The sequence below is a fragment of the Schistocerca serialis genome, chromosome 8 (assembly GCF_023864345.2).
Source record: "Schistocerca serialis cubense isolate TAMUIC-IGC-003099 chromosome 8, iqSchSeri2.2, whole genome shotgun sequence".
In the NCBI taxonomy this organism is placed as follows: Eukaryota; Metazoa; Arthropoda; class Insecta; order Orthoptera; family Acrididae; genus Schistocerca; species Schistocerca serialis.
Genome location: NC_064645.1, coordinates 374,999,119 through 375,143,297, shown reverse-complemented (window position 1 = coordinate 375,143,297; position 144,179 = coordinate 374,999,119).

Here is a 144,179-nt window from a genome sequence, read left to right as displayed (position 1 = left end):
CCTCAGCACTTCAGTAGCCCATTTTCTTCCACACCGATTCTTATCAACGACTCTCTTAGAGTACACCTGCAATTCTGTGTGCCTTGTTATCCAATATCTGCTATCGGAGTCTGACCAAGATTGATCCAGCTGGAATCTTCTAGTGTCTCCGGCTCTTTTAGAAGGATACCGCCTCGTGTTCGAATTCTTGAACAGTGTATTCACTAATACTATATGAAATTTACTGCAGAAGTCAATTAGGCAGTTTTCTCTCCCATTCCTAGTACCAAGCCCTTATGTTCCTGTAACACTTTCTTCTATACCTTCCCCCATATCCGCATTCCAGTCTCCACGATTACTAGATTTTCATCTCCCTTAACATTCTTAGGTATCCTTTCTTTATCCTTATATAGTTGCGCAGACTCTTATTCGTGCATCATCTATATATTCCATATGCCCTACGATTTTCGCTTTAAATCTGACAAGTATTTTCACAGCTATTGTAAACTCACAGTTACAATTTTCATTACTAGCTGTATGTGGATAGGACTCTGTACCAGATTAGGAGAAATTATTTTATCCTTTTTCCGTCGATTTAAAAACGTGGTACATAAAAAATTTATTTTTGTTTACATATTTATGTTCTGCCTTTTAGGCTTGTATATGCGAACATTTTCAAGCACTTTAAAATATTTTGGCGATATTTCAAGAGAAACATGTGGCAAAGTTTAAGTTATATCTCAGTTCCACATCTACATGTACATGGATACTCTGCAAATCACATTTAAGTGCCTGGCACTAACTCTCTATTATTCTAATCTCGTAGAAGACGCGGAAAAAGCAAACACCTACATCTCTCCCTGCGAGTTCTGATTTCATTTACTTAATTACTATGATAGTTTCTCCCTTTGTAGGTCGACGCAAACAAAATATTTTCATATTAGGAGGAGAAAGTTGGTGATCTGAATTTTGCGAGAAGATTCCCCCGCAACGAAATACGCCTTTGTTTTAATTATGTCCACCCCAAATCCTTTATAATTTCAGTGACACCCTCTCCCCTATTCGTGATGATACAAAACGCGCTGCCCTTCTTTGAACTTTCTGGGTGCGTTCCGTCCTTCGTATCTGGTAAGGATCCCAAACCGCGCAGCAGTATTCTAAAAGAGGACGTACAAACGTAGCGTAGGCAGTCTCTTTATTAGATCTGTTACATTTTCAAATTGCCTTGCCAATAAAACACAGTCTTTGGTTAGCCTTCCCCTAAACATGTTCTATGCGTTCCTTCCAATTTAAAATGTTCGCAGTTGTAATTTCTAGGTATTTGGTTGAATTTTCGGCCTTTATATTTGATTAATTTATCGTGTAATCGAAGTTTAACGGATTCCTTTTAGCACTCACTTGGATGAACTCACAGTTTTCTTTATTTAGGTTCAAATGCCCATTTTTGTACCATAGAGGTATCTTTTCGAAACCGTTTTGCAATCTGTTTTGATCTCCTAATGACGTTTCTAGTCAATATACGACAGTGTCGTCTGCAAACAATCTAAGACGGCTGCTCAGATTGTCTCCTAAATCAATTATATAGATAAGGAACAGCAAAGGGCCCATGACACAACCTTGGGTAATGCTAGAAATCACTTCTGCTTTACTCGTTAATTACTGCGAACCTCTCTGACTAGAAATCACGATCCAGCCACATAATGGATGCGATATTATATAAGCACGAAATTTCACTTCAAGCGGCTTGTGTGGTGGACTGTCAAAAACCTTCAGGAAATCTAGAATTACAGAATCAGATTGAAACCCCTTGTCAATAGCACTCAACATTTCGTGTGAGTAAAGAGGTAGTTGCGTTTCACAAGAAGGGTGCTTTCTAAATCCGTGTTGACTGTGTGTCAATAGACCGGTCTCTCCAAAGCATAATGTTCCAATACAAGATACCCTGCAGCATATCGACGTTAATAAAATTGGCCTGCACTTTAGTGGATTACTCCTACTACCTTTCTTGACTAGTGGTGTTGAAACGTCATGAATGCCTGTCCCGATAAACCTCTTACATTGTTTGATTTTCAAACAGCTGAGCTGAATTGAGCGTACTCAGACATTTCGCCCTTTGTCTATTCTGATCAACACTAAACTGACACACAATATCTTTAGCGCAACGCAATCTGACTTCCAAAAATCCCTACAAAAGAATGGCCCTGACTAACACTAACCTATACCTTTCACAAATCACTTACCTCACAAAAGTCTCCGTTACTCGAACTTCTGCAATACAGCGAGCGCCACTACTGCCAGCTAAATAAAAGATTCAAACTACCGAAGGGACTAACTACTGATAGGTATAGTTAGCAAATGAAACATTTTGATAGAGAACAAACATTGTATTTACCTTAATAGTGTTCAAAAGTCATAATACATATAGCAGTTCATGACATCCTTTCTTACAAATGTACTGTTTCTAATGGACACTCGTCCAGATCATACGCTCTCAAAAATCCGCCGTCTCACTTCCCCACATCCACCACTGCTGGCGGCTCACCTCCACCTGCCTAACACTACAATAGCCAACAACAATGCAAACCAGCCACAGACTGCACACAGCACAGCCAGTGATTTTCATACAGAGCGCTACATGGCGGTGGTGTTACCAACATAAGAAACAGCCTAATTACATAGCCCCCATGCTCCACACAAAAAGTTTTACAAATTGTTTTGGGCAGTGGCCAATACACATTTGAAAATTTTTTTTTAGAATTACAATAACAAATAAATCAAATGCACACACTTATTGATACAATGTTGGTCAAAAGCTAAAATTTTCTCACAGTCCATAAAGACAGTCCTGATCATTCATCTCAGTAAAATAGCCGTGTTTTTCTCAAAGTCTGAGCAGTAAAAGAAAATGCACACGTAAGTAGTGGATTTCCCTGCAGTCTTGAAGAAGTGGTGTTGTCCATCCAACGGAAAGACAGTGCTGACTCTCGACATGCAGACAGGTAATGGGCCACAATGGAGCAAACCCACCGCCGAGTCAGTCGAAGTTTTGAAGAATATTGGTAGGTAGGTCATCACAGAGTAGACCCACTGTAGTCCTGGTAGATATAATGGAATTGGTGGGCCATCAAAGATGCAGACCCACTATAGTCCTTGTAGAGATGGCCAGCATCCATCTATTGCGGCTGTGCAGGTGCACAATCACCATCGAAGAGTCTTGCAGAGAATATAGCAAGTCCATAAACCACCACTTGTCCACTCAAAAAGTTTTTGGAATTGTCCTTAGAACCAGCAGTGCTGTTAACCAGTCCCTTGCTGAATTATCAACACACGTTTAAACAGTAACAGTCCCTACTTCTCATATATTGTCCATATACTATGACCAACAGAAACGGTGCAGTGAAATGCAGCTTATTAGTTACTTAATTTGATGAACTGGTGTCAATTACAATTTTATAACATAACAATACAATAACAAAGGTACAAAATACATAATTAAAGACCATAACAATACAGATAACATTTGTAGTAAAACAGGCTTTACAAAAGAATAGAAATAAACATGCACATCAGTGTTACAAGAATTATGACATAAGTACGTACATAAAGATCAGAATAACTTTTGAAATATCAACTTCACATATGAGCAACAAAACAGAACAGATAAATAATGTCTAAACATTTACAAAGTAAATAACACATTATTAATTCAAATTATATTCGAGGATGACAGTATTCCTCATCATAGTGAATGTAGCTGAGTATTAGAAAAATTCTACAACATAAGTCTTATCAGATAAACACATAAAGACAGGAAGAACACAAATACCCAAGGGTACACAAACACATAGTGGGATAACACAAGGAAAGGACAGGGTTCGTTTACTGCAGTATTTTGCAAACAGAACTTTCTTTACTACTCGAAGATCTCCCTTCGTTCTTCATTATTTACAAAAAGTCCTATCTATACCTGCTTTCTGTACTTTTTTCGTATAACTTCTCAACGCATTTCTTCCAATTCATCGAACTCATTCTCTTATATAGTCTACCTCTCTTAAGCTAAGTTAAATCTACAGAGCTCAGATGCCAAACTAAGGGACGAGGCAATGCAGCAGTACAAAACAATTAACACAAACAGCAATGACAAAAAAATGCAAATTGGCAAAGCAAGCAGCAGTAAATATATAAATGAGCAAACAAAATGCAACATAAAAACTAATATGAGCCAATGTGCAGCAAAAAGAAAAATAAATCAGTAGTAATACTGGCTTAACAGAGTAATACAAAGTGAAATTTAATAGCACTATGCCTGGCAAGCAGCAGCAGAGATTTCAAATAACTTATATCTAATCATGACAAAGCTGAAGCAGAAAAAATATGACAGTAAATGTTTAATACCTATGTCACATCTTGACACTAGAGTGATGCATCACCTTGACTTACTCTAGCAGACAAGTTACCAAACCGTTAAAAATTATTTTTGCAATTCCTGTGAAGGCAAATGTCTATTTGTGCTCCCTTTTCTACGAAAGTACATCATAAAATTATTCTTTACTGGGTCTGTAGACAGAAAATAGTGATATTAGTACATCTATTAAATTTTATTTTAACCAATGCTGCAGTGCAGCTAGAAACTAGATATTAAACAAAATTAGCAAATATGTACCAAGGAAGGCATGAAACATCATCATATGGCATTTCAAAATGCAGTAAAAAAATCTCTAAACTAGAAAGACAGTAGTCATAATCAGGTGTATAGACATAAAATATTTCTCGTCATTTCATTAGGAATTTCAGTAAATATCATAAATTAAGAGCTCCACAGTGCAATCATATGTTCTCAAGCTTGAGCGTGACGTATTTGCTTTCTACAAAGAAATGTCAATAGCGAGGATGATGGCCTTGTTTTTTTTACCTAATTGCTTTTATTTTCCAGGCGACTGGCACACCTGGGCGCCACCTGGGTCACTTAGCTTCCTTACCGAAATATTTATGACAGCAGTTTGTGCTACAGTGACAGTCTCATATAAAAAATTCCACAGGTCGAGGATTTGCATTACAAATGTGTAGAAACAAAATCCTATAAATATAACAGCGTCCAAAAAATTTTCGCCGGCATTGTGATACATTCACGCATGTACACACATTTCATAACTCTTAAAGTACGATTCTTGGTTTCCAACAACCTTTTTAAGAAACCAGAGTCCATAACCACTACTCGTTATTCCTTACCTTATTACACATACACATATTCGTCGACACTTCTTCAATATTTCATCATAACAGATATGTAGCATAATCAAATTCCTCATATAGCATCAGCTTATTGATCATAATCATACCTCAACAGCATAATACACATCGTCGTCGTAATAATAACATCATAACACCTGAGTCAAATCTCAAAATCGTCGTAGATTCCTAAAATAATTTCAAAACCTAAAAAAATACTCGCCTCATTTCAATAGTGTCATCTACCTCAAACGTACTTTAAAATCATGATCCCATACCAAATACATCATTCAAAGCTCTCATAGTATCACAATGGTTCCGAAAAAATATGAACAGTTCACAAAGTACAGACAAAATACAATTCCATAAGTGCGAAGTTATCCAACTGTGTAATTGCGTAAACATGTGTCACTGACATAGACAAAAGATTGTTTCTTTCTCTGTCAAATAATCAGATAGCTGTGTAATTCTGTGTCAGAGAAATATGATACCGATGTGTAAAATTGTATAAGCCAACACCATATTAGCTAAGGCTCCCTGTGCTTGCCAAACACATGGTACACAAAGTAAGCGTGTACCCTCCTGTGGATTAATGTAATTTTACCCTCAGTTGTTACAGATTACAGCAATGGAATGAAATGTATCACGGAAAACCTTTGTGTCATTGTAATTCAAATATCTTTAAAAATTAATGTTTTAAGTGCAAAATTAATCACTCAAATACGTGTACTGTAGTGCTAAACTGTGCGTCTTGTTGTAAGATAATCTCTTTGGTAGTGTCGTAGTTATTTTCCTCCGAAAGTTAAGTTCTGTAGAAGTCAATGTACTTACCTCATGATAAACAAAAGTGAAATGCTTTGTGTGTAGATATCTTAGTTATTACGCTTATTACTGTGATGAAGAAAGTACTGTGCTGTAACATATTGTTGTGCTACAGAAAAGGCTGTCTCATTCTAGCTGTACCACAAAAGTTACTACTAAAACATGTTTTACTTTCCCGACTAATACAGAAAAACTGTGCAGATATAAAACAGAAACACCGCAAAGGCAACACTGTAAATTGTCACTCATTAGTAGCGTCGTGATAAAATCGTGTAGCTGTCACATAGACTAACCACTGTGTCATCTGGTACCTCACAGAAAGTACTTTAAATCCAGAATGTATATTCAAGTAAACCAAAATGTTGCATTAAAATCTCATTAGCAGTACCAGTATATGTTCTAAGTATGTAAGCCTTATAGTCATTACGTAATCGTGCAACTAACATGCAAGAATGTACACTCACAATAACACTGTGTCGTCTGTTCACTATAACAATGCACTCGTAAATACTGTCTAAAAATGTTTCCTAGGCTGTAGACTGGATAGTTAACTTCAAAACATTGTTGCATGTTAACAGTTTCTCAGTGTGACAAATTGTACTAGTAATGTGAAGTGAAAGATTTAATGGCAAAGACTAAGTTAAAAAGCATATTGTCTCTCAATAAACGGTTTTACATGTGAAATGTGATGCAATCCTTTACTCTTCATAGTACTCAGAGTTTCAACTTGAACGCAATTATCATGCGGTATACGTCGGTAAAGAATACTGGAATTTTTCCCAATATTAGCGTCTATGTTATTTTTCTCTGAGCCAGCCAGCGCACGTGGCTGCCTGCGGTGTGAGTCATTGGCTGTCTCTTTGTTGGCACGTGTCATTATTGGAATTTGGTGACCTACAAATTCACCTTGTCGAGAGGGCCCAGCCCTGTTTGAATCCCGCCAGTTCTGATGAAATTCAGGTCTGTCGTTATGATTATATCGTCTGTCGTCATGTCGGTAGTTCCTGTAGTTTCTTTCTTGTTGGTTAAGTGGTGGAGAATTTCTCCCTGAATTATCACTGCACGGTGGACCATTGCATCTGCAGTTATTCTGTCTCCCGTGATAATATTAGTTCTTGTTGCCATATTGTCTGTTTCTATGATTATCTCTGTCATATCCATTACCACGGAAATGCGATCTTTCTCTGTAACTATTACTCTGCCAGTGGTTGTCATACGAGTGGTGTCTGTTTTGGTCACGATTTACGTTGTAAGAATAGCCTTGTCGTGTCCATTTATTATTTCTGTCATCGCAGAATTGTGACGGATGTGACCTGTAATTGTTGTGCTCCTGTTTTCGCGTTCCGCGATTGTCAGTGTCAATTTACAATTCTTGTAACAGCCCCTTAAAAGCTTCAATGTCGTCTTTGCAACGTCCTGCCAAAATAATATGTCGTAAATGTTGAGGCAATCTGATTAAGCAAATGCGGATGAGTTCTGAGGGGCTGTAAGGGTTTGACAGGTACTGATTCTTGTGCAACATGTCTTCAAAATATTTCACAAGACTGGAAAATTCAGATTAGTCGAAATGTTTCATGATTATGATGCTATGTTTTACACGGTCTTGTGTAGCTTGAGACCAATATGCTGAGAGGAAGGCATGATATCGGTCATTGTTATTAGGTTGCGGCGGTTCCATCTCAAAATTCGGTGTACCTTGCCAATTTCTTTCTTAATTTCTGAAGTACCTTGTGTTATTATATTCTGGATGTTCCGTATTTCTATGTCCTTCTTCCCGTATTGGAGCGCGAGTGTCCTCTACAATATGTAATTCTTGTATTACCTGTGTCACCTGATCTTGTACTTCCAGGATTTCTCTTTGGTGTTGCATATTAATTTGATTCTGATTTTGTTTGAATTTCCTAATTTGTTCGCACTCTTCTGTGTCATTAAAGACTACCGGTTTTGTATCATTCAGATTATCATCTACCTTCGTAGATAAATAATTTAGCTGTTCCGAAAGTTTAACTACTTTCTCTGATAATGAACTAATTTCCTCCATGTGTCTTTCTGAACCAATTTTCAGAGTATTTACTGTGTCCTTTAAGTCTTCCCGAGTTTTTGCAAGTTGCGTAACCAAATCGGTAGATGAAACTGAGTCAATTTTAGCTTGCAAGGTCTCATGATTTTCATGAACAATAGTTTGCAGTTCTTTTACGGCTGCTTCGTGATTCTGTGATGCATTTTCATGCCGCGAAAAAATAGGTTGAAAGTGCTCACAAATTTGTGTTTATACGTCATTACAGACTTTTTGACATTTCGATTCAATGTTATGTAACTCAGTAGTTAAATCTTCACGTGTTTGTTCAAGCGTGGTGTCTAACTTCCGAACATTTTGTTCCATTGTGTCTAACTTTTGAAGCTTTTGCTGTGTTTGTCTCTGATTTTATTCCATTTGCTGCATTAATTGCAATAATAATGTATTAGTGTTTGGAATCTGTTCCTCTATGCTTTTTGGCAGTGAATTTTCACCGGCAACATTCACATTTTGACAAGCAGAAAATGTGTCTTGACTCATTTGAAAAAACGGTGAGGACCCTAGACCTGAGTCTACAGTATTTGCAATATTGTGTTCTGTCATTTCGGATTCCTGAGGCGAGCTGTTGCCGACCGATCGATCGATAATGCTTCCCTGTTCATTACTTGTTTCACTGTATACACCATTATTTGCCGCCCGCTCCATTTGCCTATGCACAATTACCAAATTACTACTTCGAATGTCTGTTAATTCATTACATAGTGGTGCTGATAAGCTACGCTCGTCGTCACTATTATTTCTCAGTTTACTTTGGAGCCTAGTGTTACGTTTTTCACACGCCATTATTGTCACAATATTTCATATGATAACACAGAAAAGCACAATTTGAAGAGCAAAAATAAGAGAACACATTAACATAGCACTGAAAATAATATCTAGCTAATTGCAAGCGCAGCTGCGAAATACTTGGTGCAAATCTACATGCATGCCACAACTGTTTTACTGTACAACAATGAAAGACTGCAACTACAAAGGAGATTCTCTCTACAATTACGCGCTAGCAATAAACAAAAGCTACACTAATTACACAAACTACAAGAAAAAATCAGAAGATTCCAGTGAGGCATCCTCGGCTAACGGTCGACATATGAACCGTCCCCTTAGAAAAATTAGTGAATTACTGTGCTGGTAAATCCCTTACGTTATTTGATTTTCAAACAGCTGAGCAGAACTGAACGTACTCAGACATTTCGCTCTTTGCCTTTCCTGATCAACAGTAAACTGACACACAATATTTTTAGCGCAACGCAATTTGACTTTCAAAAATCCCTACAAAAGAATGGCCCTGACTAACATTAACCTATACCTTTCACAAATCACTTACCTAACAAAAATCTCCGTTACCCGAACTACTCCAATACAGCGAGCGCCACTACTGCCAGCTAAATAAAAGATACAAACTACTGAAGGCAGTAACTACTGATAGGCATAGTTAGCAAATGAAAGATTTTGATAGAGAACAAACAATGTATTTTCCTTAATAGTGTTCAAAAGTGATAATATATATAGCAGTTCATGGCATCCAGTCTTACAAATTTACTGTCTCTGATGGACACACTTCCAGATCATCCGCTCTTAAAACTCCGCCATTTCTCTCCCCACATCCACCACTGCTGGCGGGTCACCTCCAACTGAGCATTGCTACGCGCTGTTAACAGCCAACTGCCCAACACTAAAATAGCCAACAACAATGCAAACCAGCCACAGACTGCACACAACACAGCCAGTGATTTTCATACAGAGCGCTACGTGACGGTGGAGTTAGCAATATAAGAACCTAAACAGCCTACTTACAGTGTAACCTGCGCTACTTTCCAGTCTTTGCGTACAGATATTTCGTTGAGTGAACGGTTGTATATGATTGTTAAGTATGGAGATACTGCATCAGCCTAATCTGAAAGGAACCTAACGTACACAGTCTGGACCAGAAGACATGCTTTAGTTAAGTGATTTAAGTTGTTTCACTACTTCGAGGATATCTGTTTCTACGTTACTCACGTTTGTAGCTGTTCTTAATTCGAATTCCGGTAAATATTCTTTTTTGGTGTAAGAATTTCGAAAGTCTTCGTTTATTAACACTGTCTTGGCAGCACTGTCGTCGGTAGTATTTCCACTGCTAACGCGCAGAGAAGCCATTAATTGTTTCTTGCCGCTAGCATACTTTACGTATGGCCAGAATCTTTTTGGATTTTATGCTAAGTTTCGAGACAAAGTCTCGTTGTGGAAACTATTGTAAGTACCTCGCACTGAAGTCCGCGCTAAATTTGGAGCTTCTATAAAAAATGCCATCCTTGGAGATTCTGCATACGTTTTAATTTTTCATTTTGTTTTCGTTGTTTCTGCAACAGTGTTCTGACCTGTTTTGTGTACCGAGGAAGATCAGCTCCGTCGTTTGTTAATTTGTTTGGTATAGATCTCTCAATTGCTGCCAATACTATTCCTTTGAATTAAAGCTACATAGGATCCACACTTTACATTGTTAATTTGGAAGGAGTGGAGATTGTCTCTTAGGAAGGCGTCAAGTGAATTTTTAACTGCTTTTTCAATAGGTATCGTTTTCGTTTATTTTTGTAGAATTTGGGAGTTACAATATTCAATCTCGCTACGGCAACTCTGTGTTCACTAATCTCTGTATGAGTTTTGATTCTTCTTATTATCTCAGGATTATTTGTTGCTTAGTGGTCAAGTGTGTTTTCATAATTGTTTACTATTTGCATCGGCTCATGAACTAGCTGCTCGAAATAATTTTCAGATATCGCATTTAGCATCATTTAGGATGATGCTTTATGCGTACCTCCGGAATTAAAATGTATTTTCGCCAGCATATCGAGGGTAAATTAAAGACACCATCACCTGCAACTGTATCAGTCGGCTGCGTGTTTGAAATTAAACTCAAGTTTTCTTTGAACCTTTCAGAAACTGTATCATCTGAATTGGGATGTTGGTAAAAGGATCCAATTATTATTTTATTCCGGTTGCCCACATTCTAACTCGCAGGAACTATCTACTTAAATTTCGCGACAAGATAAACTACTTGTAACAGCAACAAACACGCCACCGCCAACTATGTTTAACCTATCCTTTCGAAACACCGTTAGGATCTTGGTTAAAAATTTCTGCTGAATTTATCTCCGGCTTTAACCAGCATTCAGTGCCTATTGCGATTTGAGCATCGGTGCTTTCTAGTAGCTCCCGAAGCTGTGGTACTTTCCCAACTCAGCTAAAATAATTTACAAATGTTATATCGATGGTTCCTGAATCTATGTTCTTCCTGTGTTTGGCCTGCACTCTTTGAGACCGAAGCTCTTTTTGTCTTATCCAGAGATCCTCTAAGCTAAAAATTGCGCAGCCCACGCCATTCAGCCCCTGCTACACGTGTAGCCGCCTCCTTCGTACAGTGGACTCCTGACCTATTCAGCAGAACCCGAAATCCAACCATCCTCTTCATCTCACTGAACCAATATGTTCCTCTTACATACATATCACGAAAAGATGTTGAAATTAAAAGACTGAGGATTTCGAGCCCACACAGAATCTTACCTGCAATCGTACTTCCTGTGAACCATTCGGGACTGGAACTGGAATAGTGGAAATAGCAGTGGAACACAAAAAGACCTCCGCCACACACCAGACAAGAAAGCGAGTTACTATTGCACTGTCATCCAGGTCTGTGCCATGTCGAAAGTTTCAAGTCTGTGACACATTGAGAAACGGTAGTGACAAACTAAGTAGCCTCTGCTACACTCCAGGCAGGAGTACGAGTTAATATTGGTTTGTCAACCAATTCTGAGCTGTGTTTTAAAATTTCGTGTCTCTAGTCCATAAGAAATATAGTTTAAATTAACTGTAAAGTTTCTATGGAACAAAGAGATAAGAAAATGATATTCATCTCCACCCCATTCGTCCCTCCGGCCCCATTCGCTCTCTCAAGACCAACCCCCCCCACCCTGCCTTTCCTTCTATCTGTGCAGCCTTGCCCATCAGGTCACCACTGGGAGCACAATTCCGACCTTATCCTCACAACATGCTGGTGTTAAATTCACAGCCCCACCACCACAACAGCGAAAAAATCGGCAAGAAAGCGAGTTTATACTACACTGTCACCCAGTTTCAAGCTACGTTTAAAATTTCATGTCTTAAGCTTTTCGCGAATTTAGTTTAAAATGGACTGGAAAATTGGTACCGAACGAACAGGCAAGGGAGCCATCTAATTAAAACGTCGTAAAATAGTTCAGTACTCCCCTTCGTCATGGTTTTCGGTAAACTTCCTTTTGTTGTCAGGTAAATTCCGGAACTGGCGACTGAATAATGGGTCGGATCTAAAACAGCCCGCTCCACTCCTTGGAGTGAAGAAAATAGTTTATCTACCAAGAATCACGGAAACTTCACCTGACACATATTCACTCAGACAATGTCGCACACTCGCGTTCTCAATTATTCGTATCGACATATATAAACAAAATTGCACTACTTGTATGTGACGGATAAAACAGCTCCAGTCTCACTGTTGCGGCCAAGGTTGTTGGCAGATTCCTTCGATTTTCAACTGTGTGCCGGCGGCGTGAGTCCCATCTCAAACGTTTCCAGCTGAGGTTCCCTTGCCACACTCCCATTCTATCGAGCAAAAAAAAAAAAAAAAACAAAAAAAAAAAGTTATCAGACGGAATATAAATACATAATTGATCTACTTGTGTCGTGCTCTTTAACCGGACATAGCCGCATCGGGGCAAAAATGCTAATATCAAACCTATATAATATGTGATTTCAGCACCATTCGTAGTTAATAGTAAGTAATTGTGCTTCTGATTGGCAGACACGTACGAATATTCCTCTATGCAGCTGTGTTATTCTTATCTCTGGTGCGAGATGATAACGAAGATTTCAGCAGTGCGCTAGTGCGTATAGCGTTTGGTGACTACGCAACTACAACTTCCTCAACTGCAGCTGGGAGCGCATCAGACGCCACTGCACCCGGTGAAGTCAGCAAATTACGCGCGAGGCGCAGCTGCACGCGGGTGTGGCGCCTAACGGCGTTAGCTTCTAACGCGATTTGCCACGCCTCTGCACTCGGCAACAGTCTGCTCACAGACGCTCGTGTCGGAATTTCTCGGCCCGCGTTTGCATGTCGCGTGGTGGTAACGAGGAGTTGTGTCTACCGCCGTCTCCCCAGCGACACGGCTAAACAGTCGCAACTACATAAACACGACTCCTTGAACACGGCGAGAGAAAAACAGAGCCAAGGAAGACTACAAATTATACTCATCGTACAAAAGACACAAGTAGTCTTTCCAAAACTAATTAAATATCATTATCAAGAATATAAATTCCTTGCGGCGTTCACAGCAGTGTATCGTCCTCAAATTCTACTGCATATGTATCGAATCCTTATGGTAGAGCGAATTTAAAAAATTCTGTGGAAAAATCGATAAAAATAAAAATTATTAAGTATACCTTCACAAAATATACTGGCATTTTAGGGAATATAAGTGTAGGGGACCTCAAAATACTGCCACGCGTAAAATCAAAGTAAGTGTACTAGCTGTAGAAGAGTAACCAAAATTTTCTATTATATCTATACAAAAGTTTCGTACCCAATTCCGTACAAGCACAGTAACAGAAAGGCAGACAGACGCACACTACTCTCTTAGTCCATCATTTCCACCTTTACCCTATTTGGTTGAAGTTTTTTTTTAGTTCCGTTCAGTTCCTGTCGTACTGAAAAAAAGTGGATCGTTTTCGATATTATCAACCTCTCCATCCTAGACTCGATGAGAAGGTTGTGAAAATCAATTGGAAATACTAAAGAGGTTACGTCTATGTTCTCTAGTAAAAAATTATACGCTGTAAATAAAATCATCACATTGAATGGAGGGGGGGGGGCTAGGAATATGGCAGTTTAGTGCACTATAAGGACCGCCACATATGATATCAGAGATAGTGTGGCACTAGTAAAGGACGTAAGATCATGAAAAGTACAATACGTATACAAAAAGCTTTATATCACCCTTCCATATACACGATGACAACAAGCATGTTCATAGTAGTGGTTTTCTTCAGCGCTTCAACCCATATATTTCTGAAAAAGCAAGTCTTTCTGGAACTCTCCATTAATTACAGCCTTCTCATAACCATCTGGGGGCTCTGGATTTTGCAACTAAAACCTGACCTCGAGTATCGTTGAAGTAGAATACTTAGTAGCAAATAATATATGAACGGGCTTTTCTCTCCGAATTCATATTTCTCGTTATAAACCATAAAAAGGTCTGAAATAACGTCTGCTTTTTTACTAGATGGTCCATAAACAGTATACAGTGTTAACATATCTACATCTACATAAACTACTGGCCATTAAAATTGCTACACCAAGAAGAAATGCAGATGATAAACCGGTATTCATTGGACAAATATATTACACTAGAACTGACATGTGATTACGTTTTCACGCAATTTGGGTGCGTAGATCCTGAGAAATCAGTACCCAGAACAACCAGTTCTGGCCGTAATAACGGCCATGATACGCCTGGGCATTGAGTCAAACACAGCTTGGATGACGTGTACAGGTATAGCTGCCCATGCAGCTTCAACACGATACCACAGTTCATCAAGAGTAATGACTGGCGTATTGTGACGAGCCAGTTGCTCGGCCACCATTGGCCAGACGTTTTCAATTGGTGAGAGATCTGGAGAATGTGCTGGCCAGGGCAGCAGTCGAACATTTTCTGTATCTAGAAAGGCCCGTACAGGACCTGCAATATGCGGTCGTGCATTATCCCGCTGAAATGTAGGGTTTTGAAGGGATCGAATGCAAGGTTGAGCCACGGGTCGTAACACATCTGAAATGTAACGTCCACTGTTCAAAGTGCCGTCAATGCGAACAAGAGGTGACCGAGACGTGTAACCAGTGGCACCCCATACCATCACGCCGGGTGATACGCCAGTATGGCGCTGACGAATACACGCTTCCAATGTGCGTTCACCGCGATGTCGCCAAACACGGATGCGACCATCATGATGCTGTAAACAGAACCTGGATTCATCCGAAACAATGACGTTTTGCCATTCGTGCACGCAGGTTCGTCGTTGAGTACACCATCGCAGACGCTCCTGTCTGTGATGCAGCGTCAAGAGTAACCGCAGCCATGGTCGTCGAACTGTTCGTGCAAATGGTTGTTGTCTTGCAAATGTCACCATCTGTTGACTCAGGGATCGAGATGCACGATCCGTTACAGCCATGAGGATAAGATGCCTGTCATCTCGACTGCTAGTGATACGAGGCCGTTGGAATACAGCACGGCGTCCGTATTACCGTCCTGAACCCACCGATTCCATATTCTGCTAACAGTCATTGGATCTCGACCAACGTGAGCAGCAATGTCGCGATACAATAAAACGCAATCGTGCTAGGCTCCAATCCGACCTTTATGAAAGTCGGAAACGTGATAGAACGCGTTTCTCCTCCTTACACGAGGCATCACAAAAACCTTTCACCAGGGAACGCCGGTGAACTGCAGTTTGTGTATGAGGAGTCGGTTGGAAACTTTCCTCATGTCAGGCCGGCCGGTGTGGCCGAGCGGTTCTAGGCGCTTCAGTCTGGAACCGCGCGACCGCTACGGTCGCAGGTTCGAATCCTGCCTCGGGCATAGGTGTGTGTGATGTCCTTAGGTTAGTGAGGTTTAACTAGTTCTAAGTTCTACGGGACTGATGACCTCAGATGTTAAGTCCTATAGTGCTCAGAGCCATTTGAACCATTTTTTTCCTCATGTCAGCATGTTGTAGGTGTCGCCACCGGCGCCAACCTTGTGTCAATGCTCTGAAAAGCTAATCTTTAGCATATCACAGCATCCTCTTGGTTAAATTTCGTGTCTGTAGCACGTCATCTTCGTGGTGTAGCAATTTTAGTGGCCAGTAGTGTACATACTCCGCAAGCCACCGTATGGTGCGTGCTGAGGGATACGCTGGACTATTGCTAGCATATCATTTCCTATTCCACTCACAAATATAGCGAGGGAAAATGAGTTGATGTTTGCGTCCATAGGATCCCTAATTTATCTAATCTTATTTTCTTCGCCCTTATGTGAAATTTACGTTGGTGGCAGTAGTATCGTCCTGCAGTCACTTTCAAAAGCTGGTTCTCTAACTTTTCTCAGTACTGCCTCCAGTGATTCCCTTTTGAGCTCACATAGCAGATCATTAATACTTGCTTGTTGTCCGAACCTGCCGGTAACAAATTCAGCAGCCCGCCTCTGAATTGCTTCGATGCGTTTCTTTAATCCGACCTTGTGAGGCTACAAAACACTCGAGATGCATGATCCGTTACAGCCATGCGGATAAGATGCCTGTCATCTCGACTGCTAGTGATACGAGGCCGTTGGAATCCAGCATTATTATGTTTTAACTGAGAATCTCTTCAAGGATTCTACTGCAGACCGATGTTATAAGTATTGGTCTGTGACTTCGCAAATCTCTGGTGTCCTATTTGGGGTGTCGTTTGCTAATGAGCCACACGTTCCTAAAATTATCCCAATGAACCGAAGTGTACCATTCGCCTTCCCTATTACAATCTTTACACGCTCATTTCACTTCATATTGCTTTGCAACGTTACGCCTAGATTTTAATTGACATGGCTGTCTCAGGCAGCAGAATACTAATGCTGTACTCATACATTATGGGGTTGTTTTACCAACATATGCGTTAACTTAAACTTTTCTACATTTACAGCCAGCTGGCATTCATCACACCAACTATAAATTTTACGTAAGTCGTCTTGTATTCTCCTACAGACAGTCAATGAGGACACTTGCCTATACACTGCAGCATCATCAGCAAACAGCCGCAGACTATGCTTTCCCTGTCACCAGATCATTTACGTATACAGAAAGCAACATGAGTCCTATCACACCTCCCTGACGATACCCTTGTTTCTGATCAACACTGATAGTCGAGGACAGCATACTGAGCTCTATTAACTGCGAGCCACTCGCGTATCTGTGAACCTGTTCCACAGGCCGTACCTTCGTTAAGAGTTAAGTGGGGCGTCGTGTCAAAAACGTTTTGGAAATCGAGAAATATGGAATCTGCCTGTTGCCCTTCATCCATAGTTGGCATTATATCATGCGAGAAAACGGCAACCTTAGTTTCGCACAGCGATGCTTTCTAAAACAGAGCTGATTTGTAGACAGTAGCTTTTCCCTCTCAAGGAATATTATGTTTTAACTGAGAATCTCTTCAAGGATTCAACAGCAGACCGATGTTAAAAGTATTGGTCTGTGACTTCGCAAATCCGTTCAAATCCGTTCTCTTACCCTACGTATACACAGCAGACACTTGCACTTTCCTCCATTCGCTTGTGACTTTGCACGGGACGAGAGATTCGCGATAAATTCAAGCTAAGTAACGGGCCAATGCTGTAGAATACACTTTGTAAGTCGCCCAGGATAGCCGTGCCGTCAGAGGCACCTTGTCACGGTCCGCGCGGCTCCCCGCGTCGGGGATTAGAGTCCTCCCACGGGCTTGGAGGTGTGTGATGTCCTTAGCATAAGTTAGTTTAAGTTACATTAAGTAGTGTGTAAGCTTTGGGACCGATGTCCTCAGTAGTTTGGTCCCATAAGAATTTACCACAAATTTCCAATTTACTCTTTGTAAAACCGAACTGGGATTCCATCCGGACCTGGTGACTTACTTGCTTTCAACTCTTAACAGAGCCCGTTGGGAGGACAGTGAATTATATCTGACCTCTAGTATAGCAAGGATGCCTGAAGAAACCATATGTTAATTAAAATCTCTAAACTAGCTAAGTGATATCTTTATAAACCTCTCTGAAACTACATCTACATCTACATGGATACTCCGCAAATCACATTTAAGTGCCTGGCAGAGAGTTCACCGAACCACCTTCACAATTCTCCATTATTCCAATCTCGTATAGCGCGCGGAAGGAATAAACACCTATATCTATCCGTACGAGCTCTGATTTCCCTTATTTTAACGTGGTGATAGTTCCGCCCTATGTAGGTGGTGTCAACACAATATTTTCGCATTCGGAGGAGAAAGTTCGTGATTGTAATTTCGTGAGATGATTCCGTCGCAAAGAAAAACGCCTTTCTTTCAATGATTTTCAGTCCAAATCCTGTATCATTTCTGTGACACTCTCTCCCATTATACAAAACGTGCTGTCGTTCTTTGAAATTTTTCGATGTACTCCGTCAGTCCTACTTGGTAAGGATCCCACACTACATAGCAGTATTGTAAATGAGGTCGGATATGAGTAGTGCAGGCACTCTCCGTAGTATGTTACATTTACTAAGTGTCCTGCCAATAAAACGCAGCCTTTGGTTAGCCTTTCCCACAACATTTTCTATGTATTCCTTCAAATTTAAGTTGTTCGTAACTGTAATACCTAGGTATTTGACTGAATTTATGGCTTTTAGATTAGAATGATTTATCGTGTAACCAAAGCTTAACGAGCTTAACTTGTAGTGGGAAGCGAAATTCAAGCGTCATCCATCCACCAGTGTCAGCCCAGTTTGCAGGTGAATATAAATTTAATTTAGTGTTTTGTTTATGTATTTTTGTAATCTTTGTAATTGTTGTGAATTATCTAAAGTTTTGTATTTATTTTTTATGTTTTATGTACGGAGAGGGCGGCGCAACGAACGGAGACAGCATCTTCACTGCCGGAGCCAGAGAGAAAATTGCTGGCCACTATACGTCGCGGGTCGACAGCCAGAGAGCAACAGAAGATCCTGAAACCGAGTTGTTGAGTCGTGCTTCTAAAAACTGAAAAAATAAGAATTTGTAATTTTTCATAGAAAGTTTAAGCATGTTGTAAATGTTCAGTTTTATCTTGTCAAGGCTCAGGTTCACGTCTATATGTAGGAAGATAATAAACTACTGGATGCAACTAAAGTTTAAATAAGTGTTCCGAGAATTTATTTATGAAGAATTATCTCAATGAATTACGAAATTATTTGACAAGATTATTAATTTTGACAACGATCATCGCGAGTTTGAGTCTTGAAAGTTTATTCAATGTGGTTCTAATATTTATTAGAGCAGATAACTTGCATTAATATAATTTCTGAGAAGAAACAAAATGACATCTAAATTGAAAAAAGTTTGAGCAAACCAATCGGACTGAGTGACGTAATTCTGCGCATACGACTCAAATGATGATGTTTTAATTACAGTTTCGTTCTAGAACCATTCAGAGACAATTTTAAAAATAATTTAAATATTTTTAAGTGTGTTGTAACTGACGTAGGTGACGAAGTCTGCACATGGTCATATGTCAAAAGAAAATCATTTATACAAGACTTACGTCGTTACACTACACCGTGGCGACCGTGACAGGACTTGTGTGCAACTGAGACACACAGCTGCGAAACAAAACATCAAGAGTCCTTCGGAAGTCAACGCGAGTTTTCGTGGAGCCTTCACCAGCCAGCGGCGACTTCGCGGGTGTGGGCATCTGACGGAGCGCAGCCGAGCAGTACGATCACGCAGTTATTCCACGAGAAGGCGTATCTGTTGGGCAGCAGCTGAACGCTGCAAACCCCGACAACGTTTTTCTCCCTAAACTAACAGGCCCAGTACGTCAGCTGTGGGGCGTTCCTCCGGCTGGTATTAGAGGAGTTGCTGAGGGCTTCGCCTGTCTACGCTGGGGTCGGGCGTGGTTGCAGCCAGTGACGTCTCTGGTGTTCGACTCAGCGTCCTGCCGGTAGCGGAAGCGGCGTCGCAGCATCTCAGCGGCTGCATCGATGGCTGTTACTTCTGCAGCCCATAGCAGCACACTGATCACCGAGAACTGCAAACTACAATATTAGTGTCCGGTGAGTCTGTTTTAAGTTGGAAGTGGAGTGTTGTACATAGGGAGTGTGCTTTTAATAGGATTGTTGGTTACAAGTCTGCGTGTGTAACTAGTTAATATCTTACAATAATGTCGGGAAGTGAAATGTCAGACGAAGAGCAATCTTTGCCCGATAGGAGCATGAGATCCCTTTTTAGGACGATCGCTAAAGTAAAACAATCTAACGAAGAATCTACTGCTAGATTAAAAGAGGAATTAAAACAGTCTAACGAAGAATCTACTGCTAGATTAAAACAGGAATTAAAACAGTCTAACGAAGAATCTATTGCTAGATTAAAAGAGGAGCTAAAAAATCTACAGACAGGTTACAGGAACATCTTAGTGAAACCAGTCGAGAATTAAGTGATAAAATAGAGGCTTCTAAAGTTGAAATGCAGAAAAAACTAGTAGGACTTAGTAATAAGATTGCTGATAATTGTAAAAGGTTAGAAGAACATATCCAGGAATCGCGTGAGGGAAAAGCTCGCATGCGAAATGATATTACTGACTTAACCAAGAGACTACATAATGTCAGAGTCTTAGTTGTAAATGAAGTAGAGAAAAATAACGATAAGTTACGAGATGAATTTGCTATACAAACAGAAACTGTTCGTAGAGAATTATTAGAATCTATTAAAGAGGTTTCTACCAAACCTGTAGAGATTTCTTCAATAGATAATGTAGAATTAGAGACATTAACTCATCGAGTAGGAAAAGATCATACTGAAATAGAAAACATGAAATTTTTAATTACCGAAATATGCAGTAACCTTGAGACTTCCAAAGATATTAACATTGACGAAGGTACAGAGCGTTCACATCGTGAACACATTGAAGAATCGATATTAGCTAACCGCCTATCCAATACAGCAATGCGAATACAGGAAATTACTAAACGGTTATCGGAATTAGATAATAATGAAAACATTTCAAGTAGAAGAAGTAATAACGTAATCAGAGACAACAGTCGCTTCGTGTTTGCTAGCTCGGCGACAACAACACAAATAAAGAAATCACGGCAAGCAAATCCGACGCAATTCCGTCTCTGCAATCTAAACAAAATCCAACTATGTCTCTCGCAGAATGTTGGGATGATTAACGACAAATTCAGATGTAGCAAGTCGATTTCCTGTATTCAAACTAGGAGGCGAACTTCACCCTATAATCTTTATGAAAGCTTTTGAAACTTCATTATCTCCTAAACGGAGTGATGAAAAACGGATTCAATTTGTAATAGGACATTTAGAAGCAGAAGCTGCGCAGTGGGCAGTACTGCATAGAACTGAATTTAGGGACTGGGATGATTTTGTTAAGCAGTTTAAACAAAATTATTGTTCAAGAGGAAAACAACAATACTTAACTTTAGAGTTGTTAGACCCTCCTCCTTATTCTAAACGGTGGAGAGGTTATAGGAATTATTTCGAATAGCATTTAAACCGTGCTAAATTAATTGAAGAACCAATTATTGAAAGTCATCTAATACGAGTCCTAATTAGTAGGTTACCGTATTATATAAAGGAAAGAAAAATGTTAATCTACGAATTGTCTATCCAAACAAAACAAAACAAAAATTCGCTAACAGATTGTTAAAAATGCTGAACGGAGAATTAAAAGTTATAATCAACATGCTATAGAACCCTCATTTCAGGTAGGAGATCTTGTATTAGTACGATCTCATTCTAAAAGTTTGAAGATCAATAAGGAATGTAGAAAATTCTTCTTTATCTTTGAAGGTCCATATGTTGTACATAAGATTGTAAATCCCAAAGCGTTACTTCTTATGGAACCTTCATCAGGTGTAATTAAAGGATTATATAGTGTCGATCAAATGAAACCCTTCATTCCTAAATAAGTTAATATTTAGTATATGTTACATATGGGCGAGCGTTCATAGTTTATTCATGTGAAGTTCTTCGTGATAGTTACGTGTTATTTTGAAGAAATGACAGGAAGTTTAAAAAAGTGTTCTGGTGCTTCAAAAAGGGAAAGATAACTAAAAGGGGATTTATATGGAAGAAAGTTTTGTTATAAGGTCAGAAGGAATTTTGTATATTTTATATTTACTCGGATAGTAGGAACCAAAGGGAATGGTTAATAGTTTTAGGAACCATGGGCGTCCAGAGCTATATGGCTCACGAGAACATAGCAGAGTGCCTTTAATAGAGATTTGTAATAGTGTTAATGTAGAACACACCAAACGGGGCTCTCTCGCTTGTTTCTCCTAAATAAATCGCCATTACCCAACAAAGTGTCCGAAGGTAAAGAAAGCCGTGCCGAGATTCTATAGAAAGTTTTGCTTGATTTCTTCTTGACCTCAGGAATAAATAAAACATTAGGGAAAAGAACGACGTAAAGTAAATAGTACTATTAGTTATTGTGAGAAACTTATTAGTAATATAAATTTTGGAAAGAATATACTCTAGTAAATGAATAAAACTGAAACTAACCTATCACAATTTGAACGCTCTGTCCTAATGTAACAACGTTAAAGAACGTACTAAATTATTATTTACTAGCAACTATTAAATGAAAAGGAGTAATCTCCATATATTCGGTTGTGAATTACCATAATAGCACAATTAAAAGTAAATGACAAATAGTCACAACAATATTGTCATATAATGACTGAATCTGTCTAAGAGCAAGGACTTTAGATTACGGAAAATGTGAGAAAAATGTATAATATTAACAGTTAAATATTGTATATAGAAGAAGTTTTATTTTCGGTTATAACCTGACAAATTGAGCTTGTGGATTGGGTATGTAGTGGGACGCGAAATTGAAGCGTCATCCATCCACCAGTGTCAGCCCAGTTTGCAGGTGAATATAAATTTAATTTAGTGTTTTGTTTATGTATTTTTGTAATCTTTGTAATTGTTGTGAATTATCTAAAGTTTTGTATTTATTTTTTATGTTTCATGTACGGAGAGGGCGGCGCAATGAACGGAGACAGCATCTTCACTGCCGGGGCCAGAGAGAAAATTGCTGGCCACTATACGTCGCGGGTCGACAGCCAGAGAGCAACAGAAGATCCTGAAACCGAGTAGTTGAGTCGTGCTTCTAAAAACTGAAAAAATAAGAATTTGTAATTTTTCCACAACAATGGCGTCATAGAAAGGTTAAGCTTGTTGTAAATGTTCAGTTCTATCTTGTCAAGGCTCAGGTTCACGTCTATATGAAGATAATAAACCAGTGGAAGCTACTAAAGTTTAAATACGTGTTCCGAGAATTTATTTATGAAGTATTATCTCAATGAATTACGAATTTATTTAACAAGATTATTAATTTTGACAAGTTCATCGCGAGTTTGAGTCTTGAAAGTTTATTCAATGTGGTTCTAATATTTATTAGAGCAGATAACTTGCATTAATATAATTTCTGAGAAGAAACAAAACAACATCTAAATTGAAAAACGTTTCAGCAAACCAATCGGACTGAGTTACGTAATTCTGCGCATACGACTCAAATGATGAGGTTTTAATTACAGTTTCGTTCAAGAACCATTCAGAGATAATTTTAAAAACAATTTAAATAATTTTGAAGTGTGTTGTAACTGACGTAGGTGACGAAGTCTGCACATGGTCGTATGTCAAAAGAAAATCATTTATACAAGACTTACATCGTTACACTACACACTCATGTGGATGACCTCACACTTTTCATTACTTAGGATTCACTGCCACTTATCACACCATTCAGATATTTTTTCTAAATCGTTGTGCAGTTTGTTTTGATCATCTCATGACTTTATTAGTCGATAAACGACAGCGTCATCTGCAAACAACCGAAGACGGCTGCTCAGATGGTCTCCCAATCGTTTATATAGATAAGGATCACCAAAGGACCCATAACACTACCTTGGGGAACGCCTGAAATCACTTTGTTTTACTAGATGACTTTCCGCCAATTACTACGAACTGTGGCCTCTCTGACAGGAGATCGCAAATCCAGTCACATAACTGAGACGGTATTCCATAAGCACGCCATTTTACTACGAGCCGCTTGTGTGGTACAGTGTCAAAACCCTTTCGGAAATCCTGAAATACGGAATCGATCTGAAATCCGTTCTCAGTAGCACTCAGCACTTCATGTGAATACAGTGCTAGTTGTGTTTCACAGGAACGATGTTTTCTAAGCCCATGTTGTTTGAGTGTCAACAGACCATTTCGTTCGAGGTAATTCGTAATGTTCGAACACAATATATGTTGTAAAATCCTGCTGCATATCGACGTTAACGATATGGGCCTGTAATTTAGTGAATTACTCTACTACCTTCCTTGAATATTGGTGTGACCTGTGCAACTTTCCAAGTCGTTGGGTGGGGATCATTCGCCGAGCGAACGGTTGCCTATGATTGTTAAGTATGGAGCTAGTGTATCAGCATACTCTGAAAGGAACCTAACTGGTATACAGTCTGGACCATTATAATTCTTTATTATTAATTGATTTAAATTGGTTCACTACTCCGAGGATATTTACTTCTACGTTACTGATGTTGGCAGCTGTTCTTGATTCGTATTCTGGAATATTACTTCGTCTTCTTTTGCAAAGTCATTTCGTAAGGCTGTGTTTAGTAAATCTGCTTTGGCAGCACTGTCTTTGATATTATTACCAGTACGCTAGTTGAAGGAAGCCACATACTTTGGCCAATATACAGTAAACGAAACTTATTAATAATACAAAATATCTACCTTGTTTGGGTGGGGGGGGGGGGGCAGTGTTTACAGTCTCACCCCACGAGGTGGGAGAGGAGAAAACTTAATTTCAGTCTGGAATGTTTAAGATCACGTTACTAACTTCTGTACTTTCCTCACTTCCTAACTAACTCTCCTCCCCCATCCACCGACCCCCTTCCTAAAAAAATAAGCATTTAGCTTTTTTGGTGCAGTAGAGGAACAGGAGCGTCCTGGTGGAAGTTGTGGAGGGAATATAAACTTGTTGAAGACTCTGTGGCCAGTTTTGACGTGTAAACTTGTCACGTTGCAAGCCAGTAGATTTAATCGGCGCAGCATCATGATGGCCACACCAGGTATCTCGTCGGCTTTTTCACAAGAAAGGGTTCAAATTGCTCCTTCAATAACGTTAATTGTATAATCCGTGGGCTAACATCTAGTAATGACAGTGAAATTCCCCCCGTTCTAGCTGCACAGGCAGTCTCTATGAAGAGAGCGGTCATTCCCTTAAATTGACAACATTGTGTTCATGTCAAGGACGCGTCGTCTGCTTTTCGCAGTCTTCATAATTTGCTTCTGTCGTTTCGTGCAGCCTCGAGTTCACGCTGGCAGCTCCTGTGACTGACCCTTTTGATATTGTTGCGGTCTTCCAGATGCGCGCTGTCAATGCGGTAGTTGAAAACGTCTGTCAGCTGCAATGGAGGGCGATGACGATGCTAGCCACTCGTTGTGAAGAAACACGAGAAAATCCACCAGACATGTGTCGGCAGAATATCCCGAGGGGAGCGCCGACAGGTAGCACGTTTTGTGGATATAATTTATATTCACAATCTGCCTATCAGCGGGAAAGCATTAAGTCTATGGCATGATCAACATAACGATGATAGACCCGTAAACCAAAATACTGTTATTTCTACAGTAGAGATAAGCAAAAGTTAAAAATATGATGACGTACTGAAATTCTTCCAAATTTTTTATCTCACAGCTCTTAAAGTTTTTAAACAACACAAATGTTATTAACATTACAAACATTGAATGAGATTTTCAATCTGCAGCGAGTTTGCGCTGATATGAAACTTCCTGGCAGATTAAAACTGTGTGCCGGACCGAGACTCGAACTCGGGACCTTTGCCTTTCACAGGCAAGTGCTCTACCAACTGAGCTACCCAAGCGCCACTCACGCCCCGTCCTCACAGCTTTACGTCCATCAGTACCTCGTCTGCTACGCTCGAAACTTCACAGAAGCTCTCCTGCGAACCTTGCAGGACTACCCCAGAAAGAAAGAATACTGCGGAGACATGGCTTAGCCACATCCTGGGGGATGTTTCCAGAATGAGATTTTCACTCTGCAGCGCAGTGTGCGCCGATATGAAACTTTCCTGGCATATTAAAACTGTGTGCTGGACCGAGACTCGAACTCGAGACCTTTACCTCTTGTGGGCAAATGCTCTACCATCTGAGCTGCCCAAGCACGACTCACACCCAGTCCTCATAGCTTTAATTCCACCAGTACCTCGTCTCCTACCTTCCAAAGGTAAAGGTCACGATTTCGAGTCTCGGTCTGGCAGCGAGTTTTAATCTGCCAGGAAAGTTTCATTACAAACCTTTATTCTTCATCTCTGTATTTTACTTAACCTTATCACCCTGATGATGAACGCGTTTCTCGCAGGAAAAGTCCAGTTTGTCAATACCGTCACTGTACAGTGAGTGACTTTGTTGAGGGAGCCGCCACCTCCCTTCTGCTTACACCATCACTTCCACAGTGAAGTCCTCGAAGGTTCCTTTCAATTTTTGATGCAGATGAAAATCGGATGGAGCCAAGACGGGAATGTATGGAGGATGATCGACGACAGTGAAGCCAAGACGTCTTTTGATGCTGAAGGAAAGGATGTTCCCTGTGTGGACGAGCTCTTCGAACTGGGAACTAGCTTACAGCACGTTGATTCTCATGAACCGACGTAGTTATGTTACACACCGCCATCTTAATGGTACAATTCGGGGCCTGTTCTGTATCGTCTGTGATCTCTTCTGTTCCTCGTTTTTATTCTCTGTGGGTGTTCTTTGTCTTTGGAAAAAGGGACCGATGACCATAGTAGTCTGGTCCCTTTAATCCCCCAACCAACCAACCAACCGGGGCTCTCTAGCGGCAGAGGGCTACAAATACATAGACATAAAGTATGAAGATGTAGAGCGCTGATAACGTCTATTTTCTTTAAAAAATTTTAAGAATTTTAACGTAAAAAAGTCAGATATACTACTTTTCAGTACACTCTCGTAATTCCTCCATGCAGTCATATAATTTCAAAATGGTTCAAAATGGTTCAGATGGCTCTGAGCACTATGGGACTTAACCGGGATGCGGGAAGCGAGAACACATATTATAACTTAGAAGAGTATTTGGTGGAGGCTATAACAGTGAGTAAACGAACTTCTTTTTAGATACATGCAATCGAGTTAACTAAGAATGCAGAAATGTAATACAGTACTGATTCACATCTCATCTCTGGTTTCTTTACGCTCACTAATTGTAGTACACACACACACACACACACACACACACACACACACACACACACGTTCTTTGAGCGCGACATCACGACTTTGAGAGTAATATTTCGTTATCTTATGTTCATTTGCCTGAGTTCCATGTATGGTCTATCTATTCGACACATACCAATCATGTTCAGGACGGCCGTAAGGAAACTGATATAGACTTCGTACTTCGTACTTTTTGCATAAAAATCGACACGTTATATGCACCTGGTGCATGTGTGAAGGTATGTGTAGCATGTCCATCAACACTTTCTGACAACGCAGGGAGTCCCGCGGATGTTGGAAGTCAGAAACTTATCTGTTCGATGAGCTGTCTCCTACTCTCCAGGAACCAGCCAAGAGAAATAGTGTGGGTCATAACTTATTCAACTGGTAGATACTGTCATGGTTTACGTTGTTTCCCGCATATCTACCAGAGAAATTAAATAACTGAGCGCCAAAATGATGTCTGTATCGTCCAGAATATTGGTATCAGCATATCTGTAGGCAGCATACTTGACATCTACAAAATGGCGAGGACGGCGTTTATACAGGTATTCATTGGAATTCCTTCTGGCGTACATTCGATTCCTTCTATACAGGATGTTTAAGAAGCATAATCCATTAAACTAGAAAAAACAATCCTACAAACGTATATCCGGAAACAACTACTAGTGATGAAAGCTAGAAATAACTGACATAAAGCCATATATCCAGTACTTGTTGTGTTACCGTCCACTCTGTCATACGATAATTTGTCTGTTGATGCTATAGCGGGTACTCAGTTACCAAAAATCATTATACAGCTTCCAACCACCGTTCATGAGCTCTTGCGAATATATGAGGCGACTTCAATAGGAATGGAATTGTCGGTTGAACAAATACGGAATTTGCTGTGGGACATTGTGGAATACTCCCGCTTGAGTCCCTATAGTTTCATGAAATGTCGATATGTGGCGACGCTGTACAGAACCTTTACAATGGCGTACGTAACGGAGGAGTGTTCCAAGGAGAGAGTTGTCATCGAGTTCCTTTTGGCAGAAAACCGGAGTATCGGAGGTATTCATAGGATCTTACAGACCTTGCAGAGAACAAAACCACGGTGAGTGATAGGGCGAGGCGTCGGTCATCGTCGCAACTAAGTCGCACACACCCGTACGATCACCTGCGAGCTGGTCCCCGCGCACAACTGACCCCTGCAATGTAGAATATGTGGACACTCTAATTCGAGGTGACCGACGGATGACAGTCAAGCAACTCGCCGCACACCTGGACGTCTCTGATAATATTTCTTACACACTCGTCCTCCAGTTCTGGCTCTCTAAAGTGTATGCCCTCTGGATTCATCTTCGCCTAACAGAAGAGAGCAACGAAGGACCATCTATGCGGAACTACTTCCGCGTTAGAAGGTTGGCCGTGACAATTTTGTGTTGAATATCGTCACGGTCGACGAAACGTGGACTCATCACTTCTAACAGGAAACAAAACCGCAGTTCGTGGAGTGTCGACACACCATTTTGCTTCCGAAGAAAAAACTTTCAAACAGCACCCTCAGTCGGTAACATCATGACGGCGATTTCTGGGACTTTGAAGGGGTTATTTTTTTCGATATCATCCATCATTTTGCAACCACCAACGCTGAAGTGTATCGTTCTACCTCACGAAATTGAAGAAACGCCTTCACTGTGTCCGTCGCACACAAAAAAATGCAAAGGACTGCTTCTTCTCCATCACAGCACAAGGCACCACTCAAGACTGATCACAAAACTACACTGGACATCTTAATGTCTGGATCTTCCACCTACCGACTTTCATCTGTTTGGCCCAATTAAGGATGCACTCCTCGGGAAGCAGTACATGCACGATTCGGTGGTCATTTATGCAGCAAGATGTCAACTCAGACCTCGACCAGTAGAATGTCCTTCTCACTAAGGTGACTTAGAGCCGCGGCACTGAGCGGAGATTGTATTGAAAAATACCGTTATGTAGCCAGAAGAAAGGGTAATGCTGTGGTACACTAGAATCATAAACAAAACAGACCTGCTTTTAAAGAAAAATGTGTTGCATTACTTATTAAAAACCCCTAGCAAACTTGAGATTTGATCCCGTACGTGGAACACCCTCTCTTGCAGTATGTGCACGTGTCGATAGGTGTGGAATTCATAGGTGCTTTATAAACGTCCCATAGACATAAATGCCTTTTATTACTGTGAATGATATCGTATCTACAAATCGCTGCAACAGTCACCTTAACATATCTCCATTTGAAACGCAACTTTGGGTATGTCGTTCGACGTACATGGCATCTTCGTGTCGATTGACGTCATTGGCTAAACCGCAGACGCATACCGTATTGGCATTACGTAATAGGACTCCACTTCACTATTTACGTTGTTCGCAATACAAAGAATTATTAATCTTGTTTCGATGCAATCACAACCACAAAACGCCATATTACCGAGAGAGGTGATGCAGCGTCTAGCACACTGGACTCTCACCCTGGTGGACTACTGTTCAAATCCTCGTTCGGACATTCACATTTAGGTTCATCATGATTTCCCGAAATTGCTCCAGGAAAATGTCGGAATGTTTCCTCAATAAGAGGCGCGGCCCAACTGCAGCCCCATCCTTTCTCAATCCGAGCTTGATCTGTGTCTCTAAGGACCGCGTCGAGGGAACGTTAAATCCTAATCTAAGAGATAATTTCTACTCCCTCAGTCACTTTTTACTAATATGTAATTAACACTACGCGTTTTGGCAGCATGCTCCATTCTTCAGGTGCCTTATAGCTACACGTGCAGTAAGTGAATCTGTATCGTGATAAGGTACATTTGGTGCGTTTATTTTAGTGGGTACTATATCTGAGTCCTATGTCTATACCATTTATTTTGTGTATTTACCTACTTCTTTGTGTAAATTTAGGAGTCAGGCACGCATAGCACAGTAGCAAACACACCACGACTTCCTCATTCAAATGTTTACATCATTCCAGAGACTCTTAAATGCTAAGGTGAAGTAGATCCATTTGATGATATAGTACATGCAATTAGGATACCTTTTCTGTGTAGGTGTACTTTCGTAATGGCACATATTACATGATATGATTAATTGGTTAAGCCTTTTTTAAATAACATAAGTGTTTGATGTTGGAGACATTTTTGGAAAGAAATATATTGTTCCTTTATAGTCTAAACTTGTCACCACGTACTTGCTATGAATGAAAAATATTTAGTTCTTCATTTGGTGTTCTTCGCAGTTTTACTTAATATATAAATATTAATCGCGATATCACGGTGTGGTGGCAGCTATTCTTTACGTGGGTGCCTATTGCTGATCTAGTGTAATAGTTTGTGTGATAGGCACTCCATCTTCTTTCTATCTTTTATAGAAGTCTCAGCCTTACGTGCATACTATTTTTTAAGCATCTGATCGTGCCTGTGTGCGTATATCTGTCCGAGTGTTTTGTGTGTATTACAGTCTGTTGTGCGTTGCGGAAGCAATGAACGATTATCACACCCCGATTGAATGTTCTGATTTTGAGAAGACCGAAGGAGCGGGCTCTCTTACTTGCTAAAAACATTCAACAGTCAAGTTCGCATAAATGTTTATTTATTTTAAACAACTAGTTTCGATAGACTTTGCTGTCATCTTGAGGTCTTAAAAGATCTTTTTGTTTTGAAATGTGTTCGTTTTGCGTTGGACCTCACTCTGTGTTGTCATGTGGATGAGAATCAGCACATTATAGTTATATCAAAGATTTTACAATGCTTCTAATGCTGAATTTCGGTAAGTACCCTACCCGACACACCAATAAAATGAATGTCGTCACACTTAACATTACTGTAATGTATGTGGAGTGGTAATGCACCTGACGATGGGAGCATGCTGCCGAAACACGAACTTGCAGATTAAATATGAGTAAAAAGTGATTGAAACAGTAAAGAGTATTTCATAAATTTACTATATAGTTGCAGACCTCAAACATTTCAGTATAACATGGGCAAATTTTTGATCTAATCTTCCTTTCATACTTTTTTCAAGAAAAGCTTGTACGAGTTACCCGAAGTCGGAGATGTTTGTAAGTACTATGTCTGACAGCAGCATCACAACGAGAGGATACAAACACAGGCAAACACATCATACAACAAACAAGCGTTGAACGGTTACAGAAAGGCAGCTGAAAGCAATGAGCACGCGCGTTCTGGACAGGAGTAAACGGCCTGTATCTGAACAAGTATTTGTTTCCAGACATTGCTCATACGACATTTTTTACTATTTGCCAATACTATCCTCTGAGATGGGAAAATTTTTTAAATACCCTATATAAAGGTCACTTCATAGGCCGTAAACCTGCTTAACATTTGTGTTTCTAGCTATGCAGTACAAAAAATTATTAAAATATAAAATAAAAAGTAGTTTAAAAATAAAGCAGTCACTATCGGCTCTACACAACGAGAATATTCATCTTTTCATCGCCTCTTTCCTCTTTAATAACAGGCAAGCTGAAGTATCCATTTATTATGCTAACCTGATAATAGAACATAATTGTGAAATGCTTCAAATATTTTCTTAAGTACTGCACCACTATGTCACCTCGGGCAGATGTTCCGCAAAAGCATCTACTTACCATGTTTAAAACATCATTCATGGAATGCTAGCAATGCACGGATCAGGGAGTGGGAGGACAAGTCCACAAAACAAGACATTCTCAAGTAAATTTTCTTTAATTACAAGAGTTATCAACAAAGGAAATTTCGCAGGATTTAAGAAGACTGTCCTCAAGTAAGTTTAATATAGATTAATAAAACAATCGTCAAGCAATGTTACACAGTTCAGAAAAATTAATAAAAAAAGTTACACAACTGAGGAAAAAATCTTAACGTAAAATACCACAATTAATAAAAATATTTCTCAATTGAACATAACACCGTTAGGAAAGCAGTATCCAAGGAAATTGAACAAGGCTAAAACAATTTCAATTATAAAATTAGACGTACAACCACCTTATTTTAGAAACTGTAAGAACAACCGATAGAATGATTACTTCAATGATTAAATGAAATAAAAGAATTATAATCTACTTCTCTGTAGTAAAACTGCTGATGCAGCACATCAGTGAAGGTCGTCTTGTTGAAGGTGACCCTATGGCTTAATAATTACGAAAGTAACTCGTGCTTCAGCTGTGAGGCCACATCAACGCCTCCCAGCGTTCCAAGAAAGTCAGTCCCAGTGCCGGGGGACTGGGCTCTCAATTTTCGCCGTGAAATGAGTCACTCAGCCAGCGAACCATCAGGGTTTCTGGTCGTCCTCGCAAACTCATCGATAAGAGATAGTGCCCGGCTCATTTCATAACTGCCGCCACCCAGTTCTTTTCGCATTAGAATTTTTTAATGTCCTCCATAGATACCACCGACTTATCTGTACGTCCTTCTAGAACATTTCTCAATTCCAGAAAAAGAGTAAAAAGTCAGAAGGACTCAGATCGAGTGAACAGGGGAGCAGCGGAATAACGGGAATGTATTTTGCGGTCAGAAAACTCCGTGATGGAAGTGGCCGTGTGACATGGGGCGTTGTCATGACTCACCATAAACTTGTCAGCAAAATCCGGTCTGATTCGATACACCCTTTTCCTGAGCCTTTCAACAACACAGTGCGCGCAGGCTCTTCATCCCGCGGTGGCGCATTGGAGTGTGAATGTATAGTGCGAGAGGACTTACTGTCCTCCCCTTGTTTCCACTCACAATAACTAGACAGAACAAGTTGTCTCGTATAAATGTTTATTACATTAAACGTTAAAACTTGCACAGGCAGCGTGCCAACTGCGGCTCCTGGCTTAGCTGGAAGACATACACGCCCGTCCGCTACGGGGTGTCGCAGCTACCTGCTCGGCCGTTACAACGGCTAATCCTACCTGCGTGCACAAAGGACCTGGGAGATCCACTTCCGCACATAGGTTGCAAATTCTTCCGACAGGGAGCAGACTATACTGGACAGTCTGACCTGCCCAGTTTGAAGCTGCCACTAGATGGCAGTTGGAGTAAGTCGCAGAGTCCAAACAAACCTCTTTGTAAAACACTTGGTAGAGAGTTAGTCCTGGAGGAACAACTTCTTTAGGCACGATGCCTCTACTCTCAAAAACGCAAAGTAGCACTTCATTGACCTTTGGTTTACTCATTCAAGCTTTCTTCTGTCGCGGAGGTTGAAAAGATCTGCAGACGGTCCATAAGTAGCAATGCTATTAAACTAAAAGCAGTCTTAACAATGTGAAGATCTCTTAATGATGTAGTTACAGCCTTTACATTTTATCTCTGTTTTTCGTCTTTCCAATTTTGGCAGTATAAGAAGCAGAGATACGAATGTGAATCAAGAAAAGTTGGTTGTGGCATCAAACGTGGTATCATCCTTCAATTTGCATAAGGTATGTTAGAAATACTAACATTAGCAAGAACAACGCATTTACCATAACACGCATTACCAAATGGGGTGAACGGGGGCTACCCGATTCCCAACCTAACAAATCGAAAAGATTAAAATTCGTTGGTTAGGTGGTTTTGGGGGAAGAGACCAAACAGCGAGGTCATCGGTCTCATCGGATTAGGGAAGGACGGGGAAGAAAGTTGGCTGTGCCCTTTCAAAGGGACTATCCCGGCATTTGCCTGGAGTGATTTAGGGAAATGCCTGAAAACCTAGATCAGGATGTTCGGACGCGGGATTGAACCGTCGCCCTCCCGAATGCGAGTCCAGTGAATTGAATTCGTTATTTGTTGTTGTCTTATTTCAACAACACACATTTAAGGACTAGTGTTTTATATCAACAGCCTGCATTTTAAAGAGGTACTGAACAGAAATGTGGAGGAGAGAAATTTATGGCACAATCTGACTAGATGTAGTAGGGCACATTCTGAGGCATCAAGGGATCACCAATTTACTACTTGGAGGAAGCGGGGGGGGGGGGGGGGGGAGGTAGGTAAAAATCGTAGGGTAGACCAAGAGATGAATACAAAAAGCAGATTCAGGAGGATGTAGATTGCAGTAGTTACTCAGAGATGAAGGGGTTTGCAACGGATACAGTAGCATGGAGAGTTGCATCAAACCAGTCTTCGGACTCAAGATCACGACAACAACATTTTAAAGAAGTGATGATGTGCAACTAGGATTCAGAACTTGAAAATATAATTTCGAACACTCTTAACAGAATCAACCCACTTTCTGTAACGTGTACAAGGAACGATGGGATACTTTAAGCCCACCGAAAAAAATTAAAAATTCAAATTTCGTTCAGTTTTGTCAACTTTTAATCGAAATATACTATTTAAAGAGATATTGATGTAAGTGAGGTCCTGAATCTGAAAATACTGAATAATACATCCACAAGGAAAGTTTTTCGGCAAACATTAACTGAAAAGTTAAAAAATGTAAAATTTGGTAGAAGAAATCAACAGATAAATTAATTTCTGAGAAAATTTAAAATATAAAGTACCTGACTGTATAAAACTTTGAACATAGCTGCTAAGGTTCAGTGACCGTGTCAGAATTATATTGTAACAAATAAGCCCTCGGTCACAAATATTAAGTCAAAATTTACCTGGTTTCGACGCTTCTATGAGCGTCGTCTTCTGAATTAGACGAACTGTACTAAAACATTAGTTATATAGTATATTAATAAAACTTTAATTTTATTAATCTGTGCTCTTTCTAAGTAGGTTAGCCAATGAGTTAATTTTTTACAACTTTTTTTTGCGTTGCCTCTGTAGAACATGGTGCTGAAAATTTACATCCTCTCATCTGGTACACAATAAATTTTTTTCTGTTGGAATGTATGGTTCTCTTGAAGCACTAAATTTTGCCGTCATGGCTAACAGCACGGAACAATGCAGCTTATTTTTGGGTTAATTAAATACCTGAATGTAGTTTTAAGCTGAGGTGAGCTCGGTGTGGATTCTTCAAATATCTGTCGCTTTGTCCACAGTTCGTTTGCAGCGCTGTGTCCTCCACAGTACTGTTAACTACGGGCTACGGTGTCACAGAAAGACTGACATAGGAACCCAAATTACTGAATATTCACGTTTTTCAAATTATATTGGAAAAACTTTTTTTCTTGTTTAGGGTGAACGACCTAGCGAGTGGAGGGTTTACGTAGTCCACAGTACGAATAAACGTTGAGGTTTCTTAGGAGCTTTATTTTAATGAGGTAGTAAAGTGAGAAAAAAGTACGGGTGTTCCAACTGACTCCAATGTAACTTCATATTAGCAACATACTACTCTGTTCTACACTGATCAGACATACAGTGCTCTTGTGAACCGGAATAATATGACACACGTAAAACTTTGGCTCAGTTCATTCACACATAAATAAATAACATTAAGACACATAAAAAAGAAATAAAGATTCTATTTCCCATGCTCAACTTCGTTAATTTTCAAATACAGGAATGTGAGAAGCCCGTCTAGATTTAATTGATACCTAAACGGACAGCGGATCGTTTTAGGTTAGGGATGACAGCATTTCGGTGGATGAGGTTAGAGTAAGAATCGGTGAGAAGAGTATACCCACGAAGATTAGGATAAGTTATATCTATTTATCGCAAGAAACCACAAAAGTTAGGTGTTCTTGTTTATGCCATCACAATTTTTCTGGTTATGATACATCTGCATTCTGACATTAAAAGTGAAGCACGCAGAACGGATGGAGGAAACAAAATTAATCTTCTCGAGTTGATAGGGTATGTGAGGTTATTTCAGTGATTACAAAACTAGGTCAGATTTACAAAGAACTTGGCAGAAAGTGTTTATTTATCAGTATGACGTTGCACCTGTTCTCGCCTCGATGTGTGGCCTAATTCGGTTGAGAAGGGAGCCATAAAGCCGTTGTACATCATAATAATTATTCTATTTCAAATCATGTTCATACGTTTCCCGTATTCTTGACTGATGGTCTAGTTTAGATTTCAGAAACGTTCCCGTACGTAACACAGACGTCGCCGTAATCATTTTCGTTCTACTTGCTGACTACTAGGAAATATTAAAGGCATATTCTACATTTTATGATTCACTTCAGCTTTAGAGTTCACTTCTGTGAAAGTTCACTTCTGTGAAAGTTCACTTCTGCTATAATTTGCTTAGGTTTTCAGCATTAGAGCTTACTGAATCGGTCAAATATCGTATATTTTGAGAATTACTTCAAATCAAAACTATAACTTATCTTTGTGATGTAGCTGTGTGGAATGCGTAATAATTAGTCGCAAGTTAACCTTGAATAAATTTTATTAACCGTATGTTTGAACTATGTAGCTATCCTCACCACTGAATTATTTGAGAGAGAAAGGTGTTAAACATTAATGGGTGTCTAATTTCATATGCAGTTTCGTGTTCAAATTGGAAGGACAGAATTTCATAGCCACTATTCAGACAAATCTGTATGATGCTATATGAGTCTGATACATGTGTTAAATACAATCGTTACTGACAGCCGAGTAACACGGCGTAAGAACAGGTATCGCGAAGGCATGGCGCACCTGTCAATGACAATCGGTTTACCTACGTAAATATTGAAACAAATGATAGGGAACCCAACTCAGGAAAAGGCAAAGCAGGTTCCCAAGAGGCGAAAAACAACCCGGTGTAACAGTGAAACCAAACTTCTTCCGCTAAAACCTCTAGTAGGGAAGGAACCTGTTGACTTATGTAAGAAGGAGGAACACACAGCCGGCCGCGGTGGTCTAGCGGTTCTGGCGCTGCAGTCCGGAACCGCGGGACTGTTACGGTCGCAGGTTCGAATCCTGCCTCGGGCATGGGTGTGTGTGATGTCCGTAGGTTAGTTAGGTTTAAGTAGTTCTAAGTTCTAGGGGACTTATGACCTAAGATGTTGAGTCCCATAGTGCTCCATCACGAATACACTTTTTGTGATATATGGTACGTCCCAGGTTTATTTCAACTACAGCTGCAATTATCAGTTGAAGGTGAGGCAAGATTAAAACACCAAATAAAAGTTTTACAGTAATCAAACTTGTGAAGAATTTGAAGATAAGTCTGTAATCTTCCTTCTTCCCTTCTTCTGTAATTATAATACTTAATTTAGCAGATATCCTATGAAACTGTGAAAAAATTTTAAGGGTGGTAAGTATAAAAGACGACTTAGTTCCACTTATTTTTCCTATCCATCGAAATTTTGTACCGTACGCTGGATTGTGATTGTGTGGGGGGGGGGGGGGGGAGGGGGGGAGATGGGGCAGTGGGGAAACTGGATTCTGTGAATAAATACCATGAAATGTGACCGGTGGTCCGCTGTCGTGTTACCTCTTATATAACGATTCCGGCCGAACCGCGTTGTGTTACTGAGATCTTCCTGCTGACTTGTTATCATGAAGTACCCTCAACCCTTGTATTTTGCTTTCATGGAATCCGTGGTGTTAACTACGTTGCAAAACACATCCTTATTCCAATATTTTCTATAACGTATCCACGCTCATTCTGTATCTATTCTTATGTAGCCAACTGATTTTGCTGTCTACTTCAGCTTCGTATTATAGTGTATGTTTTTTTAGCCCTATCGTACTGAATCTTGGCGTATAGCCGAAGACTTCCGGCTTTCATTTATCGCCTCCGTTTGCCTGCACAAAGTGTTTGAAACTATACATCCCAAGTTTTTACGAAACGTAGTATTGCTTAAAAGGAGGACTATAGTTCTACGAACAAGTGTCCAGAAACACATACAAGGTATTGGCCATTTCACCTCTGTTGAGAAGTACTTATGCCTTACGGCTTGGACTGTTTTCCTGTTGACACTTATTGTTCATTTCTTATCGGTTGTGTTTGAGTATGTACTTAGCCATCTTAATTTCATTCTGTAGCTAGACACAGCAGTTACAACCGTCTCCCACAACGTCCAATTCGTATACGTTTCGTTTTCAGGTCGTGGTGGCATGAGAAGGAGTTCTATGATTCCTTGAAGTAATACTTGAACAACGTATCTGGGTTGCAGAAAAACACTCGAAGTGGCTATATTAATGTCGTTTATTAGTTGATTGCTAGTTTCGGGCTTAAGCTCATTCACAAATCATCCAATAAGGTATTTAGCAAAATACATTAACCAGTGCGTAACTTATTGCATTATTTGAGAGCGAGCTTAAAGCCGAAACTAGTCATCAACTAATAAAGGAAATTAATATTGCAGCTTCAACGGATCTCTGCAATTCATTGCATAATTTTGTTAACTAGAATAGTTGCAGATGTCATGCCTTCTAGGAATCCGGAAATGAGTAAATTATCGGTGTTTTTGGAGAAAGCTAACATGGCAGAAAGCAGCTTATGTGATTTATGCTCGATGGACCACCATGTCATTTTCCACCCCTCATACGACAATACCTCTGACAAACGTTTATCCAGAGATGGACTGGTAGAGGATGTCCTGTAGCATGACTTTCTTGCACATTTGAACATATTCCTTAACCGTAATGTCATAGAGAAATTTAAAGTTTTTGACGTAAACTACATCACTAAAAATTTTAAGGGAGGGCATATCTTATGAGAGAGACCATTTGCTAGCGCTTCTAGATGGAACGAAATATGCGTTAAAATGAGTGATAATGACAATGAGAATTTCACACAGGACTGACAAGCTCAAGACCGATACGGAATAATGTGCCCTACAACTAAACAAATATTCGTTTCCGGACGTATTCACTACCTGATAAACAGTATTCGGACATACTCATGTAATGCAAAATTGACCACTAGATGTCACAAGAGCCGAACTCGTCAGTATAAAAGGGAAGAGTGAGCCTTATGTTGTCGGTAGAGAAACACAGACAGCAGACTGGTTCTGTCAGGTGAATTCAGTAACTTCGAATGTGGGCTAGTCTTTGGATGCCACCTTAGCAGCAAATTTACAGGGATATTTCAGCCCCGGTAAAGTTGCATAATTGAACAGCTGGTGATGTGATTGTGAAGTGTAAACGCGTCGGAACAATCGCAGTTCAACCAGGTTTTGGCAGACCTATCGAACTGATAGACAGAGATCCTTGAACAATACAGAGAGTGGTTCCAAAAATCGTCTGAAATCAGCGGTAGAAATCAATTGTGTTACCAGCCATCCACATAGCCCAATCACTGTGGATATGGAGTTATAAACAATGGGGTACAATGGTGCAGCAGCTCAAAGAACGAACGACGTCATTGGACAGTGGACGACTGGAAACAAGTGATTTGGTGTGACATATGGAGTGCCCTTCCGATGGAAGGGTTTGGGTTTGGCGAATGCCTGGGGAACTTTACGTGTTGTGACAGCACTGAAGTATGGACGAAATGGTCACACAGAAAGGAAGTCTGTTAGAGCGTGGTCTCTTTATTGTGGTTAAGTAGACTCAAAATGTTATAGGATACGAACACTTTTTACACCATTATGTACTGCGTACTGAATATTGAAAAGGGTTTTACCAGGGGGAAGGTAAAGGCCAGCACAGGGTCTGTGGTGTGGAATGGGAAACCAAGGGTAATAAAACATCTACACCATTCACAGTTAAAATTTTTAACAGAAAATTTATTTAACAAGTGCGATGCTAATTGCATAGATTTGTGATAATGTAAATATCAGGAAATTGTTTTTCAGCTCTCACTGAGCCAAACAATCTCAGATATATTTAAAATAATGACCTCTTACAAAGGATAAATTAAAAAAGGCACTATCATAAATAGTTTTAACAAATCCAAGGAAAATTCACAATAATGGTACTTGAAGTAAGATGTTTGCTTTACATATTTATCAGTTATGAATGCAACTAACATCTCCCTTAATTCGTGCCAAAGCTTAAGGCCAGTACATACTGACGTTAAGAAAATGACTGATTAAATTTATAATATCAAGAATACCAACACGAACTGGAGCGCTAGTCACTTCATTTCGGAAACATTCATTTCCCAAGACATACAACTGGCTAAAATCAGATTAAAACACGGTTAAATGAATTTCATGCACTCGCACAGAATATGACAAAACATAGCTAGCCACACCTTTAAATACAGTTCAGTTCCCAAGTGGGAAGCAAATTAAGCGAGACACTTTAACAGAAACCTTTAAACACAAAAAGTTTAACCCAACTTTTTGAAGGACATCATCTTTACGCCAGTGACTGTTATAAATTCTTATTACAGTGTGTAATAAAAACTTATAACAGTGACTGGCGTAAAGATGATGTCCTTCAAAACGTTCTTTATGACTGTGAATCCCAGCTGCAACAAGTGTTAACACAACTTTTATATTTACAGCTTAATGTATAATCAAGGCCAAGGCGCCAACGCACTCCTTATTCATAGCAATATTACATATACGGTTACTGATCGGCCAAGACCATTTGGACCACTGTAGACAACATGAATTGCTTGCTCAACAACCAGCAATGAAAGGCGACCAACTACAAAAGGCGAGAGGTAATGCAGTAAAAGAGACGTTTTCAGTCGCCTGAACTGGTCGCATCGGGCAGGGTACACAGTGGAATCAGTAGATACGAGGCCACCACTTCGGAGCTCCACGGAACACTTTAGCGAAAGGCACTTGTAGCCAACCAAGTCAACAGCAACCGACTGACTCTGGGCCGGTCTCCACACCCCGTCCAGGCCCACAGAACTCCTCCAAACACCCTCTCGTGACTCGTGGCCAACTCGGGCTCCAGAAATTCTCGAAAAGATCTACTTGTCTAATGCAGGCGTCCCCCTATACTGAGCGCCATGGCGCATACAGACACATTTCGAAGTCGTAGGCTGTATGTGAATGAAGCACCCTGTCAAAAGGTATCATGTCGGAGGCAATGATTAGTAGATAACGACTCTTTTCTGATGTGGTCTGGCCTGCTGAGAGGCTCAACATGTGCTAGCTGGAACACCACTGGGATGCGTTTGCCCAAGACCCCGGTGTCTACCATCACCGCTTTGTTGTTGGAGAAAAGACAAGGGTCGGTGACCAATTAATGAAATAGTTTTTCTAGAGAATCTGCATTGTGCTGGTGCAAGTGATGGTGGAAGTGTGGATTCTAAGACGTTAATGTGATCGTGGAATCGCTTATTAAGTGAAAATGGTACTGTCATGTTACCCTTTGTCCAAGGAATCCAGCAGACATTATCCGGGAGATAAGCCAGCTGCTGTAGCCGAGCGGTTCTAGACGCTTCAGTCCGGAACCGCGCTGCTGATACGGTCGCAGTTTCGAATCCTGCCTCGGGCATGGATGTGTATGGTGTCCTTAGGTTAGTTAGCTTTAAGTTGTTCTGAGTTCTAGAGGACTGACGACCTGAGATGTTAAGTGGCATAATGCTCAGAGCCACTTGAATCATTTTTTGATCCGGGAGATATTAGGACGCATACAGCAGTGGAAACCAACATCAACATTTTAAATGCACCGTAATAAATTAAAATAAACAGAATAGAATCTGTAGTACTAACAGTGGTATTAATAGTTAGGCAACCGGGTAAGGGTTTTTCATTAAGGTTTTGTATGAGTAGAAAGTAGCTGTAGTAGTAATATTTATTTGTAGAATTTGTTTTTTTCTGAATGTGTGTATTTTGTTGTCGTTGTGGTCTTCAGTCCACAGACTGGTTTGACGCAGCTTTCCATGCTACTCTATCCTGTGCAAGCTTCTTCAACTCCCAGTACCTACTGCACCCAACATCCTCCTGAATCTGCTTAGTGTATCCATCTCTTGGTCTCTTACACTCCACTCTGCCCTCCAATACTAAATTGGTGACCACTTGATGCCTCAGAACGTGTCCTACCAATCGATCCCTTCTTCTAGTCAAGTTGTGCCACAAATTCCTCTTCTCCCCAAATCTATTCAGTACCTCCTCATTAGTTACGTGGTCTACCCTTCCAATCTTAACCATTGTTCTGTAGCACCACATTTCGAAAGCTTCTCTGCTGCTTCTCTAAACTATTAATCCATGTTTCACTTCCATACATAGCTACACTCCATACCAATACTTTCAGAAAAACTTCCTGACACTTGAATCTATACTCGATGTTAACAAATTTCTTTCTTCAGAAACACTTTCCCTGCCGTAGCCAGTCTACATTTTATATCCTCCCTTCATCGATCATCACCAGTTATTGCATCCCAAATAGCAAAACTCCTTTACCACTTTGTCTCATTCTGTAATGTAATTCCCTCAGCATCACCTGATTTAATTTGATTACATTCAATTATCCTTGTTTTACTTTTCTTGATGTTCAACTTGTATCCTCCTTTCAAGACACTGTCTATTCCGTTCAATTGTTCTTCCACGTCCTTTGCTGTCACTGATAGAATTACAATGTCATCGGCAAACTTCAAAGTTTTTATTTCTTCTGAATGGATTATAATACCTACAGATTGAATAACTTCGGGGATAGGCTACAACCCTGTCTCACTCCCTTCCCAACCACTGCTTCCCTTTCATGTCCCTCGACTCTTATAACTGCCATCGCGTTCCTGTACGAATTGTAAATAGCCTTTCACTTCCTGTATTTTATTCCTGCCACATTCAGAATTTGAAAGAGAGTATTCCAGCCATATCGTCAAAAGCTTTCTCTAAGTCTAAAAATGCTACAAACGTAGGTTTGCCTTTCCTTAATCTATTTCCTAAGAGAAATCCAACCTGATCTTCCCCGAAGCCGGCTTCTACCTGTTTTTCCATTGTCTGTAAAGAATTCGTGTTAGTATTTTGGAGCCGTGGCTTATTAAACGGATAGTTCGGTAACTTTCACATCTTTCAACACCTGCTTTCTTTGGAATTGGAATTATTGTGTTCTTCTTGATGTCTGAGGGTATTTCGCCTGTCTCATACATCTTGCTCACTAGGTGGTATAGTTTCGTCAGGGCTGTCTCTCCCAAGGCTTTCAGTAGTTCTAATGGAATGTTGTCTGCTCCTGGGGCCTTATTTCGACTTAGGTCTTTCAGTGCTCTGTCAAACTCTTCACGCAGTATCATATCTCCCATTTCATCTTGATCTACATCCTCTTCCATTTCCACAATATTGTTCTCAAGAACATAGCCCTTGTATAGACCCTCTATACAGGGTGCTACAAAAAGGTACGGCTGAACTTTCAGGAAACATTCCTCACACACAAAGAAAGAAAATATGTTATGTGAACATATGTCCGAAAACGCTTAGTTTCCATGTTAGAGCTTATGTTATTACTTCTCTTCAAATCACATTAATCATGGAACGGAAACACACAGCAACAGAACGTACCAGCGTGACTTCAAACACTTTGTTACAGGAAATGTTCAAAATGTCCCCCGTTACCGAGGATGCGTGCATCCACCCTCCGTCGCATGGAATCCCTGATGCGCTGATGCAGCCCTGGAAAATGGCGTATTGCATCACAGCCGTCCACAATACGAGCACGAAGAGTCTCTACATGTGGTACTGGGGTTGCGTAGACAAGAGCTTTCAAATGCCCCCATAAATAAGAGGGTTGAGGTCAGGAGGGCGTGGAAGCCATGGAATTGGTCCCCCTCTACCATTCCATCGGTCACCGCATCTGTTGGTGAGAAGCGTACGAACACTTCGACTGAAATGTGCAGGAGCTCCATCGTGCACGAACCACATGTTGTGTAGTACTTGTAAAGGCACATGTTCTAGCAGCACAGGTAGAGTATCCCGTATGAAATCATGATAACGTGCTCCATTGAACGAAGGTGGAAGAAACTAAAATGAGCTCTAACATGTAAATTAAGCGTTCTTTATTTGTGTGTGAGGAATGTTTCCTGAAAGTTTGCCCGTACCTTTTTGTAACACCATGTATACTGTTCCTACCTTTCTGCTTTCCCTTCTTTGCTCAGAACTGGTTCTCCTTCTGAGGTCTTGATATTCATACAAGTAGTTCTCTTTTCTCCAAAGGTTCCTTTAATTTTCCTGTAATAAGTATCTATCTTACCCCTAGTGATATATGCCTCTACATCCTTGCATTTGTCCTCTAGCCATTCTTGCTTAGTCATTTTGCACTTCCTGTCGATGTCATTTTGGAGAAGCTTGTATTTCTTTTTCCGGGCTTCATTTACTGAATTTTTATATTTTTCCCACTTCATAAAATGAATTCCATTTATTTACTGTTACCTAAGGATTTCTACCAGCCCTCGTCTTTTACATGTACCAAGAATAAATAATTGAGACGTACATTTGTTACTATTCACGAAAGTCTCACTGTATGGCGTGCGTTCTTTCTAGGTATTAGGCTGTAATGAGGACAATAAATAGAAAATATCACTCCTAGCGCTGGTTTCGTTTCATGAGGAAGAAAGACCTGCCACCGCTCGATAGATGTTCATAAACTTAATTGTAAATGGCAACAGCAGTGTTCAAGCCGCCGTATAGGTGAAGAGTGGCCACACCTCATACTAATTCCATTAATAGGTGCCCAGAAACTATTAAACAGGTACTGTAAGTCTCTACTTTTTTATCAGCAAAATCTCTTGGAACAATATGAGACTCTATTTTATAACCATCTTGTAAAGTCTTTCATGTTTCCTTTTTCTCTATGAACAATTTGTTCGATTTTCTGAGTGAAGATGTTTAGTACTTTTCTTCGCCTACTTTCTACATGTTGCCATTCTCCTTCATCAACGTTAGTCAACGGTAGCAGTACGAAGGAGTTTTCCATAACAAGCATGACCAAGGGTTGTCAGGGGGTACGTTGTTCCCTCCCGAAAAACATTTGAAAATAACGAACATAATTCGTTAGTTGTTGCTAAATTGTATCAAAGACATACTATACTTTTTAAAGAGTTACTCATGGGTAAGTAGCATCCAGGACCCAAAAATACCTTCTGGCTCCCCACTTAGCAATATCAGTTTACTTCAGGAACATGTACTGCTGACTTTATCACCACCACAAAAAATATAAAAAACGCAAATTTCATTCATTTTGTTGCCTTTTACTCTCAGCATCTTCTTTAAAGAGCTGTTGACGTGTACGTAAGACTCAGAACCTGGAAATTGTGGTAAGTGACATCTACAACTGAGGCTTTAACTAAAAATTTAAGACGTGCACTGCCGAAAAAAAATTGTACACCCATTTGGAGGTTTCCAGTTCACTCAGGATTTATTGTTGCAACAGTGCATATGGAGTGCATGCACATGCGGTTTTGTGGTACGAGGTATCTACATTTGCTGAAACACCCACATCAGTAAGTGGCGTAGCCTCCACAGGTGGCAACGCAGGTACTGCCTGTGGCATCCAGTATGTCGTACAGCTGGAGACTACTACACTACCGGCCATTAAAATTGCTACACCAAGAAGAAATGCAGATGATAAACGGGTATTCATTGGACAAATATATTATACTAGAACTGACATGTGATTACATTTTCACGCAATTTGGATGCATAGATCCTGAGAAATAAGTACCCAGAACAACCACCTCTGGCCGTAATAACGGCATTGAGTCAAACAGAGCTTGGATGGCATGTACAGGTACAGCTGCCCATGCAGCTTCAACTCGATACAACAGTTCATCAAGAGTAGTGACTGGCGTATTGTGTCGAGCCAGTTGCTCGGCGACCATTGACCAGACGTTTTCAATTGGTGAGAGATCTGGGGAAAGTGTTGGCCAGGGCAGCAGTTGAACATTTTCTGTATCCAGAAAGGCCCGTACAGGACCTGCATCATGCGATCGTGCATTATCCTACAGAAATGTTGGGTTTCGCTGGGATCGAATGAAGGGTAGAGCCACGGGTCGTAACGCATCTGAAATGTAACGTCCACTGTTCAAAGTGCCGTCAATGCGAACAAGAGGTGACCGAGACGTGTAACCAATGACATCCCATACCATCACGCCGGGTGATACGCCAGTATGGCGATGACGAATACACGCTTCCAATGTGCGTTCACCACGATGTCGCCAAACACGGATGCGGCCATCATGATGCTGTAAACAGAACCTGGATTCATCCGGAAAAATTACGGTTTGCCATTCGTGCACACAGTTTCGTCGTTGAGTACACCATCGCAGGCGCTCCTGTCTGTGATGCAGCGTCAAGGGTAACCGCAGCCATGCTCTCCGAGCTGATAGTCCATGCTGCTGCAAACGTTGTCGAACTGTTCGTGCAAATGGTTGTTGTCTGGCAAACGTCCCCATCTGTTGACTCAGCGGTTGAGACGTGGTTGCACGATCCGTTACAGCCATGCGGATAAGATGCCTGTCATCTCGACTGCTAGTGATACGAGACCGTTGGGATCCAGCACGGCGTTCCGTATTGCCCTGCTGAACCCACCGATTCCATATTCTACTAACAGTCATTGGATCTCGACAAACGCGAGCAGCAATGTCACGATCCGATAAATCGCAATCGCGATAGGCTACAATCCGACCTTTATCAAAGTCGGAAACGTGATGGTACGTATTTCTCCCCCTTACACGAGGCATCACAACAACGTTTCACCAGGCAACGCCGGTCAACTGCTGTTTGTGTATGAGAAATCGGTTGGAAACTTTCCTGGCGTCAGTACGTTGTAGATGTCGCCACCGGTGCCTAACTTGTGTGAATGCTCTGAAAAGCCAATCATTTCCATACCACAGCATCTTCTTCCTGTCGGTTAAATTTCGCGTCTGCAGCACGTCATCTTGTAGGTGCAACAATTTTAATGGCCATTAGTGTATACTGGGTTACGTTAGTCCACACTCACGCGACCTGTTCATTTAGTACTGTAAGAATTGTTAGTTGACAAGTCACATGAGTCGCTCTTATCCACTCGAACTGCATTGGAGACAAGTTCAGACATCGTGCCGACCGGGTAAGTTTTATGCACGTCTTGCAGAGCACTGTTAATTTCACGTGCAGTGTGAGGCGAGCGTTATCCTGTGGCACAACCCATTTACTCCCTGTTTCAAGAACGGCAAATATCTGGCCTAACAAAACTGTGCACGCACCTAGCGCTCGTTAGCGTCCCTTCCAGAAACACCAAAGGTGAACGAGGTTTGTAACTTGCAGGAGCCAAGAGGGAATAATACAAATGAAAGACATTGACCCCCTGTTTCAAGGACGGCAAATAACGGCCTAACAAAAATCTGCACATACCTAGCACTTGTTAGTGTCACTTCCAGAAACGCCAAAGGTGAACGAGAGTTGTAACTTGGAGGAGCCAAGACGGAATAATACAAATGGAAGACCAAGAACGAAGTGTTCGGTTTAAAAAAGGTGTAAGATAGTGGTGCAGTCCTTCGACCCTGCTGTTCAGTCCATATATCAAAGAAAGAATAATGGAAATAAAAGAAAGGTCCTGGAGTGGAATTAAAATTCAAGGCGAAAGGATATCAATGGTACTATTCGCATTCCTATCCTGAGTGGAAGTAAAGCATAATTATATGATATGCTGAATGGAAGGAGCAGTATAATGAGTACAAAATATGGCTTGAGAGTAAATCTAAGAAAGATGAAAGTAATGAAATTTAGCAGAAATGGGAACAGTAAGAAACTTTACATCGTGACTGATAATTATTAAATAGATGAAATTAAGGCTACGTAGGCAGCAAAATAACCCATGACGGACGGAGCAAGGAAGACATCAAAAGCCGACCAGCACTGGCCAAAAGAACGCTCCTGGCATAAAGAAGTCCATTAGAATCAAACATAAGCATTAATTTGTGGAATAAATTTCTGAGAATATACGTTTGGTGCAAATGACTGTGGGAAAACTGGAAATAAAGAGAATGGAAGCATTTGCTACAGAAAAATGTTGAAAGTTAGGTGAACAGATGAGGTATGCAATGAGGAGGTCCTGCACACAATCGGAGAGGAAAGAAATGTGTGGAAAACAGTGACAAGACGAAGAACACGGTAATAGGAGATCTGTTAAGACGAGAAGGAAGAACTTCCATGGTACTAGAGGGAGCTGTAGACGGTAAAGATTGTAGAGGAAGAAAAAGATTGAGATACATCCAGCAAATAACTGAGGACGTAGGTAGAGCACTTTCCCGCAAAAGGCAAAGGTCCCGAGTTCGAGTCTCGGTCCGGCACACAGATTTAATCTGCCAGGAAGTTTCACATCAGCGCACACTCCGCTGCAGAGTGAAAATCTCATTCTGGAAACATCCCCAAGGCTGTGGCTAAGCCATGTCTCCGCAGTATCCTTTCTTCCAGGAGTGCTAAATCTGCACGGTTCGCAGGAGAGCTTCTGTAAAGTTTGGAAGGTATGAGACGAGGTACAGGCAGAAATACAGCTGTGAGGAGGGGGCGTAAGTCGTGCTTGGGTAGCTCAGTTAGTAGAGCACAAGCCCGCGAAAGGCAAAGGTCCCGAGTTCGAGTCTCGGTCGGGCACACAGTTTTAATCTGCCAGGAAGTTTCATATCAGCGCACACTCCGCTGCAGAGTGAAAATCTCAGTCTGGGAACTGAGGACGTAGGTTCCAAGTGCTACTACGAGAGAAACAGGCTGGCATAGGAAAGGAATTCGTAGTGGACCGCATCAAACTAGTCAGAAGACCGACGATTTTTTTTTTTTAAATAGAGTAGTAGAATAATTCGTTACAAGCAATAAATACTTTTTTGGAAATTTTAATAAATAAATTATCTCAATGGATTAGAAATTTTCAAAAGGTTGGCGTAAAGCACCTACCCTCTAGGTATCGGAAGAGTTAATTACGTTTCCTTTACATACGGAGGGTTGTAAGCAGCCCGGTGCCCCAGCTCGCCCCGTTGCGAGCGTGCCGTGCGCTCTTCCCATTTTCAGCACATTTCCGTGCCGCGGTCGACGCTACAGATAGACGAGCGCGCAGCGGAAGACAGCCGCTTTTCGGCCCTCACGGGAAGAGCGTTGCGCGCTGTCGGCGGCTGTCTTCCCCGCGCCAACACAGGCGCGCCGCCTCACCACCCCCCACCCACCCCCACCCACACGTCCGCTCGCGGCCCGTCTCGTCAGCTGAGAGGCGGGGGCGGCCCCTCGCTGCGACAACAGCCGCGCGCCACTCTGCAAACACACTCGCCGGCGGGTCGCGGGAAACGGATTCCGCCGCGCCCCTCCCAATCTGGGCGCCAGCCTCTGCAAACTGCGCTGCAGAAACACGCCGCGGGCGCCCGCCCGGCATTAATATACGTGGCCTCGCAAACACTCGCGCTGCCGTACAAGATACAGCCCTTACCGAGCCTCCCTGACCCCCCGAGTCACTTCTGTCGCTCACGTCTTGAGAATTTCGAATCTTTTTACAATCTTCACGCTCCCATCGTTATCCACTTTTGACAGTTAAATTTACAACTCCAGAAAGGACACCAAATACTTGTTACGCAAACACAGTGTAGCAGGGTGAATACTTGATTATATTTGTGGCTGATGTGGCTATTACAGGTTGCGGAGCTTAGTATATAGATCTACGAGATCTGGCACAAACAATTGTTAACACAACTGGGCATACAGTGGGTGTGACTGGGAATGATCATCACGTTTACTTCATTTCCTGATGTTAACCTTCGCGCGCTCGCGCAGGTGGTGAAGTGACCGCCTTTTTGCAATTTCGCGCCATACTTACTCCACAAAGGTAACGAGGCGGTGGGAGGGCCGTGTATTCTCTAGTTGCACCTTTTTCCGACAGATGCTGCTTAAAGTTCATCCAAGTCGCACCTCTCTGCCTCTCAGGACAAGTTCAAATAGGTCCGAACACGTTCGGCGGTCAGTTTACCGCCTTGCAAGCGCTTACGCCACTTACAGAAACGGTCCGTTACCGCCTTGCGAGCGCTTACGAGACTTTTTTCTACTCGTCTACTTCGGAATGTAAGTATTTCTTTTTGTAATTCCCCTATAATTCCTCAATTTTATAGACTCTTCCAATTTTCTAGTGAATTTCAACATCAAGAACACAAAGGTGGCCCGCATGTATATTTTTCCGCTTACTTGACTTGGCAGGAATAAACTCGTTACGCATTTTCCAATTCAACACAGGTAATACGAAAGGAAAAACGTGAAGACAATTCTTACATGCGTTATCTTTGGAACTGATGAGCGAAAACCTGAAAGAAAGAGCTAAATTGAAGCATTTACCAAAAGATTTGTTAGTATTTTTGGAAAATTACAGAGAGAGTGACGTAGTTTATCCAGCTGTATCAACCCCTACAAGGAGAGGAATATGTTGTTTGTGTGACTCAAAAAAGAATATAAAAACAAAGCGAGAATGCAGTGAATGTGGAATAAACGTCTGTCTACGACATTCAACCACGACAGTTACGTGCAACAATTGTTGTCAGCCTCAAAACGAGAATGAAATGGATACAGACTGATCAGCATTTTTCATCTGACCGAAATGTTTGTGACGGTTTCAAACAAAAATTCTTTTTTCAAAGCAAAATTAGCTTTCCTTGTGACGAGTTAAGACAGTGAATAATTGTAGTCTTAAGTATTACATTATGTAGTCCAAAAACATTACAATTAAAAAAATTTTCTTATATTTCATTTGGGTATTTGGCTTCCTTGCCGGCCGCGGTGGTCTAGCGGTTCTAGGCGCTCAGTCCGGAACCGCGGGACTGCTACGGTCGCAAGTTCGAATCCTGCCTCGGGCATGGATGTGTGTGATGTCCTTAGGTTAGTTAGGTTTAAGTAGTTCTAAGATCTAGGGGACTGATGACCTCAGATGTTAAGTCCCACAGTGCTCAGAGCCATTTGAACCATTTTTGAACCATTTGGCTTCGTTTTTGTACTCCATTGTATATTTTATTGTTAAATAAATAATTTTGATTACAAATGTATTTGCAATATTGTGTGAGATATCCTATGTCGATATTTTATGGAAATATGACTTTTAAAAACGGAAAACCTCAAGAGATGGAGGAAAACTCTCGGGCTGCCGGCCGACCGCCCGAGCGAGCGCTCGCGTGACTATTTCTAGCGCGAGCGCATGAAGGTTAACACTGCATGTCAGAGTTCAGCAATCCTAGTGGGTGACGAGTGGCGGTTTGCGATCTGATGTTCTCTTGGCCTATTTCCAATTTGAACAGTTCTCGGTATCCGACCGGGTAGCGTTGTAATTATTTGAACAGTTCTCGGGTATTTGACCGGGTAGCGTCGTAATTTCTCCACAATATTTCGGCAGACGTACACGCTGCCATCTTCAGGTAGTTCCTGACGAACGCTGTGCTGTTCCTCTCGGCGCCCTATATATGCTAGCCGTTACCCCCTCCACCGTTCCTCTCCTGGTGACTATGCTGCGTCCGGCGCGGCGGCTACTGGAGGTGGTGGGAGAAGCGGCGCCTGGGTCTGAACTGGGGTCTGCAGTCTCCCTGCTGCCGCCGTCGGGGGCGGTCCTCGATCTCTGGGGCCGCATCTTTCTCTCCAGGCTGAGTGCAGGGTTCCAAGCCTAACTAAGTTCAAGGCTGCTGTCTTTATTAATTAGATCGTCCTGTAGTCGGATTTCGATGGCATCTTTAGTAACGCAGTCCAGGAAGTAGGAGGACTGACAGAGTATTTTTGTTTTTTCATAGTCCATAGTATGGCCAGTCTTTATACAATGGTCAGCCACGGCTGATTTAGTGGCCTGGCGTAATTTGGTATGGCGCTAGTGTTCGCGGCACCTCTCTTCTACAGTGCGGACTGTCTCCCCAATGTATGATTTTCCGCACTGACAGGGAATTTGATAAACGGCTGATTTTCGAAGGCCTAGGTCATCTTTCAGTTGAGTCAAGGTTTTTGCAGGCGGTCGGAATACACATTTCACATTTTGTCTCCCCGGGATTCTATTGATTTTTCTTGAGGTGTTGCCGACAAACGGAATGAATGCCAATGACTTGTGTTCCTCTGTTTCTTCTTCTTGTTCTTTTGGCGCAGTCTTCACGCTGGGAGTTGTGGTGGCAACTGAAGGCATTTAGGTACGAATCAGTGTGTGTAGGTTTTCTGTATACGCTGTGTCCCAGGTTGCCGTCAGGTTTCCGTTTCACCAGGATGTCAAGAAACGGTGAGGCGATAGCTGCCGATACCAGACACTTTAATGGCGCTTGGAGGAGCACGTCAGTCACCTTAACTGCTGCAACACTTGTCTTGGATAACAGCCGGCCGTCTAGCAAGGAACCGACGCAACCAGGCTTCGAAACGGCGCCCGCTGTATGTTAGTTTCTGTGGCGAGGCCTGAACGCCCATCCGCCGTCTGGTATGGAAGTCTTACTGGGGCCTAGGCACTGCATGGAGCTAACGCCCTGTTTGCTCTCTGCCACCAGGGTCCACCAGTATCTGTTACTGCCTCTGCTTCATCGACTGCATGTTCAAAGTGGAACCACGGACATCCATCGCTGGGGTCGCATGCATCCCGGTCCAATCACTGTTACAATGCTGAAGATGAACCGAGAATAAGGTCGCCACCACGTCGCGTTGACGAATCCACTGACGCCGACGCATCCTCGCCTGCTTGCCCTGGTCTTAGTGCACTGACCGAACGCCATTGCCCACCTCCTCTGGAAGTTGCATCTAAACCCGCCCGACCTATAAGTCAAAAAATTATTTGTCACCCCTGGCTACCTACACCGCCTCCACCAGAGAACCATTCGCCCACACAAAGTGCAAACATTGACAGTAGCAAGTTTAACCGGCGCAGCATAGACAACACACGGTACTGCGTTATCTTGCTGGAAGATAATGTCACAGAGACCTCTCAGATAGTGCGTATCCCATGATCTTAACAAGTCACAACTTTAGCGTCTGCTGTACAAATTACCGGCTACCAGAACGACAGGTGTTGTGTATCTAGTGGCTCCCTATAAGTGCACACCAGGTGTTCGAACCATGATTTATGCGATGATAAATGCAGTATTTAAGAAATCGTTCTCCTTGGAGCTTTCACGTATACAGATACGTCCATCTAAACAGATCCTGGAATTTTTGGCTGGCCGGTGTGGCCGAGCGGTTCTCGGCGCTGCAGTCTTAAACCGCGCGACCGCTATGGTCGCAGGTTCGAATCCTGCCTCGGGCATGGATGTGTGTGGTGTCCTTAGGTTGGTTAGGTTTAAGTAGTTGTAAGTTCTAGGGGACTGATGACCTCAGATGTTAAGTCCCATAGTGCTCAGTGCCATTTGAACCATTTTTTGGAATATTTGAAAAGTCTAAGCAGCAGTGAGGTGGTTTGATCTCTCACTATCCTTTAAACAATCAGTCCACCTAACTGGGTAGGCTTCAAGTTGCCTGCCTCCTCACTAAGCAATGGCAGATATTGGTTTAACCGACAAAGCAGCTTTGACGAAAGTTCGACTAAATACCTGTCATGCAAAGGTCACATAACTCCAGTCCATGTGCAATATCTTTTAGTTAAACTACGGAGATTTCGGCAGTCTTGCGTGACTCGTTTGAAAAAAATGTCTAAAATATCCTTTAAGTTGATTTATTGTCTTTAAAACACATAGAATGGCCATCAAATCCGTATTTAATATCCCGACCAAAATTATGCAGTGTTACTGACTCTGTCTGTAACACGTTCTCACCGAAAAGCCGTCAGAAGATATTTACTTGGAGCCGATATTTTGAACGTCCTAAACAGTCACTGACCCACAACCACTTGCGAGTCATTCAATAGGCTTCTGGTAAAGAAGTGCTCATGATAATGTCTCGTAATCTGCTCTAAACACGCCACGCGTACTTTATGGGTGACATGAAGTGTTCACACGCGAATAGCCTCTAAAATAAATCACTCACAAAGCTTAAGCTGGCACAAAATACTCAACACTGTAGTCACTTTTCGTCAACGACACGAAAACTCGAGCACTTCTATACTTGAGGTATTTCAAATGCCAGCCAATCAGATTACCAGAAGTAATTTAGACTACAGATTACCATTTCTTTCAACAACATTGGGTACTAATAAATTTAATACTCAAAGCCCTTTCTGGTTACATTCTACAAAATCTAGGTCACTCGCACATACGTCTCAAATTCCCCTATAGCACTACAACTTTCTGACGCATATATTTACATAGTTGAAAAAAAATCACGTTCTCGCTTTACATATGTCCACCGCCGACTCTCTCAGTCTCTACAAAACACTCTCACAACCAAAACGTCATGAAATAGTAATTTTTGAAAGTACTTTCAATTACGTCAGAAATCTGTGGTAATGAAACTAAAGAAAATTCCAGAAAATTTGATTATATGAACCTATCCTCTTGGCTGTAGTTTCAGTTGGTACTATAGGTAAATGCATTTCGGTTCCTAACTCAGTTTTCAACGTAAGCAAGGTTATTACGTGTTTAGGTATAGATTTATATTTCCGAAAATATTGAAGTTACTGAATTGAAATTTTAGCAATATGGTTGTGTTATCGGTAGAATTTGGTATACCAAATATGAAAAACCCATACTCATAATTAATAGCATTTCCTCAGATTCATAGTAAGTACACGTAACGTATTGCCCGCAGTGTAAGTCATGTACACTGCTTGCCGGGCCCAGTTGCCAGCGCCAGCTGCGCCAGCGTGCGGACCATAAACGCCTCTCCTCCCGGCTCCACGGCAAGTTACGCTTTCAGTGCAAGACGACAACTCGAAATAATTGGCTACTTTACCAAGTGGTGCCACTCCGAATTTCAGTGTAAGTGCTCCTGTCTCTGCTGACGCGTCAAGTATAACAGCAGGAATGGCCGCCCCGCTGTTGCTCCATAGGGCTTCAGACGTCATTGCACTGTCACTGTAGACGCTTGCCGTTGCGTAAACTAGACCATTTCCTAATAATAGAGGACGTATTTAGACGCTGAGAAATACCCCAAAAGTTACGACGGACTGGAAGTATGGTGATGGTCGGCTTCGGATAATGTTTGGTTTGCGGTAACGTACGGAGGCGTTTAAAACTTAGTTTCACATAAGCGGAAAGAAACCAAAATTTTAGTAGAGTAGCTAACTGAAAACAGTAAGTAAGTGCATACCCGTTACAGAAGTGTACGTATGTTCCCTCCTCCTAAACTACTGCATCGATTTCAACCAAACAACCGGGCGGTGTGGCCGTGCGGGTCTAAGCGCTTCAGTTTGGAAACGCGTGACCGCTACGGTCGCAGGATCGAATCCTGCCTCGGGCATGGATGTATGTGATGTCCTTAGGTTCAAGTAGTTCTAAGTTCTAGGGGACTGATGACCTCAGAAGTTAAGTCCCATAGTGCTGAGAGCCATTTGAACCAATCAACAAAACATGTTACCACTTACGGTCCAGAAAGAACCACTGCGGTGGTTAGAACCACGTAGGTCTCTAAGGCGTTAGGATGATTGTGAAAAAGGAGCCTATCTCACTACGCGCATATATCCGGACAATATTCGTCCTGTATTTGTGAATAAGAATACTAAGAGGATTGCAACCAACTATACACATGCTTTCAAACGTTAAAGAGACTTTTTCTCCCTGACTATCCCACACAATCATGAAAGGGAAAAAGGTTATCGTATACTAAACTTCCGCTGTTAATGCAGTAAGACTGCCGCGTCAGGCACGAATTTTTAATTTATTACGTCTTTACTGCCAACTGCATTCGCGATACTTTTTGCAGACAGTATTCACATATACCGCCTAATGTACTTGGAAAAATATATCGTCATAGTTCAGGAGACACGACATCGTGAACTGTGAAACGCGTTAAAAATGCCGTATGATGCATGACGTTTCAATTTATTACGCCTTTGCTACTAACTCTATTCGCATCACATTTCGTAGGCAGAATCAACATATAACACTACAAGTACCTGGAAAATTATATCAGTGCACGAAAGTAGCTCAGGATTTACGACGTCACAGATCTTGAGCTGCATGCAAACGAAACTGCAAGGTGAAATTTGCCTGAGATACGATTAAAATATGTTTATAACTACTTGTGAAATATTTTTAATATATGAAGATGTGAGAATGACATAGTTTACAGTCACACTATCTTCAGAACACATTTTTTTGTGTTAGTTCAACTTCTGTTCAGCATGGGAAGCTAGTGAGAAAAATGGTTTTACTTTCACTTACTAGATGGCAGAGTAGTTTACACTTGTTGTTTCCTTACATTCAGGAACTAGTCTTTCCTGTGTGTGAAAGAGCCAAAAGGCACAACAAAACGGTGCTTGCAAAGAAGAGATTATTTCCATGTGTAACAGGATGAAAATTTATCAGGCAGTGGAAGGATTTATTGCTTCTCTGATGAGTATTCATCCCAAATGACATGATGAGTAGGAAAAACTTAGTTTTTAAACAATACAAACATTGAGGCTTATGTTTGTATCACACAACAATGTTATTGCGTAATTCCAACTTTTATTTAGATGCTAATTGAAATACACTTATGACAATCACAGAGAAATTATACTACGTCTGTTCATAATAATTTTAGTGTTATAAGGCTATTTTTATCTATATTAATGTATGTTACATATGTTAAAGTGGCTTTAGTTTGACTTATTCTAAATATTTCGTTTGACGAATGTAAAGGTCTCCAGAGGTAACACCTGCTAAAATACCTAAAGATAGAAAAACAGAAAAAATATAAAAAAATGGAAGAGGGTAAAATCTAAACACAATAAAAATTCTGGCAAAGTATACATATATAATATAATAGGACAAACTATTGGTGCTAAAATTCTTCCCCCTGAATGGACATCCAACAACAAATATTGGAGTAAAATTCATGAATGTTTAGAGCACATATTGGATTCTTTTGGGCTATCAGCAGTTTCAACTGCGAAAATAATTACTGATTGAGCAATATTATGTTGCAACAAGGACAAAGAAGGTAACTATAAATAATGAAAATCGGATATTCTACTTTTATATTGTGTTTTTTCTCATAGGTAAAATTTTATTTCGACTGATTAACATTTTTGTATTTTCAGGTACCCAAAAAAGTGAAAAGTACAGTTTCTTGGCGAATGGTTACACTTATGTACCAAGTTAAGGTTAATGGCAGTAATATTTTAGTATGCACAGAGGTATTTTTATATGTGCATAGGTTCCACTACAGACCAATAGTTCTTAAGAACTTACAGAAATGCTTGCCTGATGTGGACTGCACTTTTACAAAAGATGGAAGAGGTACCTAAAGAATAAATTAATGTCATTTCGCGGCAAATCTATAATCAAGTTGTATTCTGTTTATTTATGTTGTTTTCCTTTAAGCCTTAAGTATGACACTGAATCAAAAATTCACTCAATTTCTCTGAGGTGGGTGTTTAAAATTGAAATGTGTTTTATTTGTTTTCAGGAGAAAAGGGGAACCCCTTAAGGAAAATCTCATCAGAAGCAGTTCAGACAGTTCAAAACTTCATAAATATTTTACCTAAGTATGCAAGTAATTACAGTTGTTCATAGAACCATAATAAAGTGAACTTCCACTGTGAAATGTTGAGCTCTTCATTATATCAATAATACTGTTTTAATTATTGTGAAGCACATCGTCTTTCACAAGAAAAATTTTCAAAATTTCGCAATATTTTCAACAACGATTTTAATACTGGTTTTAAACTGCCTCGTTCACACACATTCCATGCGTGTGGTGAATTTCAAATCCAGACTAAAAATGGACAATTGACCAAATTTGAAGGTATAATTAGAAGATTAAAACTGAAAGCGAACTACATCGGGCCAAAGCATGTACAGGACCAAATAGTATTGCGCAGATTTCCAAGTTAGGTAGAGCAAATCCCGAAGAACGTCTTACAATAGCCTTTGATTTACAACAAACCTTCCGAACACCACGACTGACGACCAGGCCTGCATTCTGTAAGACGAAATTATCGACAAATAATTTAGATATTCATTATTGTTGGTCAGAAAAGCGTCATATGTTCATGAGGAGCGAAGATGAAGCAAAGCACGGATCTGATGAGATAGGAAGGTATCTGATAAAATTTCTAGAAGTAGAACAGTCTCATGCAATCATTCTTCGCATCGTTAGTGACAAATGCGGAGGCCAACTGGCCAATTGTGCCATTAGAGAGATCATTAGTGCAATCAGGAAATTTAAGGCCGTTGAACATTAGTTTCCACCAGATGGGCACACGTGATTGGCCTGTGAGTGAGATATCGGTTGAATTGAGAAGCATGTTAAGAACAGAAACCCCACAGTGTACACGTTGATGATTAGGTTGCAGTCATTATTGATTCTAGCAAAAAGAAGCCTTTTCAGTTGCCAAAATGAAGAAAGCCGACCTTAAAGATTTGACACTTTTGCAGATAAATAATGCAAAGAAGTACAACATGATGATCTCAGTTCCGATTTTCGGAAGCTATAGCTTTTCGTTTTGATGGAGGAATACCATCACCTTCAAAAGTGAAGTATCAGTACACTGATTCTGAAGAATTCAGAACTGGAAATATTACTAGAATAGTACGAACACATCAGGAGCTTAATCCGTACCAGCTGTCATGGAAATACTTAACACCTGTTTAAATTTGCGAGGGAAAAACTGATAGATGTTACGTCATTAATGCCATATATAAACAAACACACCAGGTGTTCCGAAGGGATAGTTCAAGAATCTGAGTGAAACAAAGAAAGAAAATGACACAGAGGTCATAGATATTTGTTATATCACTTGAAATATTGTAGTCACTATCATTCTAAGTTCAGGTATATGTTCTTGACAATTTTGTAAACCTTCTTTTTGTATGAGACAGGCCAAATCCCAATGCTATGTCACCAAGCGATAAATTTTTTTTGACAATGTGAGCCTTTTTTCACCAAATAACTGTGTGCAGAAGTATGTGAAAACATTGGAAAAATAATCTACTTGTGTCGGAAACGCAGAAATATTGATGTGTTTCTCACGGATTGATTCTAAATTTTTAAAACTCTCTCCTCACAAATTTATATTTTATGGCTTTGGATTGTATCATTTTCACTGCTTCATATGTAAAATGCGTGCTTGTGGGCAAAGCCATGGATAAAATATTCCTACTGAAACCCTAGATCACTGTCAACCAAACCTGGTACCCATGTAAGTTACTTTCTAGAAGGAAATACTGTGAGGGTAGGAACCAGCAAGCTCCAAATGGAGTAGGGATGAAACCAAGGGGAAAGAATTGACAAAGAAGAGGTGGACAGAGACATGACGGATGAGGAGATAGAGCAGAGAATAGGAGACAGAGGGGTTGAGCAGGGATAGAGAGCGAGGAGGAGACAGATTTAGATTGAGGAGGAGGAGGAGATGGAAAGAGGCAGAAGGAGCAGATCGTCAGAGAGTGAGGGTAAGAGTGGATAGACAGAGCGAAGGGGTAAAAGCAGATGGACAGAGAAAACGGAAGGAGTAAATGGACAGTGAGTGGTGTAGGAGGAAGCGGACAAAGAGAAGGGAAGAGGACATGGACAGGGAGGGGGAGGAGTAGATGAACAGAGAGGATGGTAAGAGGAAAAGAGAAGGTAGAAGGAGGAGATGAGCTAATAGAAGTCGGGATCAAACACATGCCCAGACAATGCCAGATACTCACCTAGTACTTCCTAGAATGAACGTATCTGTCTTAAATTTTATTTGAAAAGAAAAGACTTTCTGAGTTACTAGAGGACAATAAGTTGAACTGGTACAAAATAAGGGATGAAGAAGCACTTACAACAGAAATTTATTCATTAAAAAAGATCTGAAGTATGAAATGCGTTAAATATTGCTAGTGTGCTAAGGCTGAGGTAAGTAGAAAACGCAACTGTTCACAGTTACACCGCAGTAACACACTCTAAAAGTCATGTTACTGACATTGGTTGCATGCTGTCCTTCGTATTTTCCTCTCATTACTTATCGCTAAATCCCTACATACCTAGTGCATATAAGATATGTTTCACATACTCGGTTTTTTCCAACATAAAGCAACTCTTCCGCTGATTCATCAAGTTCGAACTTAAATGATCGTGAATATCTCCTCATATAATCCGTTTACTTGCTCAGTCAACTGACGAAGACTGCCCTCCCCATCCCCCATCATACTTCTGTTTCTTCATCTCTTACATTTCTAATACATTTAATTATTAAGAACTTTTTGTTGTTACACGTTCATATACTTCACATTTCTTCTTCCCACTTATCCTTATCTCACTTCCATAAAATGCTATGTTTCGTTGTGCCTATCGGATAAACCTCCTTCAATCCATAATCCACATTTTATTATCGTAGAGTTCTTTTATAGCAAATATCCTAATCTGATTTGATTATTCCTATTTGACTTTGATATTACTCCTGCTTTATCATATTTTGGAACCTTTCTTCGTGTTAGGTTTGCTTAACTTTTCTGCCATATCCTCCCCACATTTTGATGTTTAGCGACTATTATGTTTGCTTTATAATAGTTTACATTGTCTCTGTCATTTTTTCGTTGATTTATAATCTAAAATTTGATGTAAGTAGCCTGTAAATTCACTTCCACAACTCTAAATCTACGCCTCCATGATCCACGAAAGTTACAGTATGTTACACTATAAAATGACCATTTTAGAGGAGCGAAAGAACGTTTCAACAAGAAGTCATACAACTTTTTAAATAAATAAATCGATTTTATTACATCGCAGTTGGCGTAATTTTAATCATCAGAATAAATGTTTTCATTGTCGTTTGTCTTAAGGTGTTACAGAATAATACTTAAAATAAATTCACCATTTGTGGTAGTTGAAATCAAGTAGACCAACATGAAATGGAAGACGGGATGTCAGAAGCTCTGGACCTCCTTATAGATTTCAGAAACAACCTTCACTGGCATATTTCAGTTCACGTTGATTTCACAACTAGTATGAGCAGCAATATGTTTCTAACACTGTAAGGGAACAGCTTATGGCAAATTCATTACTCTACTATATTTGAGCACTGTATAAAACAATCTAATGATCAAAGTACAGTCTTCAGAGAGTAATAGAAAATTTAGCAATGGATGTACCATTGAATGGTGAATTAAAACATCATCAGCAATTAATGCCATTGTTGGGAACACAAACAATATTCCTACTTTTCATATAATGAATAACTAGCTACTAAACTCATGACTTTGGTGAACTCGCAGTGAGAGAGCTAAATATGCTGAATTTATAAAAAAAATTTCCCCAGCAGTTCATTGAAAAATTCCAAAGTCTTGCGAAAGAGGTTAGCTCTATAGTAAGCAAAACTTGGGTTTGAAAACTTGGGAGAGTGCATTTATCTAAACCACCTTGAGGTTGTGGTTACAATTCATCTGTTAGCACTTTTTATGAAAAGGCTTCAAATTATAAAGACATTAGGATGGCTTAAACTACCAGAAGGAAAAACATGATGCCAAACGGAAGCCAATAATAAGTATTGCTGCCCTTATTTCACCAGCTTATTTTCACCATTTTATGTGTATATGGTGAACAACACAGGGGAGAACATTGGGGAAAATACAAAAAGGTAAAAATGGCATTGGGTTTACTTAGAAAATTGATTGCTAATGAAATGCGGAGAACATTGGGGAAAATACAAAAAGGTAAAAATGGCATTGGGTTTACTTAGAAAATTGATTGCTAATGAAATGCGGATTATCTAGTTTCCTAACATGAGAAATAGCAGTAGCGAGTCCTGTAATTCATTTGCAAAGATGTGGAGTTTCTGTGCAGAGCCAGTCCTTCTCAGGGTATTGAGATGATGGAAATGGGCGTCCCCAGAACACTGAAACTGACGTGTAAGGCCATCCTCTCGTCCTCCTGCATGTGGTCACTTCTTTTAGGGGTTAACAGCAAGGAGAAGTAAAATGCTTAGAGAAGTGGAAGCAAGCGTTTTCCACACGCAGCTACCGTTTAACATGTTCAGGTAAGTGGGAAGACTTTACCATTGCAGCGATCATTGCTTACGAGAGAGACATCTCAGCTGTCAGCAAGAGTAGCACTGGGGACTCGAGACCCTTCCCATTAAGGTAGCCTTGCGAATGTTACTTTGGAAGAACGATTGTCGATAATCACTGTGCACAGGTACTATCGTGGTATCACCAGAAAACCGAGGAGCCTCCAGATCGAACCACGAGGGAACAAAAATTCTGAAGATGACTTCAACATCAGACGAATCCGATAAATAAACAAATGTTATTGGAATCTTGACTGCTGATTTTAACCTAAATACTTTTGATGCTGCCTTGATTGACTGTGGGTGATAAGACTGAGATGTGGAAAAGTCAAAGAACAACCACAACTGTTCGAAGTCAGGGGAAAACATCATGTGCTGTCGGACAAGTACCGTCAAGATTAAGGAGCCTGTGTGTAAAATATCGAATGAAATCAGTGGAAGGAATCATGTGTCAGTTCCAGAGCGCCACCAGAAGTCCAGTTAATGCAACAACTGTGCGTAGGTAGCTAAAAACAACGGCCTGCAATTGTCGAGTAGCTTCTCATGGATCAAACGTTTCCGTAGTAAATGCTAAGCGTCGCAACATAAAGTACAACGCTACTGATCAGTGGAGGACTGAAAATGAGAGATTTTAAGTGAAGTATCATGCTATAATCTGTGGAAATCCGATGAAAATTTTTGGTTTGGGAAATAACTCTATTACCTGCCATCACACGTTGTGCTGGCAGTGAAGTACGGTCGAGGTGCTGCGTGGTATGGGGTTGTTTTTGTGGTTAGGATGTTGTCGCCGTATTGTGTATAGCAAGATACTGAAGCAATGAGTACTTTGTACAGTAGAGAATTAGTTTGGGGACAATGATTGTCGCTATCAGCGAACAATGCACCTTGTGACATATTAGCATCTGTAAGGCATTCATTTGTGATTAATAGCATTTCTAAAATGTAATGGCGTGCCCAGAGGGCTGCCTTGATCTGAAAGCCCACTAGGAGGTGTCCAGATACGTATCATCAGATAGGGTAGGCCGTGTGAGATCATTTGCCAGTCAGTATTCAACATAAAAAATAACGGTGAAAATCACAGAAGAAACAGCTCTGTGGGTCACCATGGAGAAAGATATAGTCTGAACTTATATTCGATAAAAAAGCAGAAATATAAAACTGGAAACAGTTTTTTGTACCAAGGAATAAAATTGTTAAATAATCTGCCAAAGAAGAGTGAAGAGATTACCAGAAGGTTGTCACTTAATAAGGCCGTTAAACAGTACTTGTCGAAAAATAAGTGACATATCGGGTACTTTGAAGGATTTCTTGAATAAAACTGTCTGGGGTTGCAGTAAAGATAATATAACACGAATTAATGATAATGATAACAATAGCAACAATAATACTTGTAGTAGTAATAATAATATGAAGGAGAACAGGAAGACGACGAAAACATCTTTCCTTTAATAAACCACTTTCAGTCAAGGTTTTTTCTTCCTACTTCGTTTCTTTTCTGGCAAGTATTACTCTCAAAGCTAGGCAGAGTACAAATGCTCAGGACAAACATATACCTTATTCTCTATCTCTGCTCAAAATCTCACCTCGGTACACAAAATACAGTCCAAACATCGTTGTTGTGGTCCTGATGTCAGCTAACAGTATCTGATGTGTTAGATTATGAGCTAATGTGTGTATAGTGCACAGAATATATTCACTGACCGTTAGTGGAGAATTAATGAACAATGTACAACTGGGCTTCTCCATTATTAAATAACTTCTTAGCAAGCTTTATGATACATTAGGGGTACACCGAATAAAGTAGCACTTGTTTAAACAGACTGTTTTGTACTCGAAGGATCGAGGCACTTGTCTCCATCCAGGTATCCTGATCCAGGAAAATGCCCAAATGGTTCCCATTATAACTCCATGTTCAACTACCCGTCCCATTCCTGTCAAACTAGGTTTTCTAATCTTACCCTCCCACACATCACTATTACATTTCTCTTAGTGTCTTCAATAGTTTCAAAAGCTTCGAGAGGCGTAAGATATACAAAAGAAAAACTTTTTACTTACCTTCATTTTCTCTTGTTGTTGCTGACTCCAATCCTAGCGTTTAGGGGTACATTCTTGCAGCAGAAATTTTGACTTATGGATTCCAGATTACCAAATAACAGTTGAAGTATTACCTGTCGCTATGATTTCCTTTTATTTCATCCCATTCTTCTATATCACACTGACTTTACAGTTTTTAATTCAGAACATTGTTGCTGACCAGATTTGATATTCGTCTGCGTCCATCAGAGGTATGTCCCTTACTACTGACATTCTGCGGTACTCACAATATTCCAAAGAGTTTACAAGGCAAAAGAGCTTACCAACTTTCCTGACAAAATAAGAATCTTTGCTAAAATATATCATTATTTTACAAATGAATCCAGAAAATTTTTTTATAACTATCATCAGATTCTGCAATTAATAACGGCAGTTTAGGTAGACCAGACATTTCGTAATTTCAAATAGCTTTAAATGAAGAGTAATCTTAACTGTATGTACATAGTGCTACCAAAATAATTCCTTTTTATACATTTTAGCCTGAAATTTAATGCATTGTATACAAAATCGTATGAAATTTATTTAGTTACACAGCTGAGATTATGTTGGCCTATACAAGAATCGATAGTGTACATGGTATCAGTTATTTCTTTAAAAAAAACGGTAGTGCTAGAGGAGGGTGTGCCATTACAACTTGTAACTGAATAAATTCCTGTATGTATGAATTACATTATTTTTCTTGTTATTAAATTGTAATACTGTGGCACGTCCTCATCTTTGTGAAAGTAAAAGTCCTACGTGGATGAATAAAGCTACTACAGCTATTACTACTACTAATACTACAAGAACGAGCCAGACGATATTGTTAGCAAGATCTGGAACTTCCCAAAGATGAACGACTCCGGTCACTGGAATGTATAACATCGACACTGACTTGATGAGTGTGAGAATGAAATAACATGTTTTCCTGAAGAAGTAATATAGTTTGTCCATTCTTTGTTTCAATTTTTCTTCATTTTATTGTACGTTTGCAGTTAAATCATTCTATTGATGAGGACTGTGATGCTTGGTGGTGGGAGTCTGGGGTGGCTATTCTAGTATCGTCGAGTGTGTAGTACCAGTGGCTGGGAATTTCCCGGGCGAAAGGCCACGCGCGGGCGGAACACGCCGTCTGTACCTGTATCAGAATAGCCAAGTGATTGACAGAGGAGTGTGGAAATGGAACACAGGACCGTTTCGACGTTACGAGGGCGCACAGCACAGCTGTAGCAGGAACAGCTTTGCCGTTTCTAACTGGAAATGTTCACACGTTCCTCTAATGTGAAGCACAGACTCACTTTGCACTATCGTATCAGCTTATTCATTATTCCGTGCACTTTCGCTCCTAGATTCCGGCGTTCTGTTGTTTAAAACAGGCTCCCTATATAGAGGAACAGGGCAGAAAATGACAGCGAATCGCAGCAGTTACGTTAACGGTAAAAAGCTCTCACTGCACGGTAGTAGCATTCCTGTGAACAGGTAGCTGTAAGTGACTTGCTCTGATACAGATATAGAATATTTTTTAGCTGAAGAGCCAGAAATGTTTCATGTGTGTTGCTCACCGTCACCCGATGAAAGCATCAAAGGCCAAAAAAGCACGGATAATTTAAAATGATCTCCTCCAGTGTATGTGGGTGATACTGAATTTGAACTACTGAAGAACTTGTGCATAAGAGAGTCCCATTTCGCTAAAGTATTAATCTTTAAAAATAAAAATGCGAATGTTCGTTTGACCTGGATCGCATGTCTCCGAACATTCTTGATCGATTGATTTGAAATGTTGACATAACGTTGCATTCGAATACGAGTGTGCTTTTATATACCTACTGGAGATCCATAAGCTGCATAGCCGTATGTATAGTGTATAGATGGCAACGTTGTTAGTAAAAGCCTCTTATTCGTTTGTTCAAAATATTAAATCTCCGAAAGATCTTCATCGATTCCGTTGACATTTTGACACAACATTGCGTTCAAATACTCGTGTTATTACGTGGTGCTCCAAAGGTATATAGGAGAGGAGCACATCTACGTAAATAGGGATGTAAATTTTAAACCATCGTAAGTTCCTCGCAGAATGCTTTGAAATTTTGAAACAGTGTTGCATTCGAGTGTGGGTGTGTTATATATATCTACCAGACCGCCACATATAAAGTGTAAATATGTATGTAGTATGCGCAGGGGAAATCAATAAAAAAGGAGATGTTCGTGTGTACAAAATCGTAAATCTCCGAAGGTTCTTCACCGATTACTCCGAAATTTTGACGTAACGTTGCATTAGAATACACTTGTTTTATACACTTTTCTAATTTATATGATATGTAAATTAATATGTAGTACATAAAGAGGAACGTCATTACGGAAAATCTCGGGAGGTTCTAGACTGATTTACTTTAAAATTTTCCACAATACTCAAATGATTATCTGGATAGACATAAAGTACATATTTTAGATATATATAATATGTGAATGTATATGTAATAGTGAAACGTCGCTAGTAAACATTAAATGGTATTAGTGGCTTATAAGCTTACGAACTGAATGATTTGACTGAATCTGTAGTATTACCTTTTAATAAGAAATATTTATTTTGCTTTTAAAATTATTTCCAACATTTACAGAGTCAGAGATTCTATATTACATCCTGTCTTATAGTTTCGTCTGTGTGTACTTATCGATGTATCTGATGACATACAACCTGTGATTAACTTCGTTAGTCATTTTTATGCCTAATTCTTTTGTCTGGCGTCCGCTGATTTTTGTTCTGTTCTGTGCCCACTCTGGTTACGTACGGACGCATTGTCATGACTCTCTGTATGAATCTGTTTTAAAATGTACATTAAGTGCTTATAATATAGTCAAAGTTAACTATACTATAATTTTATTTCTAAATTTCAACCCACCATGTCAAATTAGAGATAATTTAAATTTTTGAAAATATTTTTAGACAAGATGGTACAAATTTAAATAATAATTATCATGAGTTTGTTGGTGGTGATTTCAAATTTGATGATTTTAAAGAAATGTATAGTAAATGTACGAATGATAAATTTGGATTATGAGTTAAATATAGTAACAAAATTAAATACTTTTGAACAATGTAGAAAATGAAGTTACATATATGTAAACAAAATGCATAAAACATCAAAAATAGGACCATAAAACATGAACAATTAAATAAGTAAATTCCACAGATTACTCTCCTGGACCAACATCCCCATCTCAGAGTAGCACTTGCAACCTATGTCCTCAATAATTTGCTGGATGTATTCATGTCTCTGTCTTCCGCTACAGTTTTTCACTGTACAGTTCCCTCTACTACCAGAGATATCATTCTGTGATGTCTTTACAGTTGTGCTATCATTCTGTGTCTCCTCCTTGTCATGTTTTCTTTCCTCTCAGAGTCTGAGCAGAACCTCTTCATTCCTTACCTTATTAGTCCACCTAATTTTGAACATTCGTCTATATCACGACATCTTTCGTTCGATTCTCTTCTGTTCTGTTTTCACCCCCTAAATATCCTCATTTACATTCTCTATCTTTCATCTTCAGCTCGCAATGTCAGTGTATATAACTGAACCATTACTTTCGGTGTTGTTTTGCTGCCGATTATGTAAGAACAGCCCTATCACTGAACTGTTTCTGCCCTACCTTTCTGTTCATAACGAATCCTTCTCCCATTATACCATTTTCTGTTGCTGTTGAAATTACCCTATTCTCATTCTTAACAGAAATCCTTGTCCTCTTTCAATTTCACTTCACTGACCCCTACTATATCGAGAAAGAGCCTCTGCATTTACAGTTTCAGATTTTCTATCTTCCCTACCACGTTCAAGCTTCTGACATTCCATTTCCCGACGCATCGAACCTTATACCTCATTGTTTATTCAATCATTTTCTCATTGTCACCTCCCCCTTGGCAGCACCTCCCGGTGATCAAAATGGGGGACTCATCTGGAATATTTTGCCAATGGAGAGGTCATCGTGATACTCTTTCAATTACAGGCCACATGTCCTGTGAATACACGGTATGTGTCTTTAATGCAGTGGTCTCCGTTGCCTTCGGCATTCTCATGATGTCTATCATTACTGATTCCTCCGCCTTTTGGGGAGGGACAAGAGAGTGGCCTGGACCTCTGATCGCTCTTCTGCCCTCTTTGACGATGCCGTTTCGCAAAATGAGGGTGTCTTCTTAAGTTGGAAGTCTTGGCTTGCTAATGTTGATTATTAATCAAAATTTAAGTGGTGGTGAGTTTCGAAAATGGGACCGAGGACGTTATGATTACTAACCAAGGGCGCTAGTTTAAGACCACAGGCGCAGATGCGTAGGGGTACTTACTTTTTCTCACTCCAGATTTCGTTGATGTCATCCACTGGTAGCCGCTCTTACCATTTCTTAACGGAGTCCTTAAAAAGACTGCTAACTTGGCACCAATGTGAAGGCTCTGGGTCCCAGTACAAACGTGTCGGAAGTCCTCCCCCCCCCCCCCCCCCTCCCATCAACGACTATCTCTTTATCACACTACAGAGATTTTTGTATTTGTATTACTTCAATTCCAGCATTTCGCAAAATACTGGATTCCTGCAGAGGGCAGGATACTGCGATATTACTATCCCTTGTAGTCTGAGCATGCCGTGTCCCTTGAGAACCGGAGGGCTGCCCACCTTAACTAACAATACAATGCCCCCCCGTCATTTAGAACACAACACAGGCGGTGCCTCTTTAGGGTAGTTTAGTCCGCATGCAGTATACTGCTCACAACCTCCAACCCGCGCTCCTCCTTCCTCTTGCGGCGTTTGTCCTGTGAAATGGCAGACGCTCCCCCTTAATGACCGGACACTGGCTGCCTTCCTGGATGAGCTGGTCTCCACTCAGCCGTTAGTCAATAAAACTCGCAACTACACTTACACACACATACAGAAGAAGAATTTAATGTGTAAATCTAACAATGGGATGTGTCAATTACTGACATTAATCACACTTGCGTTCTCTTTTCTAGCTCTGACATTATTCATTTACTGGAAATCAACTGTGGTGCGTGATAGTTTTGACAGAAACGATCGTGTAACCACTTACATGAATGTGGTGTGTTGTTCACTATTTGCCATCTTCAGCTTAATGGGTTCGTAGTATACCACATAAGAAATGCAAAGTAAGTGACAAGTTACGTGAACCGTTTTTCCCTTAGATGCGTTGGTTGCACAACACGATCACCTCTGCTTTTCATAGCCCGTAATTTTGGCTGTAGGCGTCTCATTTCAGCTGTCTCCCTGCCGTTATCGCTCAACAAGGTAATGTACTACAGCGTGCTACACATTCTGTCCTGACTGATCTGAATACAGAGGAAGTGCAACAGTTGCCAGGCCAGAACATTCTGTAGACGTTGATGCACAGTCTTATTAGCGTCATTTTTCTGCCAGAAATGGCTGGTCTGTGCAAGAAATTTCGCACGCCGCAATTCCCACATTACCTACAAATTTCATCGTGTTCTTCCTTCTGTACTGTCATTACACAATTATAGATATTTCGTTGTGTGGAGTGATTCCATGATGATGTTATAAACTGTCAGGGATGTGGATAAGGGTAGAGGAGAAATTCTATGGCGAAATAGATAGAATTTGACATTTTCAGTTTTCTAATCCGTAACGAACATTAGGCTCTTCTGATAATTTCAGTAAATCATACACTAGAAACAGATAATTTTAAAGCTTTCAAATAATACTTTTTAAGTATACTATTTTTGGCACCTCGTATCTCGTATATACTGCCACATTCAAAGAGCTATACCTTGGGAACGATACAGTCTAGAAGGCTGTTAATTGCCTTGTTCTGATATCACTGTTGCGTCTCAGAAGTCCGCATTATTAATAAACAAATCAGTCCTTTGTTCGTAACAGTAGTTTATGTGAAAATATTAGTCGGCCACAATATTATTGCACCTGAGAGGTCTCTTCGGTCGACCTGAAGCCGATCAAAATGTGGTTTAACACCCATACAGCTTGCGTGGGAGTCCATTCAGGCTTGCACAGTGCATACGCCAATCGGAAATAGTGATGAGACGCGTGTTACCGATAACGGCCACGGGAGGCCAAGTGCATTTATTTCGTGGTTGGGTAGCAGTGTGCTAGCAAGTGATTTCTGTAGTGTACTTGCATATATTGCTCTTTAATACGCATATAAAATGAATAAGTGTAAAAGAATGTTCAAGAAACGGCTACTTTGTAGATAACTCATGCGTAAGACCCGATTTTGTGTTTGAAGTTGTACATGAAACATGTGCAAGCAGTGAAGGAAGAATGACTCCACTAATGAGTCTGAAGCGACCAGTGTAAGTACAGGAAAGCCGAATTTTCTGGTAACCTTTGGCAGTAATGATGGCAATCGAATCTATATTCAAAGCTTTGGTAAACCCAGAGCTATTAAAGAACGGTTGCATGGGACGCCCAGAATGAGGAAGAATCCCTCAATAATTTTGTGTGGTGCCATGTGCATAAAAATTATTTTCTTGGCTTCATGATTCTAAAAGCAGCAGTGTACAGCCAAAAGTTTTGGAGAAGGAAGTAGTCAGCTTAGAGTAGAAGACAGCTAGAGGTAAGCGAGAACTAGCTGCGCTTCGTGTCGGCCAATTAGAGTTTACCGCTGTGTAAAAAAAACCTCTTTTAGTGCAAGCTCATGGCTTTCCATATTTTGATAGAAGGTAGTATGGACAAAAACAAGATAATAGTGTCTAGTAAACATTGGCTCTAAAGTGCATGACTTAAGGGCTATGTCACTTGTTCAGTTCAAAGGATTTGTTTAACAGTAGCAAAGATGAACAAATGCTCCTAGCCCTTAAGGCATGTATGTTTGCAGGACCTTTTTTCTCGTTTTCGTCCATACGAACTGCTTACAAAACATGCAAATCAAAGAGCTTGCAGTAGTAGATGTCCACTGGCAGAGCTATTAGAACTGTTTTCGACGAGATCGTTTCCGAACCTGTGTCTTATCTCAATTTGAAACATTTCCCGTTTACAGTATAATTACGACACCAACCTTGTATGTTACAGTTGAGTCCCATAGTGCTCAGAGCCATTTGAACCTTGTATGCTATACTTCCTGGTGTTGGATTTTCAAAGGCACTATACAGATTTTAAAGTCCGCTCTGTAATAGCTGTTGTTACTGATATCACTGCTGCTATTTTTACCAGAGTATTTACTGCACTGCCCACGGAATAAAGGAAGTTCGCCTGAAGAACAGCTGAGGTAGGTTCCTTTCTGCTTCGTCACTACTGGATATGGTTCGAGAGACGACGGACCCGCTCCTCATTGGAGGCTCCTGATCGACAGCACCCCTCCTCGGCGATCGGCTATAATGAGCTCAAAACAGCGACACGGACGCCTGCGCCAGCAGCAGGCTGGGGTGCACAGTGGCACCGGCTAATTACTGCTGAGTGTCGCGGGGCGCTGCGGGTACTAGAGGCTGCCAGGAGGGGACTCCGCGGCAGGCACTTGTTTATTTCTCTCCGTCGAGGACCATCCACCTCTGCACCTCTCCCACACCTCCTCCACTGCCGCCGCCTCAGCTTCACCACCCCAAGCTGGATTCTCCAAGCCGGATTCCTCTTCTTGCAGGTTGTCATACGAGCTGTGTACCCACTTTTTAGCATTTAACTAAAGGTGTTTCCCTTCGTAAAGATACGTCCTGCATGTTCCATTTTCATTACTCAACACACGTGCAGAGTTTGAAGTGCTGGTATTCCCAATTTTTTATCAAAGATGAGAAGCTAAATTTCATCTTCTGAAGTCGTGTCGCGTCTGTAGTTTCCTGCGAGCTGATCAGGATAGGATCAATACGCTAATTCCAGTAATGAAGTGGGTCGTGCAACTCGAAGTCCTGGTTCAGGAAAATGAGCTGGAAATTCTTTGCAGGTAAGAAAACTCGGTGGGATAAAGGACGTAAAGGACATACACTCCTGATGAAATATGTGAGACGAAGCACGAGGTGGGGTAAGATCGCTGTCGAACCCTAAGAGGCACCAACGCATCGAATGTAAGTTCACGAGAAACTAAGTCCCATCCCGAGGGCAGAGTAACTCAGGTCCAGCGTCTGAGGCAACTGTCGAAGGAATCTCCATTGCAGTACCAGCGGCCCTGCTTATATAGGCTCGTCTGATGTAATCCCCCGCGATCCCGCGCGTCTGGCGTGTCCTTTCGTCCTTCCAGAACATTCTGTCCCTTGCCACAAAAACGCAACCTCTCCTGCTTCCCACCGCCCTGGCTGACGTTAGGTTGCTTTCCTACATATTCATCTTATGCAGTCTCACGCATTTATACTCACATCCGCGACCCAATCGCGACTGTCGGTCATGTCTTCTTGTCTCGCAAATTTACCCTATCTACGAGGGCAGTTCAATAAGTAATGCAACACATTTTTTTCTCGGCCAATTTTGGTTGAAAAAACCGGAAATTTCTTGTGGAATATTTTCAAACATTCCCGCTTCGTCACGTATAGTTTCATTGACTTCCAACAGGTGGCAGCGCTGTACGGAGCTGTTAAAATGGCGTCTGTAACGGATGTGCGTTGCAAACAACGGGCAGTGATCGAGTTTCTTTTGGCGGAAAACCAGGGCATCTCAGATATTTATAGGCGCTTGCAAAATGTCTACGGTGATCTAGCAGTGGAAAAAAGCACGGTGAGTCGTTGGGCAAAGCGTGTGTCATCATCGCCGTAAGGTCAAGCAAGACTGTCTGATCTCCCACGTGCGGGCCGGCCGTGCACAGCTGTGACTCCTGCAATGGCGGAGCGTGCGAACACAACCGTTCGAGATGATCGATGGATCACCATCAAACAACTCAGTGCTCAACTTGACATCTCTGTTGGTAGTGCTGTCACAATTGTTCAACAGTTGGGATATTCAAAGGTTTGTTCCCGCTGGGTCCTTCGTTGTCTAACCGAACACCATAAAGAGCAAAGGAGAACCATCTGTGCAGAATTGCTTGCTCGTCGTGTGGCTGAGGGTGACAATTTCTTGTCAAAGATTGCTACACGCGATGAAACATGGGTTCATCACTTCGAACCTGAAACAAAACGGCAATCAATGGAGTGGCGCCACACCCACTCCCCTACCATGAAAAAGTTTAAAGCCATACCCTCAGCCGGTAAAGTCATGGTTACAGTCTTCTGGGACGCTGAAGGGGTTATTCTGTTCGATGTCCTCCCCCATGGTCAAACGATCAGCTCTGAAGTGTATTGTGCTACTCTTCAGAAATTGAAGAAACGACTTCAGCGTGTTCGTAGGCACAAAAATCTGAACGAACTTCTCCTTCTTCATGACAACGCAAGACCGCACACAAGTCTTCGCACCCGAGAGGAGCTCACAAAACTTCAGTGGACTGTTCTTCCTCATGCACCCTGCAGCCCCGATCTCGCACCGTCGGATTTCCATATGTCTGGCCCAATGAAGGACGCAATCCGTGGGAGGCACTACGCGGATGATGAAGAAGTTATTGATGCAGTACGACGTTGGCTCCGACATCGACCAGTGGAATGGTACCGTGCAGGCATACAGGCCCTCATTTCAAGGTGGCGTAAGGCCGTAGCATTGAATGGAGATTACGTTGAAAAATAGTGTTGTGTAGCTAAAAGATTGGGGAATAACCTGGTGTATTTCAATGCTGAATAAAACAACCCCTGTTTCAGAAAAAAATGTGTTGCATTACTTATTGAACTGCCCTCGTACTGTTACTTCTGTTGAAAAAACGTGGTCATAGATTACAGAAAAATATGCTTGGTGTCTCTAAAGTTTCTTTTCAAACTGTAATTTTATTTCTTAGCCAAATGGAAAAACAGGTATGTGAAATTGATAAAAAAACTATTTTGGCCATATTAATACACCTCAGTAAGAGCACCATTAGTTGCACAAAGAACACAAAGATACGAGGATCGATTTCTTCCCATGCTCACTGTGGCATACCCTCATCACTCCTGGCAATTGCGGCAGCGCCACTGTTTGAGATCAATAGTGTCCTGTACTTTTTTGCAATAATTTCTCATCCATCATTCTGTAGATAATTCCTGTAGAATGTCCTTAAAATGCAATTCTTAATGGGTTGGTGCACCATTTTGCTGATAAATTATGTTTGGTTGTAGGTCATGTAGGTGGGGTGCCATATATTTTGTCAAAAGGTCAAGGTGAACATTAGCAGCTACTGATGTCTCAATGAAGGAATATGGACTACTGATGCCACTACACATGATCCAATAACGCCCTTTTACCTTCTGCTATCTTGCTGAGGTTCCCTGATGAGTAAGGTTCTTTTATGATCTCCAAATTCTCACACTGTGTATGACCCGTCTGCCTGGAAGATGAAAGTTTACTACATCACTGAAGCCAACTCTGGTCAGGAAGATTTTGTCTATATAGATTTGTTACAGCATGTTAACGGTTAGATCTTCCATCATGATTTATCATTTAACTCCAGTGGGTGCAACAGTAGCACTTTACAAGTATATAATCATACAGTTTGCTGTAGTGCTCTGTGCTCTCGAATATGTTAGCTGTAGCTGACTGCTAGCAGTATAGATAGTCTCGGTGTGACAACGACAGAAGGCCTGTCTTACTCGACATTCTCAGTCTTCTACTCGCCGCTTTGACGAACACTGGCCGTTGTTTAGTCTCCCAGGAAGATGAAAGGTTACTGTATCACTGAAGCCAACTCTGGTCAGGAACAATTTATCCATATGCACTTGTCCCAGCGTGTTAACTTCCCATCATGATTTATCGCCTGGCCCCAGTGTGTCCAACACTTGCACTTTGCCAAGTACGTAATTTTGCTGTAGTACCCTGTGCACTTGAATGTGTTAGCTGTTGTTGACTACTAGGAGAAAAGACACATTTTCTAAGCCAACGACAGAATGCTTGTCTTACACGACATTCTCGGCCCCCCACTCAGCCCTTGAATTAACATTGTCATTGTCCCAATACAGTTATCCACAAAAAGGCCAATATAGGTATTGTTATGTAAACAGGTCTGATATGACTGACTGATCTTGCACGACTCCTTTAAATTATGTATACAGTACTCTGCACTGTTGTTATAAAGCGATGTAGTATTGCGTCTTGCTCTGTAACTGTAGGGGTCGAATGATTAGAGCGAGTAAGTTATGAATGTGAAGGAATACTGGGAGCCAAAAGTCGTATGTATGTTACATTTTATCGTGCAGCTCAAGGATATGCCCTCTCGATGCAAGTGGGTTGGTGGAGGTTTGAGTTAAGCAACACAAATGAGAACGCTGTCTCACCGGCGAGCAGGAAGTGACGAGAAGCAGCTCCAGGGTGTCAACATCGAGGGCAGTGATCGGGTCAGTTATGCCAGACGAGCAACACCAGAATACTGCACGGATCTACTGGGGAAGAAGAACCAAAGACATCAGTGGCAGAAAATTTAAGTTCCAACTGTCAGCTCCTCATATCGACCACCATGAGACGTTGGAGTGACAGAGAGCCAGTCTCACACTGCGCCACCACCAGTTCGGAGTCTTCACTATCATCGCAGTCATCGTAATGCTCACTGTCGTAATGCAAGTCGTCGCCTCTTAGGTGCTGTAATTATCGTCAGACGCAGTCAGCAGACAATCCCCTGTCATGGGAGTCCTCACCTGGGGTGTGTTGTGGCAACGCAGTATCGCCATTGTCCTGAGACATGGCATCGACAACTGCCGTGGCTGTGTCCGGAGCCAGGTATCCTGGACCGACGGTGCCAGACAGCCACCACCGGGGGTCGTCGCTGAGACGGAGCACTGAGCTGCCCCACCGCCCCCGCTGCTACTTACACCTGCCGCGATCACAGCAGAGGCCCAAGGCGCGTGGTTCCAGCAGCCACTAGCAAGGCCGTAGTATCGCCGCCGAGGCAGCGGATTCCAGCAGCGGAATGCAGTTACGCCAGCGCAGCTATCGTCGCCGCAGTGGGCGTTCATGTGAGCGTCTGAGGATCACCTTCGTCGCTGCCGAGAACATTACGAGCGGAAGGGAACCTCACCCAGACGGCCAACAACTAATGTATTGCTGCTGATCATTAAATGTTGTTACTCTGTCGTCAGGGGCCATCCTGGCCAGATCCTCATCATCCTCTTCCTCACGCTCAGCAGAGAACCCACGTTCGAACCCGACGATGGGCGGTGGAGTCCCGTGCCTGTACATAACAACTGGCCACAAATCAAGGTGTTAGCTGTTTTTAGTTCAATTATTGTCGCATTATAACACGTTACGAACGAATTTCCACATAATTCAGCCTTCTTAGCGTTTTCCTCTCGGAATCTAGCAGTATAGGCGTAATTCTGAAGAAACTAGATAATAATTTGTCAGAAAATGAACTTGATTCAGATACTTTATACGACACAGGACACTGAGATCCCTGTGCAAATGAGCAAAAACAGAACTTATCACGACCCAACCACAACGTTTGTGTGTGAACTGTGTAACGAAGCCTGTGAACGATATGACATAGAACTGTGCAGTAAAATAGTGAAATCTATTAATTAATTTGCACAAAATTTTGAATGTTAATGTAAAATGTTAAGCAAAATAACTCAAGATTCAGATAATTTATATTACACAGGACACTAAGATCCCTGTGCACATGAGCCTCACTATGATTCAATCAGATATGATGACGAAGAGCGGTGTACAACTGACAGAAATGGAGTTTGATGATAATGACGGGAAAAGTGTCAGCTTACGGTGAAAGCCAATACTATACGGTACCACCGCCTAATTACCTACTTTGATGCAGAATTTACGACCTTCGGAAGGAACTACTGATAATATCGCTCCATACAAGTATGTCATGTTCTAAGCGTCTATGCCACATCATTTATACGAAATCATTTCTGAAAATACAAATACGTAAGCCTTGCAGAAAAACATAATGTTATTCAGTACTACAACTACTAATCCAATTTACGAACAACATTTGGGTTTCATTTAGCAATTGATGTAATAGAATTAGAACATTCGAACATATGATGAGATAGTACATGTGGCGTACTTATATTCAAGACTTATTTTCAGTTTCCGAAATAATTTCCTCTTTGTAAGCAACTGGAAAATGCCAGTCAGTTGGCAAGACAGACTTTTGAAGGTAAGGCAAAGATAAAAAGCAACTAGCAGAAGATGCTTGCAGGTACAGGAGCAGGAAACGAAATTTTTAATTGACAAAGAGGTAACTCACTAAATCCGAACTGAAGGGTTTAGCCACAGGAAAGAGAGGTTTTCGAGTTTATAACCAGGGATTTTAGATTTTAGAACTTTTGAAATAAATCAGACCCATTCTGCCTTTAAATCTTGACACTCATATTTCAGCCTGCACCAAAGATAGTGGGTATTTCCTTTCAGGCTCTCTTCTTCATGCAATTAATTGTACCCTGATAAATATTTTTGTTTGTATGCATTGTTAGATGTATCGAAAATGATGAAAATATTGGCAGCTGGAGCCAAAAGCAAAAAAGGCGCTTTGGGAACTCTAATTTGCGTATGACAGTGGGTCCCAGAAGTAACTTACGGGATATTGGGAAGACGTTAATACTCGTAGTAACGTTTTCACTGTAAAATCAATTTGCGATAAAGACCCAGAATGAAATTTTCACTCTGCAGCGGAGTGTTCGTTGTTTGAGAGGTAGGAGGCGAGATACTGGCGGAATTAAATCTGTGAGGACGGGTACTGAGCTGTGCTTGGATAGCTCAGTTGGTAGAACACTTGCCCGCGAAATGCAAAGGTCCCGAGTTTGAGTCTCGGTCCGGCACACAGTTTGAATCTGCCAGGAAATTCTTACAATAAAGATGTTGCCTGCTCTGCTACCTCCGTCGAAATAGGAAATGAGAATCATATAAGAAGAGAGGCGTGAAAAGTGGGAAAAGTATTGAAATTCCAAGTGCCGAAATTGTGGGAAAATTTTCATATTGAGATTAGTGACCGCAATCTTGTCGAACAGTTATGAGGATTTACAGCAGTTTGATCAGGGCTAGAATGTAGCCACGAAGATGATTATTCACGGTGTGGATTTGGATTTAGTCAACGTTTGGTTGGTTGGTTGGTTTGTGGGATTGAAGAGTCAACGTTTGGTTGAAACAGATAGGCAATTTGGAAAAAAATGGCAGAAAGAATATTTAAAAAAAAATTTTAAAAATTCATGCATTTCTTAGAAAATTTCATTAAATGAAAATCAGATTCAATAAGTAACGCAAGGTAATTTAAAGCTGTTAACATTTACTTTTGTTAGTTACATGAGACCCTCAAGTTTCACTGATACATTACTAGCAACGTTCCAAGCGTCATGTACAGCATATCACAGACTTCATAATTTTCCACAGATGATAACGAGAATGATCAAATACTTGTGTGTATGTTAGTAAGAGCCTTAGATTCGAACAGAATACAAAATTTACACTTGATTGGGCTGGACTGTAAACAACACAGATAAGGAATAGTCCGGATTTCCTGTAGATTGTACTGCTCTCATGATTTGCAAATTTGTTTCGCGTTATCGCTTTAACAAACAATTGTTTTGACAGCGAGCAATATCATTCACTACCGAATGTAAAATCCATGTTCAGTGATTACTGTCGCGAAAATTAGGAAATTTTTTCTGACTAAATACTAACCAAAGAGAGTAAAACCCTTTCTTGTGACAGAGACAAGTAATTGTTCAGTAAGGAGAGGAGACAACTTCTATTACAGATGTTCATTGTACTGCTTTACTAGGTAGTAATAGGCACTGGATATTGTCTGGCAGTAACTGTCAGCTTTTAGAAATTTCAAAGGCTCCAGAGTGGAGTGCTGTTTCTGTATCTCCTCGTGAGTCAGGTTTAGCGATTATGTTTACTGGATCATCCTGTGCAGGCTCTCTTATCTAATTTGAAGGACATGAAAAAAGTGCCTTGGTCTTAGGTACTGGTTTATGCTGTTCCTTGCTAAATGAACTCTATTCCTTTTCGAGATGAGAAGTAGGTTGCTCACTAATATTTGTGACTTTGGTAAAATGTCACAAAACTTAGGCATCTCTCTAGGAATTTTTGATGTTGCTGTTCCCCGAAGTTTAGTTTTACTTGTAGCATCCAGTTTAGATCCGGATCAATAAGCCGATTGACACTTACAGCGATTTTTAATTATTTAATGAGTGGATTTTATAGTTCAGTTCTGAACACATACGTCGTGTTGCCCTTGGAGAGCAGTCTCAAGTACGAAGTTGTCTATGTATGACAATCTAATTTTATTCTGTAGGCATACATGGGTATGTAACTGTGATAGCTACCAGAATTAATGTTGCTTTCTCTAGTAGGATCCAGCAGATTTCGAAAGTTTCTCAGTTGGAGAAAACTGTTTAGTACAGAGGGATAAGAGTTGCTGTCTTAGCACAGAGTGCTCCTTTCGTAAGTGGAAGTTTGGTCCGACTCGCTAATTTAATCATCACTTGGCGTTCTTTTAGTCTCATGTTCTTACAGAATGCTAAAAGCTGATGACCAAGTGCATTGCCAGCTACTTTTATTGCGCAGAATGCTTCAGTGAGAAATGTGTTACCCTTCCAGTATATGATCTTGCACATTCTTTGCTATGTACTACATTGGAGGAGGAGATGATACGTGATTAGTCGATATTACACATTCTGATATCAACTTTCTCTTGTGAAAATGGTTGTTTTTCAGATCTGAACACTTATTATCGCATATTTTCAAAAACCTGTCTAATAAAGTCTGTCGAGAAACACCAATAATACTGAAAATGCTAATGAAACGTACTTACTCCACAATGTGGTCATCCCTTAACCCTTTCAGACCCTCTGGCTGCATTTGTGTACATTAAATTTAACTGTGTCTTCTCCAACAGAAGTATTTGTTCCCAATGGAAACTTGAGGTACACCTTTGTTAACGTTCAATATTTTCATCATGCGCAAGTGCTGCCAACTGTTAGGCATCACTATGAAAACATAGGCCAAGTCGATGTGGGAGTGTACAGTAGCTCCTGACGACCAGAATATATGGATGTGGCTGTTTCGCTACGTTCTAGTATATAATTGAATATTTCTATTGTTTTTACATGCCAATTATTAAATTAGGGTACTATTTATTGCAATAGAGAATTTTGCGTAATTAACTAATTTAGTTCTTGAATTGAGGCCAAGTGCACAACATGTTGTTGTTGTGGTCTTCAGTCCTGAGACTGGTTTGATGCAGCTCTCCATGCTACTCTATCCTGTGCAAGCTTTTTCATCTCCCAGTACCTATTGCAACCTACATACTTCTGAATCTGCTTAGTGTATTCATCTCTTGGTCTCCCTCTGCGATTTTTACCCTCCACGCTGCCATCCATTATTAAATTGGTGATCCCTTGATACCTCAGAACATGTCCTACCAACCGATCCCTTCTTCTGGTCAAGTTGTGCCACAAACTTCTCTTCTCCCCAATCCTATTCAATACGTCCTCATTAGTTATGTGATCTACCCATCTAATCTTCAGCATTCTTCTGTAGCACCACATTTCGAAAGCTTCTATTCTCTTCTTGTCTAAACTATTTATCGTCCATGTTCCACTTCCATACATGGCTACACTCCATACGAATAGTTTCAGAAATGACTTCCTGACACTTAAATCTATACTCGATGTTAACAAATTTCTCTTCTTCAGAAACGCTTTCCTTGCCATTGCCAGCTAACATTTTATATCCTCTCTACTTCGACCATCATCAGTTATTTTGCTCCCCAAATAGCTAAACTCCTTAACTACTTTAAGTGCCTCATTTCCTAATCTAATTCCCTCAGAATCACCCGACTTAATTAGACTACATTCCATTGTCCTCGTTTTGCTTTTGTTGATGTTCATCTTATATCCTCCTTTCAAGACACTGTCCATTCCATTCAACTGCTCTTCCAAGTCCTTTGCTGTCTCTGACAGAATTACAATGTCATCAGCGAACCTCAAAGTTTTTATTTCTTCTCCATGAATTTTAATACCTACTCCGAACTTTTCTTTTGTTTCCTTTACTGCTTGCTCAATATACAGATTGAACAACATCGGGGAGAGGCTACAACCCTGTCTTACTCCCTTCCCAACCACTGCTTCCCTTTCATGTCCCTCGACTCTTATAACTGCCATCTGGTTTCTGTACAAATTGTAAATAGCCTTTCGCTCCCTGTATTTTACCCCTGCCACCTTTAGAATTTGAAAGAGAGTATTCCAGTCAACATTGTCAAAAGCTTTCTCTAAGTCTACAAATGCTAGACACGTAGGTTTGCCTTTCCTTAATCTTTCTTCTAAGATGAGTCGTAAGGTCAGTATTGCCTCACGTGTTCCAGTGTTTCTACGGAATCCAAACTGATCTTCCCGAGGTTGGCTTCTACTAGTTTTTCCATTCGTCTGTAAAGAATTCGTGTTAGTATTTTGCAGCTGTGACTTATTAAACTGATAGTTCAGTAATTTTCACATCTGTCAACACCTGCTATCTTTGGGATTGGAATTATTATATTCTTTTTGAAGTCTGAGGGTATTTCGCCTGTTTCATACATCTTGCTCACCAGATGGTAGAGTTTTGTCAGGACTGGCTCTCCCAAGGCCGTCAGTAGTTCCAATGGAACGTTGTCTACTCTGGGGCCTTGTTTCGACTCAGGTCTTTCAGTGCTCTGTCAAACTCTTCACGCAGTATCATATCTCCCATTTCATCTTCATCTACATCCTCTTCCATTTCCAGAATATTGTCCTCAAGTACATCGCCCTTGTATAGACCCTCTCTATACTCCTTCCACCTTTCTGCTTTCCCTTCTTTGCTTAGAACTGAGCTCTTGATATTCATACAAGTCGTTCACTTATCTCCAAAGGTCTCTTTAATTTTCCTGTAGGCAGTATCTATCTTACCCCTAGTGAGATAGGCCTCTACATCCTTACATTTGTCCTCTAGCCATCCCTGCTTAGCCATTTTGCACTTCCTGTCGATCTCATTTTTGAGACGTTTGTATTCCTTTTTGTCTGCTACATTTACTGCATTTTTATATTTTCTCCTTTCATCAATTAAATTCAATATATCTTCTGTTACCCAAGGATTTCTACTAGCCCTCGTCTTTTAACCTACTTGATCCTCTGCTGCCTTCGCTACTTCATCCCTCAAAGCTACCCATTCTTCTTCTACTGTATTTCTTTCCCCCATTCCTGTCAATTGTTCCCTTATGCTCTCCCTGAAGCTCTGTACAACCTCTGGTTCTTTCAGTTTATCCAGGTCCCATCTCCTTAAATTCCCACCTTTTTGCAGTTTCTTCAGTTTTAATCTACAGGTCATAACCAACAGATTGTGGTCAGAGTCCACATCTGCCCCTGGAAATGTCTTACAATTTAAAACCTGGTTCCTAAATCTCTGTCTTACCATTATATAATCTATCTGATACCTTTTAGTATCTCCAGGGTTCGTCCATGTATACAACCTTCTTTCACGATTCTTAAACCAACATATGTACTGCAGATCTGTACATATTTTTGTATAAATCTTGTACAAAGAATCATTTTTAAAAAGCACCTAACATGATTACCATATTAAGAAAAAAATTTCCCTTCTAGAGAAAATCAGATCTGAAAGAGTTAAGCAAATGCCTCACTTTATACCGAAATTTAGATGAAACTACCGAAGTAGTGGAAAAATGGAGGCGAAATATCTCGTAAAAATTGCATTTAATGCTTAAGGCAGACCACATAAGAATGATTATGTTGCATGGAAACAGAAATGTATGCGCTCAAATAAACATCTTTAGTGGATGCTAAAGAATTATGTTGATAAGACACCTTAAGACTAAGAACTCTGTCTTAAGAGATGCAAATCTGCACTTTAGTTTGAGAGGTGGCATGACTTTACGATCCACACAGTGACTTGGTCCCTCTCATATTTATATCTTACTCTGTGTAATTTGATTTGGGGAAGTATGGCCGAGTATGGTCATTACAAGGCTAGTATTGAGAACTCAGAATATATGAATATTTTCGTCTCTAATTGCATGCTTTGAGAAGCTGCTATTCCTTCACACACGGACTTCCCACGCAGCGTCTCTCTCGTCACCTGACTGGTCCGGTGACAGGCGGGAGCTGCTGATCTTCCAAGGGTTATGCCGATGGGTGTGAGGGAGCCGAGTGGATGCTGTCCAGACGTCAACATTGTCATAAGAGCGATGATGACACGCCCACAGGGGCCTGAAGGAGAGGCTCAGGTTAGAGATTCCACTACTTCGCAGAAACTTTGTGAAAGCGCTTTCTGACGGGCTACCAGCGAGGCGATTGAATGACTTGTTTTCCCAGGCAGTCTTGGCGGACAATTTACCGCGTTTTCTGCAAAATCACAACTGTGATTGGTTTGATCAGGGGATAGCTCCGTGACGTAGCAAAATCGGCGCAGAAATTAGCACCAAGTATCTCCATTGGTGGAATAGTAGTGCTTCGGCAACAGAGTGGAATTTTCCACCGATTTTCGAGTTGCTGAATGGCACCTTTAACCATGGCCACTGTATTGGGGGCAGTAATATTCTGTGTTCGGCTTCAATGGGTGCTTTTGGTTGGGAGTCGGTCGGAGTAGGTTACAAGATTGAGCTTTCGCTGCTCTGGACAACCTGCCTTCTGTTGGCTGTCTAACATACATTCATTTAATTGTAACTGAATGACGAAATTGCTGAAGTTTCGACTTCAACGTAACTTTCCGTGTACAGTTGGCAATTGAGCGTTCAGCATACAAGCGGCCTATGTTGACCGTCTTGAGCAATTTTGGCTAAAGTTGAATGTATCGGAGCTACTGTGTGACTTCGCCTTTTAAGATCAATCACTGTCCCATCAGTGATTGTGTGGCGAGCCTTCTTCGTCTCCCTCAGAGTCGCATTTGTATTGCTAGGAAGTCTTTAGTCTTGAACCACCAGACCAGGATAATTTGTTTCGGGCTATGCTGGCGACGTTATCATCACCACGACGAGACGTCGAAGCAACCAGCCATCGCCTCCTGTACGCCAGATCGTGTCCTTGCAGTTAAGAAGACAGCTGGGTAATGTATGTCCGCAGCACCGGCAGATTAGGGAATTTTGCTACGTGACAATCAGAGCGCGCCTGTTCCTGTCTTTTCTTAAGTGGTTCTGTCTTGGGTGTTCATTGTCTGAGTTCTCACTACTGTAGCAGCAATTAATGTTGGGTTGGCTGGGTGTTTCTCTTAAGACTTCAGCTGCAAGGAATGGGTCCCACATACCACTTAGTCGTTAATGTCACAAGCTAGTTTATAGACACTTTCACATACGCAGCATTTATTTGAGTATCCAGTTTGACGTATTGTGAGTTTTTCGTGTGTTTTGTTTACTATTTTGAGTTTAGTCATAATAAATCAAATTGCTATTTTGGACAGAATTTTCATTCTGTAGATCGGTAGAGTAACCCTTTCATATCTCACTACTTTAATGAAGCTTTCCTTTATCAGATTAATTTCTATCAAATTAAATTATTTCAAGTGCCAAGCTCTTTTCTACTCCACTTGAAGGGTCGATTACAGTCAGTTCGCCTTTCTTCTTAATCCATGTGCAACAGCAAAAGTCGGAGTTAGAAAGGGGGGGGGGGAGGGGGTTAGAGTACCATTTCCCTATGAAGATTCTAGAAGAATTTAGTGTTAAATACACTGCTTGCCCCGGCCCCTCGCGAGTTTATGTTCACCATTTGTAATGTACAGTCTGACTCGACAGTAAGATGTGGAGGGACTCTGCGTGAGGTAGTGACAAACCGCTCGAAGCCCTGCAGTCACCGAGGCCCCGAAGCTGCGATTCAGTCTTGTGATAACGGACAAGTGCTTTCAGCAGCAGTCTCGCTGTGCTTCACCAGCTGCGGAGGGAGGCTGAATGGGATGCCGTTGTCGAAATCTTTTAATTAAATCAACTCATATCCTTTTGTTACTAGTAATGAACGCTTATCTCCGACATAGTCGTCCTGTGGATTTGCAGGCATTCTGATTCTCACATTACTACAGCTTTAATTACTTGAAAATGGCTTCTATTGGAGATAACCTGAGGATCCGAAACGTCTTTTGATTCCATTGATTACTTCAGTATTACGATTAGAGGCTATATATTTAGAATTCAATGAATTGCATGGAAACATTAGGCTCATATCAGAACACTGCAATTTTACTCTAAGTAATAATAGTATTTTTTTCCGCAGATCAGCCGTTTACCTAATCTGTGTTCTGTGTTTTTTCTTCTCAGAAGAAAGACATTACAAGTATAATTTTTACATTCAGAAAATAATGACCCCACACGTAACAGAAAAAAAAAAATCTGTTACTCGTGGCGAGTGAAATATCCAGTAAATACAACTTTTTCCAGTTTTAGTTCGGCTATAGAAGTAATCACGAATACTGAAAATGTAGCTCTATTTATCTCACAGCTACGAGAGGCATCCAATAAGTAATTTTCCCTTTTTTTAAAAAACAGGACACACAATTTATCCTCTTGAAATAATTTTACATGACGACGTCGCAAGGTGAAGGTGAACAGGTAGAGCAAGCATGTGAAACTATTGAAATATTAATAGGGTATGTAAAGGGAAACGAGAATCAAATTGTCACGGGGGACTGAAATGCAGTTCTAGAGGAAGGAGTAGAAGGAATGGTCACAGGAGAATATGCGCTTGAGACAAGCGAAAGGCAAAGGCCCGAGTTCGAGTGTCGGTCTGGCACACAGTTTTAATCTGCCATGAAGTATCATATCAGTACACACTCCGCTGCAGAGTGAAAATCTCATTCTGGAAACATCCCCTAGGTTGTGGCTAAGCCATGTCTCTGCAATATCCTTTCTTTCAGGAGTGCTAGTTCTGCAAGGTTCGCCGGAGGGCTTCTGTAAAGTTTGGAAGGTAGGAGACGAGGTACTGGGAGAAGTAAAGCTGTGAGGACGGGGCGTGAGTCGTGCTTGGGTAGCTCAGTTTGTAGAGCACTTGCCCGCGAAAGGCAAAGGTCCCGAGTTCGAGTCTCGGTCCCGTACTCAGTTTTAATTTGCCAGGAGGTTTCATCATTACATAATTTGCGCACATTTTGTTTTACATCGCTTTTTGTTGCGACAACATCTTTTATTTTTACAATTTACATTCTTACATGTTAAACGTTATTAGGATAGACCGTTTTATTTTATCTCTTTCAAGACAGACCAGTTTTTGCTGTATGTACAGAGATCGTAACAAAAATGAGAAGAAGATGAAAACTTCAGTGAAATAAGATACCTGTTCTAATTTTACTGTGATAGAAGTGACACTTACTCCTTTTTATCACATTTTAAGGATATCATAATCTAGCTGTAATGAAAACTGCACACAAATTTTCAACAGTAGTTACAAATTGTTTTATTTATTTTTTTGTCTAGATTCCTTGGACACAAAGAACACCTCTGTCGTTTGTTGGTGGGTTAGTGATTCACAGGTGTACAGAGTCCTTTAGGCTCATAGTCACATCCAAGAGCAAGAAGACCACTTTTTGCTCCGTTTTGACGGCATCACCTTGTCAAGTAGTCTTCTTTTGATGTAAGGATGCACAAGCTGTCGTCCTAACGGCAGCAGGAACTGTCGCCTCTTCTGATTTGAAGTCAGGCTTTGTGGGTAATGATGCAACCATATAATCATTGTAGCGATTCCAGGAATCTCGAACATACTATAGAAGAGTTCAAGGGTCCAGCGCTTGGTGTTACGTTTCACGTTATAGGTACCCACAAGTTGGTGTTACGTTGGTGTTACGTTTCACGTTATAGGTACCCACAAGTTGATCCATGGTGTCAGTATCCCACTTACGTTTGTTGTTACTACTGGCTTCTTTTCGTGACCAACTACAGTTCGTGATGAGTGAAGTGAGGAGATAAGTATAACGGTTGATGACTTCTTTGGTACATATTATACTAGTTATATGGAATGAGAAAATCCAGACACAGAGGAACGATATGGCGGCATCTCCTTAGGAATTTCAGTCATAGGTGGTTTTCAGCGCCAGCAGTTCTATCACTAAGGGTATGCTACTGAAAAAATTGTCGGCTACAATATTGTAGCCCTTTTTGAACCATTTTGCAGTTAGATCTACTTGGACTCTGGAATCCTGATTATTTTACTCTACGGGCCGGCTTGTTTTCCCAAGTAAATCTGTCCATTTTGTTGAAATGCATTTCTAGAATCGCAAGCCCACCACATTTTTATACCCTACTTACCAGGCTTGCTTTTCATGTATTGTCAAAATGGACACTGCTCTCTAAACGCAACAAGCTGTTCATCACTTGTTACCGAAGAAAGCTGTGAAATGAACGTTTCCCAGACGCCTATAAATGCAGCTAATTTAGCGTGAATCCTACGATCTTCTCTTGTTTCTTTAGTGTCAAACCTGAGGGAAACGTGTGATAGCTTGAAACCATTTTAGGGTTATAGTTTCTCTGAAAATAGGCCTGCCATGTTCTTCATTCCATTGTTCACTCAAGTCCTCTCTCCCTGATCTGTAGGCTCCAGAAGATATATGAAAACCAATGTAAGCCTCCAATTCTTATGCACCTAGTTCCTTCCATATCTTAGTTGTACTACTAGGATAATCTCCATTCCACTTTTTGTTCACTCGCCTAGCCTCTCTGTTAGGTCCACTTACCACGACGAACATTATTTCTGAGATAATTAGGAGCTTTAGGGCTTCTTTAATTGAACTAGGGGGTACCACTTTAGGGTCATGTTTAGCACAGATTATTTTATGAGATGGAATTTGGCACTTAGTAGGAAGCGCTTTCTACCAAATCATTCCATTTTTCCCAATGAAATAATCTTTCATAGTGTTGTCATTACTTACAGTTACGTCATCCTCATTGTGAATGACGTCATCTTCATTATCTTCCTCTTTCATTACATCACTGCCTTCCCCCTCTTCACTATCTGAGAGCACCTATTCATCATCAATCAGGACATAAAATGTACTTTCACTATCGACATCAGCGTCATCTCACATCTGAAGAAGAATATTATCAGCTTCTTCAGCGGAAACCAGTTTTCCATCAACCCCAAACAAAAATTATTCCTATATTTAAATTCTAAAGTAACTTATAAGAAAATAGTTTTTCCTACAGTTCCCACAGTTTTCATAATTTTGACTTACTTACGTTATAATGAACAGACATTTCATTCTTTATATGAATAATGTCATACATGTTTGCAAAAATGTAAGATTTGAAAACAAACACTGCAATTACCTAATAAAGCCAGCCATCATCCACTTCCCTGGCATCATCAATGCTGCCTGAAGCTTAACAACTGAGTAACCTTCAGTGTTAATAAGTTCAGCCAACTTCAGTCATTTTCTGGCAACACTGAGTCCGTTAAACCAGCTGGGGTCTTTGAAGACCCCAGGTACCCATTTTCCTTTATTCCTAACCCAAGTCATCATAGATTGAAGAAATAGTTAATTTATGCTATTTCTGCCTAGTAGTCAATTAGATAGTCAGATGAGTATCGGGTAATATCAACAGCAGCAGAAAATGGAATAAAAAGTGTAGCATTCGTTATGAATAGGAAGGTAGGGCAGAGGGTGTGTTACTGTGAACAGTTCAGTGACCGGGTTGTTCTGATCAGAATCGACAGCAGACCAACACCGACAACGATAGTTCAGGTATACATGCCAACGTCGCAAGCTCAAGAGGAACAGATGGAGAAAGTGTTTGAGGATATTGAAAGGGTAATGCAGTATGTAAAGGGGGACGAAAATCTAATAGTCATGGGCCACTGGAATGCAGTTGTAGGGGAAGGAGTAGAAGAAAAGGTTACAGGAGAATATGGGCTTGGAACAAGGAATGAAAGAGGAGAAAGACTAATTGAGTTCTGTAACAAGTTTCAGCTAGTAATAGTGAATACCCTGTTCAAGAATCACGGGAGAAGGAGGTATACTTGGAAAAGGCCGGGAGATACAATAGATTTCAATTAGATTACATCATGGTCAGACAGAGATTCCGAAATCAGATACTGGATTGTAAGGCGTACCCAGGAGGAGATATAGACTCATATCACAATATAGTAGCGATGAATAGTAGGCTGAAGTTCAAGACATTAGTCAGGAAGAATCAATACGCAAAGAAGTGGGATACGGAAGTACTAAGGAATGACGAGATACGTTTGATGTTCTCTAACGCTATAGATACAGCAATAAGGAATAGCGCAGTAGGCAGTACATTTGAAGAGGAATGGACATCTCTAAAAAGGGCCATCACAAAAGTTGGGAAGGAAGACATAGGTACTAAGATGGTGGCTGCGAAGAAACCATGGGTAACAGAAGAAATACTTCAGTTGATTGATGAAAGGAGGAAGTACAAACATGTTCCGGGAAAATCAGGGATACAGAAATACAAGTCGCTGAGGAATGAAATAAATAGGAAGTGCAGGGAAGCTAAGACGAAATGGCTGCAGGAAAAATGTGAAGACATCGAATAAGATATGATTGTCGGAGGGACAGACTCAGCATACAGGAAAGTCAAAACAACCTTTGGTGACATTAAAAGCAACGGTGGTAACATTAAGAGTGCAACGGGAATTCCACTGTTAAATGCAGAGGAGAGAGCAGATAGGTGGAAAGAATACATTGAAAGCCTCTATGAGGGTGAAGATTTGTGTGATGTGACAAAAGAAGAAACAGGAGTCGAATTAGAAGAGATAGGGGATCCAGTATTAGAATCGGAATTTAAAAGAGCTTTGGAGGACTTACGGTCAAATAAGGCAGAAGGGATAGATAACATTCCATCAGAATTTCTAAAATCATTGGGGAAGTGGCAACAAAACGACTATTCACGTTGGTGTGTAGAATATATGAGTCTGGCGATATACCATCTGATTTTCGGAAAAGCATCATCCACACAATTCCGAAGACGGCAAGAGCTGACAAGTGCGAGAATTATCGCACAATCAGCTTAACAGCTCATGCATCGAAGCTGCTTACAAGAGTAATATACAGAAGAATGGAAAACAAAATTGATAATGCTCTAGGTGACGATCAGTTTGGCTTTAGGAAAAGTAAAGGGACGAGAGAGGCAATTCTGACGTTACGGCCAATAATGGAAGCAAGGCTAAAGAAAAATCAAGACACTTCCATAGGATTTGTCGATCTGGAAAAAGCGTTCGACGATATAAAATGGTGCAAGCTGTTCGAGAGTCTGAAAAAAGTAGGGGTAAGCTATAGGGAGAGACGGGTCATATACAATATGTACAACAACCAAGAGGGAATAATAAGAGTGGACGATCAAGAACGAAGTGCTCGTATTAACAAGGGTGTAAGACAAGGCTGTAGCCTTTCGCCCCTACTCTTCAATCTGTACATCGAGGAAGCAATGACGGAAGTAAAAGAAAGGTTCAGGAGTGGAAATAAAATACAAAGTAGAAGGATATCAATGATACGATTCGCTGACGACATTGCTATCCTGAGTGAAAGTGAAGAAGAATTAAATGATCTGCTGAACGGAATGAACAGTCTAATGAGTACACAGTATGGTTTGAGAGTAAATCGGAGAAAGACGAAGGTAATGAGAAGTAGTAGAAATGAGAACAGCGAGAAACTTAACATCAGAATTGATGGTCATTAAGTCAATGAAGTTAAGAAATTCTGCTACCTAGGCGGTAAGATAACCAATGACGGACGGAGCAAGGAGGACATCAAAAGCAGACTCGCTATGGAAAAAAAGGCATTTCTGGCCAAGAGAAGTCTACTAATATCAAAGACCGGCCCTAATTTGAGGAAGAAATTTCTGAGGATGTACGTCTGGAGTACAGCATTGTATGGTAGTGAAATATGGACTGTGGGAAAACCGGAACAGAAGAGAATCAAAGCATTTGAGATGTGGTGTGTAGTGGTTAATAAAAAATAAATGGAGAAGATAGACCGTGAAAAAGGGAAAGAATGAAAAGCAAACCGGACTTCGTATTACAGAAAAGCTATTGTTGGGGTGGTCCTTGTGGCGTTTTTGAGCAAAAGTTAAACCATTTTCCACTACAAAAAGTATTGAAAAAGAACAGAGAATAACAAAATGTAACTGACAGGGGGAAATGACGTAGATAAGAGTTCATCCTTTACCAGGTAAACTTGTCTTCTTTCGTGCGGCGTCCAGGTCTTCAAAATCTCTTTCATTTCAGCGTGAAAAGTCTGCTCCGAAATCTTGCAATCGTCCAGGAATCACTAATTTATACCAATTAAAATCATCTTGATACTGTATGCAATTTAATTTACTTCACTACTTCCATCCTCCGAATTTCTTAACAACTTCCACAATATGACTACACATTAAATTCAGATCAAGACTAGCTAATAAATGTTTTCTTACGTCTTCGTCAGATCACGTCTGCCTTCAGCTTCCGCTCTCGAGAGACAATTAAGAAACGAATAGAAAACAAAAAAAGAGTTACAATTTTAGTAGTTTCTCTGCCGTCGAGTGCTCATACCGCTGCGACGGGATATTTTTTATCTGAGGGAGCGAGTGTAGCGCGGCGAAATTCAAAGTCCCGCTACACGTGCTAAGACGAATGTTGAAAATTAGGTGGACTGATAAGGTAAGGAATGAGGAGGTTCTACGCAGAATCGGAGAGGAAAGGAATATGTGGAAAACACTGATAAGGAGAAGGGACAGGATGATAGGACATCTGCTAAGACATGAGGGAATGACTTCCATGGTACTAGAGGGCGCTGTAGAGGGAAAAAACTGTAGAGGAAGACAGAGATTGGAATACGTCAAGCAAATAATTGAGGACGCAGGTTGCAAGTGCTACTCTGAGATGAAGAGGTTAGCACAGGAAAGGAATTCGTGGCGGGCCGCATCAAACCAGTCAGAAGACTGATGACCAAAAAAAAAAAAAGTCAATTAGATCATAACAACGAGAGAGATGTCAGGCACCATGAGCATTGTAGGTCCAGTAAATAATGAAGTACAAGAAGTGTAAGTGGTATCCCAAAATACCCTACATGTCCAGCTAAGAGAGAAATTCATCTCTGTGGCAGATACGGAAAACTGCTAATCAATTAGAAGACCTGTTTAGACTCAGATAATATATATTTATAACAAACCACAGAACATCATGTACAAGAATAATTCCAAATTATGTATGATGTAGTTTGAATTCTCAGTTTTCAAAATGTAGCAAATAATTTATTAAATTTGCAGAAATCAGATTTCGGTGAAGACTTTAATGGTCAAACTACGCATGATGATCCCAGTACCCACTATTTGAAACATAAAGAAAAACTGTACAAAATGGATACTTGATGCGCCACGGAGATTTAATAATTCTCATGAATCATTTAAAATATGTCTGAAAGTGCTATTCATTTTCGCTGCTATATTTCCATTATTATGACTCTCATAGTTAACATATCAAAACAAACTACTCAAAGAACAATCTATAAAACAGCTAAACAACTATATAATCTCGAAAAAGTTATGTAGACGTTACTACCTGCGGTCCTTGTCATACACATTAAATTAGATTGCTACAGAAATAAGAATAAAAAGTTATCTCACCCCAGTAGTCCTGTAACTAAAACAAATGTTCACAAACGTAAACAGAGCAATGGTAATAATATATGTGCACGAAAGTTTAGGCCGAATACGATATTCCAAATCGTTGTGGCAGCTTAAAGATTGTGCTATTCCGAATCTAGAACTCGAACTTTGCGTTCTGCTGCGGCTGAGTTTTTCTTCTTACTTTTCTAAAGAAAGAAGGGAAAGAGATAGTCTCATTTCACTGAGTCTTGTATCTATTAAAACGAGGCCAAAACATGCTGGAAGTCTGGAGTTACTAAAATACAGCTTGCGGCCATAAAAGACTAACTTTTAATTGAAATGATAATTAAAAAGTTCCTGTCTTTGCGGTATCTTTGGCGGACAGTGAAGACACGGCGGAGAATTATAATTTAAAAAACTGTGTAAGTTGCACGCATGAAACGTATAATCGTCTTTATGTGTTCTACAGACTTGAACCTGCAATTTGATTAGCATTTCAGAGCATCTGCATGAAGTAGTCAGGAATAACGTCATCTGAAATCGGCGTGTAAAAAGATATTAAGCGCAGAGTTTCTCAATTAGAAATCTCATTTTAATGTTGAGTTTTTGTGACATCGTGCTGTTCTTTGTTTGAGAAGCACTTGTCATAATGTGACTTTCGGATTGCGGCTTATAGAGAGAACGATTTATTATTCCTTGGTATTGTTTCTCACACTGGTCGCAGTCAGGCGACTGCCATGTTACTGTGGGTTCCAAAGGGCCATACCCAACGTCCAGCAGGTTCTCACTGGCATGCGACTAGCGCTCGAGAGGACAAACACATTGATTGTCTGGCTGCAAGAGTGGGCGGAAAAACTCCGTACTCCCTAGTATCGAATACTAATTGATCTGATTTGTTGTGGTACCAGAACTTACTTACGTGTTAAGCGTCCAATAAATCGGCATATTCACCATCACGCTGTAAACACATTTCCATAAGCTTCGATGTTCTTCTTGAGATATTTCTGTGCATTCCGATATTATAATGAAAAATAAATCCTCAACAGCATTCCCCATTTCTTTGTCTGTAGCACAACGACGTGCAGACACATACTCCTCGTTGTTTCCCATGTTGAGTTGTCATGTGTGGTGTGGTCAGAACTTCTTGGCGACCATTTCAGTGGAGCTGATCTGATGAAGAACCACCTATTCACCGTCCTGGAAAGTGCTGATTTAGGAACTCGAGCACTGCAGGAGAGTAGTGGGGTAGGTGCTCCGTCTTGCTGCAACCACACACTGGGCATTTCGTGGGGCCCCATTCTTCTAGCTGAAGTATTGACGAAGTTTGTAACATGTGTAAATAATCTTCGTCATTCGCAGTCCCTTCAAAAAAGTTCGGTCCAACTGTTTCGTTTCTGCCCATATCATGAAGTGAGACGGGTTCCCCTCTAATTTGACTGTGTAATCAGGATTTTCTCCAGCCCAAGCGACAAAATTTCTAGCATATGATCTGCGATAAATGGAACATACATCTGCAAAAGTAATCTTCGCACGCTTCACCGCATTTGAAAACTAACAAAGCATGGGGTGCTAAAACGCATTCATTCCGGTCTGTCTCCGATAATTCGTTTACGAACATCGGTCGTGAAGGTATGACCTCATTGTCTTTGTTCGTGTGATCTCACATCGTTGTCCTCGGTATAGCCAGTTCCGAACCATGTTTATATGTCGACTTCAAAAGACGTTCAACTGAAACAGAGACTCCGCCACATGTTTCTTATCGCGTCTTCTTCCTGCCGCCACTCTGCCAAAAGAACAAAAGCAATTCATCCCAGTCCAGAAGTGTTGCCTTTCGTACTGGAGCCTTATTAAAGCTTTCCTCAAACGCTCCCGTCATCTGTCCCATTGTCTGCCCTGTGTGATTTCGTTCACGAACCCACACACTTCTCACTAATTGCTCTTCAGTAGTGTAACTATGACCATTCAGATCAGCCATGGCTATAAATTAAAACTCAGTAGCGACTGCGACAACGAAAACAAGTAAACACGAATTCCAACAATTGATTTGAACAACTGGCCAGATGTATCAAAGACAGCTACCTGGATAATGACGTTTGATACTAGACAGGGGTTACAGAGGAAAAGGGATATCAAGCCTACCCTGTACAACATGTAAGGCGTCGGGATTTGGGACACCTTATACACTACTGGACATCAAAATTGCTACACTAAGTAGAAATGCAGATGATGAACGTGTCTTCATTGGACATGTATATTATAGTAGAACTGACGTGTGATTACATTTTCACGCAATTTGGGTGCATAGACCTTGAGAAATCAGTACCCAGAACAACCACATCTGGCCGTAATAACGGCCTTGATTCACCTGGCCATTGAGTCAAACAGAGCTTAGATGGCGTGTACAGGTAGAGCAGTCCATGCTGCTTCAACACGATACCAAAGTTCATCAAGAGCAGTCACTGGCGTATTGTGACGAACCAGTTGCTAAGCCACCATTGACCAGACGTTTTCAGTTGGAGAGAGATGTGGAGAATTTGCTGGCCAGGGCAGCAGTCGAACATTTTCTGTATCCAGAAAGGCCCGTACAGGACCTGCAACATGCGGTCGACCATTATCCTGCTGAAATGTAGGGTTTTGCAGGGATCGAATGAAGGGTAGAGTAACGGGTCGTAACGCATCTGAAATAGAACGTCCACTGTTCAAAGTGCCGTCATTGCGAACAAGAGGTGACCGAGACGTGTAACCAATGGCACCCCATACCGTCACGCCAGGTGATACGCCACTATGGCGATGACGAATACGCGCTTCAAATGCGTTCACCGCGATGTCGCCAAACATGGACGCGACCTTCATGATGCTCTAAACAGAACTTGGATTCATCCGAAAAAAATGACGGTTTGCCATTCGTGCACCCAGGTTCGTCGTTGAGTACACCTTCGCAGGCGCTCCTGTCTGTGATGCAGCGTCAAGGATAACCGCAGCCATGGTCTCCGAGCTGATAGTCCATGCTGCTGAAAAGTCGTCGAACTGTTCGTGCAGATGGTTGTTGTCTTGCAAACGTCCCCATGTGTTGACTCAGGGATCGAGACGTGGCAGCACGATCCGTTAGAGCCATGCGGATAAAATGCCTGTCATCTCGACTGCTAGTGATACGAGGCCGTTGGGATCCAGCACGGCGTTCCGTATTACCTTCCTGAAACCAGCGATTCCATACTCTGCTAACAGTCATTGGATCTCGACCAACACGAGCAGCAACGTCGCCATACGATTAACCGGAATCGCGATAGGCTACAATCCGACCTTTATCAAAGTCTGAATCGTGGTGTTACGCATTTCTCCTCCTTACACGAGACATCACAACAACGTTTCACGAGGCAACGCCGGTCAATTGCTATTTGTGTATGAGAAATCGGTTGGATACTTTCCTCATGTTAGCACGTTGTAGGTGTCGCCACCGGCGCCATCCTTGTGTGAATGCTCTGATGAGCTAATTATTTGCATATCACAGCATCTTCTTCCTGTCAGTTAAATTTCGTGTCTGTAGCAAGTCATCTTCGTGATGTAGCAATTTTAATGGCCAGTAGAATATGTCGGGTGCCACAGTTTTATGTGTCGTTTGTTGTGTAGCAAGATACTGGTTTTGCAACATGTGACAGGATTTGGTGTATGTATTTCACTTGTTTGAGATTTAATACATGTGGTATCGAGAGTGACGAGAATAACTCCATTAAAATTTGCATGTTTAAGTTAGGTAGAACCAGGGTGGAAGCATCACTGGATGGGAAGCCAGTTGTATTTAGCCACTCTGTGACACAATGGCCTGCAGAGCCACAGCCTAGTCAAGGTCAAGCACAGGTGACGGACACAGTCAGAGAACTGGGGGAGAACAGTATATCACGTGAGCGGCGCGTGAGGACTTGCCATTCTTGTGAATGATGGAGTGTTAATAAGGGGGGTAACAGACCTGGCTGTTCACTTGAAAGCCAGCCAATTATACGACACTGTACTTATTAATCCATTTGCTGAATGGGCAGCCATGGCTACTAGAAATTAAAGAGCGACTGCCATTGGCTGTTCCATCCAGTGTCCAACCCGACTGTAGAGGGAAGGGAAGCTAGGCTGAGGAGACGCGCAACTGTCTAGCGTGACGGACATTTTCCCTTGAGGTGTCGTCGAGTGTGGTCAGAGGGCATCTCTCTCTGACGTGACGACGGACAAAGGAGATACATTGGTGTGAACGCTTAATGTATCCGGCTTCAAAATTCAGCCACGCCGGAAGAATTCTTTTCGTAAATCTCCTGAGCAGAGAGCGAAGTCTGCCAATGAGGTTCAGTTCTTGCGGGAACAGCGAGGGCAGAGTAACACACGGCGCGCCAGCCTTGCACGTGTGCTCAGCCGTTAAAAGCGGACTAGGGTGAAGTTGACTTTTCTCGCTTCCCAAAGGCGTAGAGATAGTTCGCTGATATAGAATCAGTCAGGCTCAGTACCAGATTTTGCTAGATTCACAGATCCGACGACACGGCAGCAGCCAAGCAGACGATACTGTGCAATACAAGGTAAAGAGCGCAGCACGCCATTAAATGTAAATGTTCTGTCACAAGACAGTTTTTACTTCTGTGATACGAAGCTCAAAGTAGGAACACCTGTCCTCCTTGTAGTATTTCCCGAAATTAACCAATTTCCTTCGTGCGCTAGTTGGCCACTTTTGGTTAATATTTTTGGGGAAAGAATAATACTATTGAACATATAAGTAAATCTTTTCATCTGATGTTAATATAAACTTGTGTAATTGATATTCTGATATCATTTCTTTTTGTTTCTTGCCATTATGTTAAGAAAATTGTAAATAAGTTTCAATGTGAATATTAATGTTTATGTCGAATGTCAAGTAATATTGTAGTAGAATTGAAATGTAACAAATATTGACGCTGTTGTAAGATGATCAAAATTGTAACCATGCGTCTGGTCCATACGTAGGCAATGTGTTAGGATATGTAGAATGCCAAACCTCAGGTAAATACCCGGTCTGTCAGGGAGCGGTAAAAGTTGGATGGCAGGCGAGCGCGGGAAAATGCGCGCGGGCACTGCACGGCACAACGGACACAGTAGTAGTTGGAGTTTGGAACTGGTTTGAGCAACACCTTCTGGACCGAAGAGGCTCTCCTGGAAGACATAGCTTTACTGAGCCTCGGGTATGCCGTTCCAACGCCCACACAGCATGGTAAAATTCCATAGGCACTAAATGGAAAAGCATTGCGACGCTAAGGAGAATTAAAGCGCCGATACGTCAAGAACCATAGCTGTGGTTCTATGTGTGCTCTGTACCTCGCCATCTTGCAGCCCGCCAACCGCCACATCGATACTAGCAGGTTGAAACTTTTAGTACTGTATTTGTATGGATCAGAGACTGAACTGCGCTTGTTTGGTGCAATAATAACCTAAATTTACCAGAACTTTTCCTTCATCTAATTATCCTCACAACTAACCTAGACAGGGTCCTTTCCAAACGTTGTGCAATCCGAGTGTCCCGAAATGAAATTTAAAAATTGTGTTAGTAATAATTATTTGCAGAACTTGCTATATTAGAATTGTGTTTAAAGAAATGTGTTTAAATGAATAGCGAAGGTCTAACGAAGCCGAAATATAACTTTAGTACTGATAGTGTAATGAAGTTTATTATTTCAAGACAGATTTAAAGGCATTCAAATGAACAGTAAATAAGATGAAGGGAGTAGTACCTTATATCATGGAAATCTTGAATGAATAATAAATTCAGTAATCATTTTTTTAAATACAGCGATCATAGCAGTTTCAGGGTCCCCCATCGTTAATTTGAATTCTGAAGTGTTCTAAATTTGTTTGACCAGCAAAAACTAAAGTCGATATGAAAGCCAATATTCACCAGTGTTTTATCTGTATCAAAATTGACATTTTGTGTGTGGCATTGAAGTACAATTGCTAGGGTAACCTATGGCTGATTTTAATCAGATTGTGTGTGGCATGAAAGTACAATTTCTGGGGTAACCTATGCCAGATTTTAATCGGATTAATAGACAGTATAAAGTTTTGTAGTAAACATTATAGTGTACTGTTATGTATTCATGATTTTCCATATCAGTACACAACGTGAATCTATCAGTTCAATACATTTTCAGTTTCAAAAATTCTACTATATTATGCAGTGTTACAACTTCTTGTTTTGCATGAATATATACCAACTTGTACAGGGAAGAAACTCAGTTAATGCCTAATTAGGCTGGCGACCGTATTATTGTCGCATTGGTAGCATCTTCTGGTTTGCTTTTGATGCATCCGGACGTGTGATTGCATTTCGAACTTACTTGACGTATCGTTGTTATTACAGAGTGGATGTAAGTCTGATTTGCCGCCATTCAGGTACACGCGGTCGATATCTATGCGAAAATCCTTTCTTATAAGGTGAATCCCGTTCACTTACCATTGCACAGGCTTTAACGAGTACTGTGTCAGGAATTGCAACCATGCATTCTGTGGGGGCCCCTTTCCTCTAGCTAAAGTATTAACCAAGTTTGTAACGTCTAAATAATGTGCGTCATTCACAGTCACACCAGAAAGTCTTTCTCTAGGTTAAGATAATTAACGATCACAAATTTTGTGGTATTACTGATTTTTTATATTTTATGTTATTTGACCAATTTAATACCATGATCCTCTGGTCTGGACAGGCGATACCTACGATTGCTCCTGTGTATTGTAATGACCCAACATGTCCAAAAGTTATTCCAGAAAATACAATTACAGGGTATAGTTGTTGTCTATTCTAAGATAGGGACCTCCTTCCTACCTCATTCGATATTTTAGGAACACTGATGGCAGCTATTTATCTGAAGTCCAAACACGTGGTTAGTAATAGTACGTTTCCTTATGGATTGAGCTCAAACTGCGTTATGCGCTCTAAGTTGAATCGTGCACACAATGCAAACATAGCGTTCACTTATTACAAACCAGAGGCGTGTTTAGAAGCGTCTCAAATATTAGGTCTGGAAATGGATATTCTCAGCACGTCTACGATTCATATGGACAATGTGATGATATCTGGAGAACCATGAAGTTTTCGTCCGATGACCATCGCTACGGCTCTGTGAACGCAGAAACAGTGAGAAGCGCGGCTAAATTTGTGAACTCAACGACAAAACTTACAGAGAAGTTAACACACGTCGTCTCTTCAAATGATTCTTAGTTCTCCATACAGCATCGCGATGGACATACCCATTTTCTGATGTTCCAAGGAGAACGAATGTTGCTGGAATACATTGTGAGTGTCATATGGGCCTAGCACTTAACGTGACGATATGCGGTGCGACCGAGTACACGACATGACCACCCCAGGCTCACACAGCTGGTAACTTGGGTAGCAGGTGTTATCGTTCTGACATGTTAAGGCTTGTAGCATTGCACAACCTTCGAGGCCTGTTAAATGTTTTCTTTCAACAGACACTCGTGACCTTCTGTTCCCACTCAGTTTTGTTTATCTCGGAACTGTGGCCGGTCGACTTTAGCACTGGCCTGCAGGTCACCTATATCTCTCGCCCACTAAGAATATCTGGTCGTGGCCTGCAGGGAGAGTGGTACACCACTGGTCGTCAGCCACTACGATTGGTGAACTCTGGCGAGCAGCATCCACTGATGTACTCGTGTTTACGTACCATCATATCGTTGAAAGTTTGACTTGATGTCAGCCGGGTCAGAGCTGTGGTTGCTGCCAGACTTGGCAGCACTCTATACTACATTTTTCATCCTGCATATTCCCAAAAAATCCTATGAAGTGAACCAAAGTCGCAGACAGGCACAACAAAAAGAGTGTCAAAAATAAAGCTTTCGACCCGTAAGGCTTTCGTCAGAAATAGATGACATGCACACACACGCACACACACACACACACACACACACACACACACACAACTGTAGCCACCCTGGGAGCAGCAGCACCAGCGCATGATGGTAGTGGCGACAGGGTGGGAGTAAGGAAGATGCCAGAGTCGGGTGTCAGACAGTGCAGTGTTGCTAGGGAGCTCCCAGGGACGAGGTGGACAGGGTTGGGCAGCTATGTGCAGTCGGGAGGTTAGATGGAGGGCAGGTGGGAAGAGGGGGTAGCGGAAAGCGAGAGAAGTGAAAAGACTGGATGCGATGGTGCAATGAGGGCTGTATAGTACTGGAATGGGAACAGGGAGGCTGAATGGGTTAGGACAATGACCAACGAAGGTTAAGGCCAATTGGGTTATGGGACCGTAGGCTATATTGCATGGAATGCTCCCACCTGCGCAATTCAGCCAATATGAAATTAACATTGAAAATCTTTGTTTTGGCCTTAAGCCGTGACACTCTTCTTGCTTGATGTGTGGCCTTCAGCGGAGTTCTGTGGAAGAGATTTAAGCTAAGGCTTTCAGCCTATTTTTATTGAAGAAAAAAATTTTTTTAAAAAGAAGCTAAACTTCCGGAAGAACTCCTGTAACGCAGTTCCTTGCTTAGGTCTGGGGCCTTGGATTTTCGTATGTGGCCTTCAGCCGATTTAAATTATATCAAAGGAGTTCTTTCGTTAAAACCTTGAGGGTTGTTAATTCTTGCTTACGTTATTGTGTGTTTTAACAACTACAGTTTATATGCTGAGCGCAACTGACAGCAAGTTAGTTTTGCTCCTCTCCACAAGCATAACCTAATCCGCTCTGTCCCGCTAGTCCAGGGATATCACCAACATTCTGTGGTTGATAACCTCCGCAACAATTCGCTTTGGACAAACGTCGAGCTGTATCCGCAGTAGCATAGATAAACGCAGGAACGTTGGGATAAATGTTACGCTATGGATCACTGAGGAGGAGTTATCCGACTTAATTCTGAAAGGCGTCACAGTGGTTAAAATTGGGTTTCTCGCTATCGCGTACAAGAATGCAATAAGATTCGTCGATCACAATATTAAATGATCGTAACTTATTAGTTAAGCTGGTGCGGAAAGAGCACAATAAAATAGGAAAATATCTTGCTGATTCAAATTTGTTCTCAAAACAACATAAAAATATTCAGTAGAAAAAATTGCATTACCAATGGCTCACAAATAGTAGAACTATTTCCTTCTTCAAATAATTATGTCATAATGCTAAAAATTATAAGGAATTCTAAGTCAGTAATATACGAAACCCTCCATCACAGAATAGTCAACAAGTTAACATTAAAAGCCAAATTTACGGTGTGTAAAATAACATTACAACTAAAAACTGAGTTACACAGAACAAATATAACTTTATCAGCCAGATACACAGCAACGCTGGCTTCAGCTCAAAATATTGCAATAACTGAGAACCTTCCTTGCACACACACACACACACACACACACACACACACACACACACATACAACAACCATCCGACAATGTGAATAACATCACGCCGTAATAATGTCACAGTTACTTAACACAGCTGGATGTCAGTCCTGGAAGATATCGTGATCCCAAACTCAAAATACCTGTTTTATCCGTAGCAATATGGTTACCCTACAGCATTCCCAAAAACAGACAAATAATATCAGGTGATCAAAAAGTCAGTATAAAGTTGAAAACTTAATAAACCACGGAATAATGTAGAAATAGAGGTAAAAATTGACACACATGCTTGGAATGACATGGGGTTTTATTAGGACCACCCCATATTGCTAGACGCGTGAAAGATCTCTTGCGCGCGTCGTTTGGTGATGATCGTGTGCTCAGCCGCCACTTTCGTCATGATTGGCCTCCCAGGTTCCCAGACCTCAGTCCCTGCGATTATTGGCTTTGGAGTTACCTGAAGTCGCAAGAGTATCGTGATCGACCGACATCTCTAGGGGTGCTGAAAGACAACATCCGACGTCAATGCCTCACCATAACTCCAGATGTGCTTTACAGTGCAGTTTACAACATTATTCCTCGACTACAGCTATTGTTGAGAAATGGTGGTGGACGTATTGAGCATTTCCTGTAAAGAAAATCATCTTTGCTTTGTCTTACATTGTTATGCGAATTACTGCTATCCTAGAATGAGATTTTCACTCTGCAGCGGAGTGTGCGCTGATATGCTGCTATCCTGATCAGATGAAGCACCATCTGCCACACATTTTTGAACTTTTGTATTTTTTTGGTTCTAATAAAACCCCATGTCATTCTAAGCATGTGTGTCAATTTGTAACTCTCTATCTACATTATTCCGTGATTTATTCAGTTTTCAAGTTTATACTGACTGTTTGATCACCCGGTAGGCAATGTCTCTGGGCTAACGACATTGCGTGTGGAATCTCCTTTAGTAGATAGTGAGCAATCAGCTGTGTACTGTTTCAAAATACAAGCACACAATCAAACAACCCACCGTGATAAGCTACGAAATCCATAACAACTATCAAAGATTTCTGACGGACTGCTGCAATAATTGAAAGGTTCCTCGAACCATCCTGTGTATGGGTGAGGTACCCATACACACTGTCACGTCTGCGCAGCAGAGACACAGTCTTCCTGGGAGCCAGAAAACACCGTACGGCCAACTCCTCCTGTGTTTGTCGACGCCCAGTGCCACACAGCTGCATAGCCATGCGTGACCAGGCACGACTGAACCGCTACTGGTCAATAGACCGACACTCATTCACTCCGCCCTCCAGCTTGTCGATGTCAGGAGGCGCTGGTGCAAGTTCCCTCCCGGAAACCACGGCGTTCTTGGAGTCGTGTGCTGATTCGGAATGCAACTTTGTCTGTGCCGCGAAATCACAGCACATGACTAAAGAAACTTACATGTCACCACGAGATGAATTGGCCAGAGGAATTGACGAAAGAAGTTTCTGTGAAAATTATCGAATCCGCCCTACGAATTAACGATGAGGGGTTGATGTGCCGTCAGCCTAAATGTGGTTTTTATGCTGTTCCCTACATCCCAAAAGAAGAATAGAGGGTTGGTTTCTCCGCTCCGCCTCAGTTACGCGCTACACAAATATTGAGAACACTTTCTCACACTTGCTCACAGAATTTACTGTGTATTGGGTACACTGCTTCTTTCCTGAGGGGGGGGGGGGGGGGGGGTGGGGAGGGGGATGCATATGACACTGATAACCTGAAATGTTGGGTCCCCTTAAACACTGACTCAGCATTATCAGCAGGCCTAAGTACAGTGCACACATTTTAATTTGGTTGTTATGGGTGAAGCAAGTTTGGCTACCGAGGGAAGTGGTGCAGAGGAAGCATGTTTTACAACAAGTGTCCATCCGCAATGTGGGTACTTGAGTTTCTTGCTGAGACGGAGTCTTAGTTAACACTCACAGTGTCCTGAGAATTTCTTTACCATTCCATAAAAAACTGTTAGAAATACATTGTCCTAACTTACTCATTAGTTCTTAGTTAAATAAGCACTCAAAAAAACTAAATCTCATTCATCTTTCATCACTTTAAAAACAAAAGTGTCCGAAAAGTACTTCTTCATTTTACAGACTAGCTATTTGTTAACGCTGTGATCCCGGGGGAACGGGAGGGCAGAGCGGGGTGGGAAGTGATCTAGGAGATATTTGGTTGCACTCAGGGGTAACGGATTCCTGCATATATGAGATGCAGTGCAATGCGACTGCTGCCTACAAATCCTTTTCAGAAATGAAAGCCAACTGTTTACGTTGAGGGTAAATACTTGTTGCAAAACACAGGTCCTGTACATCTCTCCTGTCAGTAGCGACAATTGCTTCACCCACATCCAGGATCCAAATTTAAAATCAACCAAGATAAACTATACCTGCAACAGCTTGATTGCAGGAATTCCTACTTCTGAACTGACCGAAATTGGAATTCTTAAGCCTGCCAGTGCGTTGTGTGTAACCACTGCCATTAATAATAATAATAATAATAGCAGTAACACCAATTACAATAACAACAATAGTAATCGGTCTTGAACGAAGTTTGTCAACTCCCATCTGGCGCGCCCCCAGATTGCTGACAGCGGAATACTAGGCGGATATGTGGGGGGGGGGGGGGGGGCGGAGGAACGGGGGGGCGGGGGTTAGGTAGCAAATAACATGTCACCTGCGGACCAAAATGGCAACCGAAATACATGGTGCGTCTGACGTAAAGAAAGCGGCAGTATGGTCAGCCTCTACCCATCAGGAAGGTCGGCTGCAAACATGTTCAGGAATTCACTATCACTGGTTTTACACCAGTAGCGAAGTGTGGAAAGCTTCGTATAAGTAAAGGCAGAATTACTCCAGTTACATGATCCACCCACTCCAACTAGCAACGAAGCATTTGCATTCTGGGAAGCTTGGACTTGAAGTTGAGACAAAGTCACGGAAGTGAAAACTCGAATTTATGCCCTGAAACAAATACGTTTTACAGCTTCAGAAACGACAGACTATAGTAATTACAGAATCTCCAAAAGTGGAACGAACAAAAAATTGGAAACAAAAGCAGCACTCACTATCTGGTGTGGCTTTCATTGATTTGGATGCAGTAAAAGATGTGAAACCCATTAACAACCGTCTCACAGCCTTATAGAATCAAACACGCAAACAACGTACATGCACCAGCACATGGTGATGATAAAAAAATAACCCGAACGAAAAGAAATATTCTGGGAAGAACTTGAGATGGTCAAAATTCCAAAAGAAGATGTGAAAATTTTATGTCAGTGCCCAAATTGTCAGTGAACGCAAGTACAAGAGGACAGTGAGAGACTACCCTGCACACAAGTTTACCAATAAGAATGGGACACGACTCGTTGAGTTATGCCAATAATACGGCCTAAAAATTACGTCAACCTCACTTGGAAAAAGCTCAAAAATATGGCTATCACTCATCCCATCATTTTGGAGAATTTCAGATTGATCAGGTGGCAATATCGCACGGTAATCAAAAATAGATCCTCGATGTGCCATTATGCAGAGGTTCAAACACCGATTTGTGTCACTACTTAACCAGAATCAAAATTAAATTCACACCCAAAAGCAATTTCAACAAGAAAACGCTGGTGATCCCAAAATTTGATCCACACAAAATAAAAGTCTGTAAAATAACAGAAAAAGTGGAAGAATAACATGCAGAAGATTGGGAGGAATTTAAAATTAAAGTAATCAAAGCAGCCAAATATCTGACCCCTCTTCACAAGAAACCAAAATATCCTTGACGGAATCAAAAACGTGAGAACGTACTAGAGGAAAGAAAGAAAGGCATTTCAGAATTTAAACTGCAAAAAATCAGAAGAAACACAGAAGAAACTCCTCGAAGTTCACGAACAAACATCCCAGATTTAAAGACAAAATTATCGAAAATATGTTGAAGACCGTCAAGGGTTAATTGAAGACAACTTCAAAAATTACAACACACACGATTTCTACAAGACCTTTGTGCACAAAGTTAAAGGGTATTCGCCCACAACCTCTGCTTTCTAAAAGAAGATAGTAAATTAGACTTAACGAATAAGGAAATTTGCCAATAACTAGCCACATATTTTTCACTTTTTAACTGTCCGGAACCCAAAGAGAGATTCACAAGAGAATCACACCAGAAAGTTCGTCACCAGCAACACAAGAAGAAGTTTATTCACACATAAAAGAAACTTAAAAACGGAAGAGCATCAGGGGAGGTCGGAATTGTAGCTGAACTCTTGTAAAATTTAAGCACAAGCTCACTCAAAGAAATTGCATAAATGCTGGATGGCTAGAAGATTGCTCTAATGCATCCACTACATAAAAAAGGCAGTAAATCAGATGTAAATAACTATAGAGGTCTCTCCCTTTTACCGGTCACCTACGAAATATTATCAGCTTGTTTCTTGACTAGTACGCAAAAGCCACCATAATCCAAATTAGGAGAATATCAAGCTGAATCCACACCGAAGAGATCATGATCAGAACAAATTTTTAACCTCAAAACCATACTCTCAATCCGAGCCCTCAGACAAAAATCTCTAGTATGCACATTCGCAGATTTCAAAAAGGCTTCGCTTCCCACGCCCGGGTTCCCGGGTTCGATTCCCGGCGAAGTGTTGTGTGTTGTCTTTAGGTTAGTTAGGTTTAAGTAGTTCTAAGTTCTAGGGGACTGATGACCACAGATGTTAAGTCCCATAGTGCTCAGAGCCATTTGAACCACCTACAAAAAAAAAAAAAAAAAAAAAAAAAAAAAAAAAAAAAAAAAAATTCGTAAACATCAACACAAAAGTTCGACACTGCACGACTGTTATCAAACCTGAAACACTACGCCTGCTAGACTCTAAACCTTAATTACAAAGAGACGACGAAAATATCAAAAAGCCTGAAAAAAAATCATCCGAAAAACAATTGGCCCAAAACTCACAGACGAAGGATACCGTCTACAGGCACACATTACAGAAAAATTATCCAACATCGAAACCGATTTCCGCAAACTATGACTGAAATTCTACGGACACATCACGAGACTAGATGACAGCACAATAACAAAGAAAATTCCGACACATTCACGTAAACTAAAAATGGCAAAAGTCTGAATAAAACAGGTCCAAATTGATCCAAAAATGTCAAAATCTCACCGACAGACATCTAAGACCGAAACATCTTCAGACCTAAGTTCTACAGCTGGAAATTTTTATTAGAAGACAAACCCAAGGTACCTAGAAGAAAGTGGTTAGATGTCCACCGAGCTAAGCATAAACGACATGATGAAACAATTCTGGAAGAACAACAAAATTTAAAGCCACAGGTCATAATTCACTTTATGTAATCCTCTATTGGTCTAAGCAATGTAAATAAAAATAAATAATAGTAATGGGTATGCTCTATGACACTGCAGTAACAATTACGCAATTAGCCTTGAGTTGTGCTGTCAATTAGTTGGGGAATCTGTTGCAATGTGCATAATGAGACAATTTCTGGTCCATGACGGGAACTACTACAATTCAGAGAAGGTATTTTTTGAGATATTTAAGCATATGTCACTTACACGTTCAAATTTTAATGTCATAGACGCACGGCGCAAAGTTCTGAAGTATGTGCGTACTGTGTGGACTATATGAAGAACATGATAAATGCACATCCGTTCCATAAGCTGAAAGCTCCACCACATTGTGTCGCACGTTACGTTTAATGTAATTATTGGTAACTTTTGTTTTCAGAATTCTAGTCTTACGAAATAGTGGTATACGACGCTTGCCGAGAAATTAAGTTCCAGTCGTTCGGGAAATAGACACCAGAGTGAAAACCCGATGAAGCTTTGTACAGATGTGTTGGGTAGTGTCTCTAGTATTACCGGCGATCGCATCAAGACGCTCTTTCCAGTTGTGAGCGCACTGTGAGCGAGTAAAGGTGCCTAGGATAACGATATCTCCCGCCAAGTAGTAGGGCCCACTGAGAGGCTGCGCCTTACTGAATGCGGCCCACCTAACGCAACTGCCACACACTTCCTTCTCCACGACAATTCTCAACCGCACTCTGCAGGGGCAGTGAAGATGCTCCTGCAGCCTTTTCGATGGGAAGTGTTGGAACACCGACGACACAGCCCTAATTGTCTCTTCCTGAGTATCATCCCTGTTTAAATGAAACGCTGGATACGAGGACAACACTTGGGCGCTGGCTACGCGCTATAGACCAGCGTAGATATTTATCGGAAAGCACAGGCGGCTGCCTTCTGTGACGATGGTGTTGGTTTAACGCCCCGACAAATGTTTAAGGGGGGGTAGGGAGTAAAACGGGCCAACTTGGACATTTTAATTTCCACTGTATATACTTTTACAAGTAAATTCATAAAACTTTGTCAGCATGACCAGAAAGGATTCAGGATTCACACTCGTATCAGTGGAAGTTCAAAAATATAACAAAATAATTCTTTTACATGTGAAATTTCATCATTTTTTCACTTACTATTGGCTGCATTTGTTGCTACAGGTACACTTTTCTTCATACGTAAGAGAGACTGTTCGATGAATTTTGTACAACATACAAACCGTACTCGCAGGTGTATGAAACTCCAGAATCTATTTAATTTATGAAAAAATGAATGAGCTGTTACATTTTAAACTTTATGTTTAGAAAAAAAATCAAATTTTGTAGTTAATTATCTCAATTTTTACCACAGTTTTTAATAGATTTGGAAAATTCTAGAGTTTCATACATCTGTAATTATGGTTTGTATGCTGTGCAAAATTCATCAAAGAATCTCTATTACTTGTGAAGAAAAACGTACCTATAGCAACAAATGCAGCCTACAGTAAGAGAAAACATGATTAAATTTCGTATCTAAAAAAAAATTATTTTGTTATGTTTTTGCACTTCCACTGCTATGAGTGTGAATCCTGAATCCTTCCCGGTCATGCTGACAAAGTTTTATGAATTTACTTGTAAAAGTATAGACAGTAGAAAATAAAATGTCCTGTCGTGCCTCTCCTGCTCCAAGTTGGCCCGTTTGAAGTCCTACCCCCTTAAGTCGCAGCGGCGAGTATGTAGAGAAGTATTCACAAAGTGTAGCTAACTCTTTACATTCTGGACAACCCTCGTAGTACAGAGGTTTTAATAGTAATGAAAATTCGGAGCGAAACATATTTGAACCCTTATGTTTTTATCCCTCACAAAATTTCATTTTACCCTCCAGGGATGATACCACCTTGCTGGGAAGCACTGTCCTAAGGATATGCCAGATATGGTCCTGCCACTGGTAATTTGTTTAAGTTCTGTAACTTACTGAAATTATTTCCCGGGCCCAGAAAAAAAATTTCGTTGTTAGAACACAAAGGCAACACGAACTGAATACGAGGAACGATTGTGAACCTCTGAAAGTACGCTGAAATGGATCGGCACAGGCCACAAATTGGCAACGATCACCACGGCGTTGATTACCATTGCCCGCAGAAAACACTCACGTGGCAGTTCCAATGAAACGAACAAATTTTTTCCAGGAGCCGTGCAGGGAGTGAGAAACAGCCGAATGAGGAGCGGCAGCTCTCAATGGAGGGCGCGGCTGCCAAATTAGCGCAGAGCACACTCGGCGCCGGCCGCGCGTCCGCTAATGGGCCGACTCGACGCTGCCCGCTGTAATAACCACGGTGAAGCGACTGCTTGTCCTGCTGTCTGTATGACTCGCTGGAGCCGGACGCCGCGAGGTGCTGTTTGCGCTGCCGCCCTCCGATCCCACTCCAGTTCGGCTCTCTCGTTTTCCTGGCTCTTGCATATTACGATAGTGAAGGTAACATCACGCCAGAAAATTTTCAACTGCCTCCATTGTTGTGCACTCGGTGTTCTTGACTGAATTCATTACGCCAGCGATTGCACGATATTGAGTCTAATAATAGAAAGAACATCGGGAAATGTTACGTACCAATTGGCCCACGCAAGCCATCCTATGTAGTTTTATGTTTCCCATATACGTTAGTGAAAGAGGGGTTGCCTAGTCACTGCTGTCGAAAGGGGAAATTCACGCACAAGCGAGCCTCCAGCGAGCTGTGCCGACATCTGCGTGCGTCTTCCTCCTGGTTCCGCTCTGGTAAGGCCACGTGGACGTCTGCTTGTTCTTTGAATCGGGTCTTACAGTCAGATTGGTAACAACTGCAATGTACTCCAGCGAAGACTACACCGACATGATACTGATCTATGGGGAGACGCACCGTAGTGCAGCTGAGTCCCGAAGACCGTATTCAAAATATTTACTAACGCGACCTCTACCTTTTGCAGGTGTTCTTAGCCGTGCAGAGACGCGTTTAAGAACCGAGGGAGCCTTCAAAGCACAACGTGTCATCAAAAGACCTATCCGCGATACACCCGATGTTGCCTGGATCGTTATTGACTATTTTGGAGTACATCCCACACACTGTGAGCATAGCTTAAATGAAAACAATGCGTACGTACAATGTAGTGTAAACAAGTTATCGTGCTATTACATATAGGTTCCAGTATTATTTGTACCTTTAATAACAATAATAGTAATATTATTGTGGTCATTATTAATATACAGGGTGTCCCAGCTATCTTGTCCACCCAAAATATCTCTGGAACAATAACAGCTATTGGAAAACGACTTTCACCGGTATCAATGTAGAGCTGGGGCCCATGAATGTACATATTTGGAAACATTCTAAAACGAAAGCATATGTGTTTTTTAACACAAACTTGTATTTTTTTAAAATGGACCTCCTATATTTTTTCTTCAGCAATCCATTGCATGACAAAGCACATACACAATGGCGTTGATTGCATCGCAATATTCCCATTACATCCCGAGATATTGAGACGCGAAGTTGACGCTTGAAACATCAGACATGCGCTGCTAGCGCACGTCCTGAGGCTCAGGCGTGAACCCCATGCTGTCCGTAATCGCGATGTGATTGACATGCGTAATCACACTTCCATACTTATCAAGAGGTCCGAAACGAATAATACGGTCTGCTGCCATCCTGCATTAACGTCGTACATTCCAGCAGGTATTTATCCCATAGGCTAAGGGTGATGCGGTTCTGTAACATATCTGTGTACCGCAACGTTAGTCACAAAGTTAGCTTCGCATTTCGTTAATCCGTTACTAAAAAGGTAATGCCGTTCAACCTTAAAACCTTACTTTACTGTAGATATAGCGCAAGTGACAGTTAATCATTCACTCGTAATAGTAAAATTCATGTTGATGGTTTTAGTGAAACGAGCAAGTGGACTAAAAGTTTTACCGTTGTTTAGGTAAAAATGTTTTGATTTGGGAAGTACAGGTAGGACATAGAAGATGAATGTAAACATGTTTAACCAATTAGTTTTATTATCACATAATTATCAATGCATATATATATAAATGACTTAGTAGATAGTGTCGGAAGTTCCATGCGGCTTTACGCGGATGATGCTGTAGTATACAGAGAAGTTGCTGCATTAGAAAATTGTAGCGAAATACAGGAAGATCTGCAGCGGATAGGCACTTGGTGCAGGGAGTGGCAACTGACCCTTAGCATAGACAAATGTAATGTATTGCGAATACATAGAAAGAAGGATCCTTTATTGTATGATTATATGATAGCGGAACAAACACTGGTAGCAGTTACTTCTGTAAAATATCTGGGAGTATGCGTACGGAACGATTTGAAGTGGAATGATCATATAAAACTAATTGTTGGTAAGGCGGGTACCAGGTTGAGATTCATTGGGAGAGTGCTTAGAAAATGTAGGCCATCAACAAAGGAGGTGGCTTACAAAACACTCGTTCGACCTATACTTGAGTATTGCTCATCAGTGTGGGATCCGTACCAGTTCGGGTTGACGGAGGAGATAGAGAAGATCCAAAGAAGAGCGGCGCGTTTCGTCACTGGGTTATTTGGTAACCGTGATAGCGTTACGGAGATGTTTAATAAACTCAAGTGGCAGACTCTGCAAGAGAGGCGCTCTGCATCGCGGTGTAGCTTGCTCACCAGGTTTCGAGGGGGTGCGTTTCTGGATGAGGTATCGAATATATTGCTTCCCCCTACTTATACCTCCCGAGGAGATCACGAATGTAAAATTAGAGAGATTAGAGCGCGCACGGAGGCTTTCAGACAGTCGTTCTTCCCGCGAACCATACGCGACTGGAACAGGAAAGGGAGGTAATGACAGTGGCACGTAAAGTGCCCTCCGCCACACACCGTTGGGTGGCTTACGGAGTATCAATGTAGATGTAGATGTCTAATGCGTTACATGACAAATTGTTGCAAACAAATGTTTTTTAACATCACTGGGTAAAATGGCCCTTTGTAGAAACTTCCACTGTGATACCAGCACTACATACTAAACATAGCGTTCACATCTCATACTCAAAGTGATGCCCATTGGCTTGCATACATGTCGCTCAGCGGATGAAGGACGCCCTACTTCGTGCTACTTTTTCCTCTTTGATGGCTGTACAAGCATCAATAATGCGTTGCTTCATGTCCTCTGGTGTTGTTGGTTCATGTTGGTAAACAGCATCCTTCACTTCTCCCCAAAGAAAATAATCCAGCGGTGTAAGGTCCGGAGATCGGGCAGGCCACCTAACTGGGCCACCTCGTCCAATCCACCTACCAGGGAACTTGCGGTTCAGAAGCCGTCGTGCTCGTAAGGCGTTATGTGCAGGGCATCCGTCATGCTGATACCACATGACCATCCTCCGGTTCAGAGGTACGGTGTCCAAGAGAACAGGAAGATTGTGTCGCATAAATCTGGAGTATTGTCTGCCATTTTAGGTGCCATTTATAAAGAAAGGTCCGATAAAGGTATCTCCAATAATCCCACACCAAACATTAACTTTCCACGGACGTTGCTGCTCTACCTTACGGAGTCATTTTGGATTGTCTGCGGACCAATAATGCGTATTCCTCATATTGACAATTCCTTTGTTGGAGAATGATACCTCGTCGGTAAAGAGAACATCGTATTGTGTACGTAGATACGTAAAACGTCCGAGAGGGAAACCATTATGTACTTATGGGAGCTGATGGCAGCAGACCGTATTATTCGTTTCGGACCTCTTGATAAGTATGGAGGTGTGATTACACATGTCAATCACATCGCGATTACGGGCAGCATGGGGTTCACACCTGAGCCTCAGGACGTGCACTAGCAGCGCATGTCGGGTGTTTCAAGCGTCAACTTCGCGTCTCAATATCTCGGGATGTAATGGGAATATTGCGATGCACTCAACGCCATTGTGTATATGTTTTGTCATGCAATGGATTGCTGAAGAAAAAATATAGGAGGTCCATTTAAAAAAAATATAAGTTTGTGTTAAAAAACACATATGCTTTCGTTTTAGAATGTTTCCAAATATGTACATTCATGGGCCCCAGCCCTACATTGATACCGGTGAAAGTCGTTTTCCAATAGCTGTTATTGTTCCAGAGGTATTTTGGGTGGACAAGATAGCTGGGACACCCTGTATATTAATACTGACCACAATAATATTACTATTATTGTTATTAATGGTACAAATAATACTGAAACCTATATGTAATAGCACGATAACTTGTTTACACTACATTGTACGTACGCATTGTTTTCATTTAAGCTATGCTTCACTATTCGTGAAGATGGTTGTTGTTTTGCAAAAGTCTCCATCTATTGACTTAGGGATCTAGACGTGGCTGCAAGATCCGTTACAGCCACGCGGATAAGATGCCTGTCATCTCGACTCCTAGTGATACGAGGATGTTGGGATCCAGCACGGCGTTTCGTATTACCCTCCTGAACCCACCGATTCCATATTCTGCTAACAGTCATTGGATGTCGACCAATGTGTGCAGCAATGTCGCGATCCATGCGAAACCGTACATTTCAGCAGGATAATGCACGACCGCATGTTGTATGTCCTGTACGGGCCTTTCTGGATACAGATAATGTTCAACTGCTGCCCTGGCCAGCAATTTCTCCAGATCTCTCACCAACTGAAATCGTCTGGTCAATGGTGGCCGAGGAACTGGCTCGTCACAATACGCCAGTCACTACTCTTGATGAACTGCCGTATCGTGTTAAAGCTGCATGGGCAGCTGCACCTGTACACACTATCCAAGCTCTGTTTGACTCAATGCCCAAGCCTATGAAGGCCGTCATTACGGCAAGAGGTGGTTGTTCTCGGTACTGATTTCTCAGGATCTATGCACCAAAATTGCGTGTAAATGTAATCACATGTCAGTTCTAGTATAATATATTTGTCCAGAGAATACCCGTTTATCATCTGCATTTCTTCTTGCTGTAGCAATTTTAATGGCCAGTAGTGTATTTCTCGTCGTAATTAGAACGAAGATGAGCTGCAGTGGACCTGAGGACATCCCAGTCCTCAGTAGAAAGGATTCTGGAGGAACGAAAATGGCATCTGGTGAAGCTGCGCCTGCATCAAAAGCCATATGAAAACGGTTTCCAAAATCAGGTATCATTCTGCAGACGTCTCGCAAATAAAGCTGCCGTAGATCTGGATGTAATCAGGCAGATTTTGTTGGGAGATGAATGGTATTTCGCCAATGACGCCACTGTCAATAGACGCAATCTACATTTCAGGGATCATGCAAATTCTCACTAGTTACGACCACATGTCATACAAGAGCATTCGGATGTTAACGTACGGTGCAGCATTTTAGGTGACCACATCATTGGGCCAGTTTATCTGGCTCCCAGACTAACTGATCGGATGTATTCCTACAGAATGAGATGAATCTTGGGCTTCTCCTAGAAGACATTCCATTTGAGTTGGCTGTGAGGCACCGATTTTAACACGATGATGCACTACCCCTTTATTGTGGACGGGCTAGGGAATATCTCAACAACGTGTAGCCGGAATGGTGGTTGATTTCAATGGCTAGCGAGATCGCCTGCAGAAATATTATGTGGTGCACAAGCTGATACCGAGATACGCTTACAACGATGTATCCAACAAGGCACATACGCATTTGAACATTTCTATTATGAATAATGCAATTACAAAAACCTGTCAGTCTACAACATAGGTTTGAAGAACATCATTTATGATATTCATTACATTCATGGTTCTTTATTGCAATCAAAGAAATGATAGCATTTAAGTAATACTGCCAACTATGAAGCACGAATTGGTGAACTATGTGTTGTTAATAAATTAGCTGTCATTTGTTGCTAAGACCTTGAAATAGATATTTAATATGCTTTTGCCCTTTTGCGTATTGTTTTGGTCAGGGACAATCATTCTTCTACACAGGCGCCTTTCTCGAGCCCATGAGTCGAACCCGGCACCCTCCTACAGCAGTCAAGTTTTCTAGCAACGAGCTATAAGGTCAGTTATATCAACAATGTGTTTCTTTTCAAGTGCTTCACTTACGGTTCAAATGGCTCCGAGCACTATGGGACTCAACATCTGTGGCCATCAGTCCCCTAGACTTAGAACTACTTAAACCCAACTAACCTAAGGACACCACACACATCCATGCCTGAGGTAGGATTCGAACGTGCGACCGTAGCGGTTGCGTGGTTCCAGACTGTAGTGCCTAGAACCACTTGGCCACTCCAGCCGGCGTATCTGTTGTCTTGGGTCATGTACGGCTGCTAATATGGAGCTGCTGTGGCCGCCAGAAGAGAAGAAACATGTTTGGTCTCCTCAGATCCTGTGGAGTATGGCCGGCTATGAAACCAAACACTTACTGGTGGTCGTTATGTCGTGAGCTTGGATCCGATATCCGACACTGCTGGTTCTATGTCAAGCAGCAATGTCCCCAGTCAGCCACTGGAGATCAACTGGGATGGTGACCAATGTCATCTTGGTGCCTAAGAGGCCGCGAGGGTGCACTGCCGCCAACAGCATTGTAGATGGCTTGAGTCCGTTGGCCGTGGTCCCTAAGAGGGCAGACGCTGGTTACACACCAGCTCCCCACAACAGTGAAGTTATTAAGTCCAGCAGCTGTTCCACCGTTGGTGTGGCGCACTTTCGGCTGGAATTTGACAAGTTGGTCAGCAGGCAGGCAGCGAGCAGATCATCACCGAAGTGTTAGGTACCGAAACTCAACAGAACGTCATTTCTCTGGTTCAATACGCAGACAGAATAGTGGCCTCTAGGCTCATTATCGATACAGTTATTTCTGACGCAGTCTTACTGGGGGGACAATTGGATCTTTGCACATTATTCATTCTGCCAGCTTTTAATGGCCTCCTCCTGAGCTATGCATCGAGCACAGGTTGCTAGGCGGGGCTATATTTGCAATGTCTGAGTTATTTTGTAGCATGCAAGTGCTCCCAATTACAAAGTGTTATTTCACTCTTGCTCACATTGTGTTGCAGTGTTAACTGTTCCATGCACTTCGCCCGTGGACTATGTCGCAAACCCCTCCAGCTCGAGGATTTGACGAAAGGCAACAATACTGCTCAGTGGCCTACTTAATTAGCACATCAAGTTAAACTGGCCTCTAATGCCTGTCAGAGGCCAGAATGAGATTTCAGTAATTTTACAATTCGCATGTTGAGTGTTTTGGGGGTGCACAAATAAGAATGAGGTTCCAATGAAGTTATTTTCATGGGATTTGAAAGTAACTACCACAACACACTTTTGTGAATGTATTGGGGTAGGACAAAAACAAAAACCTCGAGATTACACAGAAATGCATGCTTGGACATATTCATAACATTTCAAGTAAATTACTGGAATGTAGCCAGGCGACGTCGTCAACAACCTCCCATAATTTGACAGGAGCACGCCTTGAAAGTAACAGGGTTCATGTCCAAATGTAGACGACGTCACCCGACTACGTTCTTGTAAGTTATTTGAACACTGTACACGCTGATAGAAACCGAAGTCTCATACCCATAAATGCAGATGCTATTCACGTCTGCAGGTTGTGCTGTTGCATTTGATCACATCTGCAGTGTCCTCAAAATGTTGCAAGGCTCATTTAAGGTCAAATTAATATTCTGTATAGTCGTGAGTGCATTACATTGGAACAAAATGAATTCGAACGTGACCATATTGTTGGTTCTCGCATGGTGGGTGCTTCCATAACAAAGGCAATCGAAGTGTTGGGCCTTTCAGGACGCACCGTTCGAAGATATGTAGCACTTATAGGGAAGAAGCAAAAACATCACGCCGGCCGGAGTGGCCATGCGGTTCTAGGCGCTACATTCTGGAACCGCGATACCGCTACGGTCGCAGGTTCGAATCCTGCCTCGGGCATTGATGCGTGTGGCGTCCTTAGGTTTGTTAGGTTTAGGTAGTTTTAAGTTTTAGGGGACTGATGACCTCAGAAGTTAAGTCCCATAGTGCTCAGAGCCATTTCAACCATTTGAGCCAAAAACATCACTTGCTAAGGTACAACACGTACGAATGTGTGGATTAGGTAATCGTGGCCGCAGTCATTCAAGAATATTCTGACGAGAAACAGGAGGATGACAGCTGGAAAAATCAGTGCAGAGCTGAGTGGCGGACGTGTGAACCCATTCAGTGCCACAACGACGTAAAGGGAACTCTGGAAGCAGAGAACAGAATGGCGAATTAGTATTCCAAAAACAGAACTGCTAAATTCAGTGCAAAACTAAATATATAAATCGCAAATTCTGTCAACACCAAAACTGCACAAAGGGAGCTCCGGAAACAGGGTGTTGCAGCCTCAGCTGGAGTTCAAAACCACTATCAGTGATGCAGATGCCTGTGGCGAAAATTTGGTTCCATAACCATATAACCTCGACAATGGGGCAATCGAACACAGAGGGAGGTTGGTGATTATTTGCGTAGCCATATCATGGTATTCCAAGGGTCCTTTGGTTACTCTGCAAGGTAGCTTTACTGCCAACGATTATGTGGCCATTATGGGTGATCAGCTCCGTCCCATGGTACAATATTTGTTCCCCAATGGTGACGATGTGGTCCAAGACCATAGAGCTCCTGTTCACCCGTCTCACATCGTCCTGGATTGAATTTGTGAGCACGAGGATCGATTGTTCCATCTCTCATTGCCACCAAGGCCACCAGATCTCAAGATTATTAAGCCTTTGTTGTCTACTCTGGGTAGATGTAAGCGTCCAAATGGTTCAAATGGTCCTGAGCACTATGGGACTTAGCTTCTGAGGTCATCAGTCGTCTATAACTTAGAGCTAATTAAACCTAACTAACCTAAGGACATCACACACATCCATAGCCGAGGCAGGATTCGAACCTGCGAGCGTAGCGGTCGCTCGGCTCCAGACTGTAGCGCCTAGAACCGCATACCCACTCCGGCTGGCAGATGTAAGCGTGATCCCAATCATCGATCCTGAACAACCCTCTATTTTTCGGGAAGAATGATATAAGATACCCTTGAAAACCATACCGGACCTATATTTAGCAACATAGAGACGACTTGAAGCTTTTTTGAATGCCACGGTGTTCCCACACAGCATCAAGCGTTTTAAAGTGTTGCGTTTGTTGCGTTTTTATACTTCAGTCAACCTGCTGTATTGTTGTAATATTTTCAGACTTGCTGATTAATGCTGTGTGACGATAATTTGTTGTCACATGTCTTTAGAGAATGTTGCTGTCAAGTACCAACCTTATGTTGAATGTGAAGGACTGACGCACAATTTATGCCAGAGAATTGAATACAAGTTCGATTCTCATTATGTGGTCGTAAAATAATGTGGATAGAGAAGAAATAAAAGTCAAAAACAGACAATATTCCGATGTGGATAATTTTATTCCGAAAAATGAAGAAATCGCTGGATAGTTGCTTACTCCACAATCTCTAATTGTGTACACATGACTGGATTTGGAACAGTTAAACTTCCATTGACTTCTCAAATAATAAAATCGCTTAATCAACTGTGGTCATCCTCATCCCAATGCTATCGTGGAATCAAAGGTTCAAAAGGATAAGACAAACGCAAATTCCATAAAAACTGTTCCCCCATGATGCGCTACCAGAAACAGAAACTATGTTTGTGTTCCTGGTCGCAGAGAACTGGGTAAAAGTTGTTATGGAATTTTTGTTCCTTTAATCCTTTTGACATGGACTCTTTGTTTCCATGACACCTTGGGATTGAGTATGACCTCAGTTGATCAGGTTATATTGTGATATTACTTTTGCACCAGATGATGTAACTTTAACTCTTCTGAGACCTGTCATGCATACACAATACAAGCTTTTAGGTTAACCAACTGTCTTGCAGTTCCTTCATTTTTCAGAATGGACTTGTACAGTTGTGGCTATCCCATGAGAAGAACCCTTTATGAATTACGAAAAATCTTCGTTACTAGCATTGATTCCTCACATCTATCAGCATCACATGTCAGCAGAAAAACAAACCTGTATCTTTACCTTGACAGGTATCAGAATACTTTTTATTGAACTAGCTATATTGTGGCAGGATATCAGTGATACTGCAAAATAAATTTATGACAGGCTCCAGCCGTCATGGTTTCACGGCTAGTGCGACGTTTGTGGCAACCACATCACAACAAACCTTCTTTGCCACGCATAAGGCTCTGAGCGCTATGGGACTCAACTGCTGAGCTCATTAGTCCCCTAGAACTTAGAACTAGTTAAACCTAACTAACCTAAGGACATCACAAACATCCATGCCCGAGGCAGGATTCGAACCTGCGACCGTAGCGCCACGCATAAATGCCAACGATTAAGTCAGGCTGGTCACTGAATCAACAAATCAACAGATCGGCGTCCAGCGAAGTGCTGGATTCTCCCAGAGGATGCTGTTGCTGCACTGTCATTCTGCCGTGACTGCCCAACAGTCTCCAAAGTGAAGTGCTGAGGCTTGAGCTGAGCTCTTCCTCGCTACTGAACCGCATACAGTCAATATTACCTGTAAGGTTTAGTTTTGATCCCTACACACTTGAGCGGTATTCTACAACAGGACGCACAAGTGATTTGTGAGTTGTCTGCTTCGTTTATTGCCAATAAACCAAAGTCTTTCACGTGCTTTACCTACGACTGAGCCTATGCGATCACCCCATTTCATGTCCGAATTCATTGTTACACTCAGTTATGTGTCGACTGATTCTAATAGTGATTTAATGACTTTCGTCGTAAGGTACCACTTTCCACGTTTTGTGAATTGCACAATTTTTCACTTGTGACAATGAAACAAGTGCCAATTTTTGCACAATTTTGAAATATTTGTAATATTTCGAAATAATTTGTCCAGCTCTTTCTGAAATTACTTCTCACAAGGTAGTTGTACCAAATGTAGAAAAACAACTGAGATTGCTAATAATATTGTGTAGTAGTACGTTAAAATATAATATGAACAATCTGTGCCCTAACACAGTTCCATCGGGCACTCCTCAAGCTTTTTCCAATTCTGTTGTTGACTCCCCTTCCAAACTACTGGCTATATTCTCCCAGCCAAGAAATTATCAATCCAGCCATAAATTTCATTTCTATCCCTATATTATCACACTTTCGACAATAAACGATGTGGTGCCGATGGAAATGCTTTTCGGAAATCAATAAATACTCCTTGCATATGATGACCTTGTCATGCGAGAAAAGCGGTTTAGTTTCGCATGATCAATGTTTTCGGGACACATGATGTTTAAGGTTATTCAGTTCGAGGTATCTCGTGATGTTTGACCTAAGAATATGTGCCGGCCGAGGTGGCCGAGCGGTTCTAGGCACTTCAGTCAGGAACCGCGCTACCGCTACGGTCTCAGGTTCGAATCCTGCCTCGGGCATGGATGTGTGTGATGCCCTTAGGTTAGTTAGGTTTAAGTAGTTCTAAGTTCTAGGGGACTGATGACCTCAGCTGTTGAGTCCCGTATTGCTCAGAGACATTTTTTAAGAATATGTTCCAGGGTTTTACAACAGAGGGACGCTGGTCTTGGCAAAAATCGCTGGCATCAGTACTCTTTGCATCCAGTGTCACATCACAGGGCTGACCTCTACTGTAGCAGAAGCCTCGGCTGTAATGTGACAGCGATGCAAGAAGTGCTGATGTCTGCGTTCTTAGCTAGAAATGGCAACGCTCTACTATACACTTCCGTCAGCCTTCTTGTAGAAAGATGTGATGCGAATTATTATTGGCCTCACTTGACTCAGTTTTTTGTCGAAGAAATCTACAGTATATTCCGGTTAAAATGAGAGATAACTCAGCTGCAAATACTGTGTAGAAACTGACGGGGATTATATCAGGTGCCTGAGCCTGCTTTAATTTTAGCGGTTTTTGTTGCTTTCCAGAGCTACTGGTGCTGATAACTGCGTCACTCATCTTTGCTTGGCTGCGTAAGTCTTCTTTAGGAACATAATGTTTGAAAATGGAGTTCCCAATTTCAGCAGTTGCCTACTTCCTGTTCTTATTCAGGACTGTCTGTACACTGACTATGGTGCCACAGAGAATTTCCACATTATTACCACATTACTTTTTGTTTTGTGGTAAATCTGTCGACAAAATTCTGCTACAGTAGTCGATGACGACTTCCTGCATATCCCTCACGGCAGGCAAACAAGTTTTAGTCCGAAACTTTCCTGGCAGATTAAAACTGTTAACCGGACCGAGACTGGAACTCGGTTCCCTGGAGAGCTTCTGTAAAGTTTGGAAGGTAGGAGACGAGGTACTGGCGGAAGTAAAGCTGTGAGGACGTGCCGTCAGTCGTGCTTGGGTAGCTCAGTTGGTAGAGCACTTGCCCGCGAAAGGTAAAGGTCCCGAGTTCGAGTCTCGGTCCGGAACACATTTTTAATCTGCCAGGAAAGTTTCATATCACCGCACACTCCGCTGCAGAGTGAAAATCTCATTTTGGACGTTTAAATCCACTCCTCTCTATAGCCCTATGCTTCGTTCTACACCTATTATGCTGTAGTCACCATTTCTTTAGAAGTTACTTGATAGTGAGTCCATGGCATGAAAGATCCAGCATAAACTGTTCTACTACATAAGTATCTTACCAATACATCTTCAATGGTTCGTTTCATCTTATAGTACAATCTCGAACAGGGAAATGTTGACAAGCAGAAGGTTTCATTCTCTTTCGATATACTCACGCCCTGTCTTTTGCATGCTCCAACGTTTTTCGCAGCTCAAATTCCCAGGCGAATTTTCTCCGTTATTCAAGAGTCAAATATTGTGCTCACTCGTGTGTGCTAACCACTGTGCACTGTGAATGATGGTCAAGAGAGGTACGCAAGTTGGGCAGTACCCCAAGGAGTGAAAATGGACCTACCAAGCTTGACTACTCACCAGTTGTTATTGTCTAGCATTAATTTGTTGAGTAATTTGCTGCACTGTGACCTGCACAAATCCTCCAACAGCACTGTACAGCTGACGCAGACCTCGGTCGGCAATACGTTTTTCGCTGCAGCTGACATTGATATATATATATTATCGGAGAACCTACTGCCTAGTTTTGACACGCTGGTGCATAGAAGTTCCAGTACAACACAACCTCATGTACAGTTTCCTTGGTTCTCGCATCCGCGATCTAATCGTGATCACACAGCCAGATATCGTCCATTTGCGTTTCCAGTGTTAGGCCAGTGGTACGTCTGAAGGTAACCAAGTAGTATATACTTCTGACTTCCGTACAGGAGCACTTTATTTTATAGCGCTAGGTCTTCCTGATATATCTGAACGTATAAGACAATGCTCTAGCCGTCAAATACGAAGGAGTGATCAAAGCGAGACAGATTCTGTACACTTCAGAAAATTCTGTTGATCTCGCTTTAGGAAAAATTTAGTGCAGGTCTACAAATGTGCGTCAAAATAAATATGTTGCTTTCATTACTTTATAATTTAATATTTGTGTCTGTACCTGATACGGTGTTTCTCCTTGGCCCAACAGTTTCAAGGCTACATCTTCTTTTTTTAAAAAAAAGTTTTTATTCACAACTAGTTTTAGTTTCAGAGGTTCATTCGCAAGCACTCATTCTCGTTAAAAATAGCCAAGCTGTCAAAGCAACTAGTATCGAAGAAAGAAATAACAGTTGTAAAGTTTAGTTATGGAACTTTCCCTTTTTTTATCCAATGTATCAAACGTAAACTGTCACTAATGACTACACACACTTTAGACAATGCACAGTTAAATGAAGCACACCAACCGGATACTTAATGAAGAATAAGATGTAGTGACAAGCAGAACAGCAGTTTGTCAAGAAAACAAATCTCAATTACAGTAGTGACATTTAGCGAGACACTGAAGGTTAAATTGCTTGCTCGCTGAATATAAAGAAGACCAAGTCGTCATCATTTCATCAGAGATTTGGAAGCACTATTACATAAATGTCTCATCACGACTTCATCCACTCATTACGGTCATAAGCATTATGCACTCACGTTGGTCCTGTAGGTTTTTAATGCTGTCTGCTGACTCGTAATTTGGTAGCCATACTGGTCTCCCCATATCTATTGGATGCCACCAAAGAACTTCCTATTTTTACGGCAAAAAGTTAGCTTCCCTATATGTCCTGCCTATATCCAACGAATTTCGAAGTAGTTACATTTACATTTTCATCTCCTTTTTGGTGCAGTATCACCTTGTTTCAATTCCTGTTCCCAGCGGTCATCTATGTCCTGTTTGCCTCTTCCGCGACCTTAAGATTTCTAAAGATGCTACAGTATACGATGCTTCACTGTTAAAGTCAAAGACACAGTGTAGCGTGACGGACTCTCAGCATGAATGAGAATTACGTTTCTGGGACTGTGGAAGCGTATTTGGGCGACCTGATATCTCGTTGCGAGCTGTAAAGGTACTCAAAGACTGTATGTAGCAGAGACCGTTGTACGCAAGTACAAGGGAAGACAATAGCAGGCCGAAAATCCATGGGGAAGCAGGAACTCCCGTCACGAACAATGGCAATACAGTGGAACACAGCGAGTAATATTACACAGCGACATGGTGAACATAGGTTACTGGTATGTTACATAGTAAGACAATACACCGGCTCGTACAAAATGCAGAGAACAGAATTACTGGTGATGATGGTTCCTTGATACAACCGTATTAAAATATATTCACAATGACAGATCGAAGGATGTGTTCTTGGACTTGTAAAATTAATAACGCAAGAAGTACTAATTGCATTTTGATAATCAAGAGATTTCGTAAGATAGATGCTGGTGGAAGCTATCGAATATTCTACTCAGAATTTCAATGTGAAACACCAGACTAGAACGAAAGCATTAATAAAATTGCCAGATTTATTACTTTCTAATCAGGTAGTTCGAAGAATTTTGTCTAGTGCTTCTGTACGCACGGTTGGACGCTGAGGACAGTCAACTGATTATCAAACACATATACATAGTTAATAAACACAACTCATTATTTAATAACCACACAGAAGACTTATCTTTCGACAGCGGCTGTGAGTGAAGTAAACAACACAAAGAAGCAGCAGGAAATTCAGGTCAGCGAAAGACAGGAAACTCGTAGTTTTCGAGCTCTGAATTTTCTATGTGCAACTGATTCTAAATCTTGTCTACAGGAACCAACCCAACACTCAGTATACTCTAATTAGACGCGTGCTCGGGACAGAGAAGACTCGATGACTCCATTCATACGAGGCAGAGGTGAAGGTAGACTGAACTGCCACTCTTGTCCCATGCCGTCGTATTTCATAACCGCTGCAAGAGGGTGACGCCTCGCAGCTCCAGGGAGCGTGGTTCAAGCCTCTTTTGCATTGGCGCCGCCGGTTATAGTGCGTTGACATGCAGCATATTTGCGGTTGACGACTCCTGGCGTGGTGCTGTCGATGATCAACGACACTGTAACTAACAAACTCTCGACTGCATATCAAGCTAGAAGCACTACAGAGTCATAATATACTTCAAAGGTGCAATGCATTCGCATTTGTGCAAATCAATGATAGCACTCTGTCTGCCAGCCACAAGTGGCCCATCGGGAGCATCCGACCGCCGTGTCATCCTCAGATGAGGATGTGGGTGGGAGGGGCGTGTGGTCAGCACAGCGCTCTCCCAGTCTTTATGATGGTTTTCTTTGACCGGAGCAGCTACTATTCGGTCGACTAGCCACTCAATTGGTATCACGAGGCTGATTGCATCGTGAAAAATAGCAACAGCGCATGGCTGCCAAGATGGTCACCCATCGATGATCTGACAGGAACCGGTGTATGCGCTGCGGTATGACCGTTGCCCGAAATAATGATAAGTAATATAAAATGAAATACGTAAATTTTTTCTGTGAAACAACACTGTGCTAGTAAATACAGGGTTATTACAAAAGATTGAAGCGATTTCACAACTCTACAATAACTTTATTATTTGAGATATTTTCACAATGCTTTGGACACACATACAAAAACTCAAAAAGTTTTTTTAGGCATTCACAAATGTTCGATATGTGCCCCTTTAGTGATTCGGCAGACATCAAGCCGATAATCAAGTTCCTCCCACACTCGGCGCAGCATGTCCCCATCAATGAGTTCGAAAGCATTGTTGATGCGAGCTCGCAGTTCTGGCACGTTTCTTGGTAGAGGAGGTTTAAACACTGAATCTTTCACATAACTATGCGTGAAACTTGCCCGCACGCGTTCAACCGTTTCTTCGCTCACTGCAGGCCAACCCGTTGATTTCTCCTTACAGAGGCATCCAGAAGCTTTAAACTGCGCATACCATCGCCGAATGGAGTTAGCAGTTGGTGGATCTTTGTTGAACTTCGTCCTGAAGTGTCGTTGCACTGTTATGACTAACTGATGTGAGTGCATTTTAAGCACGATATACGCTTTCTCGGCTCCTGTCGCCATTTTGTCTCACTGCGCTCTCGAGCGCTCTGGCGGCAGAAACCTGAAGTGCGGCTTCAGCCGAACAAAACTTTATGAGTTTTTCTACGTATCTGTAGTGTGTCGTGACCATATGTCAGTGAATGGAGCTACAGTGAATTTGTGAAGTCGCTTCAATCATTTGTAATAGCCCTGTACATACACTATCGGATCAACTGTATCCGGATACTCTGTAAATTGAAGAAATGGCCCCAACATATTACAAGAGGCGCACCCTTGGAATATGAAGAGGCGGGGGATATGGTGCTCTCAGCAGGGAAGCAGTAACAGCAAATTAAGTCGGACAGGATAGCCCAGAGATTTAGAATGAGGCCTGGTAACTGGATGCCATGTGGGTTACAGACCCATCAGTGACATCTCAACCATCTTACAGCGGCCTAAGGCGAATATTTCTGATGCGATGGTGAAGCGGAAACGTGAAGGAACAGGTAAAGCAAGTCCAGGCAGACACTGTCAAGAACGGTCGAGCATTCCGGAGGATAGATCGTAGAAACTGCAGGAAATCAGCGCAAGGAATCATTCGTGAGTTCCCCATGTCTTACCAGCAGTCTAGTTAGGTCAATGAATATGTGTAGTGATTACAAAAGTAATGTAGTGCAATGGATGAACAACTGCTCATGTTGTTAATGCGAAGCGATGCTTGATGTTGCGTAAAGGGCGGCGCTATTGGACAGTGGATCAGAAAGAAATGATTCTGAATGACGAATCACGCTATATCCACTGGACTGTGATGGAAATTCATCGTGTGTAATGCCAACAGTGATGTGATGCTACGATAGGGGAGAGTTCATTGAGGTTGGGGTTTGCTCACCTTGTTGTGCGTTAAGAAACCGCTAAATGTGAAAAGATATGGACACATTTTAGAGCATTGTTCACTGCATACAGAAGAGGAATAGTTCAGAGGACGACAACACAGCCGGCTGGAGTGGCCGAGCGGTTCTAGGCGCTACAGTCTGGAATCGCGCGACCGCTGCGATCGCAGGTTCGAATCCTGCCTCGGGCATGGATGTGTGTGATGTCCTTAGGTTAGTTAGGTTTAAGTAGTTGTAAGTTCTAGGGGACTGATGACCTCAGATGTTAAATCCCATAGTGCTCGAGCCATTTGAACCATTTTGAATTTGACGACAACACACAGTGTCTCAGAGCAGCAATTGTGACACTCCTCAATTGGCCAGGTCTGCTCAGAGTTCCTACCTGAGCCCAGGCGAATGTCGACTTCGCTTCAGACCCTACCGTTCAATATCTCTGGCTTCTCTGATTTCGGCTCTTTACTAAGACCGGTTTTCCACGGAGCAAGTCCATATCTCACCACTGACTTCTGATGTCAGCCGCAGGCAGTTGATATCAACAACTGTATGGGCCTGAAGATGACGTTGTTACAACGTCAAAACTAGTTGCCAAAATGAAATAGACGCCTTAAATACAGCTGGAGGTATTTCTTAATTTTTAATATAAATAGATTTGCCATTTATCCATAGGTAATGAGACAGCTTATTCGGTGTCTCCAGCAGGGTTCATTGAGCCTTAAAGGCAAACGGCAGACACACCCTACATCAATGTCCATTAACTGCTATGATGAAATGTTTGAGTTGATAGTATGGTTGTCAAAGGATAAACGAATTTCACAAATTCAGTTATCGCACTTAGGAACAGTCAAGCTCATTTACCAGTTAACGTGGAATCTATTACATTGTTTTTATAGTCTTGATAGCGTGCGTGATACGGCGCTTATAACTCAAGCGGCAGATGATTCCTTAAACAGTTTGTATTGCAATGCAGTGATAAAACGCCATCTAACGCACAAAGGTTTCGACTATATTTCACGTGCGAGTTAGCACAATTCGTGAGTTACATCGAGCAGTCATTACCATTTATGAACGATTAAGTTAGTTTGATGATATGGATGAGATCAGAAAACTTGAGACAACTATAAATAAACTGTTGGTGCAATTTTGTTAGGTATCCGTGAATATGTACTTTAGTATTCAGTGGAATAGATCGTTTGTGATTTATCATACGGTTGCTTGTCTCAGCTCAGAACAACTTCAGTTTAGAACTTACGTCGATCCAGGCGTCTTCTACATAGCTTAAGCTGGTACACATACGTACTGAAATTAATAAACCCTTCAGGCAGTCGTTGCTAATTTCAGGAACATATCAATAGACCACAGTAGAATTTATCCATGCCCTCGTCTGTTCAATATGAATATAGTTAAGTGATAATTTAGGGAATAATGTAGTTAAATACCTACGTCTCTTGCCTCTAAATCTGGTTTTTGAGTCGCAAGCCCGCAGATTCGAACAATCACTTTGGAAGAAACACGGATTCTTGGTGAAACTCTATAATAGCGTACCATACACAGTACAATTAACGTTACTACTCATTTATGTTCATAGGTTTCGAAACCTTTAGGACAACGATGAACTTAACGCATTCATGCCCTTCTTTACCAAATCGAAATCGGCCACTTGTGATAGTTGCGTATCATCAAAGAGACAACGTCAAGCCCATTTGCAATAAGAACATTACAGGTAACAGAACGTTCACACACGGCTCAATTTCCATTTAAATCACATTTGAAATTCGAGGATGTATTAATGTCAGTTATTTGTTATCGGACAGGGAATCCGAAAAGTACTTTGCCTGCCTGCGCACTGCGGAGCTAATCCACCGGAGCGAACCGCCTATCATTTCACATCACTGTCGCCCGTAATCTGAACAGAGGGTTAATTTATTCTGCATTGTAACGATGTCACCGGCAGTGATAGCGTGTAATACAAACTTCATGAATATGCGTTTGCACCGCAAACAGATTCGAACGTTTGTTATGTTAATTTATGGATTTCACTGTTGTGAACGATAGGGAGTTGGAAAGATGATAACGTGGAGTTCGCGTCACCACGATTCCGTTAGCCGCCCGTAAAGATGCCAATGAGCTGCTGCAAGCTGCTGAAGGTTTACAGGGGAACTAACGAAGAGGCAGTAGCAAAAAGGTACGAGGTGCCCCAGGAAGTAAGTTGAATGCTGCGCTGCACTCCAAAGTGATAAAAGTACATGATACCGTTCTTGAAGATAGTCACCAAGTTTCTGTCAATAGCCGTCGGAACGTTTTATCAATTCCTCAATTCTTCGACGACGGAAATGCGCTACTTGGATGGGGAGCCGTAGGAGAACCGCTGTGTGGTCATCTTCATCGTTGGAAAATATCTTCCCCTCCCCTCTCACCCCTTCCACGACAGATGATTTTTCAGGAGTCTGAAAGATAGCATCGTAAATGATCTAGACTTCCCCGTGAGTATTGGACAGGACTGTGCTGTCTTGATCAAATTGTTGACACCATTTTACTATTTCGGGATACTACATAGCAGTTTGTCCTTATAGCGCCCGTATTTCATTATGAGTCTTTGTGCAATTTATATGATCAACCCACAATAATAATACTGCCTCGTGTATTTCGACTTGTAGTACGTTTCGAGAAAATGCGCCATTTCAGGCGCACATGCTGATGCATCTGTTATCCGTACTAAACCAGAACTGTCTCTGCAGGAGTTCCGGAACATGTGCTCTCTCCTGTGAATACACCAGTCCTGTTCCACAATGGTCTCAGTGCGGGACGACAGGTATAACTTGTATGCACTGAAACCTGCACACACTAAAGCTCAAGAAACAGTCAGAAAGATCAGAGAACTCAAAGAGAATGGTTTTTCTACCTTATTTTGGTGGCGTGTCCTTTAAGATTGGCAAGTTGTTCAAAGAACATCTAGTAAAATGTGTCTTCCGCCCTCCAGCACGAGTGCAAACTATGATGGATTCTGTTAATGACGACCTAGGTCTAAGGAGACCAGGGATATATAAACTACCATGCCAGTGTGAGAAATCATACATTGGCCGGACGTGTCGATCTGTTAAGGATAGATACGCTGAACATAGACATCGCACCAGACTGGATGAGCCAGAAAAGTCTGCTGTGGCTGAACACTGTTGACACGAGACACGGCGTGCACTACGGAGAGACAAAGAGCCTTTCGTCCGCTTCCACGTACTGGAACACCATCATTAAAGAAGCAGTCGAAATTCGTATAAGTAACTATCTGATCAATAGAGACACGGGATTCCAACTCAGCAACGCATGGGATTTAGCACTGGCGGTACTAAGGAATCGTCGGCCGCAGTCGAACGACTCCGACTCAACACAGACGGAGAACCAAAGTCTGCACACTTAACCTGGCCGCCAACACTCTGCCCACGGGCGCTCTGGGCCACTATTTGCGGCACCGCTTTCCCGCGTCGCAGATAAGAAGCCCGCGGCCCGTTTGTACCGCAGGGGGCTCTAGATGACGCCGTACTCTCTGATTCGTCTACGATGACCTTATAGCCTCAACCCTTGCGGCCTGCCCTTTTCCAGTGAGTCAGCGTATATATTGGCGAGCCATTCCAGCAAGCACCTGAAGATAACGAGCAGCTGTGTCGTCGAAATATCGTGCAGCTTCCACAATTTTATCCGACGCGACGCGCGCGAAGCAATGAAACAAGTGTAACTTACTTCCTAAAGTCTCTCCACGCTTACATACGTTTGATTCGAATAGTGACGAGAGAACAGTGTTTCCTACATACATTATATGACTATCTATAAACTGAGTGTTACGATTTCATCCGATTTGACACGACTACACATTCCATATGAATGAAGAGAGACTCTAATGATGAATACTAACTTTGACATCAAAAGTAGTCGCTTACGTTGCCGCCAGTTCAGAATGCTACGAGAGGAGGTATTCTTTGGCGAGGCCTTGTTGCAGTATGAGTGAAAACAGTAACTGTAGGCATGCTGGCAGAAGTACAGTACGAGAAAGATAGTCGTCTGCAGTGCGTCCTTTGACCAGCACAAAGATCAATTTTGAAAGGTAAACCCCAAGGTTTTAAGTTCATGGATGTAAAAGATATTCATTGTGAATTGTGATGATTCTGTTAAAAATGGCAGTTTTGTAGTCCTATGCGTAAGTTAATATTAGTACTTAGTTTCTCGATTCTTCTGAAATACTAATTCGTAAAAAACTTTCTGTAGCCAAGATTGCATATTCACTTCATTACTCATGATAAACGGTTTTCATTATGATTGCGTGGCATGAGGTTTTAACTCACAATGAATAGATTTTGTAAAAGATTTTTTGAAGACCAGAAGATTACACTTAGATCTGTCGAAACGCGTTGCCAAAAATAAAGAAGAATTTGTGCGATCTTGGATACAAGAAGTTATTACCAGGTAAAACACATCGCCCCTTCTAATTTCTAAATATGAGAAAATTCAAATATTGATTCAGATGTTTTTTCGACTACATTTTATACAGGGTGTTACAAAAAGGTATGGCCAAACTTTTAGCAAACATTCCTCACACATAAATAAAGAAAAGATGTTATGTGGACATGTGTCCGGAAACGCTTAATTTCCATGTTAGAGCTGTACTGTACTTCCTCGATTCACCGCCATGATTTCATACGGGATACTCTACCTGTGCAGCTAGAACATGTGCCTTTGCAAGTACGACGCAACATGTGGTTCATGCACGATGGAGCTCCTGCACATTTTAGTCGAAGTGTTCATACGCTTATCAACAACAGATTCGGTGACTCATTGATAGGTAGAGGCGGACCAATTCCATGGCCTCCACGCTCTCCTGACCTCAACCCTCTTGACTTTGATTTATGTGGGCATTTGAAAGCTCTTGTCTACGCAACCCCGGTACCAAATGTAGAGACTCTTCGTGCTCGTATTGTGGACGGCTGTGATACAATACGCCATCCTCCAGAGCTGCATCAGCGCATCAGGGATTCCAGGCGACGGAGGGTGGATGCATGTATCCTCGCTAACGGAGGATATTTTGGACATTTCCTGTAACAAAGTGCTTGAATTCAAGCTGGTACGTTCTGTTGCTGTGTGTTTCCATTCAATGATTAATGAGATTTGAAGAGAAGTAATAAAATGAGCTCTAACATGGAAAGTAAGCGTTTCTGGACACATGTCCACATAACATATTTTCTTTCTTTGTGTGTTTGGCCGTACCTTTTTGTAACACCCTGCATAAATATAGATATGTGTTTATCTCAATAACGCCTAGAGCATTTTGTACAAGACAGTACACATGTACGTTAGTACCTGGAGACATTTACCATGTGTGTCAGTCACTAACAAACCATCATTTTAGGGTTGCACAGTGGTGACATGTAGGTGTTACCCCTGGATCTTTATAATGGTGCATTGATAAAATCGCATTGAGCTGGTGTGTGTGTGTGTGTGTGTGTGTGTGTGTGTGTGTGTGTGTGTGTGTCTGTGCAAAGGGGTTGCATCGTTAAAAATTATAAATGCCTAGAGTCGAATTTATATTTTAGTTGGGCCGCTAGATTGACTTGTGACGATCTCGATGTAACGTTTAGTCTCAGAGGTAGGGACGACCATAAGGAGAAGGTGACGTGTAAGTGTGGGATGCATGGAGTAATTTTAGTGAACATTTGTACCCATATGACGCGTTATCTAGGTATGAGAAGGCAAGGCAGGGTATCGCTAAGACACTTTGGCAGCACTAGCTACCGCAAGCCATTCTGTGAAATATTTGATGATCTTCCAACCCTAGGAATGTTCATATACATTTACAGCTGCATCTATACTGCGTGAGCCACCACCAGATGCGGTATGACACATGGCACTCCTATATACCATTGTCCCTTCTCTCTCCTTCCACCGAGCGAGGTGGCGCAGTGGTTAGCACACTGGACTCGCATTCGGGAGGACGACGGTTCAATCCCGTCTCCGGCCATCCTGATTTAGGTTTTCCGTGATTTCCCTAAATCGTTTCAGGCGAATGGCGAGATGGTTCCTTTGAAAGGGCACGGCCGATTTCCTTCCCAGTCCTTCCCTAACCCGAGCTTGCGCTCCGTCTCTAATGACCTCGTTGTCGACGGGACGTTAAACGCTAACCACCGCCACCACCATCTCTCTCCTTCCATTCTAGTCGCTAATAGTGAGCGGGATAACTATTGTTACTAGTCCTATATTTAAGCTCATATCCCTCTAATTTTACTTTCATGATCTTTTGCGAAATGTAGGACTAAGAGTGGCCTAAGACAATAATGAGAAATAACTGAAATTAGTGTCAGTTCCACAATTATACAAGTGGGAGCATGAAATGTCAGAAATCTGAAGATAGTGGGAAATGTAGAAAATCTGAAAAAAATGAAAAACCAGATACTAGGTATGATGGGGTCAACGAAGTGGAGTGAAAAAGATGAATATTGGGCAACATCAACAGCAGCAGAATATGGTATAACTGGAATCTATATGAATAACAAAGTAGGTCAGAGAGTGTGCTACTGTGAACGGTTATGTTGCAGCATAACACAGAGCAAAAAAATTTCTCTGAGCACTATGGGACTCCTAAGGTCATCAGTCCCCTCGAACTTAGAACTAGTTAAACCTAACTAACCTAAGGACATCACACACATCCATGCCCGAGGCAGGATTCGAACCTGCGACCGTAGCGGTCTCGCGGTTCCAGACTGCAGCGCCTAGAACCGCACAGCCATTTCGGCCGGCTAACACAGAGCACTGGAAGTAAGTTGTAATAGCGGCAGCCATAGACAGCCAAGAGTGTTATGTATTGTCAAGCAAAACACGGCTCACAGGCGTTGTGAAGCAGAGTCATTTGGATGCAGTATAGCAACAGCTGTCACTGCAATAGGCTATCAGATGGACGGAACCCTTTCCTCACTTGCAACCACGGAAGAATTTAGCGTACACGCCTCAAGCCCTGAGCAAACATAGTCCAGAGTATATAAGCCTTTGACACCTGGAGCAATATCCTGGAGTGCAGTATAGGGCCTGCTGATCGACCAAAGAATAGGACAGCCTGCCCTGAGCTACGAAAGAGCCTCCGCCACAACAGAGAATCACCCACTAGCTGCAGCGAGGTCACGTTGGCCTCTGCGGTATTGTCAGCTGCACTGCCACGCTGTCATCACTGTCGCAGCCAGAGACGCCACTGACAGTGGCATTCGAGTGACGCCACGAGAGACCCCACTCTTTGCACTGCCAGCAATGCTGGAGATCTATTGTTCTGTATGAGAGGCAAACTGGATGCTTCGACCAAGTTGTTTCTGGTGAACTGGATGAGGGCTGGAATAAAGAAGTTAATTAAACCAACTACTATCGACTTCATGTCGGTCTCATTTCACTCTCCTTGGGTGACTATCCGATGGTAATGTAACAATGATGTCACATCATTGAAGTCGACTTCTTGTGTAACAATATGACCTACAGCCTGCGATATAGTGCGTCCAAAAATTTTGATTATGTTTGGTCATGGAGAAAAGGTTTTACGCTCGTCATTTTGTGAAGTAAATTTAATTGTGAGTAGAGAACCAATGGATTTGTTTAATCTTAGAGCTAATGCAAGTCGCGACTGGTTAGGGCCCGTTAGATGTGCCCAGCGTAACCTTGAGGGTCAGTCAGTGCCATATACAGAATCAGTTCCAGTGAAATGTTATACACGTAATCGTGGGGGGCGTATGGCTAATCAATGCTGGGAGTTTAGATGGACCATGATTAGACGTAAGAATTAAGTTAATCTATTTTGTTCTCTTGCCTTGTGAGTATTAGTTCTCAAAACGAGAGTTGTCAAGGACAAAGCTTCATCAGAACCAGAGACGCAAGGTGTATTTGTTGGAAAATTAAACAATTATCAGTAGATAATACTGAACTGTATGGGTTGATAGAAGCGCGATCGTCACAACGGGGTGTAGACTTGTCAGAGGGAAGTTTAATTGCTCCTTTTTCTGCTAAGGCAACCGAGGATGTACGGGCCTTTGTGGGAGACCTTAATAATATCACGGAGATAGAAGGTTGGTCTGACAAGGCATTACCGAACATTAGAAACCTGAGACTAACAGGGGAAGATAAAGCTTACGCAGGGTATAAAGAAGCTCTTAAGGGAACCACAACATTCGAAGAATTTAAAGAATGGATAATTCAAAGATGTACGAAATAAAATAGTGCCAGACACTGTAGGGGAACAATTATGGGTAGTAACTAACAGTAATATGGGAAATGAGGTACAATTTGCGGATAGGATAATGGAGATTAATGGATGTACCTATAAATTAGGACAGGATGCTGCAGTCAACGAAATTATTTTGCAAGAACCTGAGCAGATGGCCCTCATTGCCTTTTTGAGAGGGTTGCATGTGGAAACGTCAAGACGTGTACGCATAGTGGGTCCAACGGATTTGCACAAAGCAGTGTGATTACGTATAGTGTGTGAGAAGATCGAATTGTCGACTGGAGTGCAGGGTAAACGAACAGTGTTTGAAGATAGAATAAAATGTTTAAGGTATGGATGAATGGAGCATGTAAGCAGGCAGTGTCGCCAGCCTTAGGGTGAGTGAATAAAGCAACAGGAATTAATAGTTTTAGAAGTGGAGAACCGGGTAGCGATGAGGTGTTAAACGCCAACGGGAAACGCAGGACCATGTATGGTCATTCTCAGCAAGACTAGATGCTACGGAATCAGAGGTGGATTGCGCGGTGAGAGGAATGGTAGGAAAAATGGATTGCAGGGTACTACTGAGCACAGTGGCGCCTGTGTCGTTCGTCAGTAGTGATATGGTGAAGTGTAAACAATGAGACCCCATCACTGTGCAGACTGCATGGGCTGGGGGAGAAAGATGTCACACCATTAGGATCTGTGGACATAGACTACTGCCTGAATACGGTTTAACTTAAACGATGTGTAAAGATTGTGCCACATCTGAGTGAGGGTTGCAACTTGATTCTAGAATTAGATATCTTATATTAGCATTGTGCCATAATCGATGTTCTGCAACATTGAGCGAAATTTGACGGAAAAATCTTTCATTTAGGTGAAGCCATTGAAATGTTGCGACGTTACAAGGGGAGTCTGTCATGAAACACGAACAAATTAAAACGTGAAAGATCACATTAAGACTTGATTCCCACAATTACGTACCTAAGCATACTGGGAAATCACTGTTTTGAGTTTAGCTTGGAGGTTGGGACTTGTGTGTGGTGGAATAGTTAGAAGAGAATGAAGCATTAAATCAGCAGGGCTGCTTAGTTAAAACAGATATTGTACAAGAAATAAAGGGTGAAGAGAAGTTACCTGTTTCTATAGATAATTTTAGCGCAGAGAACATAGGATTAATGAAACGGCTGTTTATCGCTAATGTGGATATCCTGGAGGAAGAAGAACGGAACACGAGAGGCGTCACCCATGGACAATCGTCGGACGTAATTGAAACTGATTTACGAGTAAAAGTAAAACACTTAGAGGGCAGCAACAGGGAAAGGATAGAAAGATTACTTTTGGAATTTAAGGATTTATTTTTACCAAAACAACCATTACGAGTACCAAAAGAACCATTACGAGATACACACTGCATACCAACGGTAAGTGAATCACAAGTTTACAGCAAACTATAAAGAATATCTAAGCGTTTGCAGCCAGATTTGGAGGAATTTATCAACCAACAGCTGAAAGGTGAAATGGTTGAAGAAAGTAGTAGTGCATGGAGGGCAGGAATAGTCGTTATGACAAAAACATAAACGGATGGAACACGAAAATGTAGGTCTTGCCGTGATAACACACATCTAAATGATAAAACGACAATGAACGCCCACACTTTTCCAAACATCATAGACGTCTTGGATCTTTTGAGGATAAGCAAGCATTTTTCCACAATGAGTTTGAAGAATGGTTATCACCAGATAGAGGTTGAACCACAGGAAACAAAACATCCTTTTCGTGACTCTAGGGCAGCATCAATTCAGAAGAATGCCATTTGGATTTAAAAAAATACACCTGTAACGTTTCAGAGATTGTTGGACATAGTACTCAGAAGATCAAAACCACGCCAATGCTTAGTGTACCTCGATGATACAGTGGTCTGTGGCAATGATATAGAACATCATATGCAGCGATTAAGGGAAGTATTCCTAACGTTAAAAGCAGCGAATTTAACATTTAGTGCAGATAAGTGTAATTTGGTGATGGAGGAGGTAGTATACCTAGATCATATCGCAAGTAAAGGTGGGGTTAAGAAAGACCCAGGATTAATTAGAGCTGTACGTGTATTTCCTGTACCAGTATCTGTAATGGAGCTGCAGTCATTCTTAGGAGTCGCGATCTATTTCGGACGGTTCGTGAAAGGATTTGCTGATATTTCCGGTCGTTGACACTACTGTTAAAGAAGGACATTGAGTTTGCGTTGCCAGAAGAATGCCGGCATGCTTTTTAGAACCTAAAAGAAGCTTTAACATCGAGTTTGATATTGGTATTTACTGATTTTAAAAGAAAATTTGGTTTACCATGCGTTTGGCTGTGTGTTGTCACAAGAGATAGAAGGCGTAGGATAGCTTATGTATCAAGAGAACTAAATTCGGCAGAAATAGATTATTCCACTGAGAGGCAAGAGATTTTAAGCCTTATTTATATAATCATTTCAAATGTATCTGTATGGCAAAAAGTTTAGAGTATTAACAGATTATGCTGCATGAAAATGGTTGTTGGAATTTAAGGATCCTTTTGTGGGTGGACGCGATGGCCACTAAGATTAAGTGGATTTGATTTCCAAGTCACACATAAACCTGGGAACAAGCATGGAAATGTGAAGGACTTACATAGGAAATTAGCATCTTACATACTGGGGGTAGCGAGCATAAGGAATGGCATACTGCACAGAGAGTGGATGACGAATGTGAACAGTACTGTAATCAGTGACAGTTTTGTGTAAGGGATAGGCTGCTATGCAGGGAAACCAAGGTGGGACGGAGAGTAGTGGTACCAGCAAAGCTAAGTAACAGTGTACTACAAGATCACATATTAGTGTATCATGAAGACTGCAGATCTACCAGCAGAAGAGTAGCAGAAAGGTATTGGTAGAGGAATAGGTCGACGAACGTACAGAATTGCACGCAGTACAGAGAGAGCTGATTTGTGTCGAATAAGAGCGCCATTGCAGAGTTGACCTGATGTATTACCACCATTCCAATTTCTGGGGATTGATGTTTTAGGTCCATTCAGTTAAACAGCTGCAGGGAACAAGTGCGTACTCACATTCATAGATCTTTTTTCAAGATACGTAGTAATGGTTGCGATGCCAAACGAGCAGGCACAAGCACTTGTGAAGTTCAGAGTGCCTGAAACAATAGTGACAGACCAGGGAACGAACTTCAAGTCAGATCTCTTCAAGAACTGCGCAAGTTACTGAAAGTGAAGAAGTTAAGGAACGAGTCCTCTCCATCCGCAAACCAATGGAAGATCTGAAACAATGGATTGGACAATGTAGAAGATGCTTTGATACTACGTTGACTACTGGGATGTCTAGTTGAAGTACGTAGTCTCAGCTTACAAATCGAAACAGCATAGGAACACAGGATTATCACCGTATGAAATATTATATGCTGATAAATGCCACCATTGTTCGACATATTGAAAACGAATAGAGGGAAGACTGGGGAGTCAGCTAAATAATGCGCCAGAGTGATTAGGGAAACTTGGAATGGAGTATGGAAGGCAAATACAACAGCACTGAAGAAACAGCAAGAAGGAATCTGACATACGGCAAGAATTCCACAGTATAAGGCTGGTCAGTGGGTGATGCTATCAACTTTGTTTACGCCGGAGAGAAGGACAAAGAAATTTTTTGCAAAGTACCAGGGGCCATACCAAGTGGTAGAGACTATGTCGCCATTAACGTCAAGATTCAGGTGCCGACGAGAACTGTGCATGTAGAAAGTTTAATACATTACAAGGGAGTCCGGATGTTATTTTAGGGATAGTAAGTGCGGACAGGAGAGAGAGAGAGAGTGAGGAGAAAGTATCGGAAGATAAACAAGAGTTTGCGATTGAAACGGTAACGAGGAACATCCGTATCGATTAACGCCTAGGGCATAATCGATTAATATTTTTAGATTAGATATAGATTTAGTGTAATTGGTATAAGAAGCTGCGGAACAGCAATGAATTTAAGGGGGAGGAAAGTAATTGGTATCCCTGCCATAGCTGCTGTGCAGAGAAGGCCGGATGACGCGCTTCATATCGGGGCTACTGATGTTTGTTGGGGTGGAAGCGTTACGCAACCAGCACCTACAAGGGGGAGAAGTGTTTGCCAAGCAGGAAAACGTAGTGATCACCAGACATTGCTAGGTGATACAGCTGATATTCAACGCATGGGACACGCGTAACGAGGTGAGAAGAATGAAAGAAACATTCGACAAATTCCGTCAAGGAACGGAAAGTCACGGTATACTAAATGGAAGTATAAGCTAAAGTGAGAGAGTAAATGGATTGTACGAGAAATTAAGGAGTGAGATGATGCAGGAAATGGGGGTTTATTCACGTACGCGAAGGAAGAAGGGTTGGATCGACACTGGAGGTCGGCTTATGAAAACAGTATTTGGCAGTTCTGAGGAAGACATTCGAAGGGAGGACGACACTGTAGCAGAGGATACTGAGTTGCCAAAAGGGAGCAAAGTCATGAGAGCTGCAGAAAAGGCAGTTAACCAGAATGTCAAGGAATTACAAACCGAAATAGAAACCTTATGTAGGAATGTGGTAATGACAAAATGGTTGCAGTCCGTAGAAGTTAGTGCTTGGGAAGCATGAGGGAAAGCGGCAGAACTACAGGAGGCTGTAAGAGGTTGGCTTGGGAGAAACCTGTCGCCGGAATAGTATTTAGGGCGTTTAAGGAAAGTAGAGAAGGATGGACCGATGGAGATGAGGCTGGTTTTAGAACCGGAGCACAAAAACTTACCTTCTCATTTCAAGGTAGGCACAGATCTGATGGAGCAAGTGTTTGTTTCCGTTAATATACTATTAGCAAGGAAAGCAGCACTTTACGAGGGCTATAAAGTTCATACGTTTACTGTCAAGCGGGGGATATGAAAGAAATTTGTAAGAGTAAGAAAGCAGCGACTATTATTAATTGCAAAAGAAAACGGAAGATATGCAGAAATTGGGGGAAGCAAAGAGACAAAAATGACAATCTGTCCGAATATGGTAATAGGAGAGGGGCAGGAAAATTTAGAAATTTGTGGTAAGATCTTATGGGACTAAACTGCTGAGGTTATCGGTCCCTAAACATATACAGTACTAAATATAACTGAAATTAACTTACGCTAAGGACAACACACACACGCATGCTCGAGGGAGGACTCGAACCTCCGACAGGAGGAGCCGAGCGAACCGTGACAGGACGTCTAAGACCACGCGGCTACCCCTCGCGGCAGAGGGGCAGGATTCCTGCGGAGTGAAATTGCTGATGAGCCATAAGTAGGTAAGAAAAAGCAATGAGGAACGAGCCGGAATTGTACTCTCAGCAGGTCGAGGCGCGTTGGTTGCACTCTTAAGTTTGACATGACGGTGACAGTGGCTAGTGGTTTAGAGCAGGGGGAGCTTACATCAGCAAAGACGTTAGAATAAGTCTGGAGTGGTCTGTTACTGAGCAGCGTCAGAGATAATTGGGCCTACTTTCCAACTGCCCTCCGCGACATCAGAGATAAGTCACCTGAATATTTCGCAGCCTCGTTTTTACTGGCCAGAGAAGCCCATGGAAGGAGAAGCCCATGGAAGTGCTGCCTGTCACAAATCTAACCAGCTTAAATCAAACTCTAGGGCCAGAATAAATGCAATCTATAAATCCGCTTCTGAATTTACAGAAGATACGAGTCTCCATGAGAACCTTATTGGAGCATGAAAATTTATATCGGTACCGGAAGGAGACAACATTGACTATTGCCTGAGCTATGGCGGCTCTTTTCACCTTCCCACTGTCGATAACTTTTAACTGGTGTCTCTCTAGGTGGAGCGGGTTACTCCCTTCTGCTGTTCTTGCTGACTCTCTTAGTCTTCAAAAGCGGCCACTGGAGTCGCGTCTGGGGAAAAGCCACCGAAAAGCGCGTCGAAAGCAGTTGGCGGGTAGTCTTCGCTCAGTGTGGAGCTGACCGCAATAGCAGTGCTTGGAGCAGCGGACACGAGGTGCTGATCAGCACGACGTCCTTTCCGGGTCATCGTTCACTGTTCTTCCCCAGGACTGGGAAGGAGATACAGCTCTGGTTTGCTTATGTTGGGCGCAACTACAATGAATAGCCAAAGAAACTGGTACACTCGCCTAATATCGTGCACTTCCGTGAGCATGCAGAAGTGCCGCAACACGACGTGGCATGGACTCGACTAATGTCTGAAGTAGTGCTGGAGGGAACTGACACCATGAACCCTGCAGGACTGTCCTGAAATCCGTAAGAGTACGAAGTGGTTTGGATATCTTCTGAACAGCACGCTGCAAGACTTAACAGAAATGCTCGTTAATGTTTATGGCTGAGGAGTTTGGTGGCTAGTGGAAGTGTTTAAACTCGTAAGAGTGTTCGTGGAGCCACTCTTTAACAATTCTGGACGTGTGGGGTATCGCACTGTCCTGCTGGAATTGCCCAAGTCCGTCAGAATGGAAAATGTACATGAATTGATGGAGGTGAAGAGACAGGATGCTTAGGCACGCGTCACCTGTCAGAGTCGTATCTAACGTATCAGCGATCCCATAGTGCTCCAACTGCACACGCCTCACACCGTACAGATCCTCCACTAGCTTGAATAGTCCGCTGCGACATGAGGGTCCGTGCATTCACGAGTTTGACACCATATCCGTACAGGTCCATCCACTCGATACAACTTGAAACGGGAGTCGTCCGACCAGACAAAACGTTTCCAGTAATAGACAGTCCAATGTCGGTGTTGACGGGGCCATGCGAGGCGTAAAGCTTTGTGTATTGCAGTCATCACGGTTACACCAGTGGACCTTTGGCTGCGAAAGCCCATATCGATGATGTTTCGTTGAATGGTTCGCAAGCTGACAAATGGTTCAAATGGCTCTGAGCACTATGGGACTTAACTGCTGTGGTCATCAGTCCCCTAGAACTTAGAACTACTTAAACCTAACTAACCTGAGGACATCACACACATCCATGCCCGAGGCAGGATTCGAACCTGCGACCGTAGCGGTCGCGCGGTTCCAGACTATAGCGCCTTTAACCGCTCGGCCACTGCGGCCGGCTCGCAAACTGACACTTGTTGATGGCCCCGCAGTGAAATCTACAGCAATCTGTGGAAGAGTTGCATTTCTGTCACGTTGAACGAGTCTCATCAGTCGTTGCTGGTCCCATTCTTGCAGGATCTATTTCCGTCCGCAGCGATGTCGGTGATTTCATATTTTACCGAATTCCAAATATTCACCGTAACTCGTGAAATGGTCATACGGGAAAATCCCCACTTCATCGCTGCCTCGGAGATTCTGTGTCACATCACTCGTGCGCCTTTAGCACCACGTTCAAACTCAATTAAATCGTGATAATATGCCATTGTAGCAGCAGTAACCGATATGACAACTGCGGCAGACACTTGTTGCCATATATAGGTGTTGCTGACCGCTGCGCTGTATTCTGCTTGTTTACATATGTCTGTATTTGAATACGCATGCCTAGACCAGTTTCCTTGGCGCTTCAGAGTAGGTGCTCAGGTCTATGTAATGATTTCCCACTCCGCAAGCTATTTGAACGGATGTTCGTGTTTATGTTCAGTGAGTTGTCATGCACGCCTTATTAGTGGCTCTGTGATTCTATGACTAGTGACTGCCCTTTCTGCTCTGCGTTATTTTGAAGTAACGTGCATTAATCTGCTAGCCAGCGTTCTCTCTCAAAAAATTTGCCATGGTTAATGTTGTTAGGGGTATGTAACGTGCCCAGCTGTCACGCATAGCTGTTTCTGGGGCCGATCCCATACCAAGTTCTTCAAAAAAAGCATTGTATTGTTTTAAAATTCTTATGCCAGAGAACCAACTACCTCTGAATTTTCATATTTGTTTTCACGATGTTTTAGAAGCTGATGGGCTCTCTGGTATTACTACTGTCCAGCGAGATAAGTATGTTGTGAGTTCCAGCTAATGGTATAGCCCTAGCGGATTGCTTTTTATATCCCTTCCTGGAAGAAATTAGAGCTCCCTTTCACTAGTTCTCAGTTAGTGAAGCTTATTTCCTAGGGAGTATCAAATTATTGCAAAGTCTCTTGAGTGCAACATGGTTAAACCATAACTTTACTTGTAGTATAATCCAGTGAGACACTTATCTTTCTTGTTTGTTAACAGCACTTACTAAGTTGCGGTGGGAGTGCTCAGTGCCGGCGGCTTCCCGCCGGGTGGGCCTGGCCTACTGGCGACCTACTGTGCTCGGCTCTCGAGCTCTTCCTAGCGCTGTTTGCTGTCTGTTTACAGTCGCGCGTCCTCGCTGTCTAAGTATATTTACGTTACCTAACTTTCACTGTAAATGAAGTTCTGTTATCGTCCAAGAGGCCTTTGATGAACTGATTTCGCAAGATAAAGTTTCCCTTATATCCTTTTTCTATGTTTTGTTGTAAATTTTTTTGGTGTAAGCCCTTTGGGTAACTGTAATCTTTGCCAATTGTTATCTTTGTTAATATTTATCTTGTGGGCGTCTGTCTGATGTCTTGGATTTGAATTTGCTTGAATAAATTTATATGTAAGTGTTTTAATTATTTTAATTTGCAGGTTTATTCAAAATTGTTTAAATTAAATTTTTTTAAAAAGGTTAATATTGTGAAGGTCTGATTTCTGGAATTTATTTTAGGTTACTATTATTGTAATGTGACAGCTACCTCATTTACCATTTCGAAAGCTATCATATCTGTAATGGCAAATAAACTTTAATTTTCCTGCCTATTTTTCAAAGGGGACCTGTTGTTACCAAACAAACAATTTACCAATAAATGTTCTTGTCGAAGGATAAATGTATTAGTTAAACAGGTTAGTCCTTCCATGTCATTTTCCTGATCCTGTAAGTGCCGATTTTAACGTCATACGAAACACTGCATTGACGTTTGTTCTGCCGGCCTGAGTGGCCGTGCGGTTCTAGGCGCTACAATCTGGAACCGCGTGACCGCTATGGTCGCAGGTTCGAATCCTACCTCGGGCGCGGATGCGTGTGATGTCCTTAGGTTAGTTAGATTTAAGTAGTTCTAAGTTCTAGGGGACTGATGACAACAGAAGTTAAGTCCCATAGTGCTCAGAGCCATTTGAACCATTTTTGACGTTTATTCTGCTGAGCGTAATCGTTGTTTGGTTACGTAGAAGACAAACGACAAGACGGATTTTGGACCCAACCAGCATTCAGATTCCAGTGGCTTGGATACCCAAAACATAAAAGCTGCAGAAGGAAAATCAATTCACAACAACGCAGTATTAAGCGTAACCGATTGATTTTAGGTTGTATGTTTGAACAGCGTATTAGAAGTTATTGCGCAAGAAGCCTAGTACTGAAGTACGTTCCATTGGACTTGAGTTAAGGATCAGGGCAAAGGGCCCTGTAGAAATGTGTAAGATTAAGTGATGGGGTTAGGGAATCGAATTATTAGAATAATTCTTAAGAGGCGAATCAGGCCAGAAGGGCCAGTCGCCAGGAACTCTTAGTGTAAAGAATAATTAATTCTGGTTGACCTGAGGGACCGGATCTTGATAAAA